The sequence below is a fragment of the Ochlerotatus camptorhynchus genome, unplaced genomic scaffold, assembly GCF_037179485.1.
Source record: "Ochlerotatus camptorhynchus isolate MF236.1 unplaced genomic scaffold, CSIRO-AGI_Acam_v1.1 ptg000064l, whole genome shotgun sequence".
NCBI classification, from domain to species: Eukaryota; Metazoa; Arthropoda; class Insecta; order Diptera; family Culicidae; genus Ochlerotatus; species Ochlerotatus camptorhynchus.
In genome coordinates, this window is record NW_027040554.1 from 2,578,830 (window position 1) to 2,723,008 (window position 144,179).

Here is a 144,179-nt window from a genome sequence, read left to right on the forward strand (position 1 = left end):
ATCCCCAATGCCTGCCCATGACGCCATTCTATCTCGGCATGAGCCAGCAACGCCGACCATAAACCTACCGTCTCCAACACTCCACTATAAAGCATGAAATTAAGCCCGCCCACCAACAGCAAGGTGCAAAAACTAGCCAAGGGGAGGGTAGTATACACGTGAAATTCTCATATAAAATATTTCGAGTTCCCAACCAGATAGAAAGGTACTGTCTTCGGCATAGTTGTTCAGGAGGTCAAGGCCTTTTCGCAGGTGGACAGTAGTTCAGAGTTTTCTCACTTCGCGGCGCTACTATACATGTGAAATTCTCGTATATAAAATATCTCTAGATCCAGCCCAGATAGAAAGTAAATGTATTCCGCATAGTTTTTCAGGAAGTCAAGATCTTTTTGTTGGGTGACAATAGTTCAGAATTTTCTCACTATGCGGCGCTAGTAAATACGTGCCTTTCTCGCATATTCAGCTCGAGATCATGATCAGCTAGAAAGTTGCTGTCTTCGGCAAAGACCTCCTAACCAAGACTTGTTGGCTGGTAGGCAGTAGTTAAGAATTTTCTCACCACGTGACAAGTTTTTTGCTGAGATCCAGCAAAATAAAATACCGAGCTACTCGGTGGTGCCCATCTCGGCAAAAAAAAAATTAAGTGTGTAGGTACATCCAAAGTCATAAAGAAAAGGCCTGATAATATGAAATTATCATCTCTTTCATTATACCGCTATTCCTACACTGCTAGGAGTGTGACGTCGAATTTATGGTTACATACTAATAATATCTTAAATCTAAACGAGAAGAATCTACTTAGTTCGTCTAAAATGTGCAATGTAATGTAAAATGTATAAAATATATACCCAGGAGTTAGTCAGTCGAGCCATAGGACTATCTCAGTCGTGAGATTGTTTTACTCAGTTGTCTGGAGAAATTTCCAAAGCGTAGTTCAATCAGCGCTGAGTGACCTACACTCCCGATCATGTGCTTAAATACACCCCCAAAATACATGCAAGTGTGTTTTGTTCAAAAATTTTGATCTCCTTAGGTTATTTGAATGGTATGAATGGTATGGTATAAGGATTCTAGTAGTACTTTTAATTTCAAATATTTTTTTCAACTCAGTTCTGAGAAAATCAATCATGATTCTTCAGAGTAAATTTTGAAAAATAGTGTAACTTTGGGCGAACCTTTGGTATATAAAATTTGAAAATTATATTGAACAATTTGCCTCTTCGTATTTCCATTCAAAATCTTTCAAATGTTTTAAAAAGAACGAGAATTTTACGTAATATAACAAAGTTATGAACATAACACATTTGCATGTTTTTTTGGGGGTGTACTTAAACTTATAATCGGGAGCGTACGGTTTTATAAATTTCTCCATTCAACTGAGCAAAACTGCCTCACTCTCTGAGTTAGTCTCGTTGTCCGTGCACACGTAAATACAGGGATTTTTTTGTTCTAGACCCCTCGATAAGACTTTTTGAAATTAGCCTAAAATTAAAGGAAGACTCTAAACATTCATTTGGTGGAAGTTTCCGCGATATTGATCTTTTAAGACAATGTTTTCCATCTGAGAAACGTGTTACCACTAATTTATCAGAGGTATACAAGCAGAACGTGCACTGGGTAATTGCCAGGATTTGGGAGGAGGAAATATTACCCGAGGAGTGGATGGAAGGTGTCGTATGCCCAATCTACAAAAAGGGCGACAAGTTGGATTGCTGCAACTACCGCGCGATCACACTGCTGAGCGCCGCCTACAAGGTACTCTCCCAAATTATATGCCGCCGCCTGTCACCATTTGCAAGAGAGATCGCTACCACGGACTAAATTTTCACGACGATGGATCGAGTGATGTGCGTTGTTCGAGTATCGGGGACACTCTCGAGTCCATTTGAATCTCGGAGGGGGTTACGGCAAGGTGATGGACTTTCGTGTCTGCTATTCAACATCGCGTTAGAAGGTGTGATCAGAAGAGCTGGAATAGACACGAGCGACACGATCTTCAGGAAGTCCATCCAGATTCTTGGCTTCGCGAATGACATTGAAATCATGGCACGGAACTTTGAGACGATGGCGGAAACGTACATCAGACTGAAGGCTGAAGCTAGGCTGATTGGAGTGCCATCAACGCATCAAAGACAAAATACATGAAAGGAAGAGGTTCTAGGGAAGACCATGTTACCAGACCATTGACGGTGACGAAATCGAGGTGGTCGATGAATTCGTGTATTTGAGCTCACTCGTGACCTACGAAAATGATACCAGCAGAGGAATTCAAAGACGCATTATGGCAGGGAATCGTGCCTACTTTGGACTCCGGAGGACGCTCCGGTCGAATAAAATTCGCCGCCGCACGAAGTTGACTGTCTACAAGACGCTGATTAGACCGGTGGTCCTCTACGGCCACGAGACCTGGACTATGCTCGTGGAGGACCAACGCGCCCTTGGTGTTTTCGAACGGAAGGTGTTGCGTACCATCTACGGTGGAGTGAAGATGGATGACGGAACTTGGAGGAGGCGAATGAACCACGAATTGCACCAGCTGCTGGGAGAACCATACATCGTCCACATTGCAAAAATTGGGCGACTACGGTGGGCTGGGCACGTCGTAAGAATGCCGCACGACGACTCAGTGAAAATAGTTCTAGAAAGCGACCCAACAGGAACAAGAAGAAGAGGCGCGCAGCGGGCAAGGTGGATCGACCAAGTAGCAGGCGACCTGCGTACCCTTCGCAGACTACGAGGCTGGCAAAGTATGGCCATGGATCGAGTAGAGTGGAGACGACTTCTTCGGACAGCAGTGGACAACAAGGCCTTAGTCTGATTGGTAAGGTCAGTAATACAAGTGGAACGACTCACCCAAATTTATGTATCCACAAATCTGCATGAAAATCTTCACCAGTAAAAGAAATCCAGAATATATTTGTCTTATCCCACTTAGGCTGATGTAAATTGTATTTTCATTTTATGATATGCGAGAAGTGCCCACCAAATTTTGAGAAATTTTTGAACTACTTTTCATCAGCCAACAGATCTTTATCTCCTTAACAGCTTTGCCAAAAAACAGTAAATTTCTAGCTGTCCAGGATCTCGAGATATGCGAAGATTTCACGTATATCTTATCACCGCGTAGTGAGAAAATTCTGTACTGTCAGCCATCGAAAAAGTTTTGATCTCCTGGACAACTTTGCCGATGACAGTTTAGCAGGTCTCGAAATATATCTAATGCGAGAATTGCACGTGTATTCAAGCGCAATGATGTGAAAAAAAAATTGAATTTCTGTACACCAGCCAAAAGGCCTTGGCCCTCTGAACAACTTTGCACAAGACAGTTAAATTCTATTTCGGCAGGATCTCGTGATATTCAATATGTGAAAATTTCACTTGTATACTAGCGCCGCTTAGGAAATTCTCAACTATTATATACAAAGTAATAAACAACTTTGTCGACGACAGTAACTTTCTATCTGGTCAGGATCTCGAAACAAACCACATGCGAGAATTTCACGTGTATACTAGCGCTACGTAGTGAGAAATTTTTTAACTACTTTTCACTAGCGAAAAAGTTATGACCTCTTGAACAACTTTGTCGGCGACAGTAACTTTCTATCTGATCAGAATCTCGAGATATTTTACATGCGAGAATTTCGCGAGTATAATAACGCCACGTAGTGCGAAAATTCTGAACTATTGTGCACCAAGCAATAGGCATTGACCGAAAAAATTTGAATAGGCATTATTGGTGAAAATATTCTGGGCTACTGTCCACCAGCCAAAAAGTCTTGACTCCCTGAACAAGTTTGCCCAAAACAGTAACTTTCTATCTGCTCAGAAACTCGAGCTATTGTATATGCGAGAATTGCATGTGTATACTAGCACCGCGTAGTGAGACAATTCTGAACAACTGTCCACCAACGAAAACACCAATTCTGATTATTACATCCAGAAGGTGTATGCTGGACAAAAATGCCAACCCAAATTGATTCCCTACGCAAATAATCAATCTATGAGGTGGATTTTGCGAATAAACGGTATGAGCAGTTCTGATAGCACAACTTATATGTATGGCAAGTTTGTGCTATCAGAACTGCTCATACCGTTTATTCGCAAAATCCACATTGATTATTTGCGTATGAAATCAACCGTCCCTCTCTCTTCGCTCGATAGTCATAGCCAACAACCATGCGATTGGTTGGTAAATGTCAGTACTTTTCTAATGATAAACTTTTATAGGCTTTATGCCAAACGAATCTTACATCAAATCTGAATCAAATGGTGTAAACCTAATTGAAACCCATCCATAAATGGCCAAGTTATAAGCGTTTAAAACCTAGCACTATTTGGTCACACATTTTTTATTTTGATTTGCACCCCAGTATAGTCCACAAAGACGTATTCCTACGTTAAAAGAATGAACAATGCTCCAAAGTGCGTTGCCATCGCTGAAGAAATCTACTTCTTCTTCTTCTTTCTTCGCATTTCAAGCTTATTGCATATCGCATATTAGCTTATTGCTTGCTCTCAACTTAGTGGCCTAGATGCACTTCCACAGTTATTAATTGAGAGCTTTCGATGCCTGTACCATTTTTGCAGTAGTATAAGTAAGGCAAGTCCAATCATACTTCTATGCCCAGGGAAGTCGAGAAATTTTCCAACCCGAAAAATTCCTAGACCGGACCGGGAATTGAACCCAGCCACCTCCAGCATGGTCTTGCTTTGTAGCTGCGTCTTTACCGACTGAGCTAAGGGAGGAAGAAATCTAAGACATGCCAAAAATGAATTCCATCAAAGATCCTGGACCGGGTATGGAAAGTTTAACTTTTTTTTTGGTTTGGCTTATTCAAAAATTATGAGGATTTAGAATTCATCACTTTATCAAGAAGCCTGGAGCTTAATCTGAGCTCACCGTAACCGCCTTATGTGCGCGAGGATTTTTTTTCTGCTTTTTAAATGGGAGCTTACGCACATAACGGTTAAACGATATCAAGAACCTGGGTTTGGAAAAATTTGCAAAATTCGAGTCTAGAAACAATATCCCATATTTTAGGGCCAACACCAAGACTTCGAGGCCAGACTTCGAAAAAGGATCTTTCGAGGAGAAATTCAGTTAAGAATACGTAATTTAGCTCATTTGGGTTTTATTGCACACCAAGAAATTGCAGTTTCAAAAAGGAAGCACTCAGGTTGTTTTCAAGTGAAAATAAAAATGATGCTAAATTAATTTTGCAATGATTTAGCGTAAAACAAAACTGTTAGGTAACCTGCAACATGAATTTCCTACAGGATCTAATTATGAGATTTCCATTTGAATAGACCGATCTAAGCCGTTAGAGGAATCTGTTTCCATCTGGAGTCATTTCTCAAGTTGCTCAATGTACTTACACTGCTTCATAAACCTTCCACACATTGAACACAAATCGGAAAAGATTTCCATTGTGGGAAACCTAGAAAATTGATTCGTCAGTGCATTGACGAAATTGAACCCCAGCGTATTGACGTATTGACGTACTGACGAATCGCGTTCTAGAAATCATTAAAAGGTTACATCAAACGTTATAATTTGTAGCGTGATTGTGCCTGCAAAACATATCAAACGCCGTCGTGTGACGCAATGATACCGGATATTTTCCATGGATCTCTAATTACCTGGCTAAATTAATGCTCGCGAAACTTACACATATTTAGTACGGAGAAAATATCCGTATTCTACTCCCTCCGTCCCATCGGTCAGCGCTATTATACTAGGCGCGCACAGCTTGGCTGAGAGAACTCAGCCTCCGCGATCCTTATCAGCCCGGTACCACGAAAGCCCCCCGAACCAACCTACCTGCTAACTAGAGAATACGCACGAAACGTACTAAGTCGCTTCGTTTGTTACAATTAAATTTTATTCGGAATCTAGAACGAAGATGAGCACGATCCGATGCGCGCTGCCATTTATCATCACCTGCTGAAGCGTGAGAAAATGCTTGAAATGCGTGCCCTGAAATGAGAGGGTTGCGGCTGGAGCATTCGGTTAGTAGCACTGTATAAGCGTCTGCTTGGAACAGATTTTCATCCCCCTCCCAGGCAAATGATGCAGGGGGGTTCGTTTTTTTGGGGTGTAAATAGCGTTGCGCGCGAATATAGGTTGGAGCAATTAGGCCGATATAATATCAGTATAAATAGAGTGCGCTCCCGGTGTGGGCTAAGTATTCTTAATCGGAAAAGCGCGACGGAGAAAAGCTCCCGGTAAGGAGCTGCGGGTGTATTTGAATTCAAAGTGAAATGCTCAAGTGAACAAAGGAAAGGCAGCAAGCGTTTTCGGTGGCTTTTTTAGCAACACAAGGAAGTTTGAGAGTTTGAAGCAGACGTGTAAGCGCAGGGCCTGTTCCTACTCCGAAGGAGTGATTGAAGAGATTTTAGTGAGCGACTGTAAGGATTTACAATTAGAATCAAAATGGTGTTGCTAGTGAAAAGTATGTCGATAAAAAAGGACTGTTTGTTGGAAAAAGGAGAAAATAAGTTGATTTGATGTTCGTGATTTTTCAGGAATTGTTCCCGTATTCGTCATCCTGGCCGTCGTGCAGCGGTTAGGCGCTCAAAGGGATTATTGCGACAAATCGTTGTGCAGTAAGTGTTATGAAGAAATGAATATCTACGAAGTTATGAAATGTTTTACGAGAGACTGAGTTGTTTGCAATAAGCTAAGTTGTGTGTGGTTCAAGAGCTCATATTAAAACATATCTTCATCTGTAAGAGTTCTACTGTGGATACTGCAATAGTAGTGGATTTTTCTATTGTTGCTGAATTCATGCCACTATGGGGCTTACAAGTGCAGTAATGTATGACTCGTGCATGTACACTACAGGACATAAGTAGAGGAATTTACGTATTCTCGGCAACCTAAGCAGCGACCTTCTTTCTATAGCCTTTTTCTCTAAGGAACGCACACATATGCAGTATTGGTTTGTTTACAATCTTTTGCTGCCAGCTGCTCTAACAATTTCAGTCGAAAGAATTGTCAAAAACTGTTTTGAAACGCTTGTACAAAGCTCCAATCTTCTCTAGTGAGAGCGAGTATTGTCGGCAACCAGTTTTTATTCGGCAACCGTTCCATTTGAACTGCATGTAAATCTGCTGTTCTATTATCGGCTACCCGAAATCAGCTACAATTTGTAGTGCGTGTGTTGCATTTCAAGAAAACCTTGCTAGATTGCTTTTTCTCAGTGGTAAAAATATAGTCAAATTGAAGCTGAAAGCATAAAGAATCGTTTGCATGTATTCAGCGAAGCGTTTTCGTAAGAAAATCCAGTGAAAATAGTGTTTTGATTTGTGTTGCCGAAAATAGTCTGTCATGCCGAAGCCGTCATTTCCCCTATATAACATCGCGATTTAAAAAAAATCAAGGCGCTGTAACTTTTCCGGAGTTACCGAGTATGGTTTTGCGCTTGTTTGAATTAAACTTGAGTATTTTTAAAAAATTTAGTAAAACGCCATTTATGGAATAGCTTTTTAAAAAATAATATTCCCAGAAGTATAATGAATCAAATATGTTGAAATTTTGTTAATTTATTTCAGCATATTTGATTCAGTGTACTTCCGGAAACATTATTTTCAAGGATTATTCCAAAATAAAAGGTGATTTACTAAAAACTCTTAAACTTCTTACAGATTGAATCAATTAAAACTACAGCTATTCCCCGAAGAACACGTTACCCATTGAGTTCTACCATAGAGGTAACTCTAAATAACGTGCTTAACTTTTTGGCTCAGCGCTGGTACTCTCTTCGGTCCCAAGCTAATCGATTCACCCCTCGAAACATAGGAAAATCCACTAACCCCTCATTTTATATGTCAAACTTTGATAGAAAATCAAAACAAACATAGTGTAGTACTGGAATTTATACTAGAATGGGATACGTTAATCGTTTGCTTGGGACCAATAGGCTAGTCAAGTAGTGAGCCAATTTAAAATCGTTAGTTTCGTATTGATTGTTGGTTCTACCCCCCACTTTTTATCGGCGGGCTTTCAATCAATCTGTCTGATTTGTTGCATGTGAGCAGTGTCAATGGAGAACTAGTCACTCGCAGAAAATCAGAGCGATTGGTTGAAAACCCGCCGAGAAAAAGAGGTGGGTAAAACTCAGTGGGTAACGCGGTCTTTGGGAGAAAGCTGTATACCGATAAATTTAAAAAAAACTTGAACAACCAGCAGCCAAGATTTCAGAAAATTTAATAAACATCCGGAAAAGTTACAGCTCTTTGAATTTATTTGAAGCGGTAAAAAATCACAATTTTGCATTTAGGTATAATTCGATAGGTTCCTACTGCACCATATTTATTACCATCCTAGCTTAGGTCTTGCGTTACATGCATGTCCACTTATAACAGATGGAATTTAGTCTTTGTTTCGAATTCAACATAGGGTTTTTGATCTAATTTCCGTCCTACTAAGGACATCCCGCACTTTACCACGCTTTTTGGAAAGCGTTTGAACAAAACATGGAATGTTTTCATCAGAGATAACTTCTAAATGTATCCACCTTTCCATACGTACCGTTGGATTTGATAAAGAGTTAAACAATGTTGAGATATTGTTTAAAATCTAACACTGCTTCTTGCTTCTAAATTCGTCCTACGCGTTTCAATTCCGTCCAAACGCATTGAAACGCCATTAGATTTTCTTCGTCCTACGGATAAACGGAGAAAAGGGGGATACGCTAGGAGCGCTTCTTTTGTTTTGAGAACAATGAGCGTAAATATGCATACAATGCGCTCTAATAGGATTCATGTCGTAGCTAATGAACTAATGCATCGGAACAAACGTAGTATTGTTTTGTGCATGGTGAAATCATTGATATTATTGATGATTTCTGCTCGAAAATGGGCGATTACGACGAAGTAGCGCTCTTCCCTACTACGGCCAAAAAGGGTTGGGTGGACCTATAAGGAGAGACATTTACCCGAAACCCGCGGGAATAGCAGAATCTCCTTCCTACAGTATGATTCAACAAAACGAATAACGTAGTTCGGAATACATATTAAGCTTCACGTGGGATGGTAATAATATGCAACTCGTACATGTACGTATTCGGATAATTCAAGTTGCACAAACTCCAGGATGGCCACTGGATTTAAGAATGTAAATTCCCGGTTGTTTACTGACATAGTTTTCCCGGTTTAAACATAGTAAAACTACCCCCATTAACATTGTAAGTTTTATCGAGGTTCTTCAGGAGCGAGGTCGACAAGAGCATGATAAACCCAAAACTGTTACTTGGGACATAGGTTGTTATTTCGGAAAACTAAAAGTACTCTAATACCTAGTGGTTTCGACCAGATGATTGGAATTGCTTTTTGGGCTTTCTCAGTCTTATTTGGTTTGGTTGGTTTCCAACGGTACGGCCTTTTTCAAAAGTTGTAATGTCTACCGTTACATAGTTTTTGGATTACGCATAGAGGACAGCGTACGTGGAGCGTTTTCATAACACTACATCGTTTGCGGTACGGATCACATTTGATTCTAATGAATGCGGTCTGTAGTTGTGAGATCAAAATACGTAGTTTACAGGGGAATTTAGAAGATAATCACAGGACAAGCCTTGTCAAACTTGAATTTTTAGAAGAAACGAAATGAATTCTAAGGATTACTTAAAGCTAATTTCTGGAGGAATACTGAACAGAATCTTAGAAAATTTTCTGAAAACAATAATTGTATGATAGTTCTCTTTAGATTTCCAAGATGAACTCCACGAGTTCTTAGGAATATTCCAGGAGTTAATTTCCAAAGTGTAACTTTTAAGAGGATTATGGAGATAAATTTAAGTGCAACCTCGCAAGAATTATTGAGAATACTCAGATAATTGTAAACTTCCCTGCAGCGGATTCATAAAGTAGTATGCCGAGAATTACGAAGGCTGTTAAATTTCTTAAGGCTTGAATATTTCAAGGGAATGGGGAATGCCAGAGAGAATCATAATATCCAAGGTAATCCTGAAATCACAGACAAACAGACATAACGCATTGAATATTTGTCAATATAAAACAACGTCGCTAAAACACTACAGCTCACTACTTGACTAGCCTATTGGTCCCAAGCAAATCGATTAACGTACCCCATTCTAGTCGAAATTCTAGTACTACACAATGTTTGTTTTGATTCGCTATGATAGTTTGACAGATAAAATGAGGGGTTAGTGGATTTTCCTACGTTTCGAGGGGTGAATCGATTAGCTTGGGACCGAAGAGAGTACCAGAGCTGAGCCAAAAAGTTGAGCACGCTTCTTCGGGACCTTCTGGTCTTAGAGTTACCTCCATGCTAGTAGGTCCCGAAGAAACGTGCTCAACTTTTTGGCTCAGCTCTGGTATTATCTTCGATCTCAAGCTAATCGATTCACCCCTCGAAACATAGGAAAATCCAATAACCCCTCATTTTATCTGTCAAACTTTCATAGCGAATCAAAACAAACATTGTGTAGTACTAACGGCGCCGGTGGTGTAAAGGAAAGCGTGATTACCTCTCACCCCTGGGTGAGTTCCCAAGTCGGCGCCGCCGGGATGTTCTGAGGGATTCGGATGGGAAGTAAAGCTGTTGGTCCGCAGTTCATAAGTTGATGGGTCGATAGGTAGGGTCCAGGTGTGGGAGCTGCTTTCCTGGCACGTCGGTAGCATTGGTGCTCAGCACGGAAAACAAGATCGACGGAAAAAACAAACCAAAGGAAAAAAAAAAATTGTGTAGTACTAGAATTTTGACTAGAATGGGGTACTTTAATCGATTTGCTTGGGACCAATAGGCTAGTCAAGTAGTGAGCCAATTAAAAATCGTTAGTTTCGTATTGATTGTTGATACTACCAACTAGACACATTTAAATTTACCGTATAATGCGTGTTCGATGAACAAATTGCCAGTTTTATGTCTGTTTGTTTGTGCTGAAAGTATCTCAGAAGATATCTTGGGGGTAATTCTCACGATTGTTTTGTTTTTAGACATTGAAATATTTTCGCACAGACAAACAGACATAATACTCGTAAGTTGTTCATCGAACAAGCTTTTACGGTCAAAGTATCGTAGTTGGTAGTACCAACAATCAATACGAAACTAACGATTTTAAATTGGCTCATCACTTTAGTAGCCTATTGGTCCCAAGCAAACGATTAACGTACCCTATTCTAGTTGACATTCTATTACTACACTATGATTGTTTTGATTCGCTATGAAAGTTTGACAGATAACATCAGGGGTGTGTGGATTCATGCAGAACATGCAGGGGTGAGTGAAATAGCTTGGGACTGCTTGGGACCGTTGTTCTGGTACTGAGTGAGCCAAAAATAATAATGATTTTCTTCGGGACCCAGTGGTCTTAGAGTTACCTCTATGGTAGTACCGCCACCTGTGGCGCTCATAGTCAATTCCGTTGCGTTTGACGTTTACACACTACTGCCATCTGTACCCACCATAGTGTACTCAACAGATGGTGGAAATGTTTTAGTGACGATATTTTACAGTGAGAAATATTCAATGTGTTATGTCTGTTTGTCAGTGATTTTCGTATCAAGATCCCAACCACAATAATTTAAGCACAGACAAACAGAAATAACACATTGAATACATCTCACTGCAAAACATTGTTGCTGAAACTCTAAAAAATTGTGATGGGTAGTATGCTCAGTGTAGTGTGTAAACGTCAAACGCAATGGAATTGACTATGCGCGCCACAGTTGCTACTACAAACTAAAAAACATTTAAATGGACCGTTAAATGCGTGTGCGATGCAAAACTTGTGATAGTTATGTCTGTTTTTTTAAATGATTCAAGATTCAGAAGTTGAAAACACATTTTTCAATTAGAGTTTAGGAGGTGCATGATGGGATTTGAAACATATCAGGTTTTATCAATTTTCAAGGGGTATTCCGGGACATGTCCGAGTGTGGTTGTGGTCAATGCTTCAGTGCTGTAAGTCGTCACTGCCCAACAAACAATTTGAGCTGATTAAAAGCTGAATAAGCCATTTTTGAGCTAAACAAGCAAAGTTTTGCCTCAATAAGCTCTTATTAAGATTTTTTTGTTTGTTGGGCGTATTCGACGCATTTTCTGAGATAATCTGCTGCTTTTGCTTCCGACACTTGCAAAAAAAGCTATCAAAGTACAGTACCAAACTAAAATGACATATGAAAGTCTCTGCCATACGACACTGTCACCGAAGACCTTCACATAATTATGAATTTTAGAGATTTTCTCATAATAAGAGCTGCTAATGTTGTGCTTGTGTGAATTCTGAAAATAGCAAGCAACGATGTCTTAGTAATAACATCCCTAATAAAAATAACCATAAAAGAGAGCTTAACGACGTATTCGGGATATCATCCAAACCATTTGTGGGATAGTTTATCCATCCGGGATACAGTTCGTTTATGGTGTTTGTTTATTAGGGATTTCTGATCAGAATTTGTTTAATTTACACAAAATTGAGGAATTAGAACGAAATCACACATGGCAATATGATATTTATTTGATAATTTTCTCTTTGCTCTAATGTTGTTCTACCGTTTGAGTTGTGTAAGAGAGACTACGGTAGAGCATGAGTGTACAAATACAGACTGTCGCGCTCGACAACGAAGCGAGTGTAGTAAAAACGTAAATCCTGTCAACCCCTGGTCCTGGTCCCTCAATGTAGCAGGTATTGATTTTGATTTTCAATTGTCATGGTGGGTTTTGACTCAAGTAAGAATATGACCACTAGGCTGGGTCAACCCAACAACCTCTTATTCCCGACTGCTCCTTCGATCTGTATTGAGATCCCCAACAACTGCGCCAAATTTGAAAGAATTTGGTTAAGATATGGATATGCGGTAGAAATTATGTATGGGCAAATGTATAGGAAACGAAACGAAACTATTCCTATTAATTTGTTTGTCAAAAATGTAAAAATGGCTTTTTACCAAATCAGGGATTTGGATCTAGGAAATATGCGGAACAACTTTGTCGAAGATCGCAAATTGATTCGACTTCTGTACAAAAAAAATACTAACCTTTAGGCCACATGCTACCCACATACCACTGAGTTGTTCTGCATAGTTATAACAATCTAAATCTCAGCTTTGATCAAAAATGAGCAATTTTTGAATTCCTGACAAGCAATTGAATAGTTTCGTTCCATGTACCATACATTTTCCCTTACAATTTTTAAAGTTCTCCCACATATCCAGATTGTAACAAATTTCGTTCAAATATGGCACAGTTGTTGGACACCTCAATACAGATCGAAAGAACAGTGGGGAGCAGGAAGTTGAGATCCACCATACAAACATGACCCACCCTAATGACCACTTCCTCAAGGGTAGAGCGAGCGGATGTAGGACAAAAGGCCGAAAGACAAAACAGTCGAAGGATAACAGATCGAATGGACAGAAGGTAGAATGGACAAAAAGTTGAATTTAATTTAAAGGGACAAAAGGTCGAAATGGACAAAAGAGTCGAATGAAAGTTTAACCAACGCATTTCATTATCGGTTTGGCGTAACTGATAGCTCGCTCCCGTATACTAACAAACACCACTATCAGGTAGTGGAAAATTTCCCCTATCTGATGGTAGTGTTAGCATGCGTGGGCGAGCTACCAGTTACGCCAAATCGACGGTCAAATGCGTTGTTTACAAAAGTTGATACGTCCCTTGGAAAAAGTAATCGAGATTTCAGGATTACTTATTTACCCGTTGCAATTCGAAACGTCATTTAAAATCCAACCCGAAAACTCGTTGCTTGAACCAAGGTTTGGTTGATAGTTAAGTTAAAGTAACCTTCCTGGAATACATATGTGCTTCCTTTCTTCCAGAAAACAACCAACCACACGTTGCCTGCGGCAAGGGCGACAGCTATGGTCCATTCTGTCCGCCGAACCGAGAGCTCGTTCCCCTGTCGGAGGAGGTTAAACGATACATCCTCGACTTGCACAACCAATTCCGGAGTACCGTGGCACGGGGTGATGTCACCGGTTATTCGCCCGCTTCCCGTATGCCAACATTGGTAGGAATTTCGATCTATAGGTACGTCTGGTTACGAACCCTTTTCTCAAAACCCACTTTGATGCTTAGGTGTGGAACGACGAGCTGCAGAAGCTGGCCGAGTACAATGTGAAAACATGCATCTACGGACACGATTACTGTCGAAACACTCCGGAGTTTCCGCTGGTCGGTCAGAACATTGCCGCCAACTCGTTCTACGGCATGGAAGTAACTCCATTGGATACGATGACTGAGCTGCTGTACAGTTGGTACGGGGAGTATGAGAACGGCAACATGGATTTCATAAACTCCTATCCACTGCTGGGACATGATCCTCCGTAAATATTACGACCACTATGATAGTGGCACAGATTCTTAAATTATACCTTTTCCTTTCCGGTGTACAGGAAGGATATCGGCCACTTCACACAGATCATGATGGACCGGGCGGTATCGATCGGTTGCGCCATGATCCAGTACACCCAGAACGAACAGGGCCACGACTGGGTGCATCAGAACTACGTCTGCAACTATTCCAACTCGATAGCACGAGGCCATCCGGTGTACATTGAAGGGCCTACCTGTTCCAAGTGTCTAACCGGATGCAGTAGTGTCTATCCGGGATTGTGTAACGTCGGCGAACCGGTGGAACCGACCAAGACGTAGTTCGTCACTGAGACCGGGGAGGTATTTACGAGTGTGGATGGAATTGTGGAAATTCATGCAGCAGCTTAATAATCATGTACATACGTATCTTTTAGCCGAGCGAGAGACAGAATGATTTAACTAATTTACTAACTCATTCAAGTGTATGCCCTAAGGACAATGATATAAATTATTTTCGTAGCAAACGAGCAGAGCAGAAACCGTTTTTATTACTCATTCATCCCAAATCATTTTCCCCATTTTTGTGCCGCTAATTATGTTTATTTTCAGGGATTGTACGCAAGTTTTCAGCAATTCATCGAGGATCTTTTTTCTGTCATGTTGAGGAGTTAATTTGCGTGTTTTTGCATCTGATTAAACACGTCCATTAACTCTGGTACATGATGATAAAAACGAGCACCGCACGGAAAAACAACTAACCGAATGTGACTGTAAAAATAAATGAAAATAAAATCAAGTGAATTGAATACCACCAAAAACGACTATGTTTCAATAATTTGTATAGAAAGAAAACGAACGCCCAGGCTGAAAATCTCTATGATAAAAAAAAAACATTTCAATTTCAAGTGATTTAGCCTGAGGGCCTCTTCATCCTAACTCAACCTAACGTGTCAGATCCCGAATGATCTGCTGACCGAATCGCCACAGCAATCTCTAAACCTGATGGCAGATGGTTTCGAAATAGAATTGTTCCGCCTGAGAATGTTTGTTTACTTGAATAGGTTGGTGTATAAGCGCTAAGCGCCCATTACACATGTCAATATATTGACAAACATCATATTGTCAATTTTCCTTAAATATTATCAATACATAAATATTGACAACATTAATGACAATACGCTAAAGCGCTCGTTTCAAGGGTCAATATATTGACAGTAAATTGACATACTGAAAATATTGAAAAGGCAATATTGATGACGATGGATTGATGACGAGTATTGTAGAACAACTGATTTTCATTTCACTTTGTCAATATTCTACGCCTACCCAAGAGGGGGAGAACGTACGTCATTTAGATCGACTAACTCACAAACTCGCTCACAAAGCACCTTCGCGCATGCAGCGAGGCATGCAGTGTTGTCATTTGTTTAAATTTTCGTCTGTGGTATGCAATCGATTTCAAACTAAATAAAAAATGTATCTTTTTACAGTCACCAATCACTCAGGCTTCGTTTATATGGATGTACATTTTCTACAAAATCACAAGCATAATAATGTTATTATTTTACTTTGAAATAAAATAAATACCTACTATCAGCGTTTCACATACCTACATGTAACGTAAATTAATTATTATACACGAAACGAAAATCAATTATTTTATCTATGTGTTTCACTTGTACATTTTTGCCAACATATCAGCCTTATACATTCCATAAGACAAACCACATAGGTCCTATAAGAATGCATAAAAGGTATGTGTGACCGCTTATACATTTCATTTGACACATGATCTTCATTAACTTTTTGCAAGACATCTGCTTATTAGTTGACTTATACATTTTATGAATAATCAGCTAAGATTTTGTGACAAGCAATGCATTAGGTATAGGAAAAACGTCACGGAGGGGGGGTGCCCGATTTAGCGTGACATAATTAATGCATGGGCCCTAAGAGATTAGGAATCAAGTAGATGAAAAATAACTGCCTAACTCATTTTTTCTTCGTTTCAAGATCATCATCATCAACAAGGCATAAAAAAGGACTAAGATGTGTTCCTTTGATTCGTAATCCTAAGCAAACTTATCGAAAAAAAAAACAAATTGGAATTTGGTAGGAACATCTCCCCGAGCCATGACTAAGGAAACATCATTTGCCATGTATTTCTTATATCTTATACCGTGCTAGCACCATATTTGAAGCACAGACAAACAGACGTAACGCTTTGAATAAAATTAGCTTCAAAACATAGTACGATAGTACCGCCAAGCATAGGATTTCAGTAACGACATCTCGCGGAAAACAAGCTTGCTCGCTGATTCGCAAACAATGTTGCATGCAAGAAAACCCGAATATAAAGAAACGTCAAAGTGATCCGATGCCAGCGCTGCAGCGAGTAGTTCGCGGAAACGATAAAATTCAAACCAATCGTTAAATGCGCAAACGATGATCCAGAATAAGGAGTTACGTCTGTTTGTCTGTGTTTGAAGCGTTCCTAGAGATGACACACTCGCCTATTTTTTATCGCATCTCGATTTTGACAATATATTTTTCAAAACATTGTTACAGCATCATCCCGTAAGCACTGTAACTAATATTTTCAGAACTTTGAAATTGTCGAACATTATTGAGTGCGTCGATTTAGGAACCGCTAAGAATAAGGTTGCCCCCACGGTACACTGGTTTCACAGATTAACGACAAACAATACGATACTGCGGGGGCCCCAAATTTGTTGGACAATTCGTAAATCGAGGTGTAGTTTAAATAGTTCTCTTTATTAACGAGACTTTCAGCCGCGTAAACCGAGGTGTTTGGGGCCGTTCATAAACCATGTAGACTTGCTATGGGGAGGAAGCTTACGGTAGTCTACGAGGGGGGAGGTTTTACGTAGATTCCTTTGTAAAATGTTCGGGGATTTGCTCACTAAGCAAGTTCACAATATTTTGCCCTTTACTTTAATGTGACTCGTTGAGTTTTGTTCTTTTATGTATTCCACCCCCTAGAGGTCTTCTACTACCGGGGAACTTCTTTCGAATTTGGACTGGCACAGGATACTCGTCCCTGCCGATGTCAATGCAGCTGCCCAAACGCTCTCGCATATTTTGGCTTACGTCATTGAGCGACGCGTTCCGAAAAAAGTTCCTAAACAAGGCAATCACCATCCTTGACAAAAAAGTGAACTCCGTATGTTAAAGTCTTCCAAAAGAGCCGCGTTAAGAAAGTACCACACCCTACAACTCAAGGACAATTATGCGAGGATCAATCATGCGTATCAACGAACCAGTCGCTAATGTTAAGGTTCAATTTACTTTGATGCTTTTGGGAAAATTTCAAAAGCAGTTTTTTTCCGACGCATTATTTCAGATAGCAAAAAGCTCGCACTATTCGATTCCTTTTGATATTTTACACAAAATGACGCGGGCTTTTTGCAATCTAAAATAATGCGTCGGAAAAACTGCTTTTGAATTTTTAAAAAATGCATCAATGTAAATTGAACCTTAAGAAAATAAACCAAGTACAACACCCTACAACTCAAGGACCATTATGCGAGGATCAATCTTGCGTGTCAACGAACCAGTTGCTAATGTTATCGGCGTTATCAACGAGATGTTCAACGGAAGCTTCGATATCACCCGAAAACTTTTTTGAATTATGTGAATGAGCAACGAAAGGAGTCTGGCCTTCCATCGACTACTGAACGGCGAAAAAGCTTCATCCCCTCAGGACATTTGCCGTCTGTTCTCAACCAAGTTTGCGAGTATATTCTCGGATGAGAACCTGTCTGACGAGCACGTTTCTCTAGCAGCCAGTAATATTCCAATGTCTGGTCAATCTTTGGCAGCTATCAATATCGACCTCGCTATGATAACTAGAGCGGCTTCGTAACTTAAGCCTGGACCTGACCGAGGACCTGACGGAGTTCATTCCGTCTTTATCAACCAATACATCGATAGCCTGGTGGCTCCTCTCTTACTTCTGTTCGAAATGTCCCTATCCAGTGGGGTGTTTCCTTCCTGCTGGAAATCAGCTGAGATGTTTCCAGTGCACAGTGGCGTCCCGTAACCTCACTTTCTACCTGTGCACCAACTTTCAACACCAGATTTAATGCCATATTCATACACGAATCGGTTGAAAAATACACTTAATCTTCTAGTTTACTCGATATCTATACACTACAAGCAATATTTTGATAATTGTTTATGTTTTGGGAGTTGGTGCATAAGTAGATTGAGGTTGAGGAAACGCCACTGCCAGTGCATAAGAAGGGATGCAAAAGAAACATCGACAACTATCGCGGCATCATATCTGCCATAGCTAAACTGTTCGAGTTGGTCGTTATGGAACCATTAGTCTCTCACTTCAAGCAGCACTTGAGCGAAGACCAGCATGGTTTCATGGCAGGGCGGTCGACTACTTCCAAACTTCTGTGTCTCACCTCGCACATTACAAAGAGTATGACAGACCATATGCAAACAGTTGTCATCTACACTGACCTATCAGCCGCCTGCGACAAGTTGAACCATCCTATCGCCAAACTGGATAGGCTCGGTATAAACGGCAGTCTCCTAGGATGGTTCGCATCCTATCTATCTGATCGTCAGTTGGAAGTTACAATCGACGACTGCCGATCTCCTTCGTTCCCTGTCACTTCGGGTGTTCCGCAAGGTAGCCACCTCGGCCAGTTAATATTTTTTGTGTATTTCAACGACGTCAATTTCGTCCTCGACGGTTCACAACTTACTGTCGTTCGCAGACGACATCTCCTAATCCGAGCCATCGCTGACTGCCACCTTCTCCAAGTCCAACTCAACGCTTTTGCTAATTGGTGCCAACTGAACCGCATGGTTGTAAATCCAACAAAATGTTCAGTAATCACGTTCTCACGGAAGAAACATCCAATTACATTCAGTTATATCCTAGAAGGCGTTGACGTACATAGTGTGAATCACATTAAGGATCTGAGAGTCATCTTAGATTGTCAACTCACATAAAGATCGACAAGGCATCCAAAACGCTTGGCTTCATTTTCAGGATAGCTAAAAGTTTCACGGACATCTACTGTTTGAAGTCGCTTTACTGCTCCCTCGTCCGGTCGGTGTTAGAATACTGCTGCCCTGTATGGAATCCCAATTACCGAAACAGTGTACAAGGAGTAGAGTCTATTCAACGACGATTCATCTCGTTTGCCCTTCGACGATTGCCTTAGAGGGATCCTCATCGCCTTCCAAGCTACGAAAGTCGGCGCCAGTTAATTCACCTGGATCCTCTGTGCAGTCGAAGAGGTACGACAAGGGCCCTGGTTGTGGCAGACATTCTTCCGGGCAGAATCGATTGTCCTTCTATTCTACAACAATTCGACGTTAATGTTCAACCACGAGCACTCCGTAACAACGCAATGCTGAGGATACCTTTTCGTCGTACAAACTATAGTTCGTATGGTGCTATCAATGGGCTACAAAGGGTTTTCAATCGTGTTGCTTCCTTATTTGATTTTCACTTGGCATGCGAGACGCTGCGTCAGAGATTCCGTGATATATTTTTAAGAATTAGGAATTAAGTTGGACTTCGCGGCCTTTTCAGCTTGTTACTTCTTGACTATATTGTATTTTCTAGTATTGCTTAATCCATCATTAGGACTAAACCCAGTCTGTTGATGTAGAACCAAATAAACAATAAACAAAAAGAACAGTTGGTATTTGGACAACAAACTCTGTTTTACTGACCGTTGTTAGTTTTCGGATGAAGTTTTTGTGTCCATGTCCATTCGTAATAAGTTTTAAATTTTTGGCGATTATTTGAGACATCATATATATTTGAAAAAAAATGTAAATTTTATATTAGGAAAAATAACGGCTTCAGCACTTCTTTACATTATATCGTCAAATGAAGTCCTTAAGCGCTGATTATTTGCAGGAAGGTGCATCATATTCCAGAGAATTCAAGACCAACAATTGAAATGGCCTTAACTCCATTTTGTAAACAAACCTTGTAAGACCATTTTCGCGCGAACCGAAGTCCTCAATGGCAAATCAACATAATGAACAGGTAGGGAAAATTCTCCTCTACCCGTTTGTGGTTTAGGTTTGCGAATGAAGGTTTCGGTTCGCGAGAAAAGGGCCTTACAAGGTTTGTTTACAAAATAGAGTTAAGGCCATTTCAATTGTTGGTCTTGAATTGTTTTAACACTCTGATGGCGTTAAGCTCCAACTCGAACTAACTTTTAATACCGTCCCTGCTGGATGATCTGCCAAGTGTTTGCTTAGAGTCGTGTTGATTATTCTGATGTCGACATCAAAGCAGCCGGACATTCTTGATCAGGATTTAATCCGAGGATAATATCGGTTGGAGCTTACCACCATAGTACTTACAAATTACCCTCCGATAATAGGTAAATAAGTGCCGAAGCCGTCGAAAATAATCATTCTGGAAAAACTTGCTGGAACGCACAGTCCATTGTAAGAACTGACATAACATTTGTTGTAAGAAAACATGTAGAGGATGTAATAGATCAACTGATCCACACTTACATTTTGATGTTCATACCATTTGTTCTCATCATCGTCTTGATGCTTGCACGTTGATAGTTATTACGAGATTACTTGGAGCACTTTTCAGTTTTCTCTGCACACATCTTTTCAAAAATAAATAGACGAGGCTCGGTAGCTCAATGGTCACCGTTTCTGCTTACTGAACAGAAGGTCTGGAGTTACAATCCCCAACCCGTCCTTTTCCTAACACTTTTCACTATACCTTATTTTATCCCAATAGACTAAAAAACGGAAAACAAAAAAAAAATCTCCCTAAAACAGTAAAAAAAAACTTACCACGGTGTATCCTGATCTAAAACTAACCCACCTCAAATACCTATATTTTCAAGGGACCAAAAATCGGCACCATTTATTGCGCAGATGTGTGTACAGAGAAGGATACTTTCGGCATCATCGGTTTCCACACTCTCTATAAATCATTTAGTTTATTCTGTGTGTACTTCGTGAATATAATTGAGACTGAATCCTCCTGGAGAGATATAAATATTATCAATCAAAATACTAACCTCCATTCACAAAAGCAACCATCTACACGCGGCTCCTGCCGCGCAGACGGGGAAACCCTCTGCCACGGCCCCGAAGAACTTTCCCATTCGCCGGAGGACTTTTCGGTCTTAGAGCTTCGATCCGTTCGGTGCACCCGGTCGTAGGATTTTCCTCAAACGAACTTGCATACAGCTCGCTGTTGAAGTTCGAATTCGTCAACTCGGGCCCAATGGTCACCCACCCGGGACGGATAGTTGAATCTCGGCCAAATATGTGCAGTCGACGCCGGCCCAGGCAGAAATGTTCGATAATGTGGAAAATCTCAATCGGTTTTTCCAGACTGCCAAACTCTGCTTCTTCCGAGATGATCAAGTCGATATCCACATTGGCATGGATGAAATCGCCATCGGTTGAGCGGCGAACCGTCCCTTTGATACCCATCAAGCAGTGTTCCTTAGTACGCTGAAAAACCGCCTTCGGTTCGAGAATCTTCGAATGTCCAGGCGAATCAATGTTCGTCCGAATCCAACAAATGTCCTCGCAGCGACGGAATCCCCACTTCCGCAGACAATTTCGACCCATATCCAGTCCTTCCGAACTACCACACCACAGGAAGACAAAACTGCGATGAGCTGCCACTTCACCGATATCCAGCGCTAAAATTTCGTCCCAGGACCAGAAATTCCGCGGAGCACCAGCAGCAACGGCTGCTCCACCACGGGCATACTCCTCCAGCGGTGGCTCAATCAGAATCACATCAAACTTGGTTCCGAGGGTTTTCAAATCGAAACTTTTGAGATCAGCCCTCAAGTACATGGGTGGCGATGCGGTTTCCGATATCAGCTCGTCTTTCAATCGAATCAATTCCCGTAACTTCGGGTACTCTTCAAACCGATCGGCTAGTCCGACATCCCGGATGAAGTTCTGCGGCCGCTGCCCAGTGTCGACAAAGTGCTGGCAGTAATCGTTGTGCGGATTGGAGGATTGTGTACCCTAGAACCGTAACAGGTAGAGTCCATTTAATGTTCTGAATGGCATAATGGAGAATATTCAAACTCACTTTCAGGAACGTAGACGAATCCCGGTACACCATTCCTTCCGACTGCGACTTTTTCGAAGAACTGGCTTCCTCATCATCGTAGCGTTGCGATTTGTTGATCGGAGTGTCTTCCGCTGTACCCAGAACGTGCTTCAGGTCTTCCACACTCGAAACTCCCAGCTATACCAAGAAAAAAAATCGTTCTTTCACAAATTAGCACAAACACCCACTATAATCAGAAATACATACCGTTTGGGCAAGGAGCTTCTTGCGTTTCTGCGACTTTTCGCGAAGGGATTTAATTACATCACCCATTCCGGCCGAAGGTTTGAGGTATGCCGGGAACACTAGTGGAACATGGAAACAACTATTGAAACCAATCAAACAATCTCTGTAATAGATTTAAAACAGATTTACGGCACGCGTCCGCAACAAAACTGTAAACGAAACAGAAATCAACAAGCTGTCGTCGCTGCTGCAGGGACTTCCCAAGCTCGTGCCCACTAATACTGATGTTTGGACGTAAATACACGAGTTCTTAATAAAATTTCTTGACGTTTCCACCAATCAGAAAGTTTGTCTATAACAAATACATTTGCGTTTGGGAGAAAACTTGAGTTGCGGCGATGTCAGGTTTGACAGATTTGACAGTTTGGATTTCGGTTCGCAGCCGGTATAGTGGTTACTTTATTGTTGGTATGTTGTCCGCTTTATGGCCTAACGGCAAGCTCAAAAGAGGTTTTGCTTTAAAAAATTTGCTATATAGATTGCTGACGTTTATCGTATACGTATACGCTCGCGTATACGCAGGTATACGCTCGCATATACGCAAAATGTTTTCATCAGAAAAAAAAATCACAGCGGAAAATTTTCCTGATGAAAACAAATAACTGATACAATGACATTTCAGCAATCTATATGGGCAGGAAAAAAAATTCAATAGATTGTTAAGTTAGGGCAGCTCACCAGTATAAATGCGAACCATCACTTGACCTTATCAAAAATTCTTAAAAATTGCTTATAATTCCTGCTAAACTTAAAATAAAATGGTGATGGGTTTTTATATGAATGTATGTGTGATAGTTCTAATCTTATGTATTATGGTATTTTGAACTGGACCTTACAAATAACGAGACAAATAATAGGTTGTTATGAACCATTACCCTCGCCATTACCATTACAAATTCTTGTTTTCGCTATAGATTTTTGGAATGGAATTATATTACAACCATGATTAGAACCTTTTTATTTGTGATTTTATAATTTTAATGGTAATGGTTATGGTAGTCAGTAAGATCCATGGATGGTTTTGTAACATCGATCAACTTTATGTGGAATATATCGCGAATTGGTTGCCTGAAAATTAATAATAACATTCACGATAAATTACACATAAAGTTGACCGATTATTTAAAACCATGCATGGACCTCGGCATGGACCTCCCTAGTAAAAATCAGAGTCGATGTTCTATTAAAAGTTCCACCAAGAGTGAAGCCAGAAGTACCAATCGAACTGTCAAGCGGGGTACCAAACAAGCAGAGTAAATAAACATCATTGTTCCCACAGCCAGTGAACTACAAGTATTGCATTCATTACTGACAATATTTTAGTAATTTTAGATGAAAAACATTTATTCACTTTATTCAGGTTCTATAATTGTTTTTGTCTCCCAGTAGCTCCGTTATCGACATGCAATTTTTCACTTCTGAATGAAAGTCATCCGAAGCTAACGCAAATAATCTGGTTGCTGTTTACTCTGACGAAAAATAAATCACAAACAGTGCTGCTTGTTCGCAACATTTTCTCTTGGCAGGAGTCTTATTATAACATCGACTCTGGTAAAAATATCCCTAAAAGAGAGCTTAACGAAATCTTCGGGGTATCATCCAAACCATTTGTAGAATAGTTTAGCTATCTGGGATACAGTTCGTTTATAGTACGTTCAGACTACAGAGTTATAACATGTTATAGCGCTATCTTGATGGTGGTTTCTGTGTTGCAATTATTTGACAACCGTTATAACATGTTATAACTCTCCAGTCTGGACAACGTTTTATGGTACTTGTTTATTAGAGCAACCGTACCAATGAGTAAATAAGGCACATTTACCAACCTCTACCATAACGCTACTTGCGTGCCGGGGGTTGCTATTCAGGTGGGGGAAATAGCAATCCACACCTTGGGAAGTAGTGAGTTCATAAATTTAGCAACCCGGTAGCAACGCATGATACGGTTGCTATTTTGAATGAACGTCAAAAGTTTGTTTTGCCGGTGTGGAAAACGGTAACTTAAATTATGACTCTGATAGCAACGACCGGTGTGGAGAGGAGTGATTAAGCCAAAATGGAAACGCTGTGCGTAAGTAAAATAGTGCCGCAAATGACAACGACTGGTACGGTTGCTCTTAGGGCTTACTGACTACATTAATAAAATTCCACACATTTTTATTGACGAATTTCCATGCGAAATTCCACATGATTTTCATGTGACCACACATAAACAGAATCCACCCAGAAGCACACATGAAAGTTATGAGTCAAATGAATAGTATGTGTGGTTACACATGGATTTTATGTGTAAACATATTAAGTATATGTCAGACACATACATATCATTTGTTGATCACATTGCAAAAAATCATGTGTGGGACACATAAAAACAATCTTTCACAATTGGGTTCTTTAATTTTGAAAAATATATCGGTTTATATATCAAGAGCAAATTTTCATTACGTCGAATGTAACAAAGGTAAACAAATTCGAGCTATCAGTGTCAATCGATTCTCCTGCTATTACACTATATACTGTCCGAATATAGGATCAAACCCCATTTTTAAATTTATTTACCAGTCAAATTGCTTTTTGACGTAATCACCTTCCGATCAAAATAGTTTTCGATGTTACTTAAGTCACCCAATTTCTATGGAGATGCCGTTTGACTTAAGTAACAGTGCTGAGAAACCCGTGAAAAGTGTACGTTCGTCGTTTCGCTTTCTCATTATTAAAGTGAATAAATCGAACTGTTTGTTGCTAAGATGATTTCGGTGGTACTAAAATGATTAATGGGCTGCACGTAAGGAGACGTAATTGATAATTCTCAAGAATATCCTGGTAAATACACTTTGACTTAAGTAACAATAGGGGCCACCAAACGACGTATAATAACTTTTGACTCAAAAACCAGTATTTTTTAGCATGAAAGCTAGCGATTTGCATTTGTATGATTAAAACCCTGCTAAATATGTTAAACATTGCTATCACTATGAGATTATATGTGTTTACTTGGAAATAGGAATAACTTTTCGGTCATCAAAACAAAACTTTATTTTTCTCGGATTGGTGCGAATGTTACTTGCGACATAATGAAAATTTGCTCTTGATATATCATCTGAAAGAGCTTCGTTTTCTGAGCACAGCGATATTTTTTTCGAACCCACACGCTTTCATCTCGATTTTTAAATCAATATTTAAAGCAAAATAATAACTTCACTGTTTGACACTAAACTGACAAACTGACAGCTCGCTCCCATACAAAGTGACACCGAGGGGTGCTAATAAAGTGATTTTTGCAAATGTAATCGTTCTTATTTACAATAGTTCCAGTGTACCAAAATTGATGAAAATTTGGGTTCGGGTTCCATTTTTAATGCAGATTACAAATATGCATTTACCTCAATACCCTTAAAGAACCCAATTCACACATAAAAACAATCTTTCACAATTAAAGTTCTCAAATCATAAGCAAAAAGGTTCTAACAAGCAACTAATTTGAATAGTAATGGTTCTTAACAACCCATTATTTGTAAGGTCCACCTTAAGGTGATACGATACGTCACGCTTTTTTTGCTTTTTTCTCTCCTTTCTATGTGTCAGTGAATTGATTATCATTGATGCTGTAGTAGTGTGAGTGTACATCATGCACTACCGCAACTACCGTAAACATAGCTGCTAGAGTTCGTTGTTATTAGGTCGAATGTGTAACAGAGACTATCACTACATTTCCATTCAATTTGTCAATATTATCGACCTACCACCTCCCAGGACACCCCTTCCTATACAGAAAACAATTTTGCGCCTAGCCTCCAAGACCAACATGTCAAGTCATCATAGAAGTTAATTGATTCAACATCACACTTTGGTTACATACGACCTGTCCAAAAGTGATTTCAGAGCTCAAACCTCCAGGTACACGGTAAGAAAAAAGATCCCAAAATGAATTAATTTCACAAATCTCGGCACTATATTGTACGAAGCCAAAAGCGAGGCCAAAAGTAGGTAATGTGGGTCGAAGAGTTTTTATTTGATTGTTTTCAATTAGTATGGAACTGACAATTCGTTTCTACCCACTCAAAGTCAAAAGTAGGCAAAAATTAACTGGCCGCTGGATATTTTTTCTTATAGTGTATGTTTTTGTTTTTGAATCATCCTTTGCCGCCTTTTGCATATCAGCTGATGGCTTCGAGCAGTGCAACCAGAACGACACATATTTTTTCTATAGAAGATTTCTAGGATCATTTACTATCATTTTTTTGCCTTGAGAAACAAAATAAGAAATTGTTTTAAACATTTTTTAATGATGGTTTCTAAATTGCACCCAGTTTAAGTACCTTAAAAAGCAATAAAAACATTATTTTACACACTTTGTTTCAATTAAATCGACAACACTGGATACGATGAAAGATGATGATGCGGTGTGTAGAAAAAAGGTAATCAAAACAGTTTCAATTTGCAAAATTATTCGCGGCTCGCGTTTTTAACGATGCAAATGATATTATTTAAGTAAACATCGTCTTTAAAAGTGAATTAACTTGAAAGTACTTGTAGAAGCACGTGTCGTAATTGTTTTTAGTATGGTTCTGAGAAGTGAAAGCTAGTGAAAACAGTTGTTGAAATTTCATGCCCTGAGCAGAGCAAAATCCGCTGATCGTACTTTTTAATGTAAATATTACCAATGAGTGAATGAATTGGCAATATTTGGGTGGCAAAGTATTGAAATATGTATCCAGATCTTATTCATACAATTCAGGCCCATTTTTTAAGGTATGTTATTAGTAATTTACTGTTTTGTAGGAAGATGTCTTTCGTACGCATACCATAATACGTTTATTTAATGATTTTAGGGACAGCCATTGTTGCATGACGTGCCGTATCACCTTAAAGAATGATATATATTTGAATATTGGCTGTAAAACATACAGCGTTCAGAAGACAACAATTTACGAACAGGATGACGTGGAAATGCTTTAAATAAGATTAAGGTTCAATTTTCTTTGATGCTTTTTCGAAAAATTCAAGAGCAGTTTTTTTCGACGCATTAGTCCAGATTGCGAAATGCTCGCACTATTCGATTCCTTTTGCTATTCTACACAAAATGACGCGAGCTTTTAGCAATCTGAAAGAATGCGTCGAAAAAAACTGCTTTTGAATTTTTCGAAAATGCATCAACGTAAATTGAACCTTAATAGTTAATTCGATTGTTTACATTTCCATATTGAATAGCTATGAATAACCATTCTATCATGGATACAAAAATCGTGTGTTGGTAGAGGAAACTTCCTCCACTACGAAATAGACAATCTACGGTTTCCACGCTTTACCAATGTTATTACCACCACTGATAGCGATGACTATGTTTCTACGTCGTTTGTCAGCTTAGATTAGCAAATGACGTTTAGTATAATTATTTACATCGTAGTTTTGGATGATTTGATTTATGGGGCTGAACCAATACCATATGGATTTCAATTTGGGATGACAATTATTGTACAGAGAGCATTGCGTATTTCAACTGAGGTCCGTTCCCTTCTGTTCATCATGTATTCGAAAGGAGCATCATCTGATTACAAAATAATCATCATCCGGATGCAACGTTGCAACACTTGCAACTACACAGCAAAAAAATGTAATATCGATCAACGTAATTCAAGCTGATGCATGAAATAATGATGTAATAGCAAAACGCAGATACAATATTACATCAATGGATGTAATTTTGTTCGCAAAATCGATGTACATCGTACAATGTGATTTTACACAACCGATGGATTGACCTGGTTGCAGCAGTTTCGATGTAATATTCAACAATTTTTTTTGCTGTGTATCATTCGTAAAATTAAGTTTCGAAGTTTCGATTTGAATGGCCTGGGGTTTCGTTCGAACAGAGGATGATATTTTAATACAGTGTAGCTCGAATGCAGCGCGGCGCGCGGACGCGTTGAGTAAAAACAAAGCAACCATGTGGTGAAATTTGAATTTATTTTTCCTCTGTTCATTTCCCGACTCTTGTCCAAACGGAGTCGGCGGTGAACATCGATTCGGCGGAACTCCGGAGTCAATCAGCTGACCGACAAGAACATCTTTTTCTCCATCGTCACATTCTGCTGTAGACCTTCGGATCGAACGGTATTCTCTATACTATATACTGATCAGCTGGTTATAAGGTAATAGGAACCGATTTTTAAAGAACAATAGCCCCGAGGAACAATAGAGGACCTTGCTCAAGGACACCGGCCATTTTGACCAGAGTGAAAATATGACGGAAGAAAGCTTCAACAAAGCACCTGGATCGGAGTTCTCCAAAAGCCGTAAGAAGCGGAATTATGTTGGGTAACGGATGCTTTGTGACCTTTTTTCTCTTCTAGGATCAACTATCGTTACTATGAGCAACGTTAAAGTTGCCTCACCTGCACTGACATCCTCTGGCGCTTCGGTTCCACTTCCGGAACGGATGCACAACCCGACGGTTGGCATCAATCAAGGTAAGTGTGCGCAATTAAATTAAATTTTCAGGTTAAGAAGCGTGAGAATTTAATTGTTGCCCAGCAGACTACCCCTACACGATCCTGCAATATGGTCATCTGCTTCCTACGTTGGTTCAACCGGGGTTTTCGATGTTTCATCCACCACCACCGCCCGTTCCGGTTACCATTCCGGTGTTCTACCAACCCGTCAACGGGAACCTTCCTCAGCCGCAACCGTTCGAAACCAACATGTGAGTGTCTAGTGTTTGTATCGTTTGATTGTAGTAGAATAGGAAGTAAACAAAACAATTTAAATTTTGTGGACAGGTTCTACCGATGTGTGCCCCAACTTCCTGGAAGTGGAGATGTTTTTGGGCAGAAGATTAGCTGGGCCAAATGCAATGCAAAAATTGTTCCAAGTAAGGTGAAACATAAGGACCCGGTCGTCGATTTCAGCAAGTCGGACGCTCCGAGCGGGCCAATCAGGTAAACATTTCGCTTTTATTAAAGTTGATGGAAGCGACCCATTTCTCATAAGTGTTCAAAATATACATTTTTAATATTCAATCGCTGATCTGATCTTCAATTTTCGAAATGCTTTCTGGCTGACATCGGCTGGTAGTGGTAAATGTTTGAATTATGAAAAAGCTTTTCATAAATTTCGCGTTTATATGCATGGTTGTTGATTATCGCGTGTGAAAAAAGTAGAAGGGTCTGTGCCTACGGGCACGAACGGAAGCTTGACGTAGGACCGCTAGTGGACGGAACAAATATGTTGAACATTTAGTTCCTAACTCTTTCCGTCTTTGAATTGGTGGCCCTGAGCAGTGATGGAAAAGTTCGCGAAAACTCACTATGACTCACGAACTTTTCCCTTGGTGAACTTCATGAAATATCGCGAACTTTTCCAACACTGGCCATGAGAAGGGTGACCCCCAGTATAGAAATTAATGACGTAGTCCTACGTAAAAAAACAATGGGAATGGTGTTTGGTGAAACAGTGGCGTCTGCCCAATTCCAATCTATTCAAGCGCTGAAAATGCAGGAACTCAGCGATGAGTAAATTTGCCTCATGTTTTCCTGTGGAAATCAGAGTTGCAACGTATAACAATCACGATCGCCAAACAGCTGATGGTAGTAACGATTGGAAAATTCCTATCAACGTGCTTATCGAAGCACTCTCCATGACCATCCATCAAATTGACGAAAGAAGTAAAAAGCAACTGGTGAATGTCGTCTTCGGTGGTGATCCATCACCGATCTGGTCATTCCCGACAATCACGACACTCATCTGTGCTCGTTTTGAAGCAGTTGCTAGGTTGCTACTTTGCTTGTTTATGTGAGTGTGTTGGTGAGTGAGCCCAACAGCTTCCGTTTAGGCTCTGAACCATTTGGTGGATTATTTTAACTTTTGGTTAAAATCTGACAAATAGAAAGTTATCGATTAACCCTCTTAGGATTAACCCTGCTATCCGAGCTTGGTTACTTCTGACAGACAAGAAGTTAAATTTGACAACCTTGGCTAAGTTCTTATCGAAAACCGGTCGATCGACAGCACAGGGATTTTCGAACATAGAAAATAACTTTCGAAATGTCACTTTTAACCACAAGTTAAATTTAACTCGGCAAATGGTTCACAGCCTAAGTTTCGCCGGTTTTGGTTGTACATAGTCGCGCGCACCGAGACGAACTTGGAATGCGTAGGTATTGTATTCATTTTCTTCTGTCGTTTCGCTTTTTCTCATCATCGTACTACAGAAGTCTTCATTGTTTTCGTTGAGCTTTACAGCGAGTGTTACGTTTTGGGGCTTATTACGGATGTCACTTCACGGTGAAAACTTGTCACTTGTAGGGCCTTATTATGACCTGGAAACAGGGATCGACTAAAAACTCAGAGTGGTGCAAAAAACACTGCTGCTACTCTAAAATAAGGGAGCGCGTCTCTTATATTTGGAAGGAGAAAGAGACTAAGGAGAGAGAGATTTCATATTTAGGAGAGAGTAGTTGCACAGCTCAGGTGCTACTTGCGTATAGCACAATCGAGTAGTGCACGGTGTTATGACGGGAGTAGCACTTTTCAATGGGGAGAGACGTGGCTTAGAGATTTACAAGAATGGCTCCATATTTTAAGGCTGGGTGCAGAAAATTTTTACACTCATATAATATATGTTGCAGTGACTATATGGTATTCAAAAGCGTAGGAAAATGCAAATTTTGATGCTTTTCCTAAAGAGATTTTTCAAAGATCGATGTGTAATTTTCTTCACAAAGGGGGCCTGGTCGACATTCCGGCGAAAAATCTAAACCAACCCGACACCAACCTGACTTCTATCAAACCCTAACCCGATGTTGACCCGACATTGACCCGACATAAACCCTAAATTAACCCGACAACAACACGACCTTGGGTCGACATCGACCTTAAATTAGCCTTACATTGATCCGACATCGGGTCGACTTGTCTGCTCGGGACCATTTTGATGGGTTTCTTCCACACTCCACTGTCGTATATCAAATGATAGTGGGTGACTTAATTGACAGTGACAATGAACTTCGAATGAGGAAGGGGCTCTTCAAATGATGGGTACGAGATTTTTTTTTCACAGAATCGATTTAATAGTTGTATTGGTTCATTTTCAATCGAACGCTACAGTTATAGAGAAAGTACACTGTCGGAGAAACAAAGAGAGAGAGAAAGTGATTTAACACCGTTTGAGCGGCAGCTCTCCAACACAAGAAAAATGAAATGTGCTGCACAATTTAAAATGCTCTTTCACGTCTCTTTGGAAATGAAAGTGCAATCTCACAACAGCGTGTGTTTTACTCGGAAAAAATTGAGTAGCACCCGATCCCTGCCTGGAAACCACTTCACCGTGACGACAAGTGACAAGTTTTCACCGTGAAGTGACATCCGTAATTAGCCCTGTAGTCACGGTGAAATGATTCCCATTTGATTTGTACGGCAATCACGGCTCTTATTCTGAGTATTACTTCCTTATCACCGTGTAGTGACACCCGTAATAAGGCCCTTTGCCTGTGAGCAGCTGTTCTGTCGGCGATAGCCGGTTGGTGCGTTGACGAGTGTCGAGTGAGTGTCATGATATTTTGCATCACTGGTGGAAATCCTCAAAAATCTGGCGAAAATTTTACTCAGTCTAGGAGTAGTACCAATAGACGTTCGGGAATTATTTTTCCTGAACAGACCTGGAAAAATATGAGACAAATTTACTCATCGCTAAGTTACTGTTATTTATGGGATTTATATGTAAACTAAACACAAATTTGGGTCATTCTCATTTGCCGTATACCTGCGCACCAACTCTCAAAAAATTAAAACAAAATAGGGAAATGAATGGCTCTAATGTTGTCCTATATGGATCTAAATATTACACCCATTGATAAAAATCTCCTGTTCTTCAATTTTTCTTAGAACAATGCGTCATCTTGAAGTGCACTGAACATTTACTTGAAGATCCTGGAACCTCGTTTTGGAAGTTTTCCAGAAAACACAAAAAGTTCACCGGTCCTAATTAAAGTATGCTTTAGTCGTTTTAAAGTTTTCAGAATCGTCCCTAAAACTCTTTAGGCTTTTGAAGTCTTGTATATTCTCAAGCAAATTCGCCATGAACTCTGCTGAACCTTTTAATAAAGTCCTCCGGACTCCTTTCTAGGTCTACCATCTAGCATCACTGAACTTATTCAAACAAATGTTATATCCATTTTGTGAAAAACGAAACCGATAGAACTAAAATTCGACTCGTTTTTTCTTCCCTGGAGCCACCGGGGATCATCATATTCAGAGTTTTATGAACATTGTTGGTTTCTCAATATGAGAATTTATTATAAGATGCATAATATTGGATCGCCAATGAGGGCTTTACCTAAACAGAGATTCTGTACTTCCAATGGCAATCGGAATCTTTAAGAGAGTGATTCATGTGGTCCTGGACACTAGATACAACCGTCAATGATCTTGTTATTGAATTTTTATATGATTTGATATTTCGTGTGAATTGCGGGATAGACTTTGGTTGTCCATTTATGTTTGTTTGTTTAAATAATTTTATTAAATATATGTAACGTGTCCACGTGGATATCGATTATACCCTTTCATTATTCCCGTTGAAAAGCGTGGACTTTTCCCATTCCCTATGTTGTCCAAGTGGTATATGGACGGCCCCCAATTAAAGTTGAACTTGCATATAGAACTAACATAATATATTATTAATTTTCAAGCGATGCTCCTCTCAGTCCCGCAATCGCACCAGTGACATCGGATCGAAAAAGAGAAGTTGCATTTGGCTGTACCGGAGTCGTTGTGGGCCAGGAGAAGTTGATGACTCTGACGGAGATGGCTATGCAGGGCTGCGAACTTGCTGAGCAGTTGGCTAACAATCATCACAAGCGACCTTGTTTCAAGAAGATTGACAGTCTTTGCGCACGTATGAAACAGGATTTGATCCGACCGGACAGCGTTTTGGCGAACATCAATTCCCAGGGAATTGCGTGGGCCGTAAAGGATTTCATCTTCGTCTTCACGCGGATCATCAACGCTTGGATCATCATAAAGGGTTACGTGTATAATACGCCGGAAGGATTAGAGCGCGTGCAGAAAGTGATGAGCCCGGACTTTTTGGATCATTTTCTCAAATGGCAGGATTCGACGATTGATTTCGTTGATAGTTTGATCAAGTCATTCACGAGCCTGGACCAAATGGTGCAAACCCAGCGCGCTAGCTGTGCTCAGAAGGAATCCTCTCCGAAGGTTGGCACAGCTCGTCAGTCGAAAACCGACGAAGAGAAGGAACGAAACATTCAGGAATTGTACGAATACTTAAAGGACATGATACCAAATTTGGCGGAGACCAAGGCAAACTCGTCGTCGGATAACGCAAGTAGTAGCGATTTATCGGACCGCAGTAGCGTTGCTTATGACAATACTAAAAGCTATCTCTGCCCGGTCGTTAACAATTCGGAACAGACACAGATGAAGCACAGCGAAAATGGAACCTACTTCAAGACTGGGATTTACGAACCCGTCAGAAAACCACCGGGTTTCGACGCCTCAACTTCGGTTACGTGTTCCAAGAAAATTCCATTTCCGCTGGTCGATTCCAATGCCGTACCTTTTGCAACGTCCACACCGAAGATCTTGAAGAATCCCATTTCGCACAATCGGCCTGATGTGCTTGGATCGCTTGTCAGTTCGAATGAGTACGATGGAGAATCCACGAATACCGCCGGTCAGACGACTACGGAAGTTGCTCTGTCGTCGCAGTTGCAGATGGATTTCTTCAACGATGCCATCATCAGACAGAGCTTCGATAGTGAAACCGTGGCAAAGATCCACTTTCTGCTGCAGAAGGTGTTCAGCGTGAATGAAGCAAAGTACTTTCTGGTGGCGCAGTTTACCAAGAATTATGTGAGTATTTTTTTAAAACCGAAGGAGAATGCACGGTAACCTAAAAATACTCAATAATGACTATAAAGTACACATTGGTGATGATCAAACCCAGTGTATTAAAAGATATGTATAGGGGAAATGGCTCTAATGTTGGTCTAAGGATCTAAGATTGGGCCCATCGCTAAAAGTCTGCTATTTATCAATTTTATCTTGATTAACGCATAATTGGGACGGTACTAATGCATATTTGTGGTCGCTATTGAAAATTTAAACATAACGTTGGACATAACGCTCATTAAAACGCATCATTGTGCGACACTTTTTTAACATACAGAACAATAGTAAAATTGATTGTCGCGTGTGGGGTTGTCCGGTTTTCAACTGTACCGATGATTGTTACTACACAAATGAGCAATTTATTCATTTGTGAGTAACAGTTACTCATTATTCCCATCATTATTGAGTATTTCGCGGTTACCGTGTGGTATAATCCTATATCTTAACCTTTTGTGCGTGACACGTTGCTACTACATATTCGAAACGAAAAAAAAAAAAAAATCGTAGTTGCATAATCCCTTCCAATTTTCAATGCAGACGTTACGTTATTGAAGAAAGACTGACGTCATTAATTGGCCTTCTTTTCTTACCGCATGGCACATATGTATACTAAGCTTCGGTGTCCTTTTTTCGACGAAGCATGCGCTCTTCGTATCCTCTCTCTCTCTCTCTCTCCCTCTATCTCTCTCTCCAATTTCGCATGCCCTAATATCCTTTCTCTTTTATGTGGATCGAACGAGCTCGCCTATTTCGTCCGGAAAGAGAGAAGTCTCACACCGACTCACCGAAAAAGAATCATTCTATATTACATAAGCATAAGACCTTTGCCACCGATGATGTAACCGTAAATTTCCCTTTTCCAGTTTCCCGACTTTCACACGATCAATCCAAACTTCAAAGACTTGCGAGCGATCATTTCGAAGGCCCAGATCGGTGGCTATCAGACCATTTCGGGAATCGTGTACGACCTACGTCAGATTGTCCGAGCCGCCCGTCGCTATCTAGAAGTAACCCGCTTTCATGCATCGCCCGAATGTTCCGCTGCTAACCAACTTGTTGATTTCCTTCTCCGTAGCAAAAATCAAGCTCCCTGCTGGAGGAGACGGCAGACGAGTTTGAGCGCAGTCTTGAGGACATTCTCTGTGATAAAATTTTCGATTGTTACGATTTCAACCGTCTGCCCGGATCAACGTCCCCGACGGCCACCGTCAGTAGCCAGAGCAGCACCAGCGCCACAACCGCATGCTCTGCGGAGTTTTAATGTGCCGTTCCTTTGTTTGTTGTGATTTTAATTTATCAAACCTCCATCATGGCCGATGCCACCCATTGAAGCATCAAACCAAAGTAACATTTTAAGTAGTATTTAGATCTGATGGTATGCAAAGCAGCCAGCAGCAAGAATTGTTGCCGGAAGGTATCAGTAAATTTGCCATCTGTTCTGCACCAAAATCAAAGTAAGAATATCCTTATCCTAACCGCCAGATTCAAATTATGCTAGGAAAATCAAAATCATTGCAATCAGCTATAAATTTTTACGAACCATAACGATGTGATATGAAGGGAGATGGTAGCAAAGTTTTCAAAGCATTCGATAAAGTGAAACAAATTAATAACATGATAAAAATTGCACAGTTTGCAATTTTTGCTGAGAAAAGTTTTGATTTCGGATGGCGATCGCTCCAAATTAATAGTATAGTGTTTATGCAGAAACTAAGAATTTTACCATGTGTTAGTTGCTTTTATATTGTTAGTAGGATTAATTGATTAAATTGTAATTTTAACATTCAGACTATGGAACAAATTATGAAATGTAGATTTAAAAATGTTCAAAAGATGTTGAAATATCACAGAAAAGCTTATCAAATCAATTTTTGCTGTCTTCGATTGTTTTACTGTATAACGCCTATCTACCTACATCGGTTGAATTCATTTGTTGTAATTAGCAGCTCAGTCTGCTAAATCCGTTTCGAACTGTTGCCAATTATTTCATGCTGCAGGTTGTATTGAGCAATGTGTATGTGCTAATTAATAATTACCGAGTAAACAAAGATGTTGGCATTGGACAGAAGTGGTAATAAATCATTATGAAGAGACTGTTAAAGTCGTGTTGGTTGTATACCCAAGTTAAATCTTGATCGTGGAAGAGGAATCCTGTTTTTAGATTTTGATACTATGTTTCGTTTTGATCAAACTGGTACATCCGAATAACGTGTCTGGTACCTAAACAAATAACAAAACAGACTCGTCGTTACTCGCTCATTAAAGCGCAATTTAACAGTACTGAAATGATCCTCTTTGGTGCATTTCAGTGTTGTTCAGTTTCTGGTACAAAATTATCTCGGTGAGTATACATACTTCCACTTTCATTTGAAAATTTGGCCGAATTAATTCTGAGAAAATTAGTTACAAAAGTTTTAGTATACAATAATTGTAAAATGTGTTAAACCAGTTACATCCGAACTAAATTTCAAATGACCTATAAAGATCGAAAATCGGTCGTAAAATGGCAGAGATATGTGCAAAAACATTTGCATGTTTTTCAAGGGTGACCCCAAACTTATGATCGGGATTGTACCTACCTACGCAAATAAAGTAATGAAAATTTATTTCAAATTTTATTTAGGCCCTAGGTCCAATAACTTGAGCACTAGTGCCATAACTGGTACACTTCCCGAGCAAAGCTGGAAATCAAATTGAATTCAAAATGTGCTGTTATGATGTAACTTATTTTGAATACTCTAGTAGATCTCATTTTGGCTGACTTAACGGTTAACACAGCAAAAATGAGAGCAAAATTTTACATTGTTGAATCAAACGGAAAACTGATTCTTCTTTCAATGAAGTTAAGTTGCTTTCATTTAAAAAGTCTTGGCTGCATAATGAAAGCACAATATGATATCTTCTGTCGCGACAGTTGAAATCAAAATTAGTTTTCATTATGATAGGAACTGCAAACTTTAATATCGATTTGCTTGCATTTTGTTAACCGACTTTGCTCGGGTTATCCTACCTAGTTATTATTAAAACATTATTATTCATTATTCTGAATTTCCATGGAAATAACACTACGAACAGACATTTTTAGTTATTGCTAATTAACAATTACTAATAGCTAGACGTAAGTCGAACCTATTAATTTTAAAACAAACTACTACTATAAAGAACCTTGCTATAAATGTATTACAACAACCTTCAGGACGACTAGGTAATGGCGCTCTTTCTCCAAAATTTGCTTAGTATATCCACCTCCACCCATTAGCATAAGAAAATTCTCTCTTCATCGTTTCGAGTGCTCTCTCGCACTAAGAACGACGTAGCCTATACTCAATCATTGCTCACGCTCATCCGCGGAGAAAACTATCGCCGTCGTCGAGCATCGAACAAAAGCTGCCCGCTACGAGGCGCACAGTCTGTCGTCGGTCGGTTGCTTGTCCTCATCGCGTGTGGCGTGTATTCTGTCGTGAAGCGTTTTCTCCGGGTAAAAAGTCTCCCCCTATTCGGTCAGAGTTAGTCGTCTGCAGCTGTTCTGGACTCACGAAATCCTTCTCCACCTACCATCGCCAGCAGCACTTCGCAGTCGAAGAAAATTCGACCTCTCTTTTCTGGGGAGGGGAGCAGGACTTTTCCACACGGTTACACAATATTCTTCTTCTAACGATTTGGAAGGAAGCAATTCCTCCTGCTGTGAGTATATTGATTGATGGTGTCACTGGGTGTTGCGATTGCTGCTGTGCGAGTTGTGTGAATCGCGTTGGTAGGTGGATTCCCCCCAAAACAGTTGCAGATAGACAGTGTGGCGTGTGCAGATTTGTGTGAATCTGGATTTGATTGGAAAATTATCCATATCCCTCCCAGTTGGAGCGACACGGAGACCCTTTCACGGTACACGAATTAAACGCGTGTGTGATTTCTAGGTGGTGCTGCATTGCGTGGAAGCAACTGGAATAGATCTGACCTGTTTCCCCTGGCTCAGCTTACCGGAAGTGTGTGTGTGTGTGTTCAGAAGTGTTGAAAGATTCCCAGAAAAACTAACCACAAAGGACTTGAAATGGCTGTCCTGCAATCGATGATCCTGGCCAGTGTCCTGCTGCTGTCGTTCGTTGTACAAAGAGGTAAGCGAACCGAGAAGGACAAATTGAATCGATTTTTCACTCGCATGAAGTTTTCTTTTTCTTTTTTGATGAACGAAAACTAGAACACCGCAGGCCGTAGTAGTAGTTCAAGATTGCGGGGTTGATTATTCAATTCAGACTGATTGATGGAAGGACCGCAAACCTTCAATTCAATTATGTCACATTGCATTGCGCTAAACGAATCTGCATCTTGATCTACATTCGTTGCGAGGAAAGCTAAGGGGACACGAATTGCGATTTTTTTTTTCGGTTGATTTAAATAGTTTCAACGAAGGACATGATTATGTAAGAGGATATTTGGTGAGCGAGGGGGAAGCCGACCTGCTGCACTAGTGCTGCCAGTAGGTCTGTGGCGGGTGGGTGGAATGATAGATGATGGTAGTGGTGTGTCAGTGGGGGAATCTATGCGATCGATATCCTGTGCCGTGTGGTGCTTTTCGGTGTGTAGTTTGACTTGCTCAATTTTACCGCGGTACGGGAGCACGTGAGAGAGCACCAGTCACCACGTCGGGCTGAGCGAGTCAATTCACGAGCGGGAGAAACTCAAGTTCTGCATTTGTAGCAAATGTTGTTTGGACGTCTGGTGTTTTGCTGTTTATGTGTACGAGCGTTGAGAAACAGGTTCTGCTGTAGAATGAATTGGCTTGACTGGTAGGGGATTTATCTGCAGTAAATATTCGATACCGACAAACACAACACATAAAACGTGTCGTGAATGTTTATAGACATCTAAATTCCTGGAAGAACTTTGCTACGTCTGAATGTTACCTCATTCTTTCTATTTTCAAGGTCATGCTATACAAACGGTGACACGGCTTTTTGACGTTGGATAACGTCTTTCGGCAACATACGGGGGTACAAAATTGAAAACAGTCATTTTGGATGAGTTACGAAAAATTAAAAGATTTTGAACGATAATAACTCAACCATCTCTCGATAGATTTACGAGATAATGACATCAATCGATTGGAAATATTTCTAGCAATTTACTGAATGTTTCAAAACTATTGATTTCATTCTGTAAACTATTGAAAAATGGTTAAAAGTAAACCATTGTCTAAAGATGGTGAAAATCGATTGATTTTTTTATATTCTTATACTTTCTCCAACTGAGACATCAGATGCGAGTATCTGACACCTCTGATATTTTCTGTTCTACTATATAAGCGTCCAACAAGGTCGCCCGTTCCATCATTGTCTATCCGATCGTCGACCCAGCAGCAGAGCAGCAGAGCAGCGGAAGCAGAGCAACGGCAGCAGAGCAGCGGCAGCAGAGCAGCGGCAGCAGAGCCTGGGGGCGAAAGGGCAACTACGCCGAGTGGGTTGGTGCCAGTGCTCCGGTATACTGGGCCGCCGTCATGGAATGCCCAGCTGCTGCAGTTCTCAGTCGGTCGTATTCACCGTATGCTCCGCAAGGGCAACTACGCCGAGCGCGTTGGAAAAATGGCCCTTTTCAGGGCCACAACATAATCAAGAAAGAGTTTAACGATTAATTTTCTAATGCCTTTCCGACACTTTTTTCATGACTTTCATCGGCCTCCTGATATTCATGTGATTTTGTGGTGGGATTTTTAGCTATGTGAAATTCACATGGTTTTCATCCATTAGATACCTATGTGGTAAATTTTTTGAGTGTGCTTCGGCAATCAAAATAAAGTTTGCACGATGGAAGCGCACATCGTAAATTTCGTTCATTTTAGTAATAATTAAATTGCCCCTCTCCCCCTACCCTCTGGCAGTACATGAAAAGCCTTTTTGTGAGGGGAATTTTTCAAAAGGATGCCGATTAAAATAATGGGTACCATTTTCTGAGGATGAGATGAGAACGATTCGTCATCCATATGAAGCGTGTCACGATCATTCCCAAGGTATTTTGTGTTCACCTACTAACCAGGCTCGGTTTTATTGTTCTATGAGCCCACAGTATAGGCGTAATAATAATCTAGAAGTATCGCTTCAATACGATTAACCGGTTGACTAAGCAAAGAAGACCGGAAAGTCCCAACGGCAACGGTAAATGTTGAGCAATGAAGGAACAATACGCACACCACGATCATTTCTGAAATCTCAACCGTAATTTGCTAATGAATTTCATTCCGCTGCATCAATGTAGGCCATAAGTCCAGGGCCACCGCAGCTCTGCAAGGTAGGGGAAATGGATCTAAGATTGGGCCCATCGCTAAAAATCTGCTATTTACCAATCTTATCTATATGAACGTGTCGTTGGGACGGTACTGATGGATATTTTAGGGCGCTATTGAAAATTTAGTCGTTAGTTTAATTTTAGATATGGATGGAATGATAACACTGCACTGGTTAATTTCTTGGAATTCAAGACACGCCTACACTAATCAACCATCATCGAACTTACTCGATGAGGATATCAATTAACTAGGGAGAGCATGACAGAAAGATTCAACCATGTTTTTAATGGATTCATTTTATCACTCCTTGCGCACCACGAAGGAAACTGTTTTGAAAACGAAACTCTTTACCATCAAATTGGTCGTCCTGAAAAGGACGGATTTTGTTAAAGGGTGGGAACTTCGATCGAATTTAGGCCTTCTTTTCGGTCTTCTTGGGCAACAGGACGGCCTGGATGTTTGGCAGGACACCACCCTGAGCGATGGTCACTCCGGAAAGAAGTTTGTTCAGCTCTTCGTCGTTGCGGATGGCCAACTGCAGGTGACGTGGGATAATTCGGGTTTTCTTGTTGTCACGAGCGGCATTTCCTGCCAACTCGAGAACTTCAGCGGCCAGATACTCCATCACGGCAGCCAGGTAGACGGGAGCACCGGCTCCAACACGCTCGGCATAGTTGCCCTTTCGGAGTAGACGGTGAATACGACCGACTGGAAACTGCAATCCAGCGCGGCTCGAACGGGACTTTGCCTTTCCCTTGACTTTGCCTCCTTTTCCACGTCCAGACATACTGCGAACGACACGAACAGTTCGATGCTGAAACTGTAAGGATGACATTTCGACCGTCGAGGGTGCTTTTATACCTGCGTCGAGTAGTATATTATGAATACAGGGACGGTACAATAAATACTGTGGGTAGCAAAATACTGAAAATGGGATGAGTGTCGGTTGTCTCTACAGGCATGAAACAAGACAGCGTTGCCAGTATTCCTGAATTATTTGATTTTCCAGATTTTCAATCGTCTTGCCAGATACTTACCCAGATATAATTTACTTATTAGTTATTACGTTTATTTCAAGAATTTTTAATTATGTTCCGGATTTTCCCATATTTTTTAAATATGTTGCTTTAGAGAATTTCCAGCCCAAAACGAAAACCGGTTGGACATGAGCGTTTCCGAATTCAGTCCAATAGAGGCGATGGGGGCAAGAAGACCATACGGGGCGAGATGGGCCACCGTTCGTTTGGGCATAATACCTATTAACTCAATCTATTTTTTTTTACAAACTTGTTGAAAATGCTTCTAATATGCATCTTCATGAAAACCGTATCAAAATTCAATTACATGTCTAAGATAATAATGGAAATGTAACATTAGCTCAAAATCTCTAGAATATTATAAGATATGCAGTCAAGAAAACAAGCATCGCATTCACTATATTACATTTTACTGATCCGCTGGTTCTACAGCGAGCAATACACGTAACTGTTGCTAAAAGAACTTATGTTTCTATTTCACTTGATTCCTGCATGTTATTTTCTAGTGAAAACCTGTCAAAACCTTAACTTTTACTAGGGTGCTCATATTGCCCCGTATGGTTGTTGATCGGAGCAAAAACTGAAATTTTTCAAACATAATCATTTATTCAGTCTATCATTCCAAAACCACAACCAAAACGGCCCTTTTCAGGGCCACCAATATTTCGACAAAGAGTTAGTTTTGAAGACAATTTCTATCCAGAATATCACAGTTACACTTAAATTTGGGGACTATACTGGGGTGTGGGAACGCTGGAAGGGGAGAAGCTGTCTCTCTTCGAACTACCAACATCATTCCAAAGCTCCGCCAGGGCGACAGAGTAGAGCAAACCCAACAACATCAGCCCAACAAAACGGCCCTTTTCAGGGCCACCAAACTTTCGCGCAAAAGAGTTGTTAAGGAATATTCCTAAAATATAATATACACAATTAAATACAACACATAACAGACGTTATCCAACGCCAACCCTGCGGTCGTATCTAGTATACAACCCTTCCAACTTTTTTAAGAGCGTACAGCTCGATTCAATGGGAACAAAGTTTCTAATTAATATTAGGTTAATATTTAACAATCGAATTATTTCAAACACACTTACGTTACTTGGTTAGTGGTATTTTATTGCCGGTCGCGGAAACGGGGTCATTCGGCAACTCTCGAATTAACATAAAAGTATTGAAGTATTTTGTTCAGCCGTGTTAACTGCGTAAGTGGCTCAGTTTATCTTTTAAGATTACACTATTCATGTTCATTTTAAATAATGTGACAATTTATGGTAGTTAAGTGAAATATGCGATAGTTTGTCTTTACATTGATATGGTTGTCACAGACAAACAGACATAGCGCATTGAGTATTTTTCGCTGTAAAACTCCGTCACTAAACAGCAACCGCCATCTGGTGACTACATTATCATGGACAGTACGGTCAACAGAGGTTGTATACCACTAACGGTATAAGTTATATTTTTCAAAAGTACTGATAATTTTTCTGGAAAATTACTTTCTCAATGTCAAAGCAGTATCAAGTGAGCTGATTAAGGTTATGCTTTAAGCTATGATGTAATCGTAACGAATTCCATTGATTAATCTTTTGAAACATTATGAATGAATTCAAGATGATAATGGAATTTACAGCCTTAAATCTTTCCATGATAGTTAAAATTAAAATTATTGAGCCCGTGTGTTATGCTCACGTCTGTGTAATGCTTAACCATCAAACGCGTAAATCATGTAAAAGACTTGGATGTGATCTTGGATTCGCAGCTATCATTGTTCCCTTTTTGCACCGACGCTTGATTATTGTTCGGCGGTTTGAAACTCAAACTACAACAACGGTGCCGAGAGAATCAACGTGTTCAACGTCACTTTCTTCGTTTTGCACTGCGTAGTTTGCCTTGGAATGATCCGTTTCGATTACCCTGCTGTTACGAAAGGCTTTGTCAACTTATCGACCTAGAAAATCTCCGGACTAGAAGGGACACAAGCAGAGCCCTAACCGTTGCCGATATCCTGCAGGGAAGGACAGATTGTGAGGCTATCCTGATGCAAATTGACCTGAATGTTCAACCCCGACCGCTCTACGGCCTCTACGTCGCACAAATTATGGAGCATATGGTGCGATTTGCGGGCTGCAGAGATTGTTTAACAGAGTGGCATCAGTCTTTAACTTTCATCGCACCCGTGATGCGTTTCGCCGAAAGTTTTCTTAAATTTTTCGCCGGCAGGAGTAACTGACTATTAGATACATGTTTTTTTCAAATGTTTTTTTTTTTAATATTATGACCATGCTTGGATGCATTTTTTAACTATAGTTGTCAAAGCTTAACATTATTGGGGTTTCATCCCTTCATCATGTAAAACAACAATAAAACAAAATTTACAATTTTTATTTAATAATCGGAAAGTCGTATAAGAACCACTGGGTCTGTTCATAAGCTACGTAACGCACAATTTGGTATATCACATTATGGTATTAAATTAAACAAAGAAGTCCCAACTTTTCCGTGAACATACATCGGTATTTCTCAATTACTTTTCCAAAGGGGCGTATCTGCTTATGTAAACAAAGATTCAAACGTCTATTTGTCGAAATTCTTAGCATTCCCATGCGTTAACACCTGTTAACACCACCATTAGAAAGGATTTCCCCTTATTCTGCACCGCGAGTGAGGTGACTCTCCGTGCAAATCAAATTGAGAGCCACCTCAGTAGTGACAGTGAGTCACCTCACCTCACTTGCCGCACAGAATAGGCCTCAATGTTTCCCCAACAAGATAGTGTTGTTGCTTTGCGTGGACGTGCTGAGAATTTCGATAAATTGACGTTGGAATCTTTATTTAGAAAAGCAGATACGGATCTTTGAAAAAGTATTCGAGATTTGTGGCATCGCTGGAAGGGGGAGGGTGTAGAAAAGAGTTACGGTTCGTTACACTTTGTAGAGGGGGGAGGGGGTGTTCGGCAGAGTTACGCGTAACAATGAAATTCAAAGACATTTAGTAAAAGATCTCAGAGGCAAAATGACGCGTACACACTTAGAAAAAATCCATGTAAATATAGGTGCTGTGAGACTGACATATAAAAGCGTAAATTTTGACATACAATTTTCTAAAAATTGTAGCACAGAAATGGAATTTATGATTTATTTCTGATAATTTATTTGTAGCAAAAATAAATAAAAAGTAATAATGTTTTAAACCAAGGGGTAAGTCACTCAGCATATTGTGCCGAAATTAGATTCGGCACATCTTGAGCCGAGGGGCGCGCACTACCAGGTATGAGTGCGTGATATTTAAAATACATCATAGTCATTTAAATACTTTGAGGACAGTTATCATTTTATTTTAAATACTTTAAGCGGCATTGAAAGTAATCGACATATATTTAACAATTACTAATATAAGGGCAAATAATTTAAATGTTTTGAAAATAATTAAAGTATGAAATATTGTCAGTATTTAAAGTATTTAATGAAATTTATAGTGTATTTAAAGTATTGAAAGCAGTAATGACAAGATTTTAAATATTTGGTCAGTAGGCTGCGTAGTATTGAAAGACTAGTGCGTGCCCCTCGTCTTGAGCACATCCATCGGCACAACTTCGGCACAATCTCGTAAGCATTGGATTGTTGAAAATAAAATGGGAACACTGCTGGATAACTGTCATTTAAGTTGTTCACAACATTACGTGCTATTTGACTGTATATTCAGGAACATCCTCTAATTGAATATACCAGAGGAACGCTGACCAGCAGTTCATTTATAGATCTAAATACGAAATGTACACTGATAAAATTTCAAAGATTGTTTTTATGTGTCCCACACATGAATTTTTGCAATGTGATCAACAAATGATATCTATGTGTCGGACACATACTTAATATGTGTACACATAAAAGCCATGTGTAACCACACATTCTATTCATTTGACTCATAAATTTCATTTGTTATTCTGAGTGGATTCTGTTTATGTGTGGTCACATGAAAATCATGTGGAATTTCACATGGAAATTCGTCAATAAAAATGTGTGGAATTGTATTAGTGTAGGTTCTAGAGTGGGTTCCCCTTGTTTTAAACCCATATATGTCCTTGACCGATTTTTGAAGTTTTTTTTTCAAAAAAAAAAAAAAAGTTTATTAAAAGTTTTCTTTGATTGTCCATGGTTTTAGGACACTTGAAAATTTTCAAAAATCATAAAACAAGAACTTTTAAAAAATCTTTTAAATTTGTCGAACCTCTTAACAGAATCCCTTTATAAAGAGCTTTGGGTGTGTTGGTTTATTTCCTTTAAATTCCGTTATAATTGCATATATTTTGACAGATACGCGTATTTCGTCTACTACTTGCAGACTTCATCAGTGCCAAGTGTTGTTGAGTACATGGCACTGATGAAGTCTGCAAGTAGTAGGCGAAATACGCGTATCTGTCAAAAGATAAGCAATTATAACGGAATTTAAAGGAAATAAACCAGCACACTCAAAGCTCTTCAAGAACTTTTGGTCAAAATTTGAACTTTTTTTAAGGGCACTTTTTTGAGTATTCTTTCACAAAAAAATGGTTCAAACATTGTTTTCTGAGTATAAATTACTTGAAAAACGTTTTAACTAGAAGTTAAAAAAAATGACCGAAAGTTTAATTATTAGCAATTTTTACGTGTCCATATTTTCAATATATCAAAAGTTTCATGAGATTTTTATTTAAACAAAATTAAAAAAAAAACCGAGCAGGGATATTTTGAAATAGTTAGATATACGATTCATTAGTGTATTAACGTCAATCTAATTCACGATCCATCTATTTTTACGGTGCATTTCATCAGTTTTTTTTCTTAAAGAATTTACCCATACGTATCTCAAACTGCTGCTAATTTACAGTTGTCGGTTTTTGAACGGAACAGCTGCCTGACTCACAATTTAATTTGGAAAGGTTGTCGAATAGAAACAGGTTACCGACAATAGTCACTTAAGGTTCAATTTACTTTGATGCATTTTTAAAAATTCAAAAGCAGTTTTTTTCGACGCATTATTTTAGATTGCAAAAAGCTCGCGTCATTTAGTGTAAAATATCAAAAGGAATCGAATAGTGTGAGCTTTTTGCAATCTGAAATAATGCGTCGGAAAAAACTGCTTTTGAAATTTTCCAAAAAGCATCAAAGTAAATTGAACCTTAAGAAGCTTAGAGCGTGGTAAAAACGGTTTACAACAGTTTTTTTTTATCATTTCGACAGTGAGCATTCATAAGGACCTATGTCGCAAACGTAAACAGTGTCTTCTTCCCCTAATTTCTCGTAATTCTAAGTCTATCCAAGTCATGCCTGTCGGATTTCTCGCCTCTCTTCATTTTGTTCGCTGTTTTCGATCCACTCGTTACTACAATTGTCTGAAAAACTGATCCTATTTTCTATTTTTTTTTACAACGGCTTGCTGAGATCTCAGAAATATTTTTTTTAGCATCTGTTTCGAAATTGAAAAGCATTCTAACCAATTTATTTTCGACTTTTCAAAAGGGAGTAAACTTAAATATTTTACATATTTTTAATTTGCTATATAATCTACTAGAACTGCATTGGTATTTCTCACTTTATTTTGTTATTTGTTTGCTGATTATTATTATTTATATATTTATTATTATTTGTATTTATATTTATATATAATTATTTATAGATGTATATTTTTTTATTATTATTTGTATTTGAATTCATATTTAATTATTTATATATTTCTCTCATGCCTACAATGCCCACCGCATTTGGGGAAATCTTCAAAGTTTTCTCCACAACTGACCACTTTGTCAAGCAGTTTTGGCGTGACTTTCTACCAGCTATTTCACAAAACTGGACTAACTAATTTCTATTTTTTATGAAACGCACGTTGGCTACTTTTCACGTGGTTCTAGAGCGCATAATCTCAAAATAATGTTTTATTTCAAAGTTCGAGTGGTAGTAAACGTAATTTTAACTGCTCGAATGAAGTGGTTAACTGGTGCCGCTTTGTCGCTTTAGAACAGAACGTTCACTGGTTCACCCTTTCCTTCGAGGATTTCGGTCAGCTTGATGAACTCAACCACCATTCTGACAAGCTGACGAGCAGTTTTGTGGCAACCTTCTACCAGCGGAGCAATAATTTGCAAATTTTTCAAGCTTAGCATAATTAATCATATTGTCGAGCAGTTTTGAGTCGACCTTCTACCAACAAATTTACGGAAATGAAACAATAAATTCCAGATTTTTCAAGCATATCACAAATAAGACCCTATTTTCTCGAGGTTGTAGAAGAAAAAATATCAAAATATTGTTCCACGTTAAGTTCGAGTGGTAGGAAACGTCATTTTAAACTGCTCGAATGATATGATCCATTAAGACCCTATTTTCTCGAGGTTCTAGAAGCAACAATCTCAAAATATTGTTCCACGGCAAAGCTCGAGTGGTAGAAAACGTCATTTCGAACTGCTTGAATGATGTGATCCAACACCAGCTAGTAGGGGAAACATTCCCTTACCTGATGATGATGAGTTAGCGGTTAAGACAAATTGTCGATTGAATTGAATACGTCGATTTGAATAGTTAGGCTTCTTTTTTCCTTTATTTAACGTCGGTCTCTGTTCCGCAATCTAGTGTCAATCACCGACGGACATCGATTGCCATCCATTGACGGCAATCGAATGTGCAGGAAGGCAGCTTCCACACCTGCGTAGGATATCGCACCCATTCATCAACACACATGGGGCGGGACCAACAGCTTTACTTCCCTTCCGAAGGAAGACGTGACCAGAGATTTTTATGCCTCAGAAAAATCCCACCGACCTCGGCTGGGATTGAACCCAGACCCATTGGGGTGAGAAAGCAGTCACGCTTACCACTACACCACCGGCGCCGGCTGAATAGTTAGGCTTGATATGATTAATAAGAGACACACTATTCTCGCCGAATCCGAGCACTCAGTAGGGATAAGTTTGACAACAACCTGTAAATGACAGCTGAAGCTTTGCATGTGATCTAAGTTCACGATTGCAGGAATAAAATTCACAATTATGGGTTCAAAATTCGACTTTCTCGATCACATTTATGGGAACAAAGTCATGAATTCGAAAGAAATAGGTAGTAGTTCAGCTTATCGTGATTTTTGTTCACGAATACTGGAACGGTTTTTTTTTTCGCGTGGAACATACATTTGATTTGGAACGTACATTAGATTTGATAAAGAACCACAAATTGTTGAGAAGTTGTTAAAAAATCTAACACTGCTTCTTGAATTCCGTCATACGAGTTTCAATTCCGTCCAAACACATTGAAACAATTGAATTCACTAGGAGCGCTTCTTTTGTTTTTAAAAACCATGGATGTTGTTAAAACCACTGGGCTCAAAGTCCGATACCCATGCAGCCACAAACGTCAACGACACTGTTCTAAGTGACAAATGACAGGCAGATCTATATAGAGAAGAAGAAAGGGGAGGAAAAGTAAAAGAACGTAGAGCCATAGTCGAAGATCTATAGTCGTGTTCAGCATAATAGTTATTTTCTATTTAATAAAGTAATACCAGAAATTTGTATTAATACTAGAGGTGTAAAATTTATTATTGATTGCTAAATTGTATAATTTGAACTAGTGATGTTAAATTTGTATCCCTTATAGCCACTTAAACAGTTTCGTCAACAGGTTAAGCACGTTTTGCAAACAAACTGCATTATAAACTATAATCTGTAAGTAACAGTGATTAAACCAATTGATGATTTGCCTCTAATAAAGATTATTATTACAGTTTGAGCTGTACACAAACGAGCTGCTTCAAAAATTTAGTTTTATCGTGCTAAACGATCCGAACAGATGTAAATATTCATGTTATGCGTTCTTATAGACTTTGTTTTGTAGCTTTTGAACTAAACTTTCGTATCATAGATATGATTGATTCGTTCACGTCGTAATCATTGATACAGAGGAAATGCCGGCTTCGGCAATACCTTAATCTGTTATCGTCAGGGGGTAAACCTAGTCAAATTTGGTCAATAGATGCTCTGAAACACAACCCGAGCAGAAACGAGTATCTCGATACCATAAATTGGTATCGATGAGCATGACATAAGAGGTAAAATACCAAAAAATAATACCAAAAAAATGTTCCCACAATTTTACAATTCCAATACCAAATTAAGATAATGCAATACCAAAACAATACCACACAGGTATTCTTTTGGTATCCAAATATCAATGTTTGGTATTTACAAAGTATTTTTCATGTAATTTTTTGGTATTATTCCTTGGTATTTTACCTCTTATGTCATGCTGGTCAATACCAAATTTTGGTATCAGATCAGAATGAGGTATTCATTAGTTATTTTATCCTGCTCGGGAATGTATCCTCATGCTAAAATTGAGCTCTCAAGGACGTTGTTTACCCTGATAATATGTCAAGGTATTGCCGAAGCCGACATTTCCTCTATTTGATCCTGATGAATGTGGGCGTCTTAGTGGAATACCTGTATAATGAGAGAGAGAAGGATTAGTATTTTCCATTTAATTCCACTACTTTATTTGCTTATCCTTGACAGATACGCGTATTTCGTCTACAATGTGCAGACTTCTTCAGTGTCTTGTACTAATACTCGACTGAAGAAAAACATCGCATTTACCGAATATATATTAACACAGGTACATTTTCACTTAGAAACTAGGTAAACTTAAATTTAATTTTCTATAGGAACAGGTACTCCGCTGCTTACTCGTTGATGTGTCCTAGGTAGTAACTTGAAAAGCCATGTGTGTCCGTTTCCTTGAGCCCTGTTGAGTAAAGTTGAATTACGTTGTTTGTTAATCTCGAGGCTTTCTGCAACATCCAATTTCCATGGTGTAGATACGGTTCGTAAAATCGTTATGTCCTCCGTCGATAGTTGGTGATCCTCTGTGAAGATGTGTTCTGCAACCTTTGATTTGAAATCATATGTTAGGCCTTTTTCTTCTTGCTTTTTGGCCTTAAGCAAAAGCAAAGCAAAGTTCTATAGAATGTATAGAAACGTCAAAGTTATCCGATGCCAGCGCTGCGGCGAGTAGTTCGCGGAACTGATTATATTCAAATCAACCGTTAAATGCGTGAACGAAGATACACAATGAAGAGTTACGTCTGTTTGTCTGTGCCTTGACAATGGACCCAGCACAGCAAAATAAACGATTTGAGCCCGGGACATGCTGCCTACTGTCAAACGCTGCTGTTGATATAGGCCTTGTCACTGGCCTGGCTTATACCGAAGTTGTGCTCTTACCCATATCAACATGATCTCTATCAATGTTTCATATCTGTATGGAAAAAAGGACATGTACCTACTTGCAGTCATATGCCCGAGCATATGCCATAGTCATATTTAATCCAGTTGATTCTCACGTCTATAAAACCAAATGTACGTACACAGCCAACCAGAACAACTCAGCGACTGAATTCAATTGACTCAGAGCATTTTATTTCCATACGAAATTTACTCATATTTGGAAAAACCTGCAGTTACTGATTAGGTATGAGTAACTGCAGCTTTTTTTTTTAAATGTGAGTAAATTTCGTATGGAAATAAAATGCTCTGAATCAATTGAATTCAGTCGCTGAGTTGTTCTGGTTGGCCGTGTATGTCTAATGCGTACTAATTTATCAGGCCATTCTACGCGGCGTTGTTAGATGTGAGGTGACTTTCTGCCACCAGTGAAGTGATAAAAGTCACCTCGCGTGTCGTGAGAATCCATTTGATTAGCACGGCAACTCACGTAACACGAGATGACTATCGTCACTTCACTAGTGGCAGAGATTCACCTAACCTCCCCCGCCGTGCAGAATAGGCCTGCATGTCTAGACTCAACCGCAACACATTCTATTCAATTAGGTTTTTCCTCAGCTTTTGCCTACAAAGTATAAATGAAGCTAACGTAGTTGCCAACTGTACACACACCACTAGTGTGGCAATTAAACTCGATATGAGCTAAAATAAATCCACTAACTGTATTTGCTTCTGTACACGGTAACCGAAAAATACTCAATATTGACTATAAGGTATGGGATCATGCACTTATTACATAAGATTTTTCTAGGGACTTTTCTATCCCAGCTCCTCTTAGTAAGATCTAACATCGATCATTAACATGTTTGGTTTTCTTCATGTTATTCTTCATGATTTCGTATTTCTGAGATTCCCTGCCTCACTTGTAAGAAAATGCAAGAGAATTTATTTTCAAAATTCCTAGTCCGGACCCGGAATCGAACCCAATCGAACGTAATAAGTATATGGTCCTTATGCATTTTTGGGGGAAAGTGGGACTACCCTATAAATGATTAAAATTTTACTCATAAATTTTTTATCGCAACAGAAATGAATAAAAGCTATTTATTTTTGAGGAACAGTTATTCGAAAATGGATAAAAAATTTACTCATTTTATGGGTAGTCCCATTTTCCGTTAAAAATTCATACTGTATAGTCATTATTGAGTATTTTGCGGTTATCGTGTAGAATGAAAATGTTACATGTAGGTTAAGGGACGTAACGTGTGCAGTGACAAAATCGGACACTTTCAGGGATTGTAGTTAAAAAGAATCGCTTGTAGGAATTCCCATTCTGCAGATTTGATCTTCAGAAGCTTTAGTTGTCATTCGTGGATGAGAATGCTTACTTTTTAATTTCAAAAATATAAAAAAAATTTGGCGATTCATTTCCTCTTAGACCACAACCCGCAATGGCGGTGGTGAAGCATCTATGTGCATATCAATAAAGACATCAGCTTAGCACAGTGGTGCTTATCTAACGGTCCACCGGCTGCCCTCCGAATGAGTTTATGCGGCCCGAAAAATGCGCTCAGCCCGTGGACCACGCGGCCCGCGGACTGGTAAATCATTTAAAAGATGTTTTTTCATCTAATCTAATCTAACACCAACACAGCCAGTTCTTGAAAGCATCCTGGAAAATGATATATATACCTACATCATTTTTCTTGTCTATTTGATATATGTTTCACATCGAAGATGCGTCACACATATCAAAACGGCCAGGCCTACTGTGCAGCATTTAAGGGGCAAGATGATTCAGAAAACATCGGGCTTATTTATATCGAAGATTTAAACACGATGCTTCAGAATCCAATAAATGGATGAAACGTGGACATCTCGTACCGTACGTTCCAATTTTGGGCATTATATGATTGGTTGGTCGTTGGAAGCATCAAACCTAGAAAGGTTAAGTGATGCTCCATTTTCTTCTGACGGTTGGGACATGAGCACTAACTCTTGTCCTAGCCTTTTATGGCTTATGGCTATAGCGCCATTACTCGCTTTCTGAAAAGAGAAGATGGAAAGGAAAAGGAGAAGGAGAAAGGGAAAATGATTATGTAAACTCTATGAACATAAACAATATTTTGATTTGAAATATACAATATAGAAATGCATAACGACGGTGGTCACTACCCGAGTCTTGTCACTATTATCAAATCATAAAAAGTAACAAGCACTAAAATGTAATCCTTGATTACTGGAAAATTCTCATTCCCTAGTTTGAAGTTGTCACGACTAGGGACTAGGGTTCGGTGGTAGATCTTATACCAGTAACGCACCACAAAAAGGTGATCTCCCAACGTTACTGATTTGAAAAGATAAAATTTAGAAAATGGAACGAACTCACCAAATTAAGCCAATTGAACCTGAAGGCTGCCTGAGATAAACAAATGTTCGGTTGTATGTAGTCGATTTTTGATGTGCATTGGCTAGTCTTTTCGTGGCTAATAGTCAGGTTCAACGCTGCGACTCAACGACTGATGGAACTAATGATGGGACGCCTTGTGGAGGTTCTACTTGGCTTCGGAACAGCTTCTCAACGGCAAATAATAGGGACTGAGGAACTAGAAATTGTCTCCTGGGCCTGGTTTTGACCAGATCAGCAACCGATTATCTCATTTAAAAGATGTTTTTTCATTAGATTTATTTATTGGGTACCTGTATGGTATTAATCTTCAAATTATAAACAAGAGGAAGCTTTACTCAAGCACTTTTGTGGTTTTCGGTTTCAAGCTTGGGTCAGAGTCGAAAATGAATCCGAGTTGAATCGGGGGGTCGACGTCAGCTCAAAATTAGAGTGAAAATTGGGAAAGTCATAATTTATGATGCAGTTTACTTAAATGTCTGCACTTTCTTCATTTTTTTCCGCACTTCTTCGAACTCCAAACCTTTTAATTTCATTAGCGAACAATGTAAAACAAACGAAAATGAATCCGAGTTGAATCGGGGGGTCGACGTCAGCTCAAAATTAGAGTGCACTTTCTTAATTTTTTTCCGCACTTCTTCGAACTCCAAACCTTTTAATTTCATTAGCGAACAATGTAAACATTTGATTTTGACAGCTGTGTTTCTTCGGTTTCGTGTCCAAGCAAAACAATTCAGCAATCCATTATTTGCTGGAAACTCAACAATGTGATATCTTGGTTGCTGAAATCAGTAAGTCTAGAATTTACTGAACTTACCAGCAAAACGTGTTATCTGTCAAAAAGATGGTTTTGTTTTGCCCATGGCCAACATTATTTGCAGTGATTATTATTTGATGAATCTAAGTTAATTTTACGATATCTTTGTTTTGCTGGATGAATTGCTGGTTCTGCAACTCGGCAAAAGCCAGCACAATTTTGCTGGTTTCCAGCAAAATAAAAATAGTGTGGGATACACCAAGTTCTGAAATCTCCTTCCAGCAAAATGAGTTGCTGAAAATGGTCCAGCAACATTAATTTTTCTGAAAATACAGCAGACACATTGTCAATTACTGAAAACCCAGTCAAGGTATTGCTGGAAACCAGTAAAAATTAAATGTCATATGAACTTCTATTTTTTGGGATCACTTTCATAATCTTTTGCTAAACAAAATATATGGATCAGAAATCCTGCTGTCAGATAATAGTGTCTGTTTCGTAATAACTACGGTGAGATAAAGATTTTTTTAAAGAAAATACTATCTTTATAATGAGACTGTCTTCATTTCTAAATCGTTCAAAGCATTCGACAAGATTATCGGGATAAATTATCAACGAGTCGAAGCATATAAAGATGGCTGCAAATTTTAATATATTGTGGATTACATCATTATTTGCAAATAATGTGTGTGTATGCTGGTCACAAATGCCTTGCCAAATTGATTATCTAATAGTACGTTCAGACTACAGAGTTATAACGCTGTCCAGACTGGAGAGTTATAACATGTTATAACGGTTGTCAAATAATTGCAACATAGAAACCACCATCAAGATAGCGCTATAACATGTTATAACTCTGTAGTCTAATAGTACGTTCAGACTACAGAGTTATAACATGTTATAGCGCTATCTTGATGTTGGTTTCTGTGTTGCAATTATTTGACAACCGTTATAACATGTTATAACTCTCCAGTCTGGACAGCGTTTAATAGTACGTTCAGACTACAGAGTTATAACATGTTATAGCGCTATCTTGATGGTGGTTTCTGTGTTGCAATTTTTTGACAACCGTTATAACTTGTTATAACTCTCCAGTCTGGACAGCGTTTAAACGTACTATAATAGTACGTTCAGACTACAGAGTTATAACATGTTATAGTGCTATTTTGATGGTGGTTTCTGTGTTGCAATTAGTTGACAACCGTTATAACATGTTATAACTCTTCAGTCTGGACAGCGTTTAAGCAAGTGATGTGAATTTCGCGAATAAACACGAGGAAGATTGATTACAGCAAAACTTTCCATATACTATCGTCATAGTTAATTTTAGTAAACAAACTAATGAGAGACTTTGTCAAAAGACCTTCTTTAGAGATGAACTAGCCTAAGGCTAAAAATCTCTTTAATTTCGCTTTAAAAAAAAGACCTTCTATTCTCTCAACAAGCTCAACTGAGAATCATTTCGTTCGATTTGGATTGCTGTGTTTGTTTGAGCCCAATTTATCCGCAATAGAATTCTCACGAATAATAAAGCCCGGTTTGGACGATGCTATTCGACTCTGTATTCGATGTTGAAATCTGTTGAACTGCGAATTGATCGTCGAACTGAACCGTCTATTTCGGGCTTGGGGACAAACTGCAGTGGGATGACATTGTGACGTAAATTCTTTTAGTGAATTGTTCAGAAATCATATATTTTTGTTTAACCTCGCAATGATAACAAAAAATTAGCAAGAATATTACTGGATCTGTTGAATATGATGTAAACAAAGCTAGAAATATGAACCTTGAGAATAAAAATAGCTTTTTTGATTTTCAGTACTAATGTACGGTGGACGCAGGGGTGGACGTCACTAATGTGTAGAAACAGTGAAACATGATCACTGATTCTTCGTAACTTTGCCTGCGTGCTTCATCATCCAATTTTGTGCAAGTGTGGAGTGTATTTGCCACTTTTTATGTTTGTGTTAAACCTGGTTCACACGGATTGAATCGACGTTCAACTCACTTGAACTGCGAAGTAAACGTCCAGTATGTTGGTTGATGTCACACTTGTTATATTATGTTCAATGCGTTCAATGCAACGTCAACTAACAGATCGCAGGTGAGTTGAATCTGCTCACTTGAAATATGTATTTGAACTTTTACAGAAACTATTATTAGCGAATTTGTTTATTATTCAGTTCCAACCTGGTTCGGGTATCAAGATCGGCTCTGCTTATTTTCTGACAAATGTCAGTTTGATAAATTGCTTTTAAAACCTGCCTCAGGTTTACGCAGAAACTAGCAATAGGGTAGAGCACTACTTCAGCATAAGCGCCTATTACCGTCATATCGAGCAGAAACAAGAATTTTTTTTAATGATTTCAATGTGAACGAAGCAACCAAGAACGCACATGATGAATAATTCCACCCGTTTTTCTTGAAAACAAAAGAAGTGCTCCTAGCGAATCTATTTTTTCTGTCTTCATCCGTATGCAAAAGTGAATTCAAAGATTTTTCAACGTATTTGGACGGAATTGAAACCTGTGTGACGGAATTGAAATCAAGAAGTAGAGTTAGATTTTTAACAATATCTAAAAAAAAAATGTGAGACTCTTTATCAAATCCAACAGTATGTATGGAAAGGTAAAATAGTTTTCGAAGTAATTTTTGATAGAAATATTCCATTTTTTGTTCAACCTGAGTACCGCGCGCCACACAAAATCGAATAAAGGTTTAACCTTAGTTTAACCACCATGCGTCTCCAACATTAAAGGGGTGATACATATAGTATGTCACGCTCTAAGAGGGAAGTGGGGGTGTAATGTTTTGTGACAGGCAATGCAGTAGGTATAGGATTAATGGTGATAAAGGGGGGGGGGGTTAATCTTTTCGCAATTTAGCGTGACATAATTAAAGTATGACCCCAAAGCCAATTTCGCGCTTGTTTTCGGTTCGCGCTCATGTGCAAAGCATGTGCCGTTGGATACCTATTTTCAACGTTTTCACTTCTAACCCATACACCAGCTCAGTAACACTAGTGGTGATAAGCTCCAACCGGTATTATCCTCGGATTAAATCCCGAACAAGAATGTTCGACTGTTTTTATGTCGACAATAGAGCTGATCAACACGACTCTAAACAAACATTTGGCAGATCATCCAAACAGGGTCGGTATTAAAAGTTAACGCGAGTTGGAGCTTACCGCCCTAGATGGCACAGAAATCAATCACTTTGATCCGCTACTAATGAAATGTAAAAAAACTTTGCCGTCGCCGCCAGTTGTTGTCGCGTAGGAGAAATGAGAATATTCACATCCACGGGTTAGTCACCCATGCCTACTCAATCAAAACAAGTTTAGATTCAATTTAGTCGATCAATTGACGAATACCAACCGAAGGAAGATGCGTGTGCAAGCTAATATAATTGTGTCAATTCAATTTTATCGACCATTCCGTAGGAGATGTTGTGGCACAGTCGTGGTTCAACGTGACGTCAAACAGTCCGCACATACGGTGTGTCGGATCGCATAATGAATCTGACGTTCGGTCATCGTTTTGATTAATTTAGATCGAATGCGAGAAACATATGTGCAAATGGTGTATCATTTCTGTTGCTATCATTTCTCGTAGCTTAACCACATAAGAAACGCTCGATCAAGGTCAAGTTTTCTATGGTGAATAAATTTAGCTCGTCAATTAACACTTCCATTAATAACTTTTGCTGGCAGTCGTCTGCTTAGGTCAAACAAAATACCGCAGCCAGTGACAAAAAAAGTCAATAGTTTAATGAAAGGCTGGAAAAATACCGCAGTTGACTTAGTTTCTGCTGGTCGTTGTTCAGGTTTGGCGTTGAACGTTTTATCGCTTAGAGTGAGGAATCTTGCCGATATTTTTTCAAGCATAAAGCATGTGTGTGAAAATCGGTGAGATAGCATTGGCAATGCCGGTATTTTAGAAATAGGTTAGGTAGTCACTCTTCTGCTCCTAGTTCCCCTATCATCCGACAATTCAGAATGCGTCCAATCAAAGCAATTGGTATCTAATTTGGTCTCGAATTCGCTCAATCAATGAAGATACGACGCAAATCAAGTGAAGCGTGCCACTTAGAGGTTTGCCACTGAGAAGCGCAAAACGAGAGACTCAAGCATGATGATTTTCGATGAATATCATTTTTGCTTGCTCCACCAATCGATTTCAAATCAAGTCCAGATCATTCTCTCAAAACTTGAGCTCATTTGGTTGTGACCGCATACTTCGTCGGTGGTCATACTGCACTGGCCCTTGAAGTTTATATGGGAATTACTATTCTATTCTATACTCGTTCTATCCTTTCACCATAATGATTTATGGATTTGTATTTATAGGAAATTTTATCAGCTAAAACTTTGCTGAAAACTACATTTTAATTGTAATTAATTATTAATTGATTAGGAAGATGATATCCCTCGTCATCATGTGTTTCACACTTAATTTTGCATTTATTGTGAAACACATCCATTTCCAGTGTGAATCTTTTGCTATGAACCATGCCTGAGCACTATTGATTCGAATTGTTAAGAATTCCATAAGAACCACTTATGAATTTTAGGCACATGAATCGGTATGAATTTCTTTGATTCGCCTTATAAAAAATAATGTTGACAAAAAAAAATAATAAAAAGGAGCAGACTGGAACGAATTTTGGAAGTTGACATTACAGGGTCTGTGTGTTGACCACTCGTCTTTCAACGATTGCAAAAAATAAATGGTTAAAGGCGTATAAGAGCTAACTCATGTTAGATGAAAATCATTCATAAGTCACGCTCTTGAAAATCAGTAAACCAGTTAACCGGGAAACATCCGGGAATTTGAAAAGTAACTGGGAAAACCGGGAAAACCCCGGGAATTCGACGAGAGAACCTGGAAAAATAAATTAATCACACAATAGAAACAAATTTTTACACCAGAATTTCAGAATAAACCTTTAAAATGAGTGATTCTTTACCAAATGAATGTTTTACTCTGTTTGCTGCATATTTGTTTTTCAGTGTTCCGTCTTAATCTTTGTTTTTAGAATTTAATCACTCAGCAATATTTCAAATTGATTTTTATCGTTTCAATTTCAGATGTAAAGTGCATGGGCCTTAAAAGAAAATATTGAAGATGCTAGACTTTGGAAACAAATATTTGTAAAAACCGAAACTGAACTATCCTTTTCTGGGGTTTTAATTTTCGTTATTTAAAATTCTCTTGATATGAATTCCACGATTAACTTGGAATTTTGCTCTAAATTATCATAGAATTCTTCTTAAATAAACCAGAAAACATTCGGCATAATAATTACCGTATAATTCTTTTTGGAATTTCCTTGAAAACCCCTTCTAAGAATTTGATTGGAATCCTTCTTAGAATTCCCTTGAACCTATTCGGAGACTTTGATTCCTTTGAAATTCTTTTCAAAATTTTGTTTTAACTCTATTCAAAACAGCAGAAATCTTTCGCAATTTTATTTAGGAACCCCTTGGTGCATTTACAGAATTTCTTTCTAATTACACTAGTTTACAGCATTTTTGAACTCGGTAAGGTGATGATCATTTCCAATGCAAAATCCTACGCTGAATTCAATGCCGTGGTCAGAAAAAATTAAAGTAGAGCCATTTTTGAGATATACAAAAATTTTGATTTTTTGAATTTTGGAAGAAAGTACGATTATTAAAATGTCAATATCTTTGGAACTAGTGCACCAATTTTAAATCTTTTTTCATGAAAATGAAGTTAAATAAATTTGCTATTGTTCACTAGAATATTATGTCTTAATTAAAAATTTAATTTTGAAGTCATTTAAAATTTACAGCATTTTTTTTATTTTTCCTGCGAATTTTCCATAAAAATCTTGTTTTAATCAACATTTTTAATGGGATAAAATGATTCAAAAAATCATTCCATAATTTATTCGTAAAGTCCATTAAAAACTGGAGAAAATGAGCCTTTAATGGATGAAATCGGTTGGAAATTGTCGAAGTTATGATTTTTTTTTGTAAAATCATGGAAATTGAATGTTCCAAGATTGGCCGTTGTCCCGCTCCTAGGTTCATGCACCACTTCCAGTAAGCCTTTCTGCGGACGTGTACGCATACGGTGCATTTCACTTACACTACCAGCTGTCACGCAAAATTAAATGGGATATTTTCAACAATATAATTTACGCTAGTGTTTGTGAGACCGCTCAGCGAGAACCTAACGCAACCAACTCAATTTGACAGCTTTCTTTCTTTAACATTGCTTAACGATGTATACGACAAAACGTGAATTCAAGTGTAAAAATGATCCTCAAAAGTTTTGTTACGCGTGTGGCAACTATATATTTACAAAATCGGTCAATTTCACTGCTTCGTTGCAAACTGCATACAGGCTTTATTTTAAAATTGATCCTGGAGACTTTGACGAACCGTGGATTCCAAAAGTATTATGTAGTTCGTGCAAAACGTGCTTGGCTAGGTGGATGTCAGGCGCAAGGTAAATTGATTTTTTGAATAACTTTCATATAAACAATTTATGTACAGCATGGTAGTGCTTTGTTCTTTCCTGATCGACATTATCTTACTTCATCTATTTTTGATAAGTGTTAATGGCTTACTTACTAACTCACTTATTTGTTATCTGTCAGTCGCTATTTGTCCTTTGACATGCCCACCATATGGCGTCGACCGTTTTTTCATGCAACGGATTGTTATTTCTGCTTGACAAAAGTTAAGCAACAAGGACGTCACAAAACAGTTGAGTATCCACAAGTGGCTTCTATGACAAAACCTGTTCCACATTCGTAAACGGCTTGTTTGAAGAGTTTGGTGAGCCATATGATCCAGCTGAATGGCGTTTATTCATCGATAGCAGCAAGTTGAGCTTGAAAGCCGTTTTACTGCATCAAAGGAATGAGAAACCTTCTATTCCATTAGCTCATGCCGTTAATATGAAGGAAACGTATGAATCAATGGCTCTATTGCTCAATTTGATAAATTACAATCAACACAATTGGAAAATTTGTTCCGATCTTAAAGTGGTTGCCATGTTGACTGGATTGCAACAGGGATACACAAAATATATGTGTTTTTTGTGTAAATGGGACAGTCGAGCTCGTAAGGAACACTACGTCCGAAAAGATTGGCCAAAACGGGATAATTTCACAATTGGTAAAGACAACGTTAAAAATGATCCTCTTGTGGTAAAAGAACGCATAATACTTCGACCACTACATATAAAACTTGGGCTATTCAAAAATTTATTTAGCTTCACTTTCATAAAAAAAGATTTAAAATTGGTGCAGTAGTTCCAAAGATATTGATATTTTAGTAATCGTACTTTTGTCCAAAATTCAAAAAATCAAAATTTTTGTATATCTCAAAAATGGCACTACTTTAATTTTTTCTGACCACGGCATTGAATTCAGCGTAGGATTTTGCATTAGAAACGTTGGTCAACCACTAAAGTTCACACTTTTTATGTTGTTTTGTAAACTAGTGTAATTATCAGCATTTTTTTAGCAAACAATTTTGTTGGAGCTCAGTGATGAATCGTTCACCTTAAGGTATCGCCATATATCCTAATTTCATAATTCTCTTGGAATTCTTCTTAAAATTCATCTGTCATTTTCCTCACGATCCCAACACAAATCTCGTCAGAATAACGTAGGAATTCAACGGCTGAAAGTCTCCTTAATAAAGGTATAAAAAAAAAAACGTAGGAATTTTCCTGGAAGTTTTTTTGCAACACCTTTTGAAATCTTCTAAAATTATCTAAGAATTTAATTCAGAACTCTCATTATTTTCCCAGAAATCCTTCCCAATTCATTTAACATTTTCTAATGACTTCATTTTAGAATGATTCTGGAATTCTGCTCAGAATTTTTCTTTCGTAAATTATGACGGAATCCTCCTCAATATTTGTTTGAAATCAACACTTTTAATATTTTTAAATTTTACAAAAAAATCCTGGGTTTGTCTGCAAGATTCTATAGATTGTTCTGGTATTTGTTATAACCCTTAAAATGCCTCCACGACTCATAGGTATGATTATTTATTTTATTCAAATCTGTGATCTTGATTTTTTTTTTTTCCAAATCTCAAATTTTGCATCACGAAGATTGTCATTAATCGCAAATTTTTAAGAAAATTTCTTGTTTCAAAATCTACACAAGATTTCAAAGCCCCAGAATCGTGGGAATCTTCTTAGATCACATTAGTTTAATCTTTCAGTAAATAACCTTTAAGTAATATTCTTCAAATATTGGTCACGTACAGGTATTAAATTGAATGAACCTTGTTTAGTTTCACGTTGATCGAATTCCAACGTCAGTAGGGAGTCCGCTTTGAGAAGCGTCCGAGAACGGTTGTGTGTTTTTGCTCCGCTGCGTGCTTTTTTTTTAGAGCTCGGGCTATCTTTGTGCTGCCGTGTAGTTTTTCGGTGCTCGCATTTGAATAGTTTTATGTCCCGGACGCGATAATTCTATTTAGAATGATTTGTGCTGATGTTTTTCCCCTGTTGCTTTGGTGCCTGGTGTGCTCTCGCTCCCTTTGTTGACAGTGTGACTCGACCGCGCTGATCTATTATTAGGTTTTTGCGGTGTGCATTGCTTTTGTGCACAGAGTGACATGAAGAAGAAAAGTGATATTTAGTTATTGTGTGTTTGGATTCGCTGGAGGAGGAATTGTTTAAAAATGACTAGAGAAAATTACAGCGCTCCCGGATGTATTGATTTGGTGAGTACGTTCCAGTTGAAGATTGTTCTCTCTAAATATTCCTTTTTTGAATACGTTTCATCAATCAAACATTATTATATGTTGGGTTTGGGGGGGGGGGGGGGGGGCAGCCTAAGGGTTTCAATGGATTTGTAGACTGGACAAGTGTTCGTGGATTTGCCAGTCCCTTGTCACGTGTTGATAGACGTACATCTTGTCGTTTGTCTTCCTAAGGTCTTCAATGAAGTTGATTCACCCAGCTGCAACAAACCATCAGGCAGAACTTTACAACCAGTGAAGTATCTGCAGTCATATGTAATCCTTGCACTGATGGTGGGTTCTATTCACATCACATGTTCCCCTATAAAAAAGTGAATTTGTGTCGCATATATTATAATCTCATCTGATTCTGGATTTTACAGTCAGCTTCACAGGTGTCAACCTCCTGCCCAGGAATAAGGAAAACTTCGTTAAAGTCTCTTATTGTGTTTCCCTTCCGACTGGGGGACTTGTAGACTTCGGGGCAAACTTTCTTTGACGGTGGTGGATTATTCCCTTCGTTCGCCTCCGTATCCGAAACTGGCTACATCTGTTCCAATTCTGCTTCAGCCTCCAAGCGAGTCTTGAACTCTCTTTTTTTCACTCAATTGATACGTTCCCACATTGGGTTTGGCATGGAGAACTCGTCTTGAGAGAGTTTCGCTACCGCGTTTTTTTTTCCGGCCAGTGTAGGATTCCAGCTTCTTTCCAACCAGAAAGCATTATGCTGGGTTTAGACTGGGCAAGTCAAGTGATCAACTCAGTTGAATTCAATTGGCTTGCAAAGTTGAGCCTGGTTCAACTTTTTTCAATTCAAGTGAGTTGATCAAGTTCAATTCACGTTCAAGTCAGTTGAATTCAACTGACTTGATCAATTGACTTGCCCTATCTAAACCCAGCTTTACGGTTAGGCATGTTTCGCATCTTTCAATTGTTTGTACCACTTTAAATGGCATTTTTTCCGCACTTGAACTTGGACGACACTAGCTGACTCCTTTCCGAAACATTTTGAACTGTCACTTTTCTCCAGGCAACTTTGTCATCATAAAACTGAACGGTACCAAGTCAAGTCAAAATGGATAATAAATAAACAATAAGGTATTCAAATTTACTTTATAAATGCTATAATAAACCATTGTGCAGCGATGATCGAGACGTTTCCGTCGGATAAGATTATTTTGCGGCCGAGTGTCTAGGAAGCTATGGAAACCGAAATGGCTCTTGATTTTGTTTTATGCCCTTATAGTATAAACCACCATCGCACTTTGTAAGTTGCCCCAATAGAACCCTTGCTTTTGGTTTGAATCAGTACAAATTCGTTCTATTACATAAAAAAAAAAAAAGAAGTATACATATTCATTTTCTTCCAAACTAAATAAACCACCATCACACTTTGTGAGTGGCCCCAACAGTATCCTTGCCGTTGGTCTAAATCGGGTCAAATCGGTTCTAATAATTATTTTATATTCAATCAAGTAAACCACCATCACACTTTGTGAGTGGCCCCAACAGCATCCTTGCTGTTGGTTTAAATCGGTTCAAACCGCTTATAATTAATTATTTTGGTCATTGATAAAATAAAATAAACCATCATCACACTTTGTGAGGGGCCCCAACAGTATCCTTATTGTTGGTTTAAATCGGTATACACACATCTAATAATGATCTACATCTCTAGACAGCCGGCTGTTTAGAGCATAAATCGAAAACACTTATAAATAACTACACAAAACAAAAGATCGCATCACTTATCAAGGTGAATCCTGATCCAACGAACCTAACCCACTAACAAAACCTCCTTCCTGTGACTTTTGTGGGATGCAGAGGTAAACACGGTCCCAAAACAACAAAAGTCACACACTAACATTCCTTCCCTCTCCCACCTGATTGCAAGGACGTGGCCGGTGACGTTATTGATCTTTAAAGGTAGGAGTCACTGGAACATGTACACTGAGAATGGCAGGTTACTACCAAGCCCCATTCAGTTGATTCTTTGTACAATTTCACTGGTTCAGATCAATCACGGAGTGCAACTATCGATACGTGCAGTCAGACTAAGCTAAGCTAAGCTAAGCTAAGATCGAATTCCAACGTCAGTAGGTTTCACATTTTTTGTTCGTGTTTAACTTTGTACATCAGCTTGAGTACTTAAGGGGGTATTCCCAATGTTTTGCCTTTTTTCGGCCTGTTTTTCAATTATTTTTTTTCAAGGAAAATGAATAGTAATGCGCCTAACTCTTTGGGATTCTTGTTTATTGAACATTAAAGTTTATAAATAATTTTTTTTCGACATAAAAAAAGACATTATTGACGTCACAAAATGGCGGCAAACAGACCCCTGTTCGCCGCAAACGCCTGGACGGGCGAAGACTTTTCTCTGGAACGGCTTCATCTGAAACAGATTTCGTGATGAAATTAATAATCTGCATAAGATTCTCTGGAGCTTCTCCCGTTGGCAGCAAAAAATCTTGCAAATTAACAAAATGGCGGCCATATGAAAAAACAGGCGATTTTTAGCCCGCTTTTTTGCAGCTTTAAGGTGCTTCAAACAATGTTAAATGTTAATATTTTTGGCTGAAAGTGGGAGAAGCTCCAAAGAATTTAATAAGGAACAAAATGCGCAAAGATTCAAGTCAATATCTCTTATAGTTTCTGAGAAAAATCTTCGCCCGATAAAAAAAATGTGGTTTCGAGAAAAACGCGTTTAAAGTTTTGACTTTAGTTAAAACCATTTTGGGGGTTCTTACCATTAGTCAGCTATGCCTGGACACCGAATTCGCTGATCAGAAAACGGCTTGGGGGGATGAAAGTATATAGTCTAAAGTACAAAAAAACGTGAAAAAAAAAATTTGATTTTTTGAAAAAAAAAAGATCGGGAATACCCCCTTAATAATAATAATATATATTTATGTTAGTGTAGTGTAGTGTAGTTAGTGTATTCTTCACCCCCCTCCCCCTGCGTAGACAATTTTCCTTACTAAATTTTTAAAATTTGTATGGGCCGTGGATAATTGTCAAAAACTGTCTATGTAGTTTATGAACAGCCCCTAACCTATTCATTCAGGTAGTATTTGGCCTAATGACCTTAATCTCTGTTACTCATTAAATTGTAATTGGCTTTGCAATCATAAGATGTATCGAGCATAAAAATGGATAGAAATTGATTTTTCAAAGTATCTCTTATTTAACACCAATGATTTGTTTTGAATACATTAAGTTTATTTGTTATGGTTGCATCAACAGACTAGAAATAGTCCCATTGATGTGTTGTAAAAAAGTACAGATTATACAGACGACATACATATACTACAGTTACTACAGTTACAAACGAAAATAACTTGGAAAGCATTGTCAAGTTACTAAAAATTTATAAGTCTTAAATTTTACACTTAGCTGTTGGGTATCAAGCGCCTTCGGTCAGCAAAAAAGGCAGAGAATCTTCGGCGAAGCATATCCGTGTCAAGTGGAAATCGAACATCGACGCTATTTGGTTGAACACTCGCTGCAAGCCGTAAATAGCGCTCCCTAAGCTATAATTAGTTCGAAGAAGTGGAAGTCTCAGCATAAGACTGTTGCGTAGTGATCTAGGTTGAAGATTAATGTTCACTTGTTGTAGAATTGCTTCGCAGTCGATTCTTGCTTGCAGAGTATCGGCGACGGTTAAGGCTCTGAAAACATCTCTTCGGATACGTAAGGGCTCGATATTGATCAATTGGCAGCGATTCTCGTAGCTTGAAAGACGAAGTGGGTATCTCCAAGGCAGCTTACGGAGCGCGAAGCGAAGAAAACGTCGATGAACAGATTTAATTCGCTCGGCCCCATTATTGTAGTTCGGGCTCCAGACAGCAGAACAGTATTCCAACGTAGATCGTACGAGAGAGCAATAGAGCGATTTCAAGCAGTAAATGTTTGTGAAGTTCTTAGTAATCTTGAAGACAAAGCCAAGCATTCTGGACGCTTTGTCGACGACATACGATATATGGTGTGAGTATGTCAGCTTTGAGTCTAGAAAAACGCCTAAGTCTTTCACGCAGTGCACCCGTTCGATAGTCGTGCCTAGTAGTTTGTAGTTGAAAATAATCGGTTGTTTCTTGCGTGAGAAAGTAATAACTGTACACTTAGCTGGGTTGACCACCAGTCGGTTTAGACTACACCAGTCAGCAAAGATGTCAATCTGATTTTGGAGAGAACGACAGTCGGCGAGTGAGCGGATGCGCAGAAAAACTTTCAGATCGTCTGCAAACGATAATCGTGGCTCTGTGATAACATGGTGAACGTCGTCGAAGTAGAGGAGAAATACCAATGGTCCCAGATGGCTGCCCTGAGGTATACCGGACTTTGCGCAGAAGCTTGCTGAGCGATAAGTACCCAAAGTTACTGTCAATTGGCACTCCGTGAGGTATGAACGAAACCATCTCAAAGTTAGTCATAGAGTTGAATTTATACTTTCAGCCTTTTATTTTTCCCACAAATAACCTCCGAAAATTTACAGTTGGTCACGTTTTTTAATATGTGTACAATTTAGTTTTTTGTTACATTAGACATGACATGTTTGTTTACGCCTCACCCTTTATGTCAACGATGGATTCCGTTACGTTTAAAATTAGGTATTTCTAAGTGTGTAGGTAACCAATACTGTTCTTAAGCTGCTACTGTTTTCAAATAAGTAAATTTTCAATTTTTTGCGCCGGAGTCTAAAGTGATACAAAATACGCAATAACGAATGAAAGAAACTCAAATATTTTCAGTACATTCCAAACTATTACATTCACAAAAGTTAAAATTACCAGAACAATGAGTTCTTTTAACTTAATTTTGGAAGCGGTGCCGGTGGCTTACTGGTGAGCGTGATTACCTCTCACCCCAGCAGGCCTGGGTTCAATCCTAGTCGGCACCGCCGGGATGTTCTGAGGCATAACATCTCTGATCACGCCTTCCTTCGGAAGAGAAGTAAAGCCGTTGGTCCCCGGTTCATGAGTTGATGGGCCGATAGGTAGGGTCCAGGTGTGTGAGCCCTAAAACGTTTAAAACGTACCTTCTTTATCCCTTGGAAGAATTTGATAGTCAAATCCAATCTTACACGGGATTTTGACATCCAGTTGCTTTTTAATTGAGGAGGCCTAACTAAGAAGCCACCCAAGTATTAACACTCCGAATACAGTGCCTCCGGTAAAATTTGTAACGGCAAACTTGCAATGTTTGCAAAATCATAGCCCAAACATTTATTGACAAACTTCGAATTTACTGACGCCAGTTGAAACTACATACTTTAAAGATTTATTCGATAACAATAGATTTAAACACACATTTACACATTTTACCGGAGGCATCGTGTTCGGAGTGTTAAAAACCCAACCAGTGAATTTCGACTGCAATTCCCATATAAACTGCAGTACGAGAATTGCAACCAAATGAGCTCAAATTTTGGGAGAATCATCAGAACCTGATTCGGAATCGATTAATGTGGTGTGGAGCAAAAACTATATGTTGAACCACCACACTATGTACGTAAGAACAGACGGTCAGATAAGTGTCGTCTCACTGATTAATTTAGATGACATTCACCGATATACATGTTTCCATCGTACATGTTGTCGTGGTACCGATTTATAACATTCCTGCTGCTGTCGAAAAGTGGGGTTGTGTTTAATTTAGTATATTTTTTAAGTAGGAAGCGCTTGTTAAATTGTGTACAAATTTTTTCAGTGCAAGCGATTCCGGGTTGTGTTGTGGTTGATAAAATTATTAACTAGCGTTTATTTTTTATTCAACATACTTCGCCGTAGCCGCTCCTATGTATGACGTTTCTGCTAGTCTGGTCTCAACTTGGTGCTTTTTGTGAATACATCAAGAGTTGTCAACTAAGGCATTTCTAAATCTATCATTGCATTTTGTATAATGATAGTCTGTGCCCAAGGAAGTAAAGTACGGTAAATTCCAATTCAAATTTACCTGTTGACTAGGAACTGAACCCAACGTTGCAAAAGTAGTAGTAGTAGTAAATAGTAAGGGGCGATTTAGTAAGATTTGGTTGATTTTCTGGTGCCAGTGTGGGTTTAGTGCTATAAATTTATATAAATATAAATTTAAAGTGAAATTACATTCATGAAAATGTGTTCATTGCATTCTAGTTGCCATGCTTGGCATACACAGTTTTGGTCACGAACTGCTCATTTGCTAATAACTTTAAACACAGTTGACGAAACATAGTTCTTTTTGTAGTAGTAGATAGAATAGAGCTTAAGCTTGTTTTAAATACGTAAAAAAAAGAAGATTTCAGTTCTCGTAATAAACTGTATTTGTTTTTGCGTTGTAAAAATTAAGTGAGGAATGCTCGGTGCACATCTCGGACTTTAAGCTTAAAAATTAATTGGTGTTGATTGAAATGTTAAGATTTACTTACTCTTTGCATACCTGTAGTAAGCTATGATTCTAATCTATCGATTACTTCCAAGAAAAACAAATTTCAACAACTGAGTGAAAAGTTATTAACAAATGAACAGTTGGTGAGTACAACTGTGCATTCCAAGCATGCTAGTTGCCTAGCGGAACACAGTGAATTGACAGAATTTCGGTTTAATACGAAGAAACTGTTTTTGAATTTCTTAAAATTAATGACGTGGAAAGGGCACTTAAAGAGTAATATCGTAATAGGGTAGCAGTGTCCAAGATTTGGGCTACATTCATTTTTTAACTAATATTCTTCGCTGCACCAACGTAAATATTTATGATTTTTGACAAAACTTAGGTCATCATGACAGATCCTGAAACAGGAGGTCTTTTTTTTTCATTCGCGTTGTTTTCAAAGATCAAAATGTCATGATTACCTGAGATTTGTCAATGATGTCAATATTTACACGCCGAACTGGTAGGCCATTTTTGGGCACAGAGTATGGAATCCATATAAACAACGAACATTGAACACACATACTTAGATTTTTTTGCAGAGATTGGCACCACCGAGCAGCTCGGAATTTTATTTTGCTAGATCTCAGTGAAAAATTTGTCGAGATTCAGCGGACAAACGGGAGTTTTGCCGAGATCTCAGCTAACAAACAGAAATTTTGCTGAGATCTCAGTAAAAAATAAATGCTGAACTGCTCGGTGGTGTCAATCTTAACAAAACAATCTAAGTGTGCAGTGTGTTTCCTAGAATAATATTTAAACAAAATTCTTCTTCCCAAAACCTTCACAATTTGACTTCTCCCTTTATTGCACTATGGTTGGAAACGCAAAATTTAACGACAAAATTCGATACCTCGAAAACCATACACTCTAGAGGTTCACCATCTTCGAGAGAGTTTGTCTACAAGAAAAGACGTTCCTTTTGGCGTAGGTAGTGACAAGAGTGGTCCTCTTTTCATATTTATATTTATATATATACCTATAATTTTTTTTAAACTTTTTTAATGTTTAAAGAAATATTTGCTTCTACAAAGTTATAGATAATTTTATTTTCAAGCAAGTTTTCTGAAGAAATCCAAATTCTATCTCACAAACATTTTCCAAAATTCAGTTAGGGTGGATTCTTGGGGCAAGACAGTTTTTGATCATGTGCAAAATCGGAGTTAATTTTGAGCAACTCTGAGTAGCTCGCGTTGCTAAATATGCACGCATAGCAATCGATACTGTCAAGCAAAGCAATGTAACGTATCTCAACAACATTTTAAACGGTGTGCTTGCAATGCTTAACCGGGAAGATATTTCGGCAATGGAAGGGCAATTCGACAGTGAGCATGGATAAGGCGCCTATACGCGATGATCGTTTCTCTTCGTCGATTTTCTCTTTTGTTAATAACTCGCTAAATTTAACGTTTCTCGGTGCGTTTGCTGTTGCTTTTGATAGCTAATACAACCTATTACTACTCTGAATTGAACAAATTCTAGAAAATTGTTTCGCTTAGCTGTAGCAATGCAAAGAGAAAGTCGATGAAGAGAATCGATCATCGCGTATTCGCCCTTATGCATGCTCACTGTAAAATTGCACTTTCGTATTGCACGTGTACGAAAGGAACTACAAGCCACAAATTCGATAGAAGATTTTTATAGTGACCATATGGAACAGCCAGAGATGTGTTGCTTTACTGCCATGCCGATAACGTTCGAGTACTGCAATCATTAGCATCCGCATAGTATGCATTGTGATGGACAATCCCAAGGAGGATTCATGACAGTCCCAGGGGGATTATTTACAATCCCCGGGAGAATTTCAGTCACAAAGAGGATTTATGACAGTCTCAGAAGAGATTCCGAACAAGCCTTAGTGGGATTTCAGATAATCCCAGTGCGGCTTCCCAACAATAATAAAGGGAACTTTGGACAATCCCAGGGAAGATTCCAGTTAACATACATACAGTTGGCATACATTCGATGATCACTCATTGACAAACTTCATATAAGTTTCAGAACATAATCAACTGTGAACTTCACCAGAAGCCATAACTAACCTATATTGACCTGCACGAAACCAAATTTTGTTCATTTAAGTTAAAAATATATATGTTTATTAAATAAAAATATGAATAGTTCAAAGTTAATTACAAACATGTTTTGAACAAAAATATGTATGTTTAAAATAAATTCAAAAGCATGTTTATTTCAACAATACATAATCTGGGTAGTCAATTTTTAGCGTGTCCTTTTTTCCTTTTTTTTACATTCGGCAAACTTAACCGAAAACGGCCTGCAAGCGGCGAAACCGAAATAGAGGGTCCGGAAACCCACGCAAGCAATTGTTCCAAGCTCGACAAATCCGGTGGAACATCACAATATTAACGTCAATCCGTCGTTTCTGATACCGATCCCCATATCATCCTCACCCCCTACCCGACGTCGAATAAAAAACAGATCATCCCCGAACACTAAACTTAGAAAGAGGCCGGTATGAGGACCAGCGTCAGAAACGACAAAATGACGCTAATATCACAAAGTTTCACCGGTTTTACTGAACTGGATCGGATCGGGCACCCACCCCGACGGCCTCCCGTATCCAAACATCCACAGACTTTCCATAATCACAGGAATTTCCATTAATTTGCTATCCATTTTATTTTGATTTTTTCAGTATTCAAATGATAAAATAATTTCAAAATATGTTTGTTTATTTTAAACATGAAAAGCATGTTTAAAATAAAAATATTAATTTTTGATTGCATATAGTTTTCAAATAAATCAAAAATATTCACGTTTATTTTCAACACGAATATTTTTAAAATAAACGTAACATTATTTTTGTTTTAAACATTATTATCAATGGATTCAAATGTAGAATACGTTTGAAATCAACCTAGTTTATGTTTGTGGCCAGAACAAACTGAGTTTACGTTTAAATTTACCTAAAATATTTTTGTTTCGACGGTAAATTTTTCTGCGTGTGGTATAAACATCTACATAAAAGACCGCATTCAACAATGTTTCTTTTGTACATAATATGGATCATCACAACAACACCAGACGATGAAATCTATACCCGTTCCTGTTCACCTTTCAACGCGTATCTCAAGAGCAAATTTTCAATACGTTGAAAGTAACAAAGGTAAACAAAGTCGAGCTATCAGTGTCAATCGATGCTCCTGCTATTACACTATAGGGTAAACGCTCCTATAGTTGCGGTACGTTAGAAGCGTTAGGTTCCTATAGTTGTGTATGGAGACTCCGTACACAACTATAGGAACCTAACGCTTCTAACGTACCGCAACTATAGGAGCGTTTCCCCTATACTGTTCGAATATAGGATCACATCCTATTTTTAAATTTATTTACCTGTCAAATTGCTTTTTGACGTAATCACCTTCCGATCAAAATATTTTTCGATGTTACTTAAGTCACCCGATTTTTATTAGATGCCGTTTGTCTTAAGTAACAGCGCAGAAAATCCCGTGAAAAGTGTACGTTCGTCGGTTCGCTTTCTCATTATTAAAGTGAATAAATAGAACTGTTTGTTGCTCAGATGATTTCGGTGGTCCTAAAATGATAAATGGGCTGCACGTAAGGAGACGTGATTGATAATTCTCGCGAATATCCTGGTAAATACACTTTGACTTAAGCACAGACATCCAAGTCAAATTGCTAAAGTGTGTAAGAAATTTAACTGCTATTTTGAATAGACATTTGAAACTAGCAATATCGTGGTGGCGCTAGTGCTGCTGCCTATGGACGTCGATGACCGGCAGACGTCATCTTAACATTGTTTGTTAAAACCGATCAAAACATGGGCCGCAAATGCGAGTTTTATTGGTGCGGAATTAAACAAGGTGCGAAAATCTTTTCACAATTGCCGGAACAACTGGAGATTTTCTTCTCACGTGGAGTCGAAGCGCTTGTAACGAAAAAAATATGTTTCGACCACTTCCCGCCGGAGGCTTTTCGAATTTCTAGAAGAACATATACAGAGTTCAAATCTTATCACATTTTTCTGAATTTCAATGAGAGCTAATTGGAGTTCACACCCTCCCTGAATCATTTGAAGATACGCCGCCAGAATCAAGAAAAGTCAGTTTTGCTCCTGACTACTATGCCCAGTTAAAATTGAAACGAAAAATGGTTGAAGATCCACAGGAAACTGTAAAAGAGCTTACTTTTTTAATTTAAAATAATGGTTGCGCAAAAACAGGATTGTTTGTGTTGTTTTGTCTTGTTTGTTTTGAACAGATTTGACAGTTCATTTTGATACACGGTCAATAAGATCAACCTAAATTTTAGTTCAGTTTACTCATTAATCCCTGATAACGCGAGTCGCAACATTCCGTATGGCGGCGCTAGTGTTTCTAACGTATTTTAATTTGAATTTTTACACATAATTTTTCGAAAATTTGTTTAAGATTGAATGTCTGTTCTCTGTGACTTAAGTATCTTATATTATCTTTCAGCCATCGGCTGGTTCATCTCTGTTGACTTAAGTAACATTAGGGGCCACCAAACGATGTATAATAACTTTTTACTCAAAAACCAGTATTTTTGAGCATGATAGCTACCGATCTGCTTTGTTTGATTAAAACCCTGCTTAATATGTTAAACATTGCTATCACTATGAGAATATATCCCAAGTAACATTGCAAGTTTTATGGAGGTTTTAAAGCATGCTACAAGTCTAAATCATGGTCTACAGAACCCTTATAAAACCGAAATTGTTACTTGGGATGTGGAAATAAGAATAACTTTTCGGTCATCAAACCAAAACTTTATTTTTCTCGGATTGGTGCGAATGTTACTTTCGACATAATGAAAATTTGCTCTTGAGCTGTTAATGTCTTTTTGCAGGAGTATCAGGGGATACAACGGAAGTTTCTGGAGAGAATTGACCCTAACTCTCACGTTGTTAAGTTAAATACTCTACGAGATTTATATCCCTCTTCCGTTATGGATGTTTGTAAATAAAATTTTGCTAATCACGGTACACTTTTATTATTAATAATGATTATTAATGATGAGTGTCCTCATTTCAGACATGTAATGCAACAAGATGAGAAACCTCTTACCGATTTTGTGATAATTTTCATGAGATAAACATGATTTTCTGAAAACATTTGGCCAAATTCCAACTTCCTTGGTTTTGAAGTCACACCATCTAGTTTTTTTCTTACCTGGAAACCAGAATTATTATTTCTCGATTCCCGGAAAAATAGTGGGTGGATTTGAAAAAAAAAGTTAGTTTTTTGCTCTAACGACGCATATTTTGATGCTTGTAGAGAATTGCTTGATGTTGTTTTACGAAAATGATGTTCATGTAAAAAACAATCAATATTGTTTATCATCTAATTGGACAATGGGGAAAAATAAGATTCCATAGATTTTGAATAGATCTGTTGAATTATGTACTTTCACAATATGCGTAAAATTTTTACTCATGTTTGCTCTTTTAGGAGAAAAGTGTCGTATATAAATGGATTATTTTTACACCAAATCCATCGCAGCTTTCGTAAAACAACATCTAGCAGTTCTTAATAACCTTCAAGATATGCGTCCTCCAATACGGTGAGAGAATAGCGACGGCCATTTTTGTTAACTTCTTAAAAGGGCGTAGTTTTTTTTTTTAATTATCGTTCAATTTTCCAACAAAATGGATAGCAAGTTGGATGCTTTACCAAAAATGTATACCATAAAAGACTCAAAATGTATCTAAAATAAGTCATTTACGTTAAATCAATTTATAAAATGTATTCTTAAAAAAAAATCTTTTAGAGTCACCCTATGATACTTATTAAAAACAAGTAAAAATCGAAAACATTAGAGATATGAATATAAAATTGCTTTCTTCTGCAAAGTGGCTTCAAATGAATTGTTCTATAACTTCGTTGAACTTAGAACTCATCATAAGAACTAATGTCTTGAACATCAAAAGATTGATTAAATTTAATGAAAAAAACTTTCCCGAAGACACTATTCTAATGGGCTCCCTTAGCTCAGTCGGTAAAGGCGCACCATGCTGGTGGCGGCTGGGTACGATTCCCGAACCGGTCTTGGACTTTTTCGGGTTGAACAATTTCTCCGACTTTTCGGTCCATTTGGGACCATTTTCAACTTCTCAAGCATTGAATAGATTTAGTTTTGTTCTGAAGTATTTGACCCCTCTTTCTGTTTAGCTCTTCGAATTCTGGTAGACGGTTCTCGAAACGCATTCATCACCTAAAATTCTATAATTTTTGGAGAATGTTTAGAAAATTCCAAGGGGATTCATCCAAAATATTGATGAGTTTGCGAGAACAATTCCAGGTGAATTCAGACTTCCAAAATGAATTAAAAGGGAATTCTGACTATTATATCAAATGATTTCTAAGGAGAATTAAAAGATTCTGAACAGAATTCTGAGGTGAATTCTATGTTTATTTTGAGGATAATTTCAAACGGAATCTTATGGGGAATTTTTTAAATAAATTCTGATGAGAGTTTCAAAACTATTCCGAGGAGGTTCAAAGGGACATGAATACTTGTATGAAATTCTGCGGTAATTCCGAAGAGAATTTTTAGGAAATAAACATTAAAATCATGCGAATTCTGAAGAATATTCAAAGGTATTTCGGTACAGAATTCAAATGAAACATGAAGGATAATTGCAAAGGAGATTTTTGAAAAAACTTATTGAATGATGAGGAGAATTCTACTATTTTGTTACTTAAAATCGTATTGAACTAACTTGATCGGAATTCAATCCGAGGATCTTACCCACCATAAGAATTTCTAGTGAATTCCGATGAAAATTTTCTTGTGTAATCAAGATTTCATAATTTTGTGTGCAACAATAAAAAGACTCGGGTATAGCAGTTTTGATTCTCCCTACTACAATACGCATTACAATCACATCTGTTACCGTAACATATAGGTAGCTGCAATCATCTAACAGTGTCGCTAACCTTTTTTTTCCCACATCTCTTTTCAATCTCAACAGGTGATGCAATCCGATGCTTCGTGTGCAACAGTGCGGATGATTCGATGTGCGCGTACGATACGCCACCGACGGAAATGCAGATCGACTGTGACACCTACAAGGATGGCAACAAGTACACCTTCTGCCGGAAGATTATCCAATCGATCGAATTCGCCGTCAATAACCGTAACTATCTAGTTCATTTGCCATTCTAAATTTGAGCGAAAATAGCGTTAACCCGGAACGTTTTCCATTACAGTTCCTCCGGACACCAGAGTGATCCGTGGTTGCGGTTGGGACGAATCATCCTACAAGGTTGGTATTCACCTCGCTTCAGTAGGTAGTTTTGATATGGACATGCGGTAAACATAAATTCTTCAATTGTAGGGCAAATGTTACCAACGTTCTGGATTCGGTGGCCGTCAGGAGGTGTGTGCCTGCTTGGAAGACAACTGCAACGGTGCATCATCGGTGCAGGTTACTCTCGGTTTGGTGTTGGCTGCCGCACTTGCATTCCTAGTTCGTGCTTAATCCCATTCAAAGAGCGTGACGTAACGTGTGCCGCCGTGGAAGCGTCGATAGTAGCTTTATTTATGGATCTTTGGTTATATAGTGCTATGAATTGAATAAGCAAGAACACCCTGCTGCCATTTTTTCTCTCAATTTGTCACTGTGGATTTTCATTTTGATCCGAATACGTTCGAAAGTCGTGCGTCGTAAGAAATAATAAGATCAAAACAGTTCACATTGTAGGTATTTTAAAAATAAGCAAACAACAGTAGCATAAGAGGCAATGAATTCTACTCGAGCCGAATTCTGTAGTTTAAAATCAAATCAAATTGGATAATGATCAATTATAGAGAGAGAGACAACAACAAAACTATAATGATCAAACAAACATCCACTGAAGAGCATACTGTTGAATAGTCAATAGATTTATTTTTTTAATTATATCGCTATAGTATTGTTAGGACTAGGTTCAAAAATCACATCTTGCTGTAAAAGTACTGTATTTTTTGGGAGCTTTTCGTAGAAGCAGCTATTCTTGGCTGGCTGATAGAATGGCCAAACTTTGATGGGACAGTCTTGGAGCAATGAACTTTCATGTCGGTTCCGTTCCGAATAAAAAACAAACCAAAAGAAACACGTGTGCTCGGTTAAGGTGACATTCGTTCCGGAAAAGTTTTAGAAAAGTTTGTCCGTTCACTCAAAAGTTGCTCGCCATAGTATGGAAGCATGAAAAGCATTCTTTTGTAAATATCTGTACTGTAGTACGTGGGCGTTCTGTTTTTAAGTTTAGTAGCGATCGCAGAATAGTTGTTAAGGATACCGTTTTTTTTTTAAATTATGGCTTTTTAAGTGAACAATTATTTCGAACAGATCTGACATCAACAACACCGAAGGAAGCAACAATAAAGCTGATTATCGAATAGAAAATTGTATTTCATTTATTTGACACTTACTTGGTATATGAGTTTTGGGTTTTCTGAAGAAAAAAAAAACATCAAAGCAGTGCTGCCAGAATTTTATTTTTTCTTGTCGTGAAACACGTTAGTCAGAATAACGTACTACCCATGGCAGAGCCGGAATAACTAAGGTGACAGTAGTGACCGCGTGTAGTGCAGTTTACATTGCGAAGTTGTCAACTAAAAACTTTATAAATACTAGGATGCTAAGGGAATTCGAAGGAGGGGTTTCTACTAGCGGCACCGGACTGTTAGTGGAAGGAAGAGCAGCTTTGTGCCGAAATAAAAACGCTATAGATACCGAAAACAAACACTACGAAGTAATTCCTTCCACCAGTAATTTTTTCCTTCCCGAAAAAGGACCTACACTTTAGTTAACACTATCAGAAATTAGTGAGCTCTCCACCTATCTTAAGCTTAATCTTTCACTATCCCGTTTCCAATTGGTTTTGATTTCCCTCTTTTCTACATGAGAATAGAAAAATGCTCCTGAAGCGAATAAAGAGACATTATATTTTATCAAGTTAGGGTTGATTTTTGGAAGAAAATAAGAAAAAACGGTAGAATATTAAGATTTAAAATAGTGTTACGTAAGAAAAAAATATATAAAAAATTAACGAAAAATATACTGCTTTATACGCTGATAAAATCGAAATATTAATGATAAAATGTTAGCGATAAACTAAATTGTTTGGAGTAAAATCATAAAAAATAAACATTATGAACTTGTAGGGTTAAGAAAACACACAAAGCAAAAAAAAAAACAACATCACTCCGATGATAACTCATTTTCTAATTTAATTTCCATTGAGCCAGGGGCCGTCTTGCTTCGTTCAGATTTCTTCGTTTGGGCAAAGCAAGAGCATACTCGGCCAACTAGAGAACTTCCCCGTTTCCATGAGCCGCGCATCAATCATTCAGTCGGCCTACTTCAATCTGTAAACTAACTCAATACTACGGGGATTGGTGTTGAAAAACTTCTTTTAAAAAATCTGTTTACCTACACTTGTAACCACTTGGATGCCACGAAAAGGAAAAAAGCTGCCATCGATCAATGGATGTATTTATTTTCTCACTGTATCGGTTTTTTGAGGGAAAGCAATATCCCAGGCACGAAAAATTCCATAGCGAAGTAACCAAGCTGAGAATAAGCGAACACAGTTTTAAGGAAAATAAATGAGAATCATTCGGTTTTTAGTTCTTCGAAAAAACAAAACAAATTGTGTCGTGTTTACCAATTTAAAAGAAAGTGTCCATGGTCAGTGTCACGAGCAAACGAACGACGTCTCGTCTGGTTAGTCTCAGTTCCGGCTTTCTTCGCGTTGTCACTTGTGTACGTTGTAGGAACATATCTACTTCCCATTATGTTGATTCATACGAGTGGTGAGTGTAACTAAATATAAATTCGGTTCCCCGCTGGAGGTCAGACCGGAAGTAGTCAATTCAGCGCTGAACCGGTACCGCCAGTCATCGTTTGGGGTGGTCTACTTGTGCGTTCACACCGTAATCTATTTGAGTTTATGCGATTTAGTTTATTCAATTAATAACAATTTCTATAGAGCACGACAATTCGATGGTAGTATATAGGTGGCTATTGACCTCGGTGATAGTTTGGATTCTACAGTGCCATTGCATGAAATAGTTGATGCACAGGACCAACTGTTGTGTTCCTGAAACCATAATGTTACAGTTTAGGCTGGTGATGTAATTTCCTATTAAGAAATTCGAGCGATTTTTACAAAAATCAAAGGGATACTGTCAGCTTATAAAAGGACAGCGATACAAATTTTCATTATTTGTATCTTACGGTGAATTGTCTGTCGAATTACTGCGTGCATACTTTTCATGCAAATCTGTAATAGAATCTTGCATTTTTCCCGGTTTGGTGTATAAACGTAGATATGTGGAAATTTCTATAGGAAATATATATGCTCACAATATAGCTCATTCGCTGTGCCATCCCTACTCTTGCTTGACAGCATAGTAAATAAAGATGAAGAATAATAAGAAGAATATATGTACATGCTTCAGATGCAACATTTGTTTCAACCTAGATTCAAACTGGTCCGTCAAATCTTGATACATTGTCTTAATATTGCGATTCAACGCGTCCTTTGCACTGAAAGCAGGGTACAAGATTGATGGAAAATGCATCCACTAAAAAGCCTAAATTTATAAAGCGATGACTTTTCAAAATTAGAACAATCGATTTTCTGTCAAAGTCATAGGAAAAGTTATTCCAATCGAGCAGAAGACCTATCAAATGGATAAGATGCTGTCTCTTTATAAATTCAAGCTCTTTAGCATCGACTAATGAGAACGTAGCAGATTAAGCATGGTCCAGTTAGAATCTAGACGCTTGAAATCAGATCTATCACGAGACTATCTTTGACGTATTGTTGCTTAAAAAAATAAAAATTATTCCATTGGTTTTTATGAACAGTCGCGAATTTTTCATGAATTCCCACCATTATTTTTTTTCACACTGTGCTGGTCAACCTCAGAATGCCTCGGCGTCCAGTTAGTACCAAAATCTTGCAAACTGGCATAATTCCAAGTAACCTTGCTATTCTTCTACTTCTACTTGAATTTTTAGATTAGTCAGAACAGAATTGGAGGCTATTACGTGGAATAATGTCTTTTTCAATAAAATCCACTCCGTAATCACAGCTTGTCAAATCAACCCTTTGTGTTTCTTAATAAATGGCAGAATGCGTTTTTTTAGACACTCTGCTTGTACACCTTCTAATCCATCGTCTTCTTTGTGACGAAAATCTGGGGTGTTGAGGCAACTGCTTCAGATACCCTGTTATAGATATTACGGTTCCGGGCGAATTTTTGGGCGAAAATGAACTAAAGGGTGTCCACAGTGAAATTGCATCACTTAGAAGAACGCGCCAAAAATAAGTCTCTCAACCGATTGTCATGAAATTTTCTGGGTATGTAATACTATATACACAGACAAACAGACATAACTCTCGCAAGTTGTTCATCGAACAAGCATTTAACGGTAAATTTAAAAGTATCGTAGTTGGAAATACCGCCACCTGTGGCGGGCATAGTCAATTCCCTTGCGTTTGACGTTTACACACTACCGCCATATGTTCTGCGTACTACCCACCATAGTGTACTCAACAGATGGCGGTAATGTTTTAGCGACGACGTTTTACAGTGAGAAATATTCAATGTGTTATGTCTGTTTGTCTATGCTATATATCAACTTGGTTTACATATCTTTATTTCACTCTATTTCTTCACTTAATTCCACCCATAAGGTTTGGTACAACGGTTGAATCGAGAGTTTTTTCTTCTTTCAACCATGATTTCAACATTTCCTGCTCTATAGTGACAACTTTAGGATGTTTACATAGTTCGTGCTTCATTCTTTCGATCGGCCGCAACTCCGGTGTGTGTTGAGGGATTGTCCTCCTTCGGCTCGAAATTGATCCCATTCGTCTTGTACCACTCCAGAGCGTCCTTGGAGTAGTGATAAGAGGCTAGATCCGGCCAAAAAATTGTAGGAATGTTGTGCGATTTGAGAAATGGAAGCAGTCGTTTCTTCAGGCACTCATTCATATAGACATGAACATTTACCGTTGTAGTTCATTCCTTTATTTAAAGTTGGTCTGTTCCACTATCTAGTGCCAATCATCGACGGACATCGATTGCCATCCATTGGCGGCAATCGAATGTACAGGAAGACAGCTTTCAAACCTGCGTAGGATATCGTACCCATTCAACACACATGGGCCGGGACCAACGACTTTACTTCCCTTCCGAAGGAAGACGTGACCAGAGATTTGTATGCCTCAGAAAAATCCCATCGATCTCGGCTGGAATTGAACCCATTACCCATTGGGGTGAGAAAGCAGTCACGCTTACCACTACACCACCGGCGCCGGCGCGCTGTTCCTTCGACTCCATTTCTAGAAATATCACAATGAGACTCACGTAGTGTAAACAATGCACGCTGAGTCCATCTCATCCAAAATTTCATTAATATTAACCTAAATGGAAAAATGTTACAGCTGTTTTGAAAGTGATGCAATTTAACTATGGACAGTAGACTGATGCAAAATTTGAAATTTTCGCTCCACAGTGCTCAAACAATTCCAAATTGGGTCCTGCTTAGCCTCCCAAAATTTGAACTACTTTAGCAAGAAACTGACTTGGCACAAACCATTTCAAGTTTATGTGGGAATTACTATGGGAAAACTTATGTTTTTGTTCATATCCATCTAACAATTCACCACATCACTGTGCTTCAGATAATAATAGCAGTGACTATAGCAAATTTTCTCAGCTACAACTTTGTTCAAACCCACTTTTCAATCAAATGCACGGATCAAAAGTTATTAATGATCCAAGTCACTGATGTCTTATGATTATGCTCATTCAACTGTTCAGCAGGCAACATTGGTGTTTATGGCGCGTAGAATAGAGGACAAAAATCATGGCTACTATGTCACACTGCAGAATACAGTGTTGCCTACAATACAGTTGCTTAAACTTGCCATAAGATTATCAATCTCTAAAATAATTAAAAACTATTTAATTTGACGTTTGGCACGTTTGGAACCTACACAGCAGCTTCAAAATAAATTCTGCATCTAATTTTTAGCTGGACCAAGCTTTAAATGCCATCGGTGAAGATATACATTGTAACCGTAAAATACCCAATAATGACTATAAAACCACAGACAAACAGACGTAACTCCTTGAATTTTTTTTCTTGATAACATAGTATCTCAAAGCATAGGACCTCAGTAACGACATCTCTCGGGCTTCTCGCGGAAAACAAGCTTGCTCGCTAACTCGCAAACAATATTGCATAAAAGTTCTATAGAATGTATAGAAACGTCAAAGTGATCCGATCCCAGCGCTGCGGCGAGTAGTTCGCGGAACTGATTATATTCAAATCAACCGTTAAATGCGTGAACGAAGATACACAATGAAGAGTTACGTCTGTTTGTCTGTGATAAAACACTCGATATTGACTACAAGGTAAGCATTTTCGTGGGAGACTGGGACTACCAATTAAATAAGTAAAAAAAAAATACCCATTTATGAGTATTTGTTACTAACAAATAAATTTTTACTACTTATTTTTGTAGTTGTAATTATTCATAAATGTGTAAAATTTTAATAATTTAATGAGTAGTCCCAGTTTCCCTCGAAAATGCCTATTTCGCAGATGCTTCAACCACTTGCCATAGAGCAGTGGTGCTCAACCTATCCCCCATACCGGGCCATCCATGATTCCCGGAACGACGCAAAATAACCATATCAATTTTATTAGGAATTCTTTGTAATAATGTACGGGTCGCACCCTCGGTCGCACCAACTGATGTCAGATTTGTTTGTGTTTAATTCCATTTATGTCTCATAACTTTTGAAAGTGATACGTGGGGGTGACAATTTGGTAAGACGTCCGTAATTGCGTACTAAAATACACACATTCCGTAGATTTCATTTACTTATCCGTATTACTACAAAATCGGGTAAGACTAAAAGTAAAATACAACGTGTTTACCATCCCTGCTGCACACGCTAGTATTCGTGGTGCGTTACGGTGCAAGACCTACCGCAGTCTGCTTCTGACCTCGTCTTATTGTTGACGGTTATAAACTGCATGTATATTTCAAATCACTTTACGTGTTTTTTAATGCTTCACGTTTCGAGGACGGCATACCCGGTAGCATAACGTTTCAACAGCCCACGTGGTTGTTCACTTGCTGTGCCATTTCGCGCGCGCTCCTATTTTCCAATAGGATTTCCGCGCTGCTTTTCTATCGTCACCTGACCGTAACATTCCGTCTTTTTTTCCAACGGGGCACGCATATTGTATGGTCTTTGCCTTGACAGAAGCGCAGCAAGCCGTCAATTTTTCGGACGTCAAGCGAAGCATCAGTGCGCAGTTTTGCTTCGGCGCTTTAAGGTGATATATTTGAAAATATTACGATGTTTATTTTAAAATATTATTTGCTATGGTTTACGGCATAAATGCTACAATTGTTTGCTAAAACATTGATTTTTTGCTCGGTTAAGGTAACCCATGGATCTCATAACAATTAAGAAAGAACAGCAACTGCTGCAACAACAGCAGCAGCAGCAGCGTCGACGGCAATCGTTACTGACCAAATGTGTCCAGGAGGAATACCTGATTCATCAGGTTAAACTTCATCCGGTTCTATACGACAAATCCCTAAAAGCCTATCGGAAGCCAGGTGCAACGGACAATGCATGGATGAACATTGCCGATACGCTCGGTGTGAAAGGTAATATTTAATCGACTGCTGCCTATCGCTGCGCGTGGAGCGACGCTTTGCAACAAATTATTGTTTGACCGGAAGCTAAGCTTTGCGCTAAGATTGTCGCTTTTTTGAAAAATTGCGCGCTTCCCAACTGGATTAAACTTTTAAATCATTTTATTTCAGTTGAAGATTGCAAAAAACGATGGAAAAGCTTGAGGGACACCTTCATCAAATACTTTCGCCAGGAGATACTGGCCTCCACAATGCCGGGCATGAAGCGGAAGAAGTGGGTTTACTACGAACAGATGAACTTTCTGCGAAATCATGTTGAGCTCTATGGGTATGACGAACTTGAATTTGCTTTTGATTCAGTCGTTCTTTCATGGGTATTTGTTGTAGAATTTCGGAAACGGACTCTGCCAGTGACAAGGAGACGCTGGTTTCAGAGGCTAGTGGAGCCATTCACTTTCCAGATTACGTTACGACAGACCAGACAGAATATCTCACGTGTGAAGAAGGTGTGGAAGAGCAGTTCGACGACAACAATACCGAGTACATCTACGAGGAAGTTGAGGAAGGATCGACAACAACGTACTCAATCGCTGCTGCGAAACAAGAAGTGGTCAATATAACAGAAGTTGATCAAACTACTACTGGCTCTATGATTCAAGACGATCACGCGCTGGAACTGACTCAGGAGGAAGAGGAGGAGGTGGTGGAGGAGGAAGAGGTTGTTGGTAATACCATTACTGTTCCGCTGGTTGAGCCTAGTGAGAAAGTGGTGGACTCTAGTCAAGTGGTCTCCATTACCGATCCCGACGAGCGGTTTCTGCTCAGCTGTGCGCCGGTATTGAAAAGGCTGTCGACACAGAAGAACGCTCTTTTGAAACTGAGGATTCAGCAATTGCTTTACGAGGTTGAGTTTGGTGATAGCGAGAGAAGTGAAGATGTAAAAAGGATCCGGATGGGATGAGTTAGGCTAGTGAAGCATGGTTGGGAGAGATGTATTTATTTGAATTATGTAGTGTAAGTGCTGATCTGAGATGGAGGTCTGCGAATAAACTGATTTTAACTTAGAACAGTGCGATAATTTCTTTCGAATATTTTGGTATCATACCACCCCATACAAATCCCAACCATACATAGTGAAAGCTTAGACAATCAGACAGATCGTATTGCATATATGATTAGCCTACCTGGTGGTGTTAGTTTGCATGGGCGAGTTAAGGGTTTCGAAAAATTGACGTTTGAATATTTGTTTACAAAAGCAGATATGGCTATTTGAAAATTCACTCTTGATATATTCCTCCTTATTCTGCGCCGCGAATGAGGTGACAAATAGTCACCGCGAGTGGGGTGACTCTCCATTTGATTTGCACGGAGAGTCACCTCACTAGTGACAGCAAGTCACCTCACTTCGCGGCGCATAATGAGGGGGATTGTATAGCGGTGGAATTAACAGTCAACGAATATATGATAAGGGAAGATGCATAAACGACGTAGTATTTTAGGATGACCAGCCATGCAGAAAAAAACGCTACAAGAGGAAGGAGGACCAAAGCTGGTGCTTCATGAAACGTAAACAAACCTTACAGCACCTAGCGGCTGTATAAATGACATAAGCAACACAGGTGCTTTTTGGGATCGAAGTGAGAAAACTCATAAGTAACTGTATTCAAAACATCTTCAAACGTTTCGAATCCGATCACAATCGGTGTGACAATTCTATGTGTGTTTCATTGGTGTCAATGTGCTTGCTAGGCTATTAGCATATTAAAAGATGTAACATGATCAGAGTGTAAAATTATTGACTGCCTAGGCTGACTGTGAAAGCATTGCACTATTCAATCCATTGCTCTGTACCAAACGGTAAAGGACGAGGCAATGAAAGAGCCAACAAAAACATTCAGTCACTCACGAGCAGGCGACGCACACCGCTTGCTTTCGCTCACACAGCATGTAATTGGGTTCTTTAATTTTGAAAAATATATCGGTTTTTATAAATCATCTGAAAGAGCTTCGTTGTCTGAGCACAGCGATATTTTTTTCGAACAAACTTACTTTCATCTCGATTTTTAAATCAAGATTTAAAGCAAAATAATAACTTCACTGTTTGACACTAAACTGACAAACTGACAGCTCGCTCCCATACAAAGTGACACCGAGGGGCGCTAATAAGGTGATTTTTGCAAATGTAATCGTTCTTATTTAAAATAGTTCCAGTGAACCAAAATTGATGAAATTTGGGGTTTGGGTTCCATTTTTAATGCGAATTACGAATATGAATTTACCTCAATACCCTTAAAGAACCCAATTGAGTTATTTTTCCATAGGAAATGTACGCTCAGTCATTCAAAACAAATATTGGGTACCATCACGACAGAATAAACGTGTTGACTGAGCTACTGACTGAGTGCTCGGCTATCAGTGACTCGTTTACCTCTCAATCATTCAAACTCTCACGAGGCAGTGAATGATGAGGCAGATGGCAGTTCATATTCATATCAAAATGACTCAATGAACCTGACTGTTTTGCGCACTGAACATGATCCGCGCATTTGCGTTCGCCATCCATATGCATGGAAAGCTGGATACCAATGCAACAATTTGTTAAATGTATTATGACAATAATTCCGTGTATAAACCCAAGTAGTTCATTAATAAAGACAGATACTCTTCGGATTGCGATCCTCTCCTGCCCAACTTGGGAAGCACAGGTTTGGACACCGCTTTTTGGAAAAGAAATTCCCCAAAGGTTCTGCGATTCTCCTCTGCCCTCTGGGACAAACAAATGAGGACACCGCATCTATTACTTGATTATGCCGCGAGTTAAACTGGGCATAATAGTAGGAAACTATTAAATTTACCAAACTCGTGGAACATAATTTAAAACTTTTAGTGAAATGTTTGAATTTGTTTTTCACAAATATTTTTGATTGCTTCTTATGCAGAAAACATTTCTTTAGTCCGGAAAATCGATTCTCATACACAAATTACTAAAATATTGCTTGAAAAAAGGGTTCAAACATGTTACAAACATGATGTTTTACAATTTTGGTCAATTTTTGCATATATGATGAGATAGTCTTTAACCGTATTGTTTTGCCGTTTTTTGGGCAAAAATTGTGTTTTTTTTTATCAGTGTATACTGTTTTGAAAAGTAAATCCAGTTTCCTACAATTTTGTCTCAGACGTCATCAGGCATGGAAAATCATTTACATTCATTTACATTCATTTGCCCCTAACTTTTTTCATCAACAGAATTCCGCAAAATGATGTATGGAGCTTTTGTAGGTTTTGTTATTTGCTACAACTATTGCCAGTAACTCAAATCTGTATCTCTTATGCATCACGAATTAGAGCGGGCAGAACTCGTTATTGTTTTAACAATTAACTGTTAAAACAGTAGTGGATTATGTTTGCTCTGGTTCGTCATGCATAAGAGATTTGTTCAGCTGCATGTTGAATAATAATTGCACAATGTGTTCACCACAACTTTTATAAAACCCTTGTTTACACTGGTTTGGAGAACCTATACAACTGCAACAAAAAGGTGTTGTCTAACGTATTCAGTAAAACGTTTACCCAAAATCCATTTCTTGTTGAAGAAACGCTTCCATTGTGATTTTATTCAACTGCATGCTGAATAATAACTGTACAATTTGTTTATTACAACTTCTGTAAAACTCTTGTTTACACTGGTTTGGAGAACCTGTTCAACTAAAGCATTATATGTATACGCGGTATAGGAGTAGAAGCAACTTTTATACAACGTTTATAGATACATATTTAAACTCAAGCTTTATTATTTTTGTGAAAGCTCTTATACAACGTTTGTAGACACTTCTTGACAGCTGCTTTGAAATTTAGTAGAGAGTAAACCTGAGAGGCGTTTGTTGCATTCTTTTATGACTCCTAAATAATCATTGTACAGCAAGCCGTTTATAGCACTTTTCAATGACTCCTTAACAACCGGATAGAAGCAACTTTTATACAACGTTTATAGATACATATTTAAACTCAAGCTTTATTGTTTTGGTGAAAGCTCTAATACAACGTTTGTAGACACCTCCTAACAGCTGCTTCGAAATGTATTAGAGATTGAACCTGAGAGGCGTTTGTTACACTCTTTTATGACTCCTAAATAATCACTATACAGCAAGCGGTGAAAAGCGTTTATAGCACTTTTTAATGACTCCTTAATAACCGTTGTGTAAGTACTCACAATATTCACAGATTAAAATTAGTTTAACAATTGTCGTGGTACGCCAAAATAATTGCTTGTACAGTTTTTATTAATTTAATTTATTTGTGCACATTGAAAAAATATGCAATTATGCCATAATTCACATTCTGTGATCATGGAGGAAGTAGTAACAATCATCTGTTGAATCTTTGATTGATATTCTTTCAATTAATTAATCTCTCTAATCATTAATTGAGAGAATTTATCTAGAAATAAAATCGTTGATTATTTGATATATGTCTTAAAAATTAATGTTTGCATTTATTAATAACACCTATATATAATTTACCTCTACTCCACCGAGGGTTTCTCGAAGCAAGATTCGAACTCATGATCCCGGATTGCCAGCCGCTTCTGTTTCCACGTGCTCTATTCTTGAATACATATTTTGATCATATGAGAGAAGTATATGAAGCTCATCTTGAGTGACTTCTCTTGCAGTCGAATAATCATTGCCTTATGGTCATATAAACGTGCCTATTACTTGTGCTATTTTTAGCAACAAAATTGTGGTTGGTGGTTGGTCGAACGTAAACAATCATTTAAGAGTGCTCCAAGCAGCTTTTGAAGCTTTCAACCAAATGGCAATACAACTACATTCTTGTACAACTCTGGAAGCTATTATTTAATTTTTGATCAACTCAGGTGTTTTGTAAGAGCTTCCAATGGTTTGTTTTGATGCGTTTATTTCACGTTATATATAGCTCTTGTCAATCAGTTTAACAAAGGTGCTATAAAAGTTATCGTAGGTCTTATAAAGCATATAGTTAAACCGAACGTAAACAATCATGTAAGAGTGCTCCAACAGCTTTTAAAACTTTTAATCAAATGGCAATACAACTACATTCTTGTTCAACTCAGGTGTTTAATCAACGTTTGATCAACTCAGGTGTTTATAAGAGCTCTCAATTGTTTGTTGGGAATCCTGATAGATAAAATTTTAAATTCGTGTATTTTTTTTTCACTATTTGCCGTGAATTTGCTCTGCGTTAGCGTTAGCAATGTTATGATATACTTCGTAGATTGGATACTCGCAACACTCACGACTATTTTGAAATTTCCAGTCAGACTACTTTCAGGAATAATGCTGGGGAGTAAACATTGATTCCAATCTAAATAAGAATACCAGAAGCATGACTGTCGCTATTCTCGACCACGCCCATCTTAACCATAACTAGGGATAGGGAACGAGATGTTGATGCAGTACTTGCTTAACGAGAGGCCTACGACACCCTACGCTACGGAGTTGGAGGGTTGGGTAGGGTATTGGGTTGGGATTCGCCTCAAGTTGGCGATGCAACCAAAAGTATATATTGTTGATGTGTTGCTCATATAATCTCTCGACCATCGAAAAAAAAAATTTCATTTTATAGTGATCATGCATTTTAAGAGTCATGATGGAGAGCTCGGGATTAAACCCATGATTTTTTGCTCAGTAAGCAAAAACGATCCCTCCAGAGTCATCGAGCATCTCAGAACCATAACGCTCCGCGACAAAACATGACTGTTTTCGCTTGGTATGTAACGAACGACTGAAATACGCGATCATGCAAATAGTATCCGACGTTGATGGTTAGTCTTAAATATAAAAATTACGACGGCAATTTATTGTGCTGTGGAAGAGCTTGGGGTTAAATCCATGATTTTCTGCTCAGTAAGCAAAAAACGGCATTTCACAATCCACATCAAATTGCAATAAAGTTCCCAAGCATTTGGGATATTCCTTTTTAGAGAGTTGTATAGATTTTTCTCCTTAAGTTTACTTAAATCTTTGGTTTTTATTAGTTAGGTAGGTTCAGATTCAACACATTGTAGTTTCATTTTATACCTATGATCTTGACTTTTTTTCCTAGGGATGAGTACTTAAGGGGGTTAGATTTTGATAAGTTCTTAGTGCGAATGACACTGATGAAGACTGCACATTGTAGTCAAAATACGTATCTGTCATAGATACCAAAATTAATTAAGTGGAAGATAACCTTTTTTGCTGTTTTATAATAAAGTTCTCTTTTGGTATGTAACGAACGATTAAGATACGCTATAATTCATGTATTTTCTACGGTCGGTCGATGGTTAATTTAAAATATACGAATAGTACTGCCAACGACGACGTTAATATCGAATTTGGAGCTCACCTTTTGCCTAGGATAAATACACCTTGGAACCTGCAATGGATCCTCATGTGCATCTAGTTCCAAAATCTAATTCTTTGTTTTGCGCTAAAAGTCCTTGCCGGAAATCAGTTCGTATTTTTTCTCTGTTAGTTTCTGTCCTCACTTTGCTATTGTCGGATTGACAACATTGCCCAGTCCACGCCACCCAGTTGTGTCCATGTTTTAGCTGGTAGTCGTTTGTAACCATATGACTCGTACAGGCGTGAGGTAGGGACTTGTAAGGAACGGGGTTAGGTACCACGCTCCTTTCAGGTTGTCAACTCACCATTTTGTAGCCCCTATTTGCCGCGAATTTGATCTGAAGCTTTAACTAGTTTTAGCCTACTTTCCCTAGAAGTTTTCACCGGCTTCTTCGGAAAGCTACTTCTGGTTTCTTCTATATTCCATATTTTCCCGGAGTGTTATCCCTATTTCCTCCGAAAGTTTCTTCTAACTTCTCAAGGAAATTTCTTTCATCATTCCACGCAAGTTTTCACCGACTATCCCCAGAAATCCTACTACAGGGGTTGTGAGAAATATAGGGTACTAGCAAAATTTTGTCCCACTTTCGACTGTTGTAACTTCGTTGAATATTGTTCGATTTTCAATCTTCAAGAAGCATTCGACTAGACAACTAATCAAATTTTATGGTGGGGCAATGGAAGTGACCATGGTTACCGGATACCGGAGATATTCCGGGTTTCCTGAGGGCATGTCTAAATTGCTAAATTTGTGATGAATTTTTCTCAGGGTGTTCATTACTAATCTGTGTTTTTTGTTCATACGCCAAAAATAGAACCATTTCCAAAGCAAATGACGCACCAAGAGCTAAAATCAACCAAGATATGGCCATTTCCCTGGAATCGGTCCTGAGGGAGGGTTCTGAGTGCGCTCAGTTCTTTCATTCACTCAAAACATGCCATCTGACACCTCTTTCTTCATGGTATTTTACCAATAGGCTTTCTATAGACTTTAAATGGAGCATTGACCACATTGGCCACTTCCGGAGCCACCGTAGTGCCCCCGGGGGAACCTGTAGTAGGGGACAAATTCATTTTTACACCAAAACATGCCATGCGACACCTCTTTCTTCAAGGTTTTTCATCAGTAGGATTTCATAAGACTTTAAATGGATTATTGACTACATTGGCCACTTCCGGAACCACCGAAGTACCCCCGGGGAACCTGAAGTAGGGAACAATTGCATTATTACACCAAAACATGCAGTACAACACCTCTTTCTTCGTGGTTTTTCATCCGTAGGCTTTCTATGGACTTTAAATGGATCATTGACCACATTGGCCACTTCCGGAGCCACCGGAGTGCCCCCGGGAAAACCTGTAGTAGGGGACAAATTCATTTTTACACCAAAACATGCCATGTGACACCTCTTTCTTCATGGTTTTTCATCAGTAGGCTTTCTATAGACTTTAAATGAATCATTGACCACATTGGCCACTTCCGGAACCACCGAAGTACCCCCGGGGGAACCTGTAGTAGGGAAAAATTGCATTTTTACACCTAAACATGCCGTGCGCCCGCTTTTTCTTCATGGTTTTGCTACAGTAGGTTTTCTATAGACTTTGAATTGATCATTGACCACATTGGCCACTTCCGGTAACACCGGAGTACCCCCGAGGGAGCCTGTAGTAGGGGACAATTCCATTATTACACAAAAACATGCCGTACGACACCTCTTTCTTCATGGGTTTGCATCAGTAGGCTTTCTATAAAGTTGAATTGGATCATTAATTACATTGGCCGCCTCGGAACCACCAAAATGTCCTTCGGGAAACCTGAAGTAGGTGACAATTGCATGTTTATGCCAAACTGTGGCATACGATAGCTCTTTCTCATGGTTTTTCATCAGTAGGATTTCTATAAACTTTAATTGGATCATTGATCACATTTCCCGCTCACTAAACTACCAAGAGGCCCCACGGAAACCTGTAGCAGGGACAATTGCATTTTTACACCAAAACATTCCGTATGGCAGCTCTTTCTTCACGGTTTTTCATCAAAAGATTTTTTAAAGATTTGAATTGGATCATTGACTAGATTGGCTGCTCTCCGCACCACCGGGAGATGCCCCGGAGAACCTATAGCAGAGGACAATTATATTTTTACACCAATACATGCCGTACGACAGCTCTTTTTTCATTACTTTTCGTCAACATGTAAGATGTGACGATATGAAACAGATATGAAAAGTTTCGTATACACCGATGAAAATTCAATAATAACATTGAGAAAGATTTTTTCGGAAGCAAGGACTAGCCTTGGACTCGTCTGGGAATTGAATCGTACCGTTTATGAATTGTTTCAATAGGTATTTAGAACCACTCGTCAATCAAAAGTTTTTCCAACTTTTTTACAGACGTCGATGGTGGGAACACGCTTCTCACTCAAATGGGAAAGCAACGAAAAACAACGCATTTTACTCCAGGGGTGCATTTTAGTTAATCTTTACTTAATATTCAAATTTTGCTTTTGTCTTCGTTCATGTGACTATGCAGCGTGTGAGTAGTAAGATCAAATTGAAAAAGAGAAGAAGACAAAGATGCATATTCATTCTTTGCGATTCGTTATGAAAAATGTAGACAATGAACATTGCGACCAAGATAATCATAGCATAGCCTTGATGTTGACTTGCATCTGTATTAGTATTTCGAAAATCAGCTGATAACCTGTTTTCCTGTTGTTGTGATCCATTCAAAGCCTATAGAAAGCCTACTGATGCAAAACCATGAAGAAAGAGGTGTCGCATGGCATGTTTTGGTGTAAAAATGAAATTTTCCCCTACTACAGGTTCCTCTGAGGGCACTCCGGTGGTTCCGGAAGTGGCCAATGTAGTCAATGATCCATTTAAAGTCTATAGAAAGCCTACTGATGAAAAATCATGAAGAAAGAAGGCATGTTTTTGTATAAAAATGAAATTGTCCCCTGCTACAGGTTCCCCCGGGGGCACTCCGGTGGTTCCGGAAGTGGCCAATGTGGTCAATGCTCCATTTAAAGTCTATAGGAAGCTTATTGGTAAAAAAATCCATGAAGAAAGAGGTGTCACATGACATGTTTTGAGTGAATGAAAGAACTGACCGCACTCAGAACCCTCCCTCAGGACCGATTCCAGGGAAATGGCCATATCTCGGTTGATTCTGAGTCGATTTTAGCTCTTGGAGCGTCATTTGCTTTGAAAATGGTTCTATTTTTGATGTATGAACAAAAAACACAGATTAGTAACGGACACTCTGAGAAAAACTCATCACAAATTTAGCAATTTAGACATGCCCTCAGGAAACCCGGAATATATCCGGTATCCGGTAGCCATGGTCACTTCCATTGGCTCACCATAAAATTTGATTAGTTTTCCAGATGAATGGTTCTTGAAGATTAAAAATCGAACAATATTCAACGAAGTTACAACAGTCCAAATTTGGACAAAATTTTGCTAGTACCCTATATTTCTCACAACCCCTGTAGCTGCCTTTGAAAAAGTCATCCGACTTCTCCTAGAATTTTCATCCAACTTTCCAAAGTGTCTTCTGATTTGCACGGAAAGTTGTTTCAGGGCTCCCCCGGACACTGGGTGTGACTGTTTCCGCAAGTATCCTCCAGATTTAGTTTGTCAATTTTGATTTGATTTGATAATTTGATTTACAATCTTCTAAATTTTCCATAAGAAGCAAAAACTTTTAATCCATCCGTTTTGCCATGCGTCTCCATGATAATGAATTCAAATAAGCAGATTCGTATTCGCATGGACGTGTTCTACAACACTGCCCACATAAGCATAAAGCATACGGATTTTTGCCAGAAATGAGTTATCCGTTATAATCGATTGTAAATTTTCCACAGCGTTTTTCTCGGCTTACTGTTTTTCCAGAATGGACTGATATGCTTTTATGGGCAGAACAGTACCAGGCAAATAAAATTCCATAAACGCAACAATCGTTTGAAGGTGAAACCCAACGACCTAGCTTGTAATTATCGAATTACCAGAACCAAAAACAAAAATGGAGTAAAATCATGTTAGCAAGCACCGTCAATGAATACCTAAACCATGGATGGATGGAGCAGGTTGTCCGCGGAGAAGGTGTCCGGTCAAAGGTTACTCCGCAATCTGCGGCGGATAATTGAAGGGCAGCAGCTACCCATTGGCGGCGATTATCACGTATCCCCACCGCCCGATTGTAATGGGTATCCTGTCGATTTTATAAGCATATTTATTTATACAGTGCTCGAAACTGCCCGTTCACGTGCTTGACCAAATATGAAGCAAAGCGAGCTGTATGTAATGGTTGTACGGAGTTTATGAATAATTTATGAGCTATAATCACACGGGGTCACCCTTCGCTAGGATCATAGTTGGCTGCAGGTGGTAGCGGTTACATTATTACTGATTTACTACGATTGGTGTTTCAAGGATTACCTAAGGAGGCAAGATTTATCATATCGGAAGGTAAAAATATGGTAAGTTGGAAAATGTTGAACGCAATTTTCCGCTACCTGTGGAAAATGCGCAATTCGGGTTTCCGAAACGAAAGTCCGAAGGATTATAGTAGGTTGAGGTTTTAATTTAAAATGGAGTTAAGCATTATGACGAATGGTTTCAATAAATCATAACAAATATAATGAATCACAATAATTTTCACAGTAAATATCATATTATTTTACATTTATTAAAAAAAAAGAGTAAGTACACTTACAGATACACTACATTAATGATGATATCAATGTAAGACTCTCAATCAGATCAACATTCTCAGCATTGCGACTGCCACCGCCGTCATCAGTCCCGCTCCCAACTCCAACCGTTCCGCCCGGTTGCATTGGTCCTTCCAGCACTGGCAAACCGTCTCCAGATGGTCCTCATTGTCCGCCACATAGCAGTCGGTTTTCGATCTCTCGTAGCCACACTCCCGTATTACCCGGTGGTGTTTGTTGTTCAGAACTGCGAAATGCGAAAAATATGGAAATTAGACACTCAATTGATTTCTCCACCTCAGCCGACCGGCTCTTACTGGTGACGGAAATTTTCCGACAGAACGGCTCCCGGCCCGTCTCGTCCGGATAGCATTCGCGTAGGAATTGCTCTAGCTTGGTCAAATTCTTCACCCCGCTCGGGTCGGGCTCGCCGAGGCAGTCAGGATTGTCGAAGCTATTACAGCGATAGCACTTGAGAGCGTCCGCTGTTGGGTTGGAAAGAAGCAGAAAAGAAAAGGTACACATAAAGAAGAAACCAATTCAGACCAGATCACTTTCGATGGCTTTCTCGATGAGCGAGATGTACTTGAAGCAGTATTTTCTTCAATGTTGTCTTTTATCATTCGCCATTCAGCGGATCGGATATTATTAGCATATCGCACTTTACAGCAGTGTATAAGTCTCGGGGAAATGTGCTAATATGAGCCGTGGGAAAAGATAGGAACGAATGGGCGGGAAAGTGTTTTTCCCGCTTCTTGTCTTCTGTAGTCTCTCAAAACAAATCGATTTAGCAATCGACGACTTACACTCTTGACCGTGAGAGCGTGAGGGTGGTAGCGGTGCTAGGGTGGATAAGCTAATGAATTATGGATGAGACGAATCAGGATTTGGGCGCCAGGAATCAGTTGGCGTTTTTTGTATGGTTGGAAGAAAAGGAGAACATCTTCGCGTTAGAAATATAACGTCAATATGGTGTTTAGAGGTTGTCGTCTCATGAGGTACTTATGGAAATGGTAGAACTATAAAAGCAAAATATACAATAGAACATTCATCGATGCCAATCGTTAGGTTTTATATTATTTGCGAGATAATTCAAGCCGAACAATGGATTAGGTTATAAGTAACATTGACAGATTTGTTTTTGCATCCGGCCATTGAAAGACATTTTCAGTTATTGTCAAGACATAGTTCGTAAAAAGAAACTATTATCTAGCAACTAATACGTTAAAGACGACGAGAATTGTAGAGAAACGAAACAGTAAGTTGATGACGAGAATCGATCAATGTTATTTAGGACCTAATACATGGATTGTTTGGCTTGATTTGTGAGAAGGTCATTAAAGTGAAAAGAGAATTTCTAGGCATATCTAGGGTAAGATTGATTCACAGAGATTTGACTTAACGCATTTTAGCATCTAGTGGGGGAAGGTGAGGATACTTATTCTTCCCTTTTGTTTTTTTTTTCTATATCTCAGCCAGTAATGTGTATTCAAAGTATTCACCAACCACATCAAAGAGTCCTTACTAAGACACACTGCAATGTGCATAGCAATTGAATAAAGTTATTTTAGTGAAGTTTAAACCGATTTCCTGCAATTTGAAAAAGCGGACCAAGTATCTCCACCATGGGGAGACTTGAACTCTTATTAAATCAAATGATGGGATATCTAGTATTCAAATAAATATTTTAATATTTGGGTATTTTTCGCGTGAAAAATAAATAATCTGAATAAATAATTGTCAAGGCCTAAACTGAGCTTTTTACGAGAGGCCCGGCGATATGGTTATAGTTTGAGTATCCCCACTTCGAATGGATCAAGTCTCCCCACTGGGTGATAATTTTTCTTTTGAATTCTATAAACATAAATAGTAAATTTATTCATCCGCATAGCAGTGATTACCTGCTGGAAGGGTCGACATTAATTATACATACTGAAATCAGAAGGCATGTCTGGCATTAACAGTCCGAAAAACACAGTTTTCCACGTGCCTTAAAAAAAAGTTTACAATCCTTTGGGAAAATCTATTATATTAACAATATGATCCACTCTTTCGCTTAGCTGGCGAACCGAATGTTTAACCATGAAAGCGCCTCTGTGGTCAATAGACTGATGCAAAATTTAAAATTTTCGCTCGGCAGTGTTCAAACGGTTTCAAATCGGGTCCTAATTAGCCTCAGAAAGTTTAAACTCATTTGATAAGAAACTGACTCGGCACAAAACATTTGAAGTTACTATGGGAAAACAAAATTCTTTGTTCATTGTCTTCTAGCCATTTTACATAGTGTACTGTTAACTATTATATTAAGGAATTTTTATCAGCTACAATTTTGCAGAAAATCGTTTTTCAGCAAAACGTCAAATTAAATAGTTATTAATTGTTTAAGAGATTCATAATCTTATGACAAGAAGCAACTGTATTGTGGGAAACACTGTATTCTGCAGTGTGACATAGTAGCCATGATTGCTGTCTTCTATTCTACGCGCCATAAACACCAATGTTGCCTGCTGAACAGTTGATTGAGCATGATCAGTGACTTGAATCATTAATAATTTTTGTTTCTTATATTTGATCGAAAGGGGGTCTTGAACAAAGTTGTAGCTGAGCCAATTTTCAACAAGCTCAGCTATCATTTTCTAAAGTAGAGTGAACTGGTGAATTTTGAGATAGATATGAACCGAAATTATGGTTTAAAATGTATGGATTTCAGCATATTATTTTATTTGATAACAGCACTGATACGTCAGACAAATTTTCATAAAGGGTGATACGGTCAAAATTTGGTCAATATCAACTTGACGTATTTCTTTCAATTTTGCATTTAAAAAACCTGAACACCCCTCATTTTGAAGGTGTGTGTGTGTGTAGAATGTTGCTCCTATTTTGATTTTGGAATTCACTCTTCAGTTGTCAAAATGCCGTCCAAGCAAGAAGAGCAGCGTATCAAAATTTTGCTCGCGCATCGCGAAAATCCGAGCTACTCGCACGCAAAGTTGGCAAAATCGCTAAAAGTTGCCAAATCAACCGTTACAAATGTAATTAAAGTGTTTGGGGAACGTTTGTCGACAGCCAGGAAGTCTGGATCGGGGGGAAATCGAAAACCGGAAGCCGCTGAGACGACAAAGAGAGTTGCCGGTAGTTTCAAGCGAAACCCTAACCTCTCTCTCCGAGATGCCGCAAATAAGCTGGGTGTATCGTCTACAACCGTGCATCGAGCCAAAAAACAAGCCGGACTATCGACTTACAAGAAGGTAGTGACTCCAAATCGCGATGATAAACAAAATACGACGGCCAAAGCGCGATCCCGGAGGCTGTACACGACGATGCTGACGAAGTTTGACTGCGTGGTAATGGACGACGAAACCTACGTCAAAGCCGACTACAAGCAGCTTCCGGGACAGGAGTTTTATACGGCAAAAGGAAGGGGAAAGGTAGCAGATGTTTTCAAGCACATGAAACTGTCAAAGTTCGCAAAGAAATATCTGGTTTGGCAAGCCATCTGTACCTGTGGCTTGAAAAGCAGCATTTTCATAGCTTCCGGGACTGTCAACCAAGAAATTTACGTGAAAGAGTGTTTGAATAAACGTCTGCTGCCTTTCCTGAAGAAACACGGTTGTTCCGTACTGTTTTGGCCGGATTTGGCATTTTGCCATTACGGTAAAAAGGCCATGGAGTGGTACGCCGCCAACAACGTGCAGGTGGTTCCCAAGGACAAGAATCCTCCCAACACGCCAGAGCTCCGCCCAATTGAGAAATACTGGGCTATTGTCAAGCGCAACCTAAAGAAGACCAAAAAAACTGCTAAGGGCGAGCAGCAGTTCAAGGCAAACTGGCTTTCTGCGGCGAAGAAGGTGGACAAGGTGGCTGTACAAAATCTGATGGCAGGGGTCAAGCGTAAGGCCCGGCAATTCGGATTTGGAAAAGCGGAAGCCTAACTGAATATTTTTCCTGAATTTTATACTAATTGAACTTGAAAAAGAAATTTAATTTGATTTTTTAAATAAACGATTTCACCGATTTACACGCGTTTTCCCTTGACCAAATTTTGACCGTATCACCCTTTATAATACACAAAGTGTAATCAATGTTGAGTGCTTGGCACTGATGGAGTCTGCAAGTAGTAGTCGAAATACGCGTATCTGTAAAAAGATAAGCAATTATAACGGAAATAAAAGGAAATAAATCAACACACTCTAAGGCTCTTTATTAGTTTTCTGCTTATTTATACCATCCTGACAATCCAAAATCTTCTACTGAAGAACCAGGTCTTGGCTTGGACTTTGCATCTTTTGCATTTGTAGTACTTAGGGATCACGAATTTGTAACCAGTTGGTTACAATCCGTGGATTTTCGTCTGTATGAGTTATTGTTGGTTGGGAAAATTCACGTTTTGTTAAACCTTAAACAGTAGAAACACACAAGAGCGAGAGGGCTTGTGCCGCTGCAAAGAACAAGAACTTTTTTTTTCACCTGCTCGGGACATAAAACCACTGCGACCAGTAATTTTATATATTGTAGTATATCCCATGTCTTTAGTTTAGTGCATGTCGTATTACTCCATCACTATTGAGAAATGATGAAGTATTCGGTGTTGATACAGTTGTCATTCTTGCCTTCATCGCAAGGAATCGATTCTAATTGAAAGGTCCCGCTATTTATACCCTGCGAAGTGTTGAAACACGCCTCTTTGTCAGTCAAAATTGGATTTCTTAGCAACAAAAACAAGCAATGACACCGATAATGACCATGCATTAGAACCCTAGTCTTAACCACTTCAAACTAGGGAACAACGAATAGAAGATTAGGAATCACATAGGTAAAGACTAACTAATTCATTTTTTCCTTGTTTCAAGATCATCCTCGATTCCAGGCATGTAAAGTAACAAGGACTAAGGTGTGTTCCTTTGATTGCTGAAAAATCATGTTCCCTTAGTTTGAAGTAGTCAAGACTAGGAATCTGTGGTAGATCTTACATCCCGTATCGTACCACGAAAAGATAATCTACCCACGTTACAAGAACGTTACTGAAGGGAGGACAATCTTAGCTTTCAAATAACAATGGATGCGCAAATTGGATGATGATGGCCATCTTAGATTTGGAAGATTAGGGAGAGAAACAAACAGGCGTTCGTGTGGAATAGACCGGTATCTTAAAGTGCAGTGCTATTTAGTGTCATTCCCTCCCCCTTGTTGCGTTTCTATGATGTTGGACTGCCTCCGTTCAGGTAATTGGTTTTTATTATCCTGACTGAATTGTGATAATTCTCAGGACCTCATACCGTAAAATAAATTGGTCTCACACGGCTCGGCTCGGACGTCAAGATAGCTTCCGAGCCTAATTATTATTATTATTATTATTATTATTATTATTATAGTCCATCTGACTTGATAGTCTCAATGAAACACTTAAATCTAAATATAATCACTCATTAAAAATTAAAAATTGGCCGACAGCAAACGATGACGAAATCTGGAGGCATTGATGTCAAAATCAAATAGGTCAGAGGCTTCGTTGAATTGATGAATCATGGCGACAAAGGAACTGTTTGCAGTATAGTTGGTTGCATGTACTACTTCATGTAGCAAGGTTCTCGGACGGAGTGTTCGGGCAGGAGCATACAGATTAATTTTGGCCAGTAACTCAAGAACATCATATACTGTGAGCAAAACTTTAGCAACGAAGACGACCTGCGATATGTTTTGCTGCTTAGCAAGAGTATCCAAACCCAGTAAACGACAGCGGTTGGCATACGTTGGTAAATTCAGCGGGTCACTCCATGGAAGATAGCGCAGTGCGTATCTGACGAATTTGCGTTGAACAGCTTCAAATCGTCCACTCCATACTGCTTGGTAGGGATTCCAGACAACACACGCGAACTCCAGTAGTGAGCGTACCAAGGGCTTTAAAACACAGAGGATCACGAAATTTCTTAGATATCTTGAACATGAATCCAAGTTGACGATTAACTTTGTCGATCGTGGTTGAGAAGTGGCGGCTGTATGTGAGCTTTTCATCCAACATGACACCGAGGTCTTTAACGTGATCGACACGTTGAACTGCACTGCCAGCAACGTTATAATCAAACAAAACGGCAGTCCTAGTTCGACGGAAACTAATTACGCAGCACTTTGAGACGCACAGGACAATAAAATTACGTTCACTACAATCATTAAAGATTTCAAGAAGGTTTTGTAGTTCACAACAGTCGGCATAGCCTCGAACGACTAGATAAATCTTCAAGTCATTGGCAAAAAACAATTTACCTCCACGTAGTAGAATAAACGTTACATCGTTCACAAATAAAGAGAAGTGTATACAGTAACTACACGTTGCACGAGGTACGATCTAAGCCAGCTGCAGAAGGAAACAGAACATCCAATTTTTTCAAGCTTTGATAGCAGAACGTCGTGCACAACTCTATCAAACGCAGCTTCAAGATCAGTGTAGATGGCATCCACTTGAAGTTTCTTGCATACATTTTCCATACAGAACGACGTAAAGCTGACGAAATTAATTTCCACGGAGCGGCCAGGAAAGAAACCAAATGGACATGTACTTATGTAATGCTTGCAGGAAGCAAACAATCTCTCATTTATCAGCGACTCAAACAGCTTAGCTTCAACCCCAAGCGAGGTAATCCCACGGTAGTTTTCCACATTGCGTTTGTCTCCTTTCTTGAAAACAGGGAATATAGTAGAGCGTTTCCTTAGTGCGCTAATGATCCTCGATCGTCTGTCAGGGACGATCCGCTCAGGCCGCTGGCCTTAATTGCCAAGGAGGGTCCCGTCTCGGCTCGACCAAGATGGCCATGCCACGGTCAGCCGATGTCGTCAACGATTGAAGACGCCTGCCAGCCAAACGAGCCAGCAACGCCTGCTGTGGCTGATGAACGCCACCAGATCCGCCATTCTGCCATAACAGAAACAACACCGTTTGTTGCCCGCGCCGCAAGTTACGGACACACGGTAGTGCAGCCGTAGGAGATCCCGCTGCAGCAGTGAGTACAGTGACAATTTAAACCCTCGCATACACGCCACATAGGGGAAATGGATGTAATGTCGGCTAGTTTGGGCCATCCATAAATTCAGCAATCGACTAAATTTTCAATAGCCACCAAAAATATCCATTAGTACCGTCCCAATGACGCGTTCATCTAGATAAATTGATAAATAGCAGAATTTTAGCGATGGGCCGAATCTTAGATCCATAGGCCAACATTTGAGCCATTTCCCCTATATGTGAAAACCCACACGCCACAGAAAAGGGCAATAAATGTTTTAGAAAATGTGAATATTCCTGTGTTTGCATACTTTGTCCGCGTAGCCCCTCCGCATACCCTGTAACATGCCGGCTAGACTGATGAAAAAATTAAAATTTTCGCTCGACAGTGTTCAAATGGTTCCAAATTGGGTCCTGATTAGCCTCCCAAAATTTGAACTCATTTAGTGAAAAACTGACTTGGCACAAACCATTTGAAGTTTATATGGGAATTACTATGGAGAAACCATAATTTCGGTTCATATTTATCTCAAAATTCACCAGTTTACTCTACTTTAGAAAATGATAACTGAGCTTGTTGAAAATTTTCTCAGCTACAACTTCGTTGAAGATCACTTTTCGATCAAATGTAAGGAACAAAAATTGTTAATGATTCACGTCACTGATGTCTTATGATTATGCTCAATCAATTGTTCAACAGGCAACATTGGTGTTTAGGCGCGTAGAATAGAGAAGAAAAATCATGGTTACTATGTCACACTGCAGAAAACAGTGCTGCTCACAATACAGTTGCTTAATCTTGCCAAAAGATTATCAATCTCTTAAACAATTAATAACTATTTAATTTGATGTTTGGCTGAAAAGCGATTTTCTGCAAAGTTGTAGCTGATCACCATAAGGATAGCAATAGAATTTGTTAACACTACAATATGTTAAAAGGCTAGGAGACAATTAACAAAAAGTTTTGTTTTCCCATAGTAATTTCCATAGAAACTTCAAATGGTTTGTGCCAAGTCAGATTCTTATCAAATGAGTTTAAACTTTCGGAGGCTAATCAGGACCCGATTTGAAACCGTTTGAACACTGTGGAGCGAAAATTTCAAATTTTGCATCAGTCTAATGCCGGCCTTGCGACACAGTTCAGGGGTCTCATGTTACTGAGCTAGTAACCCGGGAGTGTTTGGTCATGCCATAGTCACAACTTAAGTATGCTGTAAGGGGAGAGAAGTAGATTAGAAATCAGTGACAAGCAATTCATAAGATAGACGATGAAGCATGTCGAATGGGGGAGGGGGTGACTTTTCATCATTATCTTGTGACATGGATGCGCCCTTATATTTCATGTAAAAACAAAATTCATTGACTTCCCAACCTCCGGGAACATGAATATTGTACCTTGTAAGGGTTTTGAATGGTCCACATTAGTGGAATGATCTTAACGGAATCTAATTTCAGAGAAACATGTTCCGTTTGTTTCCAATACAGCGTGATCCCAAGTGGGTTCTTTAAGGGTATTGAGGTAAATGCATATTCGTAATCTGCATTAGAAATGGAACCCAAACCCAAAATTTCATCAATTTTGGTACACTGGAACTATTTTAAATAAGAATGATTACATTTGCAAAAATCAACTTATTAGCGCCCCTCGGTGTCACTTTGTATGGGAGCGAGCTGTCAGTTTGTCAGTTTAGTGTCAAACAGTGATGTTATTATTTTGCTTTAAATATTGATTTAAAAATCGAGATGAAAGTGTGTGGGTTCGAGAAAAATATCGCTGTGCTCAGAAAATGAAGCTCTTTCAGATGATATATAAAAACCGATATATTTTTCAAAATTAAAGAACCCAATTAGCAATGGAAGAATGCTCCGATAAAAAAATCACTCAGGCTAAAACTGGACCACACCTATGAATCTTGTAGCATACTATAATAAAGTCACAAAGAATAAGAGATCTGTACAAGAATCTGGAAAATCCAAATTAACCCTCATAATTCACAAGTACAAGAAAACCATGTGCAAGAGGACACTTACGACCCGTTCCTTTAGTGCATCCATCTCGTTGAAATTCATAACAGACCTTTTTCCATTTTTATTGCTAACGCATGTTTTGACACTACGTTCAATAACATTCGTTTGCGCTTTGCCAATTGAAAACGAAACAGAGAAAAACAACAGTTCAAATTACTACCCGGTGTATTCCAGGCAGTTCAATACTCACCAGACTTGCATTCTAAGTTGTGATTATTCATCAATACCCATACCAACCTCAAGAGGTACAAGTCGCCTGTATTTGTGACGCTTCTTGAATTCACACTTTTAACGAGTAGCCAAATCGAAGCTGATTGGCTAAACTAAAATTTCAAAGTAAATCCAAGCACCTCCCACTAGAAAAAATATTGCGTAGAGTTAAGGTTTTGTGTAGAGTTCGTGTAATTCATTTCTAAGAGAAATAAGAAGGCAATTTTGAGCTTTCAAAGGATGAACAATCAAGTTTGTTAAAATCTACAAGAATCAACAATCAACAAATATCAACTAAAATCGCGAAATACAATTAATTAAAACGCAAAAATCTTTATTCAACCAGAATCTGATATCAACTAAAATTAATATTCAACTGGAACCAACTATCAACCAGAATCAAAAATAATTAAGAACCAAATTTCAAGATTGAATAATAATGAATAATCAAGATTCAACAAGAATTAAGAATCAATAATCAACATAAATAATGAATCAAGAGTCATAAAAATCAAGATTGAATGCTTCTTCAAATATTAACCAGAATTAAGAATCAACGAAAATAAAGAGTTAAAAACCAAATGACTAGAACCAACATTAATCAAGAATCAACCAAAATTCTTGATCAACCGGATAAACTAGAATGAATAATCAACAAGAGCCAAATATCAAACTAAATCAAGAATAAATAAAGCACACGAATCAACTAAATCAACCAACATTTTTCAAAACAATAATCAACAATAATCTGACCAGAAAGGAATTAAGCAGAATCAAGTATCGACAGGCAGTTAAAATCATTAATCAACTAGAAGCCATAATCAACCTGAGCTAAGAATAAAATAAAATCATGAAAAAATATGAATCCAAGAAACAACAAGAATCAATAATCAAGATTCAACATGAATTAACCAGAAACAATAATCAAGAACCAAGAAACTAACAAGCACAACCATTGACGAAGACGGGCCTTCTCTACATCAACATATGGTAACATCGGATACCGAAAGTAGTTCCTCTAGCTTCAAGCAGCAGGTTGGGTCAGCTGTGTGCGTCACTACCTTCTGTGTTTGAAGAACCTCTTATCAGAGCGCGGCACGAGCATCCCCCAACAAACGATACGTCGCGTCTCGCGTAATGGAAAATTGTATACCGTAGAACCCTGTTAGTTTGAATAGATAAAATCGCAACTAACCGATGCTCACAAGGAATTTGTTTAGCTGGTGCGTATAGCGCCATTGGGCATCTCTGTAGGGGTACCAGTTAAACAAATTCTTAATGAGCACCAATCAATTGCGATTTTAGCTATTCAAACTAGCGGGGCTCTGCGGTATTATGGACACTAAACATTAGGTTATCAAACATTTTTAGCGACACGGTCGTAAACGGTGGTCCAGACATATGATTTATTTTTGGGATAGCTTTCTATGGAGGAAACTCGTACACTTTCCAAAGCTTTATCTAATGAATTGCAAGATTGCTAGCCAAACAGGCTTTTATTAGATTCTCTATGGTACACAATAGATAAACCTCGAGATGGATCCAAATGTTATTCTTAGGATTGGGCTAAACAAACATTTGTGGTTTCACATAATCAAATATCCAAATTTCAAAGTAAATTCAAAGTTAACTAGGTATTCGGAGATTTAGCTACTTGCGGCTATAAAATACTATCGCCATCTGTTGACTATCGGTAGCCACACTACCAACTAACGAATATTTACATCAACTGTTCAAAGTAGTGGTCCTGGTTGCTTTTTAGCAAATTCAAAAATTAGGTCAATAATTGTGGTATCGGTAAATGCTAGTTTGACACAATCAGCATGATTCACAAAATTGACCCTTCACTCAGAATACGACTGCTTTGCAACTCTGCAACATTGCTCACTACATAATCTTAATTTCATATAATTGATGATATCGTTGAGTCAACACGAAATGTTTGTTAAATCACCATTATGAATGTTTTATCATAATTTATGTCTTTGTTTTTACCTCTGTCAATAAATGTTAACACTACAACCAGGGAAACAAATATCATTGCTTTGAATTCCATCTTCCTTCCTGTTTTTTTTTTGCGCAGTTTTAGACACTGTTCGAGCTCACAAAAATTAATTTATAAATGATTTATCAATGTTGTTTTCGGAAACCACCTCAGCAATGTTCACCAAACACAATTCGTTCTAGCAGTAATTAAAATACAACCATCACGCGAAACGTCCAGCCTACGATGATCTACAACCATCCAGCGCGATGCAACAGTTGAACATAGACTGATGTTTCCATCTGATTGCCCTTCCAACTTCCAACCTGTTGTGTTTCCTACTATTTTGTATAATCATCATCATCATCATCATCATCATCATCAAAAGCGTCGCCATGACGGATATGTGAACAGCATCATCGTGAAAGTCAACATTGCTACCATTATTCGAAGAGTAGAGTAATAAACCTATCATCGAAACATATTAGATAGTGATCCAACAACCAAAGATCACAAAAATCACTCATGGCTGAGTGGGAATGCGGTAGATTAAATTTTCTAATTGGGTTCGACTGTTTTATTTTTCAGCCGCGTTGTTATTGACCTAGGTATTTAATTTAAGGCGATGCCATTTAGCCTAAAAATGCACCTCTATTCTAGTTGCGTTTTTCAGCGTGAGAGCTGCGTGAGCGTCCAGCGTAAATTCCCAACTGCCTAATTTCGGTAGTACATTCGTGTTTGAGATGCTAGTCTCGTGCGTTTATATTTGTGGAATGGGAAGGAAAGGTTTCGAATCATTGTTACCTGCATATCTAAAATGCATCACAAATATGTTTTGAAAGCCAATGACTGCAATTCGATGGTGTGCGTCTAGAGAGGTGAAATTGTCAGGGGGAAAGCACGTGGATACACATGGCCCTTTCGTTCGGTCGTTCAAGTATGGGTGCTGGCTTTCTTCGAGCGTCCAATGTGTGCTATTTCGTTTTATGTAGTGCGCAGCAGCCTAATCGTCTTATCCTTTCGAGCGCACTGTGGGGCCTTGTCGGACAAAACTTCAGATAACGACATTTTTGATTTGATAAATTTGGCAAATATGTTGATGTAAAGAGAATACAAAGTTAAGCTTCCAGATTTGTTTAAGTTGCAAATTTAAATAGCAAAAAGTTCTTTCACTTTGGAGTTAACGTTGCTTTAGTGAGTACGTAGCTTTTATATACAGTCAACTTTCCATATCTCGATGTTCTATATTTCGATGCATACTTTTTTCAATATGTCAATGGTTATCCGAAGCCTTCAAATTGTCTAGTAGGCTATTCATGTTCTATATCTCGATCTCTCCATATCTTGATGGTCCCTTCAATATCGAGACATGGAGAGTTGACAGTATTAAGTTTAGATGATTGATGGGAAATTATCTGAGGAATTCAATCGATTTCTTAGATTTCTTTAAAAGACAGTGAATAGAAAGTTACAGTCAAAATATGTTTATTCTTATATTCCCAAGTAACAATTTCTAGTTGGAGAAACGCTTTCGTTTTGATTTTGTTCAACTGCATGTTGAATAATAATTTCACAATTTCTTTTACCACAACTTCTGTAAAACCCTTGCTTATACTGGTTTGGAGAATCTATTCAACTGCAACACAAAGGTTTTTATACGTATTGCCTAACGTATTCAGGAAAACTTTTACCCAAAAAAACACTTTCTTGATGAAGAAATGCTTTTATTGTGATTTTATTTAGCTGCATGCTAAATAATAACAGTATAATTTGTTTACCACAACTTCTGTAAAACCCTTGTTTACACTGGTTTGGAGCATCTGTTCAACTACAGCATTATATGTATACTAGACTGATGCAATATTTGAAATTTTCGCTCCACAGTGTCCTGATTAACCTCCGAAAGATTAAACTCATTTGATAAGAAACTGACTTGGCACACACCATTTGAAGTTTATATGGAAATTACTATGGGAAAACAAAACTCTTTGTTCATTGTCTTCTAGCCTTTTTACATATTGTATTGTTAACAAGCTATTCTTATGGGAATTTTTATCAGCTACAACTTTGCAGAAAATTGTTTTTCAGCCAAACGTCAAATTAAATAGTTATTAATTGTTTAAAAGATTGATAATCTTATGGCAAGGTTAAGCAACTGTATTGTGGGCAACACTGTATTTTGCAGTGTGACATAGTAGCCATGATTTTTGTCCTCTATTCTACGCGCCATAAACACCAATGTTGCCTGCTGAACAGTTGATTGAGCATAATCACAAGACATCAGTGACTTGAATCATTAATAATTTGTGTTCCTTGCATTTGATCGAAAAGTGGTCTTGAACAAAGTTGTAGTTGGGAAAATTTTTTACCAACTCAGCTATCATTTTTTAAAGTAGAGTGAACAGGTGAATTTTGAGATAGATATGAACCGAATTTATGGTTTCTCCATAGTTATTCCCATATAAACTTCAAATGGTTTGTGCCAAGTCAGTTTCTCACTAAATAAGTTCAAATTTTGGGAGACTAATCAGGGCCCAATTTGGAACCGTTTGAGCACTGTGGAGCAAAAATTTCATATTTTGCATCAGTCTAATGTATACGCTATAGGAGTAGCAGCATATTTTATGCAATCTTTCTAGATAAATATTTAAACTCAAGCTTAATTGTTTGGGTGAAAGCTCTTATATCACGTTTGTAGACACTGCTGCTTTGAAACTTAGTAGAGAGTAAACCTGAAAGGCGTTTTGAAGTCATGATTTCATGAACATATCGTATTTTCATGTTATGAAAATACATCATGAATAATATTCATGACATCATGAGCTATGTTTGCGGAACGCACCCAAGATTCCCGGAATCATGAATCATCCTAGTTAAAATCATGTTCATGAGTTTAACTTTTAGTTTTTAAACGAATACATATAAAAATAATAAAATAAAGCAACAATTATGAAATCATGAATTTCCATAACGAAATCATGAATCTTTGTTATGATTTCATGGGATGGCAAGTTTTTTGATTTCATGATTTTTTCTTCATGAAAATGGAATCGGATTTTTTCCCGTGTACACTCTTTCATGACTTCCAAATAATCATCATACATCAAGCGTTGAAAAGCGTTTATTACACCTTTTAATGACTCCCTAATAACCGTTATGTAAGCACTCAAAATATTCACAGATTAAAGATAGTTTAACAATTGTCGTGGAACGCCAAAATAAACGATTGTACACGCAAACCAAAAATTTATTACAATGAATGTTATAGTTCCACTTCCTACCATCTTCTGTTCATGAACATAGCAGCGAATGTTAGAAATTGACCTTGCAGGCGATGTAATGATTTTTTGTTTTTTATTTTTTTATTTCGTGTTCTATCTACGCTTTCGACTACACCAGTAACACCAGTAACATATTTATAACATTGTAGAACGACGCACACACTATCTCCAGCAGAAAAAAGCGTACGAAGTCGAGTATGAGAGGAAATAAGCGCTTGGTGTTTGCTTTTAGGCTATCCAAAAACAGAAGCGTGGAGAAGGCAGTGAAGAAAGAATAGGTCTGATAATAGCTACGTTCGTGTTTCGAGTCCAGTCCAGCAGCCCTGTTCCTATTTTTTTCGACATGATTGATTTCACTCACTAATACACTCCACATTTTAAGGTTTCCAATTTTCTTGCATTGGACCGCAGCTAGATATATCGGTATATTGCATCCTCGGTTCATGCGGTTTCCACTAACATCCTCTGATGATGAATCCCACATGATTGTTAGAGAATCTTACATTCCCCGGTTGGGTGTACAATTTTTATTCATCTTATTTATTTGTACACATTGAAAAAATAGACATTCTGTAGTGATGGAGGAAGTAGTAACAAGCATCTGTTTAATCTTTGATTGATATTTGTTTAATTAATTGCTCTAATAATTAATTGAAAGAAATAAAATTATTGATCATATAATATATGTCTAATATTAATGTTTGCATTTATTCATAACACCTATGTATAATTTACCTCAACTCCTCCAAGTGTTTCTCGAAACAAGATTTGAACTCATGATCCTGGATTGCCAGCCGCTTCTGTTGCCCTCTGCTCTATGCTCTATTCTTGATTAAATATTTTGATAATATGAGAGAAGTATATGAAACTCATCTTGAGTGACTTCTCTTGCATCAGCCGTACGACGCAACTTAGTCGCGATGCTCTCACAAGAGCGCTAGACGGCACTGAAATCATTCTCATTTTTTATTGAACACCCGTTAGTGTAATCACTGCTTTACGGTAATGTAAACGTACCTATCACTTGTGCTATTTTAAGTAACAAAATTGTGGTTTATATTTATAGCCCAAGTCACGCAAGTACTGAAACAAAGTTTTATACGTCATTAAACAACCTCATCAAAAGTGATTAGGCGTTGTAAAACGGCTTTACAATTATTGAATAAATGCTTAACAAACATATCTGGAAGCACTGTTCGTTGTCAAGCTGTTAACATACCTGTCAAAGAGCTTTGTATTTATAAGTGAGTTCTTGGTCCGCTGAATCGATTGCAGAACTCCTTTTCAGCTTGTATTTCATCTTTAAATATCCTTCTGGTTATTGTGAGAGAATAACCTGTATAATCAATAAAGCTACATAACTAGAATTCTCTGAAAAGAGTTGCTTAGATAACTTGAATATGTTTCAGTACAACCAGGGTGGCCAGATTATTTTTTTCACTATCGGTAGCTTCTCAAAACTTTTATCGGTAGTTATCGGTAGGCCGTCTTAAGAAGGCTTCCCGAAACTTAAAACCTTTGTGAGCGGGGGAAGGATGAAAACAAATCTCGCGCAATTTTGGACTTTCGAATCGAGCAATCAGTCCTTCAACCTCACATATTGGATAGTCTAATCGAGATTTGGTGTATAATGAGTCACGCTAAGAGTGAAGCCAAGTCTACATATTGAACTATCAAACCGCCTACCTATCCTGCAAAGTAAACAAACATTACGATGCTATGAAAGGTCCACGAAAGGTATTGCAAAAGAATATAAAATATAATCGAAGAAATGATCATAAACACGCAGTCAGCATTAAATTGTCATGGGATACGTTTGGTAATGATCAGTAATGAGAATTTCCCCTATTTTTTGTTGAGATAATTAAACAAAATCACTGATGTAATGATTTACTACAGCCGCTATTTTTTTCTCGCTAGAAGTCATTTGAAGTTTATGTAGAAGTCCTCTGTTGCCAAGTGAAAAGAAAGGGAATGTTTCAAAAACCGTGATGCGAGTTCAACTGCTTTTCTCTTGGCGTGACTCATAATACACTGGGGAGAAACAGAAAATAGCAGCTACGCTAGGAGACAAACAGAGAAAGTCGATTAAACGTAAAAAAAAGACTCATCCGTTTGGATTGAAGTTGCAAAACGCATCGCGTTCGATCAAATTGGGTTGTTTAGGGGTATTGAGATTAATACATTTTCGTTATCTGAATTAAAAAGGGAACCGAAATCCAAAATTTCAATTTTGGTAAATTTTGGTAAACTGAAACTATTTAAAAAAAAGTACGATTACATTAACACTTTGACGGAGATGAACTAGCCTACGGCTAAAAATCTCCTAAAAAAAGAAGAAAAAAAAAAGATTACATTAACAAAAAATCACCACCTTAGTGCCCCTTGGTCACATATTATCAAATTTTGCATCAGTAGTAGACAACAGAATAAGGGAATGATATTTTTTTGACAAGGTCTACATGTCCAAATAGTTTTATTGAACTCTGAGAGGGTGCTGCCAATTCCAAATACGATTTGGCGAGAAATGCATCATGAGCCCTTTTCATATGAAATTCTCGATTAATCTAAGTGAACTTAAGTGCTGATTAGACAAAATTGAATCGCAAATTGAGCTTCATTGGATTCTGAGATGATTTTGAGCTTCGCTGGTTTAGTTTTGTGTGAAAATGGCAAATCAAAAAAAAAAAAATCAGTTCAGACATGAAAAAGTTTTTGTAAGAAAAACTTTTTTTCCTTAAAAGTGCGCAAGCTGTCAACGAATAGATTTAGTGTCAACGATCAAAAATTTAAATCTTGATTTAAAAATCGGAATTTATAAAAATATCGTTGAGCTCAAAAAATGAAGCTCTATCAAATGATGTATAAAAATCGGAATATTTTTCGAAGTTAACCCAATTGACTGACAAACGGAAAACAAAACATAGGTATTGAACATTGTTCAAGATTACTTAGAATCTGTGATCGGTAGGAAAAGTGTAAAATCGGTAGTTTTGAACCTTTCGTCTGTGACACGGTAGGCATCCCGAAAATCGGTAGGACTACCGATAAATCGGTAGGTATGGCCAATCAGAGTACAACCTTAATTCTTGTTCAACTCTGGAAGCTATTATTCAACGTTTGATCAACTCAGGTGTTTTATAAGTGCTCTCAATTGTTTTTTGGGGAGTCACCTCAATCGCGGTGACTATTGTCACATCATTACCCGGATAAAAATAACCATAAATTTACAATACAATATCTAAAAAATGCAATACATCCTATTGTTGACAATTAACCCTATTATAATTGTATTGTATTGGTTGAGTGAATTTATTGTCACTACAATAGGTTTACAATTAAATTATTAGCTATCAAAATTTTGAACAATTAACAAGAATCAAATTTATTGTAATGAGAGTAAATTTGCTCGAGAAAAATACTATTTTTTTATAGTTACGGTAACTAATAACCCCCTTTTTCTATTGTAGAAGTCTCATTAACAATAGATTAAAATGTACAAAACTGTAATAAGTTTTATTGTATTTTAATTCTTTTTGACAATAGAATGTATGGTTGCTACAATAGATTTTATTGCATTTTAACAATAGATTCTATTGTTTTTGTATGGTATTTTTTTATTCGGGTAGTGACAGCAAGTAACCTCACCTCACGCGCCGTGAAGAATACACACAGAGATTATTTTACTGGGGTCAGTAATTTTTTACTGGGTTTTCAAACAGCTGAAAAAGTCAGTAAACTGAAAATAACGGTCACACGTAATGCAACGAACAATTTTAACATATTTTATTTTTATCATCAAATAAATGTAATAAGAACACAATCTGTATAAATTTCAAGAAAAAATCACTTTTATACAATTTTTTACAATTTTTTTAAGTTTACTGACTTTTTCAGCTGTTCAAAAACCCAGTAAAAAATTACCGAACAGGGAGGCCGTGATTTTGTGTGTAGGCCTCAATTTTCCCCCAACAAGATAGTGTTGTTAGTTTGCGTTGTAGTGGTGGGATTTTTTTTTATAAATTGACGTTTGAATCTTTGTTTACAAGAGCAGATACGTCCCTTTGAAAAAGTAATCGAGGTATGTTGCATGTGAAATTTTATCGGTCAAAAGTTTGGTGATTTTTCACAGTATTCCTGTAATTTTTCACTGATATTTCGTGAAAAATCTCAGAACAACTGTGAAAAATCACCGAACTGTTTACCGCACGTTCAGCCGGTAAAATTTCACAGAAATCTGTGAAATAATCTTAGTGTGTAGTCTGAACGCCGCATACTTCTCCCTAACTGGGACAACCATACAATTACCATACCATAAAATACACTCACAACAAAATCTGTTGCCAACAATCGATCTATTGTAGGTATATCATGCAAGTATATTAAAAATATTGTTATTCCAATAGATCTGGTAGGAATTTTAAGCAATAGAAAAAATAAAATTAGTGGTGGGGTAAACGCTCCTATAGTAGCAGTACGTTAGAAGCGTTAGGTTCCTATAGTTGTGTATGGAGACTCAATACACAACTATAGGAACCTAACGCTTCTAACGTACCGCAACTAAGGAGCGTTTACCCTAAATGCCTCAAGTTTGTTCGCGAAAAAGTGATTTTATGTATGTTTAAGATACATAGCAACCCCCTTTTTCTATTGTAGATTTCTCTATTTACCATAGATTCTATTGTGAAAACATTATACGGTTATTTTATCGTTATGGACAATACGATTTATTGTTTTTTTGTTAATTACCTAATTTGTACAGGTTCAATCTAATAAACTTTACAAAGCCAAGTTATCATTTTCACTATACATTATAAATGAGGCATAACATTTGATAACGGAACAAAAGCATTTGTAAACAAACTTTCTAAGGCCCTTTACACGCGAACCAAAGAACGCCTACGCAAACCATCAACATCATCGGATAGGGGCAACTATACCCATTCCGAAAGTGGTATTGGTTTGTGTGTGCGTACTTTGGTTCGCGTGTAAAGGGCCTTAGAAAGTTTGTTTACAAATGCTTTTGTGCCGTTATCAAATGTTATGCCTGAAATGTCTCAAATCTAAAATTAAAGGATTTGATCGATTACTCACGCTCTTCTCGAGGTTAGTGGATGACAATTGTTTGGATCGGGAGAGGGAAAAGGAGATTTGGAATATGATTTATGATTCAAAAATTTCACTATTTCTAAAACATATACCTACTTAATCCTATCGACGTTATATCAAATCTGTAATTATACAATTATTACAGAAACAAATATACAAAAAACACACACACACGCACACACACACACACACACACACACACACACACACACACACACACACACACACACACACACACACACACACACACACACACACACACACACACACACACACACACACACACACACACACACACAGAGACACACACACACACACACACACATACACACACAGACACACACGTACACACACACACACACACACACACACACACCCGCACACACACACACACACACACACACACGCACACACACACACACACACACACATACACACACACACACACACACACACACACACACACACACACACACACACACACACACACACACACACACACACACACACACACACACACACACACACACACACACACACACACACACACACACACACACACACACACACACACACACACACACACACACACACACACACAAAATACAAACTAAACACAAAGTTAATCAAACTTACAATTTATGGTTAATATTCTTTAAGAAAAAAAAAAAGAAAAATACGATTTATTGTAAATATAATAAATTCTATTGTATGGCTACATACATTTCATTGTACCTCTATGGTTCTTTTTTTACGGGTAGCCTAGTCTATAACATCACGACCATGTCGAAGTACGCGGTATATTCCAAAACCTAGTTGATGAACTTCTCGGGTTGGACATTTTCTCGACTTTCCTGGTTACAGAAAGCATACCATTGTACTTGCAACACAGCACACACATTCATTCAATGAAATCCTTGAATTAGTATTCCCGCACTGCTTCAAAAGGCTTAAGAATTCATCCAATCTACTACAAGCAATTTTACACCCATTTACCATCTCTCGAAATTAGCCCTGCATTGACGTCATCGACATCAGAATTGACACACCACACGCCTAGCCAATAAATGTAGTGTGAATCTGGTGAGCCTATATGCCGATTTTTCATCATGTCTGCTTTTTTATTCTCCTCGAATCGTGAATGTTTTTGACGTACGTGACAGCGATTTAGTATGAAAACTGGCACTTTACTGCGTTGTCCCCAGCATGTCTGACAGCGTCGTCTGGTCCAACAGCTCGCGCGTAAACTTGTGCATATAATGATGCTAGCTAGATAGGACTCCTGATCGCTCTTATCCATCTCCTAGGTCCTCCCCAAGCACGCAGTTGGAATTCACGCTGTGAAAAGAGTGGCTCCATACCATCTCAGGGCACATTCCATCTGAAAGTCAAATTGACTGCTCTATTTCGTTCGCCTGGCGGAGGGAGAAGTGCTACTTATTCTAGTTGGACTATTTTTTCTCCTCGCATTGGCCATGGGGAGATGTAAACCGATTATGTTTTGAAATGTCCCAAGTAGGCACTGAGATTCGGGTTGCTGCTGGCATGTTTTGCATCGCAAAGATTATAAGTGCGGACTGCTGCGATTAGCATAGAACTGCGAGTCTCCTCGAGTACCTATATACTCGCAAGGAATATAAATTTTCACTTCTAGCTTTCATAAAATTCACTTTTATCTTCGCACTCAGCTGCAGATTGTCCGTGCTAGTGCTATAAATAACGCCATCAAAGTACACTTTTAACCTGTTTCCAAGTGTGACAATTTCCTCCAGGATTGAGGGCAACAAAGGAAAAGGTTGTAAACATTCCGTATGTGTAGCTCACCGCAAACTTTCGGAAAACCAAGTGCGAGAGGGGTGACCGAAAAAGATTTATTGGCTTTCCGTGTTTGTTTTCCGCATTTCACGGGTTTTCTCCAAACTTCCTGTTTTTTTTTGTATTTTCATTTTAGTTCAGAAGTAGCACTTTTATCAATTGACTAAAATCATACCGTGTTGGCAATCGTGTTCTGCAGGTACCTAAACAACGGTTGTGGTCCCGAATGGGGAAATCTATTTCACCCAAGGCAGTTATTTTTCTATTTTTCACGACACGTGGTGGAGTGGGATGGAGGCGACTTTTTTTTTCTCGCGACTTTTCTTTCACATTGCTGAGAAGTAGAGAGTTGAATAACTTGTCTGAAAAGAGCTTTGCCCTTGGCTCGTTTATGTGTTGTGAATATTCTGTATAGCGCGCATTGTGAATGGGTTCAGGACAAAGCAGAAACAAAGTTTAAGCAAAGGAAAATTGTTTTAGGGATTTCGTTGAATAGCAAGATGACTGGGACAAAAACAACACCATTCAAATGATTTATGTTGACACTACTAATGCAAACGATCGGTGGTGATACCAGTTGATTGCTTTTATTTTGACTTGTTGGAAACATTTGTTTGCTGATTGGTATTGATGAATATTGGTGCAAATTAAAGAATAATACTGGATGAACATTTCAAATCCGTATTGATCGGTTCTCTCCATCGACTGCCCCAGGTTGTGCAATTTTGCCATCATAGTTTGATAAAAAGAAGTTTTATCTAGCACTCAACAAATCAAACACACCGGGAAATGTTTTTGTAGAAAGTCGATGATGAGAATCGAGCATCATAATATCCTTCAACGCTCGATTGTATTCGTTCGGTCACAAGTCCATGGGTTTTTGTTTCTATTTGTTGTATGTCCGGAATCTTATTTTTCATCGGTCTCTGTTCCACAAGCGAGTGCCAATCACCGACGCCAAGGAGGCAACTTTGCTGGGATTGAATCCAGACCCACAGGTGTGCGGAACTTCTCGCCCCTGGCGTATCATTCATTTACCCACACACTCACTTTTCCTTCACCATTCTAATATCAGTTGATGCTAAAGAAAAATAAGACGATTAGTATTACGGGCAAACTGTCGCGTTTATATATTGGATTAGATAATCTAATAGTTATACCATAGACTAACACTAAGACCAAGGGATCCCGAAATACATGCTCAATCTTTTCGCTCAGGAAGTACCAGGCCTTCGGTCCTTAGCTAATTGAAGCACCACTCAAAGGATCCACGAACCCCTCATTAAACTCTGTAAAATTTATAAGGCGAATCAAAACAAACACAAACTTTGACAACAATTCTAGTACGAGAATGGGTTACGCTTATAGATGTACTTGGGACCAATGGGCTAGTCAAGTAATGAGTCAATTTAAAATAGTTATTTTCATATAGATTGTTGGTTATGCTGTGATTCAAAATTAATTAACACGTCTCTTAAATCAATCCCATGCATGTATTATTCATTACACTATGGATTTCAAGATGGGTGTATGTATTGATTCTCGAGAATTTTCCGTAAAGCCATTGTTTACGTTTGGTTGTTCCACCTATTTCAATTGTTGGTCTAGAACTTTTGTAAGCGCATTAGAGTGGTGGGTCTATATTACCAATCAACAGGTGCTCAAGCAGCAGCTATTTTCCCCCGTTAGCATTTGTTTTGCCACGTAAGTGCGAATCACCAACGTCAGGGAGGCGACTTCTCCTGGAGCCAGAGATGACAGGTTAATTTTTCAAAAATCTGCGTAGAAAAATCCAAATATCTGCACTCATGAAATGAATAACATAACCAGTCGAAAATATCGAATTTTTTCTCTCACACAATTAGGGTAACGGCCCCATAAATCATATTTCGCCCACTTGGTGGATCCTTATTGTTTTCAACGCATTTCAAGCAAACTGTTGTGAGTTTTATTCCTTACATAATTATCTTTAACGTATTCCTGACCCAGGAGAACAGCATCAAAAGATAAAACTGATTGTATATTTTACTAAACATATTTAAATAATATGGTCTTGAGCTGAGGGTTCAATGTTTTGATGAATTACTACCCAAGTAACGAATTGGGTTTTTTTTTAGGGTTCTGTACACCATCATTAGGACAAGTAGAATAGGGTGGGTAAAAATGATATTTTTTTTCATAACAATGTTTTTTTCACACAACTGTTCAAAATTTGGGGACGATTGGTCCCCCGGCTTTCCGCATTGCGTTTGAAATTTGTATGGGAAAACCTACTTTTTGCATATTCATTCCTAGGGACCACAATTATGATTGAACCATGCAACTAACAATGTAAAAGCATAGTCCAGGAAATACCTAACAACTTTGCCCAAGGATATACAGTGTGAAGAATGTGTTTAAAAAAGTTATAGGTTTTCAAAAACCGATGTTTCGAATTAAATGTTTTAAATCACTTTTTCTGCCAACACTGCCGGTGTACAAATGAAAAGCAGATTCCAGACTGAAATAACTTCGGAGTTTCTTATCTTATCGATTTGGTATGTTCAGATAAATTATTCAAAAACAATTGCTCAACCTCATAAGCGTAGTTAGAGAGGGGAGGCTTACTATATCTCCCGCACCCCTCACTCATATCAATGGATGTAAAGCTTTAAACTGAAATAACTTCGGTGTTTCTCATCTTGTCAAGCTGGTATGTTCAGATGTGTTATTCAAACATATTCGCTCAATTTAATAGGTTAGTTGGAAAGGTGGTGGACTTACTGTATCCCCTCCGCCCCCTCACTTCAATCACTACAGTGAAGTAAAGTAAAGGTACAGACTGAAATAACTTCGGAGTTTCCCATTTTCTAGAGTTGGTATGTTTGGATGGGCTCTTCAAAAATATTTCCTCAATCTCATAGAAACATATATCCATTCGACAGCCATTACTCGTATTCATCGGACGTGTTCTCTTTCTGCTCTGCTTAACTTGGTGAAATATTGTAGCGAAAATGAGTGTAGTTCGTAAAAACACACTTGTTGTTGACTTCAATGTCATTCCAGTTCGTCCCAATGCGGGAAAAGTGCAAAAATTCTTCGAGAACAATATTAAGCTTCAATATTCGGACGTTAGATGCATTCAGTTTCATAACGTCCGAAATTGTGTTTTTATTGAGATGATAGACAATGAAGTTGCCTTGCGCTATGAAAAGGCGCACAACTATAAACACGCGATTCTCTGTGCGAAGAGTGAGCTCAAAATCCCGGTATATGTGGATTGTGAAGCAGTGACCGTTCGAGTGCATGATCTTCCTCTGGCATGGCCACAAGCCACTGTTATGAACCACATGGCAAAGTACGGGACAGTGATTTCCAGTCGACATGAGAAATGGAAGCACTACTTCCCAGGATTCATGAGCGGTATTCGAGTTTTGCGAATGCGACTCGAAAGCGCCATTCCATCGTACATCACGGTCGACAACGAAACAACGTTGGTAACGTATGACAAGCAACCAAAAACGTGCCGCCATTGTGGCCGAGCAGCACATCCCAAACAGAAATGTTTGGATGTAGCCACATCGAACAATAGCACCGCTCCAGCAGCTCCACCAACCGAGGGGGTATTCAGTCTCGATGATTTCCCGTCGATTGATATCGAACAAAACCAGCCAACGACATCGGATCAATCATCTACTTTCACCGGGTTCTCAGCAGAAGAACAACAGCGAAACACCGACAATCAAACCGAGGATCATCACACTTCAAGCAACGACGAAAACTCTAGCACCAGCTCATCAAACGCAACAAAGGATTTCAATGAAAATACCAACAAACGCCGGCTGTCGAAACACAAGGAGAACGAAAAAAAGAAAGTTCGTGCTGATCAGTGCACCCAGAAGACTGGTCAGCAAATAGATCGTTTAGATGAAAATAATGCAACTTATCAAATAGGGGATAATACGTTTTATTTGAAAAATAAAAGCGGGAAGGGATCTCATTGTAAATAATGGTCATCGGCCCAAGCAATGCCTAATAGGCGAGGGGGCCTTATAAATAAACGCGATAAAAAATAGAAACATATAGTATTCTCCCCCTCTCTAACTACACTTAGGAGATTGAGGATTTTTTTTAATAATTCATCTGAACATACCAAATCGATAAGATAAGAAACTCCGAAGCTATTTCAGTTTAAACCTTAATTCCATTGATATGAGTGAGGGGGAGGGCGTGTAGTTAGCCCCTTCCCTCTCCAACTATGCACATGAGATAGAGCTATTGTGTTTAACAATTCATTCGAACATACCAAATCTATGAGATAAGAAACTCCGAAATTATTCCAGTTTGGAATCTGACTTCCATTGGTCACTGGCAGTGTTGGCGGCAGAAAACGTGATTTTTGGTATTAGGTTCACACTATAAACATTTGAACAGCTATAACTTTTCATAGAGACATTTTAAAACCGTGCTCCCGTGGTCAAAGTTGTTAGGCACTTCTTGAACTATAGTTGTACATGGTTGAAGCAAAATTGTGGTTTCTAGGGATGAAAATTAAAAAAAGTAGGTTTTCTCATGCTAATTTCCATACAAATTTCAAACACAATTCGGAAAGACGGGTTCTGAACAATTTTCCCCAATATTTTCACAGTTGCTTGGGACCCCAAATGGAACCAAAAAAGCGTTGTTCTTGCTTGATGAGGTCAAGTTTGTGTTTTTCCATATAGGGGTAACGCACCCTAATGTAGAACGCTGTACAATCGTGTTCAAACTTACAATGTTACTTCCCAAGCAGCAACTTGTAACTGAAAAGTTGTGGTTACTTGTAATCGAAAATGTTCAAAAATATGTTGTTGTTGTTTTCAAGTTGTTCTAAGGTGTTAAATATTTCAAAAATATACATTTTCATAAGCTTTTAATTTAAATAAAATCATACATATTTTACAAGAGTTTTTTATTGTTATTTATGATTTGAGTACTTTTTTTTTATTTTTTACTCATAATTACATTACGCTTCGATTAGAAGTGCTACGATTTATTGGAAAATGTCGAATTCGCCATTCGCAATGTTGCCAGTCCGGCAATAGCAAAGTGAAGAGGTGCGACGCGAACAATGGCGCGGTAACCATAGTACGGTGATAGAGGAAATGCTTCACCAAACCTGAGCGTCTGTTCACCATGGAGGTGCGGCTCAAAACGGCGTCTGTTCTCCATGTTAGGAGCGGCTGATGACCGTCCTAGTGCCAGCGTGGGACTCTAAACAGAGCTGTGCACGATGGTCCCCCGGCGAGACAGGGGGTTGGGGCAGGCCCAACAAGCCGCCCTGGAAAAAAAACAAGGTTGCAAATACCGAAGAAAGAAATACGGATCGGAACAATCGGCACAGACCTACGCGACGAAATAAGGACTACGATTGGAAACTCGGAACATGGAACTGCAAATCGCTCGGCTTCCCGGGTTGCGATAGGTTAATCTATGACGAACTTCAACCACGCAACTTCGAAGTCGTAGCACTGCAGGAACTTTGCTGGACGGGACAAAAGGTATGGAAAAGCGGGCATAGAGCGGCTACTTTCTACCAGAGCTGTGGCACCACCAACGAGCTGGGAACCGGCTTTGTAGTGCTGGGTAAGATGCGCCAACGCGTGATTGGTTGGCAGCCGATCAACGCGAGGATGTGCAAGTTGAGGATTAAGGGCCGTTTCTTCAACTATAGCATCATCAACGTGCACTGCCCACACGAAGGGAGACGCGACGACGAGAAAGAAGCGTTCTATGCGCAGCTGGAGCAGGTGTACGACGGCTGTTCGCAACGGGACGTCAAAATCGTCATCGGCGACATGAACGCTCAGGTAGGACGGGAGGCAATGTATAGACCGGCAATCGGGCCATACAGCCTGCATGCCGTATCGAACGACAACGGCCAACGATGCGTGAACTTTGCAGCCTCCCGGGGTATGGTAGTTCGAAGTACCTTTTTCCCCCGCAAGGATATCCACAAAGCCACCTGGAGATCACCTGACCAACACACAGAAAACCAAATCGATCACGTTCTAATCGACGGGAAATTCTTCTCCGACATTATCAACGTCCGCACGTACCGCAGTGCGAACATAGATTCGGACCACTACCTAGTTGCAGTATGCATGCGCTCAAAACTCTCGACGGTGCATAACACACGTCGAAGTCGAACGCCGCGACCCAACATTGAGCAACTACGGGACGCCGGAATTGCCCAGGACTACGCGCAGCAGCTGGAAGTTGCACTACCCACGGAAGAGCAGCTTGGCGCAGCTTCTCTTGAAGATGGCTGGAGGGACATCCGTTCAGCCATAGGTAGTACTGTTGCAGCGGCACTAGGTACTGCAATCCCGGACCGAAGAAATGACTGGTTTGACGGCGAATGCAAACTGTTAGTAGAGGAGAAGAATGCAGCACGGGCGAGAATGCTGCAACACCGCACGAGATTGAATGTTTAGCGATACAGACAAGCGCGGAACAGACAAAACTCGGTTTTCCGAAGGAAGAAGCGTCAGCAGGAAGACCGAGATCGCGAGGCGATGGAAAATCTGTACCGCGTAAACGACACACGGAAATTCTACGAGAAGCTAAATAGTTCGCGCAAAGGCTACGGTGCCGCAAGCCGATATGTGCAAGGACTTGGACGGTAACCTTCTCACGAACGAGTGTGAGGTGATTGAGAGGTGGAAGCAGTACTATGACGAGCACCTCAACGGTGAAGCAGCAGAAAACGAAGGTGGCACGGCAACAGACCTTGGAGCACGCGCAGAAGACGACAGGCTACCGGCCCCTGATCTTCAAGAAGTTGAGGAGGAGATCGGTCGGCTGAAGAACAACAAAGCAACTGGTGTAGATCAACTACCAAGTGAGCTATTGAAATACGGTGGTGAAGCACTGGCTAGAGCGCTGCACTGGGTAATTGCCAAGATTTGGGAGGAGGAGATATTACCGGAGGAGTGGATGGAAGGTGTCGTATGCCCAATCTACAAAAAGGGCGACAAGTTGGATTGCTGCAACTACCGCGCGATCACACTGCTGAGCGCCGCCTACAAGGTACTCTCACAAATTCTATGCCGCCGTCTGTCACCATATGCAAGAGAGTTCGTGGGGCAATACCAGGCGGGATTCATGGGTGCCCGCGCTACCACGGACCAAATTTTCGCGATTCGGCAGGTTCTGCAGAAATGCTGCGAATACAACGTGCCCACACATCATTTGTTCATCGATTTCAAATCCGCATACGACACAATCGATCGAGATCAGCTATGGCAGATTATGCACGAGTACGGATTTCCGAATAAACTGACGCGATTGATCAAGGCGACGATGGATCGAGTGATGTGCGTTGTTCGAGTATCGGGGACACTCTCGAGTTCCTTTGAATCTCGAAGGGGGTTACGGCAGGGTGATGGACTTTCGTGTCTGCTGTTCAACATCGCGTTAGAAGGTGTGATCAGAAGAGTTGGGATAGACACGAGTGGCACGATATTCAGGAAGTCCATCCAGCTCCTTGGTTTCGCCGATGACATTGACATTATGGCACGGAACTTTGAGATGATGGCGGAAATGTACATCTGACTGAAGGCTGAAGCTAGACGGATTGGACTCGCCATCAACGCATCAAAGACAAAATACATGAAAGCAAGAGGTTCTAGGGAAGACAATGTTAGCCTCCCACCCCGAGATCAGATTGACGGTGACGAAATCGAGGTGGTCGATGAGTTCGTGTATTTGGGCTCACTGCTGACCGCCGAAAATGATACCAGCAGAGAAATTCAAAGACGCATTATGGCAGGGAATCGTGCCTACTTTGGACTCCGGAGGACGCTCCGGTCGAATAAAATTCGCCGCCGCACAAAGTTGACTGTCTACAAGACGCTGATTAGACCGGTGGTCCTTTACGGCCACGAGACCTGGACTATGCTCGTGGAGGACCAACGCGCCCTTGGTGTTTTCGAACGGAAGGTGTTGCGTACCATCTACGGTGGAGTGCAGATGGATGACGGAACATGGAGGAGGCGAACGAACCACGAATTGCACCAGCTGCTGGGAGAACCATCCATCGTCCACATTGCAAAAATTGGGCGACTACGGTGGGCTGGGCACGTCGTAAGAATGCCGCACGACGACCCAGTGAAAATGGTTCTAGAAAGCGACCCAACAGGAACAAGAAGAAGAGGCGCGCAGCGGGCAAGGTGGATCGACCAAGTAGAAGGTGACCTGCGGACCCTTCGCAGACTACGAGGCTGGCGAACTGTGGCCATGGATCGAGTAGAGTGGAGACGACTTCTTCGGACAGCAGAGGACAACAAGGCCTTAGCCTGATTGGTAAGGTAAGTAATTGTGCAAAGTTTCAGGCAAATCGGAGAAGGTCGAGTCTGATAGATTCATCATTTGGCGTGGAACTGCTCCATGCAAACTTAACAATTCTCCCACAAATCCTAACCGCAACCAATTCGTTCAACTTTGGCCCAGATGTAGGGACTTCAATAAAAAATCGAATAAGCAGTGGGTAGCTGTAAAGTGGACCCACCCTAATGCCTATCCTTCTGGGATCGCTGATGCGAATGTGATAGCTTAGCACTGATCTTCGAAAAGTGCCACAAAATACGTACAATCACCCCACGAATAACAATCTAAAATCGCATCTTAATCAATTTTTATTCGCAAAACGATTCCTGCACGTCCCAAACGTCCCACAAATAAACATTCTGCCAAAATAGACCAGGCAAATAGTTCCCGGGAGGAAATTCATCCAGAAAGCAAGAAAGGACGACACTCTCGCCGAACTGTGCTTCCGACCGACTGAGTTGTTATTCATTCGACACGCACACACACACACACACAGAGAGTTGTAGCAGTCGGAAGGAACTCATCCCACCCACTTCCTCGCACTGGCTGACTCTGTGTGTATTGTATCCACTATCCGCATCCGGAAGGATTCTGCCGTCGAGCTATCTTCCCGGACCTCGGTTGTGCCGATGATGCGAGAATGAAAACAGAAGTTTGTGGGCGCCACCGTGACGAATCAAATCTTAATTTGCCGACTGTTTGGCGCCGACCCGCGACAGCGAGAATGGTCCGATATTGTCCTCTGCGTCGGGCATGAGCGAGATAGAAGGGCGTGATGCTGTGGGAATTTTCAGAACCGTGCGGATAAATAGGAGATATTTCATGCTTGGGAAAAACACCAACCAATGAAATTAGAGCGACCGTAGTAGATTGTGTCGCGGGACGGGATGCATTTAGTTAGTTGGATTAGAAAAGTTTGGTACCAACCAAGGTTTTGAGCGGAGAATTGTGCGATTCTTTGTGCAGCTTGAAATCAATCGTTCCTGATGGGTGGGGACGGGTGCGATTTTCATTATGATGTCTTGTTTTAACTGAAGCGTTGGGAAAATTTATTCATCGGCACAATTTATTGCATTTCAGATGATAAATTGATCAATTCCGATCCGAACATAACCTGGTAGGTGAAAGCCGGTGGTGGGTTGACTATGCAAATTGTTGTATGCAATAAAAACAATTTTTAAACATAGTAGAGCAGAAGTAAACGAAGAGTCTCATGACAGCAGTGGGAATAAAACGGGTATATAGTCTCGATGCTCGATCAGTGGGGCAGAAATAAATGCAAAGTCATTTGCATGGGATCCACTCGCATCATGCCAAATCTTCCGGTACCGTCATTGAATGCTACTGACAGTCGTCGGAGCTACGGTGGTCGTCGGACAATGGCTATTAATTGGATTTCAGGTTTGATGCAACTATCCTAACATAGTCTTCTTTGCTGATTCAGAATCATGACATACATTCGACTGGAATTTGAAGTGTTGGCGAGCTGGGAAATTGAGTTGAGTATTGTTTATTCAAATTTGGTTGAATTATCCAATTTCGATTATTACGTTTTTGACCTGTATGTATGCATTTCAGGAGTAGTTCAGGACTATTCTACCGTTTTTTGTATTTTTTTTTCATTTGACTTATATAAAGATGTAAAATACTACATATTACTATCTACATATACTCGACGGCCACCATCCAAAATATATGTATATTTTATTATTTTCAACCGAATCTAATTGAAGGGTCCCGCTATGTATCTTAGGGTGTGTCAAGTTTGTATGGTTGATCACAACCCCTGCTCCCTATTGCTTTGCCGATGTGTATTGAGGTCCCAAACAATGGAGTCAAATTTGAACGACTTTGGTTATGATTTGGATTTGGGCGAGAATTTTAAATTTGCAGAAAAACTTTGTCGAACACTGCAAATCGATTAGACTTATGAGAAAAAGATATTATTATAATAATTTAGACCTATTGCTCCGCGCATACCTACAGACGTACATAAGAGCTTGTAGATACGTGTGGAACACATAGTGAAAAATCTTTAAATTTGTCGAACCTCTTCACGGAATCCCTTTATGAAGAGCTTTGAGTGTGATGGTTTATTTCCTTTAAATTCCGTTATAATTGCTTATCTTTTGACAGATACGCATATTTCGTCTACTAATTGCATACTCCATCAGTGCCAAGTACTCAACACCACTGCGTGAGAGTTATGGAAATCAGGAAAACTGCTGAAGCTTCAGGATAGTTCCGTGAATTTTAGGGAACTCTAGAGATCTCTAATTTATTGAGAAGTTCGAAGAATTTGTGGGGAGTAAATATATCCTTCGGGAAAGTTTAAAGATCTTCAAGAGAATATTTAGACAACTTCGTACATTACAGGAAAATATTGAAAACTTCATCGAAGATCTAGAGTAGTTTTTAGGAGAACTTCAGAGTAGTTCTGACGAGAAGTTCAAAGCAATTCTGAGCAGAACTTCAAAGTAGTTCTGAGAATTTCAGAGTAGTTCTGAGGAGAAGTTCAAAGTAGTTCTGAGGAGAACTTCAGAATAGTTCTGAGAATTTCAGAGCAGTTCTGAGGAGAACTTCAGAGTATTTATGTCGAAAGTTTCAGAGTAAGTTTGAGAATAAGTTCAGAGTAGTTCTGAGGAGACTTTCAGAGTATTCCTGAAGAAAATTTCAGGGAAGTTTCGAGAACTCCAGAGAAGTCTCATTTTTTTTTTAAACTTTATTGGCGAGATTTTTAGCTCTTCGGCTAGTTCATCTCATACAATTGGCCTCAGGAAAATGTCGGGAAATGTATGAAACTCCCCTGGAGCACCCGGGACATGTCTGGCCAGTGTGGTCCTGAGTACTTAATATGGCCACCAATATTCTGATTTATGAATTCTCATGTGGTGATCAATCACATGAGCATGTAGGCTCAAGTTTAACTTATCCAAGGGTATCCGGAAAATGTTGGGATGTGGCCAACATGGTTCTAACTACTTACTACGACCTTGGATGGTTATTTGGTCTACGTCTTGAAGGTTCTGATTAATTCAAAACTACAAAAAATGCAACTGAAGACATTGAGCACTTCTCAGGCTGCCGCTCAATCGCACCGTGTTTATCCAAAATTTTGAAGAAAAAAAAACGCGTTTTAGTACAATGCCGCTTTTGCCGCAACGCGCTCATTGAGGGTTGTCAAACGGATTTCAGTGTCTAGACTTCTCTGACGTTGTGAATTGCATAAGTATTAGTGCAGAACTTTGGGTAAATTCAAAGGTTTTCTTGCACTAATACTTATAATTTACCCGAAGTTCTGCACTAATACTTGTGTTGTACAAGTTCTGCACTAATACTCTACTACTACTACAAACAAAATTTAAAAGAAATCGACATAGACACCGTTCAAAACCCTGATTCAAAATGTTCGCCGCAAACAGCGAAAAATCGAAGATACTGGTCCATTGAGTGTACTGTAAATGTAAATTTTGTTGAACTAAAAGAGTGTCGACAAGTATAACTTTGTTTTTTTTCGGTCGATGTAGTTGTTGGTGTTGGTTCTGATTTCGGTGCTGGTCACGAGTTGATTCGGCCGGTGAGTTGCCAGACTGTGAACTGGCGAACTGAAGCCGTTGTGTCGCGAGTGATTGGTGATGGAAAGTGAACGCAGTCCTTTTTTCTCTTCTGAGGTATTTTTCGCACGAATAATTCGTATTTATTTAATGAATAATTCTTAATAACCCTGGGCTTTGGCAAAACCTTGAGGTAGTTTAATAAGGCTACCAGGTCCCAGGGCTGATCTGGATCTTTACCACATTGGAAAGATGCACACTAGTGTTGCCAGATCAGTGTTGATGCTTACCAAAAGTGCATTTGAACCCGCTTATAAAAGCATATTAACAGATTAATCATCACCGTACATTGTTTATTGCTCTGTACTAATAATAAATGATTAAGCACAGCATTTGATATTTTAGTAGAAATGCTGGATTTAGTCGTGGTGGAAATCATTTGTTTTTTAATCCATCCTTTATTGAATTGGATTTATTTATATAGGTATGCACGTTTGGAAAGTATCATCGCAAAGATTCTACACTCGGTTTACGGCTTGTGGGCGGGAAGCGTTGTGTTTGTTTTTGTTTTTTTTTATCTATAGAGTCAATTCTTAGAAATACGAAGCGAAAGACAAATAAAGCATTAAGCACAAGATCTTCAAGAAAACTAACAACACGAAGTCTGGAAATGACAATGTTTCATTCAAAATGTCAAGTATTTCAAGAATATCGGGTGAGACCAATCGGACCGGTCATCTGGAAGGGTTGTGCACGAGGAGCGATTTTAGTCCTCCCAGTTTTGAAGACATTCCGGAGCGAGGATCCATTATCTTGTGTCAGAGGGATGATGGAAGTGGCATATCCAGAAACACAATACAACAAGAGAAGGAAGTAGTATTGAAGGTAAACAAGGAGTACATGGGAACGTCGAAAACTGTAAGCATACTCTGATATATTCTAGTACTCTTGTATAAAACCTATTGTAAACCGGCTAGATCGTAGTCGTCGTCACCGGGACGCATAGTCATGTAGAGATTGCCAGATCCGTGACCACTCATGATAAAGCACACAAAGCTCTCAATATTAAATACATTGCACGTGTTGGGTCGCACAGAGGGTTGATTAGATGTAAATTGCTTTGAAACACCCGCATGAACGATAACCATAAGGAGTGCTTAACAACCTATTCGGGTTACCATCTCAACAGTATGTGGTACGGTGGCACGATTTGTGGTATCGTTCATGTATGGTGCTGCCCCACCCTTTATTAGGGTCGCTGACGCTCATTGCACGCTCTTTCGTTCTCCGGCTGATTGAATGGATGCCGGAGTTTGACGTCACACTCCTTCAGACGTTTAGGCGGTGGGAGGGCGAGAGAGATGGCTGTTCAGTACACGGAGATAATTTTACAAATGTATTTCTAATAGGTAAATCACAGTTAAAAAATCACTAATAATCTCTTTCAATCTCTTTTAATTTCTTTTTCATTGACGGTGTGATGTAATCGATGCGCTATGTGACGAGAGCGCAAACCAAACGAGACCATTTTTCAACGATACGATAATAACTTATGCGCTTCACACAAAACCTACTCAACCCTTTCCTTTCTACAATACCTGAGCAGCTGGTTTACCATAAGTATACCTCGCAGAACTTTTTTAACCCCCATGGGTAAAGATGCTGTGTTGCTCACTCCTCTCCCCTTCCCTGGTGTATTATGGATGGTGTGAATATTCACATCGGTGACATGGCCCCTGACCCCCTTGTACATCATAAAATGAAAATGGAAAATTTAATGAAAAATTCTTAATAAGCATGACAACGCTTCGTAAAATACATGAATAATACGAAGTAAATGATTTTGGGAATTTAATAGAATCTAGCTTTATACAAAGTACGAATCTAAAAAGATTTAGTTGCAGATAACAACGCATAGATTCGTAGCCCAAACGAGTGCGTTCGTTGTATAAACTAATTTTTATTATCAGTGTTCTATTTAAAACCCCTATTCATCTTCTCGACACATATGCACAAGTTCTTGTGATTATAAAGTTTCCAACAGAGCTTGTCATCATATTTACAATGCCATAGCATCTTGAAAATCGATCTTCGAACAAGTTTTCATTACGCAATAATTTTACGCCAACGGCAACAGATTCTACTCGTATAGCACTTTGAATCGGTACAAAGGACATTTTAATAGGAGCAATTCCTTGCAACCATTCTTCGTAAATTCCCCAGCTAACGGTTGCAGATACAGGTGCAATCCATCGTCTCCAGTCGCCGACATAGAGCAGTCTGGAGCGGATCTCCTTAGCAGGAACCATATGGCACCGTTCTTTCTTTCTCGGATATGTAGACGGTAGCCACACTCTGAAACACTCTCTATTATGATGGCCTCTATCTAAGCTCGCTGAGAAGGACAAAAACCACTTAAACTATTTCTTAGCGCAATCATAAATTGAAAGAATAGAAGTTGATTAAAACTGTTTTCCAGCATGTTCTGGCCCTGTCGACGTCATGAGACATATAAACATGAAACTAACAATGCTCGCTCGGTCGCCTGGTGAGGGTCGGTTTTGGAGGAATAAAAGGACACAGAAAAAGGGCAAACGACTTTATGGGGAAAGTTTTGCTTGGTGGAGCATAAAGAAAATTTACGACTTTTTCGAACAAAAACTGACTACGGTCAGTGTGACGACATTCGGAGTAAATCTTTCAGGGTGGATGGGGTCACGATACACCATTGGTGGCTCATAATTAAGTCACTGCTTGACGTAAATAAACTCTCCGGACCCTGGCAGTAAATCTTCATTGCACAAAGTGTCAAGCCTGCGCTAATGCTAATAATAACGCCTGCCTAGCGCAATGAACTGGCGCAAGAACTCCTAGCTATTCTTATTATCATTGAACACGATGTCGATACTAATATGAACGAACAAACAGGATCATAAAACGGTCCATATTGCCATCGTAGACATGTACTTCGTGTGCTGTTGCACTTTCTATATTGCATATGGTCGTGCTACAACGAGTGAAGGTGGAACGAGCTGGATGGAAAACGATGCCAATATGAGCTTAATAAGATTGCTTGTTGTTGGGTCATACAACCATGGAGTAGCATTTTGCTCGACACAGGAGCTCCAATTTGCGTTATTGAATGGGAAAAGCAAGTGCGCCCTTGCAAAACTGCTCAGAACATTCCATCTTCCGAAGCAAAAGAAAACACCGAAAACCCATAAAATACTCCACATGAAATAACAGAACTCAAAAACCGCTCTCCCCGTGAAAATGTACCTACCCGAACGACCACCTAGAATCCGGGTGGTGGACAACGGCACTGGCAGCGGCACATCGTGATGAGCTTTGCCATTTATTCACATGTACATTAACACATCCTCGAAGTCGGTTGGTAGGTTATTGCTACGCGAATGGAACACGAAGAGGAAGCAAATAACTCATCCTAATCTGCCCGGCTGTCTCATTTTGGGTTGAAAATACAAATCAACCCTGCAAAGTGAGTGCGAACGGCACGTCCCGCTTTCGTGTCTGCCTCAGTGGGCAATGGTTGTTAAGGTTGAGGTGGGAGAGGTTGAAAGAACTTGGAGCAACTTGGAAACTTGAAATCAGGAAGATGAAGACGGAAAATGAATGTGCTGTGAGAGAAATAACTGCTACGATAGTAAAAAGTCGTAAAAAAAGTTCCACACAATGGAAAATATCAATCTAGCATTTTGGGCTAAGAATAATTTTGTAATTTCAGGTTTATGAGATCCATTAGTTTAAAACATAAAGAATTTAAGAGACCGTAAAAAGTTTAATGCTTTCAGATTAAGTGAATGTTGAGCTTCCTGGATGGATTAATCTTAAAATCAAATTACAGATCTTTACGATCTTATATATTTTTTTTAAATTCATGCCTACAATATAAAAAAAATAATCTAGGATAAACTTCATTAATCAAAAATAAAATAGATTCTTACCTTACATCACATAACATATGTGGAACTCGATCATCAAAAATCGACCACATTTAAGTAATTTCAAGTGGTATAGAAGATCATCGATCTGTCAAATTGATTATACCAGCTGTAAAATAAGAAAGGGGATCAAGGGGATCAAGAGGCTTGTCAAAACTTTTGAATGATTCTACCGTGGTTTATTATTCTATGTGTTCCTAGCACTCCTGAACTTATGTCTTACTATTTTTTTTAACCATTTATGTCCTTTATTTATAATTATATAGCTAACTTTAACAAATTCATCACCTTGATTCACACAGCAAAACTGTGGTAAACTTAGAAGAAACATGTTTGTAACGAGAGAGAGAAGGATTAGTATTTTCCATTTAATTCCACTACTTTATTTGCTTATCCTTGACAGATACGCGTATTTCGTCTACAATGTGCAGACTTCTTCAGTGTCTTGTACTAATACTCGAAAATACTAATCCTTCTCTCTCTCATTATACAGGTATTCCACTAAGACGCCCACATTCATCAGGATTCATGTTTGTAACATTTCCTTCTTTGAACACTTTCTTTTTTGGAACCAATTGCATCAAACTTTGATTTTGTTAGGTTTCGTAGGAGGAAAAACATGACCGCGTAAATTTGGAATGTGTTTGCATTTTGAAGTCTAGAGAGAAGCAGCACAATTTGCGACAAGAGTCTGAAGTACCATTTGAAAAATATTCAGTGTTTTGAGCTGACTTTACATCGTTCCATTCGCAAGAATTTTGTAAGCAGAACAATAAATGAAATCGAGTGATTATCGATACCTGCAATATCCTAGCCGTCAAATGAAAATTTCCTCAAAAATCCCAACACACTCCAATTACTTTTTAACAAAAAACATGGTAAGGTTGATCCTTGTTGATTAAAAAGGCAAAAGAGGAGCTACACACAATTATAACAAACTTTTTTTTCGACCACTATGGCTAAGGTCCCAGGGTGGGTCTCCTAGCTAGCTGTATCAGAGTTAAGCACTATTTACCAACGAAAATAATCGTTAATATGCATAAATTCGATATTTCGTGATGTAATCATAAGTTGACTCACTAAAACCACAGTTAACAATATTTCAACATACCACGAACAAAATGATAGTTTTACACCTATTCAACGTAATCCTCAAATCTTCGAACATAATTTCCGTCATGAATCCAATGCAAACCAATAAGACGAAGAAATAATGCATCTGTAAATAAGCAATATTACTGAATAAACGCTGTTGATTGGCTTCGGACCGAGTTGAAAATACTAGCTAAAAAATCCTTTGAAAAGCCCCCTGTTGAGCTTGTCGAAAAGAAATACCCACACGTCAAACTCCGTCAAGCATTTAAACAGCGGACGAACACCATCTCATTACTCATTACCATGACTATTGACAATTCGCCTCTTGAGTCACTCTGCAACTCTTCACTCCTACACAGTTCGAAAAAGTAGTGTAAATTTCTGTTCAATATAATGCACATAAATGGAGCGTCACATATCATATACGTTTACATTATATATCATGTAAAATTCTGACACATTTCATGCAAAGTAGCAAATATTGTAAGCAGAAGCCCATCTTTGTAAACAACATGGTTTACAAGTTGCTCGGTTGCGTGAGATGAAATACAAGTTTACGTGAATGAATGTTTACATCACAATTAAAATTTAGAAAATTTGTACCTACCCAAAAATGGGTAAACATGCATTTATCCAAATCTGGGAAAATTACCTACGACAGAAATTGGGTAACGGTTACTCAGATGTTGACATTTGATAAAAGGGTAAACTTTACCCATTTTAATAGAAAATAGATTATATGACCGCTGCAGTAGCTCTATTAAACATAACCTCACCCGACTAGCTCCTCTAGCCTGTTATAGAGATTTTCAGGACTGGTTGTATTGGTGCGCTGTGTGAAACTGTTTTAGTGAACATCCGAGGAAAATACATAACAAACCGCTGTCAAACTCATTTTGACAGATCGAATTACATACATTTTGAGGTTAACCCGAGGAAAATAATAAACAACTTTACACGGCGATAGACCCCCATTAGTGTACGTGCGTTAAACGTCACTAATCTCTATTGATTGTTGGGGTCGTATTGTCGGAAAAATATAAACTACGGAACATTGAAATAAAAAAAAAAAAAAAAACAATACCGTTACAAATGCTAACCATTTATTGAGATTTTATATTAAATGAGATCTATAAATTAGAAACTACATCAAACATTTGGCATCGAGAAAAGCGTCACAGAATATTTCCTCGAATATCTCGATAACCTAGAAGTAGGAGAATGTTCAAAGTCCAGAAACTAACAATATACTTACTAACTCTAGCTGCTGGTAGCATTCGCCATGCAAGCAGTTCCACATCTGTACATTTTTAGCATCAGATTTATATATTTTGAGCATTAAAAGTTTCACTGGCAGCGCAACAATCTTCTTTTCATACCTGCACCATTTTAAACTTTAGAAAAATTTCGATTAGAACTATTTACCCAGAATCTGGGTAGATTCTACTCATGAGAACAAAACTAGTTTACCCAGATTTTGACATCTCCTTACTGGATACAAGAATGGGTGCCATCTACCCAGTCACTGGGTAGATTCAGAATAGCGTGTATAAGATTTTACCAGGAGTAAAGAGTTGCAGAGTCGCCGTCAACGCCAATGCTTACTTTCGTAAGGGCCAATGCTGCAAACGTAAACAATTACTTTTTGTGTGATTTTCTCGAAAATGAAAACTCTTTCAAGAAAACCAATACCATGATTTTGTAGAGAAAGAGACCTCCTACAGATAAAATTAGTGGCTTACATGGATTGACTTTGACCAACGAGACATTTACGAAAAACACTACACTAATATTACAATTTAGTTTAAATAGTGAAATCGTTCGGTTGTTCCACGACTCCATTTGTTGTTTTCAGAAACGAAATATATTCGTACTTTTTTAGGTTCAATCCCAGTGCGCCGCCGGGATTTTTTGAGGCATAAAATCTCTGATCACGTCTTCTTTCGGTCCCCGGTCTATGAGTTAATGGGTCGACATTTAGGGTCCAGGTGTGGAAGCTGCCTCCCTGGCGTCGGTAGCATTGGTACTTAGATCCACGAAAAGAAATCACACGACAAAAAATATTCGTACTTTATTTGAAGCTTGTTTCGTTGAAATTGACATACTGCCTAGTGACTTTCATTCGCATTGATAACGGGAAAATGTTCTTATGCCCATTTTTAATGATTAAGTTTAATATAATTTCAAGAACTACCCCATAAAAAAGACAGAAGTGCCAATACTTTAGCTCAAAAAATGTGGAGGCACGATAAACGAGAATGCGTGTAAATTGATAAAAAAAATATGTATTAAAAAAATCAAATAATTTTTCATTTTTAAGTTCAATTTATATAAAATACAAAAAACAGCTAAGCTTCTGTCAGACCGAATCCGAATTGTCGGGCCTTTCGTTTAACTCCTGTCATCAGATTCTGTAGAACCACCTCGTCCACTTTGATCGCCGCAGAACGCCAGTTTGCTTTAAATTGCTTCTCGCTTCCAATAGTATTTTGGGTCTTTTTCAGGTTCCGCTTGACGATGACTTAATATTTTTCGATTCGGTGGAGCTCTAGCGCGTTGGGAGGGTTCTTGTCCTTTTGCACCACCAAAACATTACGGAACAATAGTGTTGCTTCAGGAAAGGCAGCAGACGTTTTCGAGACACTCGTTCACGTAAATTTCCTGGTTGACGGTCCCGGTTGCAATGGCAATATCACTTTTCAAGCTACAGATACAGCTAGCCTGCCAAACCAGATATTTCTTAGCGAACTTCGGTTGCCGTATAAAAATCCTACCCATGAAGCTATTTAAAGCCTGCCGGCTTGTGAGTACCGTATGCGTGATAATGTTTGCACCATCGTACAAATAAGGTTCCCGTTTCACCTTTGCATATAATGCCTTGGTTTCCTTTGCATGCACGTAACCTATAGCTCATACCGTAGTAGGCTGTGTATAAAAGAAAATGATTTACTAAGTTTGACAGTTGCACCATGACGAAGTGGCAGCGTATTCGTGATTTGTCCCACGCGCAAATGTCGCAAAAAGACATTTCAATCGCCGTGGGAGTGTCCCGGTGGACCGTCAAAAGGGTTTTAGACCGAGAAACGAAAGGACAACTATCCGCGAAGGTGGCCACAGGTCGTCCGAGGTCAGCTCGGGTTCCGAGAGTTATCGCTGCTATCAAAAGGAAGATTCGGGTGAATCCAGTGCGTTCAATAAGGAAAATGGCAAAGGAACACGGGATCAGTGACTTTACGGCACGGAAGATCGTAAAGGAAGATTGCGGGGCGAGGTCGATGGCACGGAAAAAAAACTCACATGATTACCAACCTCATCCGGGAGCTACGAGTCGAACGATGCAAGAAAATCTTGAACTTCCTTAAGCGAAAAAATCCGGTAATCCTGTTCACCGACGAGAGCATGTTTACCGTCGATCCCGTATGAAATTCCAGAACCGACCGGTATATTAGTTCTCTTCCGGTAAAAGACGTGGACGACGAGCACAAAAACGTGTATCTGACCAAGCATCCTGCTAGCGTTATGGTGTTTGGATTGGTGGCTTCCGATGGCAAAAAAATGAACCCGGTGTTCATTCCAGAAGGCGACAAGGTCAACACGGAGGTCTACATCGGGATTATAAGTAAGTATGTGCTTCCGTCGATCAAAGAACAGTACGGTCCGAAGCCAAATGTTGTATTTCAACAAGATGGGGCTCCGTGCCACACCTCGAACCGCACTCAGGAGTGGTTGCAGGAACATCTTCCGTTCTGGGCGAAGAATATGTGGCCGCCATCCAGCCCCGATCTTAATCCGCTGGATTACTCAATATGGCGCGTCATGAAGACCAAGGCCTGTTCTAAACGCCACCCGAGTATAGCAAGCCTCAGACAAACATTAACCCGTACCCGGAGAGAAATGGATCAAGACTACATTATTAGAACCTGCCGTGCATTCCGGAAGTGTGTAGAGGCCGTCATTGCAGCAAGTGGAAACTCGATCGATGGTTAACATAGTTTAAGACTCTGAGAAACATCCCTCCTTTAAATAAATAAAAAAACTCGAAAATGAAATTTTTGAGAATTTTTTTAAATTTTGCAATCGCATACGTTAGTTCTGATTTTCGTAATACGCGTGCAAAATTTGTATGCGTTGCTCCTCTTGCATTGACGCAAATGTAAAATCAAAATAGAGGCATCATTCTGCACACACTTATAAAATGAGGGATGTTCAGGTTTTTAAATGCTCGATTAAAATAAATGCGTTTAAGTCGACCAAATTTTGATCGTAACACTCTTTAATAAATATAAAAATATTCTCCTTAAACTAGAGAAGTGACGTTTAATCATTTTTTTTATGATGCGTAGATTTACTGTCATGTCCATGTTTTGACGTAGAACTACGTCTTTCTGGACTATACTGGGGTGCAAAAAAAGTATGGCAAAATAGTGTTAGGTTTTGAGCGCTTGTAACTTTCTCAATTATAGATGAAATTAAAATCAAAACACACTACTCGATAGAAAATAGCTCTACAAATCTGCTGAAATAAATACTTTTCAATTTTCAATGAAATAAACGTTTTCCCCAAGCCCAGTCGTCATAATCGAGCACCACTTGGTTGCACATCGCTCTGCTTGATCCTGAAAAGTTATAAAACAGCGGTGCTGTCGTGCCTCTGCTCAGGGAGCACGTTGACAAAACAAAAACCAAGTGCAACATCTTGATAAGATCGTTGTATCCACTTATCAACAGGAAGTCAACCCTGTCCCTGAAAAATAAGCCTGCTGTCTACAAACAAATCTTCCTTCCTGTAATCGAGTACGGTATGCCAATCTGGGAGAGTTGCGCAAAATGCCATCACCTTAAACTCCAAAGGATCCAGAACAAGATCCTTAGGATGGTCCTAAACAGTCCCCCGCGGACTAGAAATTCTGAGATCCACCTCCTGGCTGGAATTCAGACATTAGAAGAACGGAGAGTATTCATCCTGGAAAGGTTCAGAGACACATGTCTGAGATCAAATCATCAGATCATACGTGATCTAGCACTTTAGGTTAAGTTATATTCATAGTTAGGTAGGTTATCACTTTTTTCAATTCAAATAAAACACATCCCAACAAACAATTGAGAGCTCTTATAAAACACCTGAGTTGATCAAACGTTGAATAATACACTCCCGGAAATAAATACAAAGACACATAAAAAAGCATGGCGCCTACCAAATATAAGAATCAGAGGAATTCTAAACCATGTATTTTTGGAAGCCACATTATCATGCTACAATATCACCCATAGAAATAACCAATTGCATCATGTACGCAGGGGAAATAAATGGAAATGTGATTTTCTCCTTCGGAAATAAATATAAAGACACATAAAAAAATGTATGGGAAATTGGTCATTTTCGAAACATTACTAAGCATGTCAACAATTCTTATAGCACCAAAATAACCAAAGAGTTATTTAAAGTAATAATTAAACTTAATTTCTGAAACGTTTTAAGCAGATCCAATCGCTAGAAGTTATCGAAAATTACAAAAAATCATTGGTTGATCAGTGATGATTAATTAGGTGATACATACATTTAGGCGTTTTCCGAGTTAGAATGTGTCTTGAGATGTTCAAACAAATTAATAGGAAGATGACCTGTGTTTATTTAGTTACACTAAAACTGATATCTAGTAAAAGTGAGGGGGTGACGGGCCTACGCGCTCTTCCCATCTATATAATATACATATATAACATTTCTAGATAAATTCTCTCAATTAATGATTAGAGAGATTAATTGAAAGAATATCAATCAAAGATTAAACAGATGCTTGTTACTACTTCCTCCATGATCACAGAAAGTGAATTATGGCATAATTACATATTTTTTCAATGTGCACAAATAAATTAAATTAATAAAAACTGTACAAGCAATTATTTTGACGTACCACGACAATTGTTTAACCTAATTTTAATCTGTGAATATTGTGAGTACTTACACAACGGTTATTAAGGAGTCATTGAAAAGTGTTATTAACGCTTTTCACCGCTTGCTGTTCAAATAATATTTAGGAGTCATAAAAGAATGTAACAAACGCCTCTCAGGTTTCCTCTCTACTAAATTTCAAAGCAGCTGTCAGGAAGTGTCTACAAACGTTGTATAAGAGCTTTCACCAAAACAATAAAGCTTGAGTTTAAATATGTATCTATAAACGTTGTATAAAAGTTGCTTCTATCCGGTTATTAAGGAGTAATTGAAAAGTGTTATTAACGCTTTTCACCGCTTGCTGTTCAATTAATATTTAGGAGTCATAAAAGAGTGTAACAAACGCCTCTCAGGTTTCCTCTCTACTAAATTTCAAAGCAGCTGTCAGGAAGTGTCTACAAACGTTGTATAAGAGCTTTTACCAAAACAATAAAGCTTGACTTTAAATATGTATCTATAAACGTTGCATAAAAGTTGCTTCTATCCGGTTTTTAAGGAGTCATTGAAAAGTGCTATAAACGCTTTTCACCGCTTGCTGTACAATGATTATTCAGGAGTCATAAAAGAGTGCAACAAACGCCTCTCAGGTTTACTCTCTACTATATTTCAAAGCAGCTGTCAAGAAGTGTCTACAAACGTTGCATAAGAGCTTTCACCAAAATAATAAAGCTTGAGTTTAAATATGTATCTATAAACGTTGTATAAAAGTTGCTTCTACTCCTATACCGCGTATACATATAATGCTGTAGTTGAACAGGTTCTCCAAACCAGTGTAAACAAGAGGCCCCACTTTTCCTCTCTGATCAAATATTACGAAACGTGAAAAATTATATTTTTAAAAATCACCCCCCCCCCCTTTTTTTTTCACCACCTCCCTCTATAACGGCATTCTGAAAAGACATGGACTTAGACGTTCACTTTTTTCCTGGAATTTCGCTCACGATCATGCCATGTATTTTGATGATATTCTATTTGTGATTTACCTCTCACAGCAACAAAATAGTAGGGGTATTCACTGTGCGCATCGTAAACATATACACTATCGTAAAAATAGCAGGGTCAATTGGAGTGTAATGGAAGTTTACGCATTTACGAGGGTTTATACGTTTACGATGCGCTTTGTGAATACCCCTAGTGTATCTTACCCTGTAAAACATGTCTGGTACCTCGTAGGGGCACCCAACTTTAAACTTTAGTTCAAATTTAAATTAATTATTTTAAATCTGTCATAAGTAATCATAATTATTTTTTAGTATTTTAAATTTTAGAATATTTTCGTCATAGTGGCCTATTGCAAGTTTTGATGTTTGCTTTTGTATGTTCCGTCGATTTGTTAGTTTTCGTCAAGTATTACATTCAATTATTTCTTGTTTTAATCTTTTTCAATTGGAGTGAAAAGCGAAACTATGTTAATGGGTAAGTATTTCCATCGTGCTTATCAAATAATTAAAAAAAATACTAATTTTTCAGTTAAGCTGCTGGCCTTACACTTTATGTAATTCATATTAGTGATATTTTGAACAACTGACTGTCAAGTGCGCTATCATGCATTTTGGACTCAATTACCGAGCCGTTCCTGATTTCCCGAGAAAATAAGGAACCGTTGATTGATGTAGCGGAACCAAGAGTACATAAGTTTCACCGACAGATAGCAGAGATTTTCGTGGAAGTTATGGTGACCGTGGCCGATCTGGAAAAGAAATATATATTTTCTTTGAGCTGCATTACGTAGATTGTTGGAGGACGTTACTACACGCAAAATTAGTTGATTAGTTGGTTTTTGTTTTTTTATTATAAATATTTTAACCATCCTGTATACATTAATGCAAAAATTGGGACATTTTCTCATTTAAAATTAATTATAATAAACGATTTTGCTTGCGATTTAGTTTAAAAGCGATACTTATTTGTTCACATGTCATGAAGAAATATTTTATGATTGCTGATTTTTTACTGATAGTTGATATAATCAATGAGAAGTTTCTGCTTGCGGGTCCACCCCTCCGTTTTTGGCCCTTCATACAGCGATATTGTGAATTCAAACCGGTAGCTCAAATCGATCTTGCTATTAAGTGGAGCTGCATACAAGACAAGATCTTTGAAGGGATGGTGGCTACCTTACATACACATAGTTGATATAATCAATGAGAAAACGGCGAGGAAAACGGTTTCGACATCAACACATTTCTGATATGTTCTATCAATCATGTCAAGTGCTTAATAATTGTTTAGTAGAAGAGAGCTAACGGATCCAAGTACGACAAAATGTTGTCCACCTTTAGAATAAACACGTTCGGTGGGAAGCTACGAGATGCAACTCTCCGGATATGCCACAAGCTCTGCCACAAATACAAAGCAAATAGTGCGGAAATTCTTCATAATTTATTATTCAGCTTTAGTTAGTGTTACATAGAGTTAGAAGATCATACACAACTAGAAATTTTAGCTGCAGACACAATGATCATGATGTCACGAAAACAAAACTTACATATGATGTTTTTTTGGAAAATTTCAAGTTATTTGCAATCAAAAAATGGGTCACAGCTAAATCAGAGCCTTGAGGAACTCCAGTCTGTTCTTTAAACTTTTTCGATTTAGATTTGCCGATTAGGATTTTGAGTATACGTTCTTTCAGAAAACTCTGAATGAATTGACCCATGTTGCCCACAATATCCCAGTCTATAAGTAGTACTTTCGGACTCCAAACTCGATTGTACGCTTTGGAAAAGTCCAAAGTTGCATTATCGACGTGATTTCTTTTTACAAAGCGCAGTCGATTACTTGGCCGAGGGTTAAGCATCTTGAACATCATCAGTGGTGAAAAAGGCCAACGTGAAAAACTTCCTTTCAAGACGGCTGCTAGCTTTTGCCTTGACCTGGGCCCAGAGATCAAATTCCCGTCGACTTGCTTGGTGTCCTTGTTGATTGTCCGCCGTCATGCACCCGTGGCTCTGCTTCTGCTGGGTTCCAATCCAGCGCTTGCTTGAAGATTTCGTTTCCGCGCCTTCGTTGAATGGGGCCAACCCACCTCCACTTACGTGCTGGAGTTTTAGTTGATATCGGCTTCCGATGACTGATGATAATGGCAATGGACCTCAGCATGTGATGGAGTTTCGGAGCTGAAGATGATGATGGATGGTTGGACTTCAAGCAGTGGTTGGATGTGCTTGAACCATGTGTATTTCAGCTATCTTTAATTAAACAATAGAATGTTAATCGTGTCTTTTTATGGATTTAAAAGTGCCGGATTTTAAAATTCCAAATTATTTTTATGCGCGTGAGATATGTTTATACATAATTTGAGTTAGGACTGATTTAGTTTATCGACATTAATTACTGTTTAGTACGTGCGGTTATATTGATAATTCTTAAATATGATATTTGTTTGCAAATTTTATAATCACCTGCTTTGGTGATTATGCAGTCTTTCGGCTCACGCATACGATAGGCCAACGGCTTTCTCGATGAAGGAGAAGGTGCTAACACCGCATAGAGTTAAGTGCGTGACATTTGACAATGCTGCATGACTGGCGTATTTTTTAATTTTGATTTCTGACCACTCATGGCCACGTCAGCAGCTTGTTGTAGGGTAATCGAAAACCACCGGACAGCAGTATCTTGGACTCCCGTGCGCAATATAGGCTCCCCCTATGTCACAACTGATAAGCAAGTCACATGTGAAATGCTACGATGGTTGTCGTACCGGTGGACACCGGAAGAAAAATACTGTTTCCTTCATCAATGTATGCACTACGGCACACACGGTAGGATGTATTATTAAGAATGAGCTATTGCTTTTCGTTCTCTTTTTGCTAGGGGCATTCTTCCAGCGAATTTCCGTGACATAATCCGCTTGGGTGATAGCAGCGGCACGCCTTGCTGGAGCGATAGCGGCTTCCAATATATTAGAACGCTAAAAAATGTCAAGGTCAGATTGAATTCCTACTTGCCTCACCGTTCGGATAACTCGTCGCTCTGCCTCCCCGTCGCCCAAGGAGAAGTTCTGTTTAGATCTAGATTCAAATAGAACGAACCCCCCCTTCCCAAGGTGGTGCGCTACACGACAACTCACCGGTGCTGAGGGTCCATGTTTGCGGTCGGTCAATGGATTTATCCTCCTCCTGCTAAGCCAGAAAGTAGGTGGGCAACTGACAGAACATGGAAAAAGGTGAAATGGAACAGAAACCATTGGAAAATACCTACCTGTCTGGCAGCGGAACAGCGTACAGTGATTGACATATAAGCCTTCTGACCGAACACGAATCTGCGATAATACGGTGAGCTCTCTAGCTTTAAAGCGCTTTATCGCTTTGCCATGGTATTTTCTGCAGTTTGGATTTGGTGCTCTTTTACGTCCGTTCTTCAAATTGCCTTCATTTCCCTTATAATATTTTTCATTAAAAAATAAGTTAAATTTTCATTATAATAACTTGTTTTCTTCGATCTGTTGGGTTAGTATATCCAACAAAGTCTTTTTCTGCTATTTTTGTGTAGCATTCAGAACAACAAAAACCCTTATAAAATGAAAAACTGTTGTCAACAATATATTTACTTTGTTGCTGAAATTATCGCTTTATTCCATTTTGCTCGTCCTCCAAGCTGCTTCATGCAAAA

At 38.8% G+C, this 144,179-nt stretch overlaps 7 protein-coding genes across 7 annotated transcripts; 4 read left to right on the plus strand and 3 right to left on the minus strand.

The window, feature by feature from the left end:
* The first annotated feature begins 6,202 nt into the window (after window positions 1-6,202).
* LOC135697014 (antigen 5 like allergen Cul n 1-like) lies at window positions 6,203-15,134 on the plus strand. The gene is made up of 5 exons (XM_065216558.1): window positions 6,203-6,452; window positions 6,526-6,606; window positions 13,807-13,997; window positions 14,066-14,313; window positions 14,383-15,134. The coding sequence occupies exons 1-5, from the start codon at window positions 6,434-6,436 to the stop codon at window positions 14,639-14,641; spliced, it is 798 nt and encodes a 265-aa protein (XP_065072630.1). The 5' UTR covers window positions 6,203-6,433; the 3' UTR covers window positions 14,642-15,134.
* A 6,127-nt stretch (window positions 15,135-21,261) lies between these two features.
* Mettl14 (methyltransferase like 14) lies at window positions 21,262-22,903 on the minus strand. The gene is made up of 3 exons (XM_065216527.1): window positions 22,626-22,903; window positions 22,398-22,556; window positions 21,262-22,330 (listed from the first exon to the last, which is right to left on the minus strand). The coding sequence occupies exons 1-3, from the start codon at window positions 22,689-22,691 to the stop codon at window positions 21,380-21,382; spliced, it is 1,176 nt and encodes a 391-aa protein (XP_065072599.1). The 5' UTR covers window positions 22,692-22,903; the 3' UTR covers window positions 21,262-21,379.
* A 5,887-nt stretch (window positions 22,904-28,790) lies between these two features.
* Window positions 28,791-36,409, plus strand: mtsh (mitoshell). The gene is made up of 7 exons (XM_065216529.1): window positions 28,791-28,960; window positions 29,018-29,134; window positions 29,202-29,367; window positions 29,444-29,602; window positions 33,353-34,538; window positions 35,441-35,584; window positions 35,653-36,409. Exons 1-7 carry the CDS (start codon window positions 28,909-28,911, stop codon window positions 35,836-35,838), a joined length of 2,010 nt encoding a protein of 669 aa, XP_065072601.1. The 5' UTR covers window positions 28,791-28,908; the 3' UTR covers window positions 35,839-36,409.
* A 1,529-nt stretch (window positions 36,410-37,938) lies between these two features.
* LOC135697033 (uncharacterized) lies at window positions 37,939-77,842 on the plus strand. The gene is made up of 5 exons (XM_065216606.1): window positions 37,939-38,055; window positions 38,492-38,689; window positions 76,427-76,591; window positions 76,665-76,720; window positions 76,793-77,842. The coding sequence occupies exons 2-5, from the start codon at window positions 38,626-38,628 to the stop codon at window positions 76,934-76,936; spliced, it is 429 nt and encodes a 142-aa protein (XP_065072678.1). The 5' UTR covers window positions 37,939-38,055; window positions 38,492-38,625; the 3' UTR covers window positions 76,937-77,842.
* On the minus strand, window positions 40,998-41,650 carry LOC135696987 (histone H2A). Its single transcript, XM_065216530.1, has one exon. It carries the CDS (start codon window positions 41,639-41,641, stop codon window positions 41,267-41,269), a length of 375 nt encoding a protein of 124 aa, XP_065072602.1. The 5' UTR covers window positions 41,642-41,650; the 3' UTR covers window positions 40,998-41,266.
* A 5,937-nt stretch (window positions 77,843-83,779) lies between the features above and the next one.
* Window positions 83,780-85,114, plus strand: LOC135697031 (transcription factor Adf-1-like). The gene is made up of 4 exons (XM_065216601.1): window positions 83,780-83,809; window positions 83,920-84,149; window positions 84,309-84,465; window positions 84,525-85,114. The coding sequence occupies exons 2-4, from the start codon at window positions 83,927-83,929 to the stop codon at window positions 85,096-85,098; spliced, it is 954 nt and encodes a 317-aa protein (XP_065072673.1). The 5' UTR covers window positions 83,780-83,809; window positions 83,920-83,926; the 3' UTR covers window positions 85,099-85,114.
* Window positions 85,115-95,231: 10,117 nt separating this feature from the next.
* On the minus strand, window positions 95,232-106,530 carry LOC135696988 (uncharacterized). The gene is made up of 3 exons (XM_065216531.1): window positions 106,462-106,530; window positions 95,546-95,713; window positions 95,232-95,475 (listed from the first exon to the last, which is right to left on the minus strand). The coding sequence occupies exons 1-3, from the start codon at window positions 106,520-106,522 to the stop codon at window positions 95,273-95,275; spliced, it is 432 nt and encodes a 143-aa protein (XP_065072603.1). The 5' UTR covers window positions 106,523-106,530; the 3' UTR covers window positions 95,232-95,272.
* Window positions 106,531-144,179: the final 37,649 nt, after the last annotated feature.

Coding starts and splice junctions, on each gene's coding strand:
- LOC135697031 (XM_065216601.1), top strand. CDS start 83,927: ATGGATCTCATAACAATTAAGAAAGAACAGCAACTGCTGCAACAACAG. Junction 84,150..84,308: donor CGATACGCTCGGTGTGAAAG/GTAATATTTAAT, acceptor ATTTTATTTCAG/TTGAAGATTGCAAAAAACGA. Junction 84,466..84,524: donor AATCATGTTGAGCTCTATGG/GTATGACGAACT, acceptor TATTTGTTGTAG/AATTTCGGAAACGGACTCTG.
- LOC135697033 (XM_065216606.1), top strand. CDS start 38,626: ATGGCTGTCCTGCAATCGATGATCCTGGCCAGTGTCCTGCTGCTGTCG. Junction 76,592..76,664: donor CGAATTCGCCGTCAATAACC/GTAACTATCTAG, acceptor TTTCCATTACAG/TTCCTCCGGACACCAGAGTG. Junction 76,721..76,792: donor GGGACGAATCATCCTACAAG/GTTGGTATTCAC, acceptor CTTCAATTGTAG/GGCAAATGTTACCAACGTTC.
- mtsh (XM_065216529.1), top strand. CDS start 28,909: ATGACGGAAGAAAGCTTCAACAAAGCACCTGGATCGGAGTTCTCCAAA. Junction 29,368..29,443: donor CAACCGTTCGAAACCAACAT/GTGAGTGTCTAG, acceptor TTTTGTGGACAG/GTTCTACCGATGTGTGCCCC. Junction 34,539..35,440: donor CGCAGTTTACCAAGAATTAT/GTGAGTATTTTT, acceptor TCCCTTTTCCAG/TTTCCCGACTTTCACACGAT.
- LOC135697014 (XM_065216558.1), top strand. Junction 13,998..14,065: donor CTTCCCGTATGCCAACATTG/GTAGGAATTTCG, acceptor TTTGATGCTTAG/GTGTGGAACGACGAGCTGCA. Junction 14,314..14,382: donor CTGCTGGGACATGATCCTCC/GTAAATATTACG, acceptor TCCGGTGTACAG/GAAGGATATCGGCCACTTCA.
- LOC135696988 (XM_065216531.1), bottom strand. CDS start 106,522: ATGGAATTCAAAGCAATGATATTTGTTTCCCTGGTTGTAGTGTTAACA. Junction 95,714..106,461: donor GTTAACATTTATTGACAGAG/GTAAAAACAAAG, acceptor CCAACCCAACAG/CGGACGCTCTCAAGTGCTAT. Junction 95,476..95,545: donor TCGGAAAATTTCCGTCACCA/GTAAGAGCCGGT, acceptor CGCATTTCGCAG/TTCTGAACAACAAACACCAC.
- LOC135696987 (XM_065216530.1), bottom strand. CDS start 41,641: ATGTCTGGACGTGGAAAAGGAGGCAAAGTCAAGGGAAAGGCAAAGTCC.
- Mettl14 (XM_065216527.1), bottom strand. CDS start 22,691: ATGGGTGATGTAATTAAATCCCTTCGCGAAAAGTCGCAGAAACGCAAG. Junction 22,557..22,625: donor AGAAGCTCCTTGCCCAAACG/GTATGTATTTCT, acceptor TTCTTGGTATAG/CTGGGAGTTTCGAGTGTGGA. Junction 22,331..22,397: donor ATTCGTCTACGTTCCTGAAA/GTGAGTTTGAAT, acceptor TTACGGTTCTAG/GGTACACAATCCTCCAATCC.